The following is a 142162-nucleotide window of genomic DNA, read 5'->3' as shown; positions in this document are numbered from 1 at the left end:
ACATGCAATATCGAAAACATTATCATGATTATTGCAAACCTGCATGTATATGATATGCAAGTGAGGACACGGTGGTTCTATTCGCTACACACGAAATCGCGTGATCGCGCTGTATGATTTCTATTATCCTTATGGAAATTTTCCGTTTAAATAAAACATGTAATAATAACAGAACCCCATGCACAGCCTGAAATAGAAACATTGGTAATGCAGTAAATGCCAGCAAATAGCGTTATTTTAATGGTAATTGAACTAAATATATATTGCAATTCTAACCCCACTTTTACTTCCTATAACCTACATTCCTAGAAAGAATTTATTCAAGCATTCATGAAATCCAATGTCGAATACATCTCACTCACTTCATGAACTCTTAATGTGTTTGTATTAATTACCATAAACATGTTTGCGTTACTTTGACAACGACCCCAATTCAAAAGGGGTCAAATTATTATGCCGATCGAGTCGATCGCAACAATTGACTTGAAGTGTTATTTGCTTGTTTTGTGGAAAACTGTACATCTATTTATAAGAAAATGGTGCCTATTGCCTTCAATAACAACAAAGTACTGAACCTGTTTGTTGAAAGTTGTAGGGACTCTTTAGATGCAACGTGCATAATCAGGGAGTGAAGCGAGGGGTGAAATAAACTTCATGGCGGAAATTAAATGTATTCGTTGACATGTGTAACCATGGAGGTTTAAGGTAAACCTCCTTGGTGTAACCATTAGGTAAAGGTATTTCAGTGTATGCATCACTATGGTGTTCCTTTCACAATAAATGAAGCTAATTAGATTACACTCGCCACTAGTCCGTTTTTTTAACAGGTAGGTCTAAATTACATATGGTTGACTCTATTGTAGTCATGGCAACACATACATACACATCCACAACGAAGTGGGGATAAAGTAACATTTATTATTGTAATTAGAGTGAAATTAACAAAGTTTTAATTATGGTGTTGATTGATATGTGTCATGGTCGAGAGGTCGTTCCGCATCTTGCCTATGTATTGACAGCCGATCAATATCAATATCACACACAAGTAACGATACAAATGCAGTCCAATTGATTTCTGAACAGTTGCTCTTAGTTGGTATTTCTCCCCGACAGAGTAGCATATATTCTGACTTGTCGTGTCCGCAAAAGATGCATATACGTTTAAAAAAAACGATCAATTGGCTTATATCTCGTTCATAAATTCGGTTTATTTCAACACACTCCTTTGAAAAGCTACTTCCCTTAAAAGTATACGTCACCAATAAAAAGCTTGAAGGATTACGGAAAGGAGTGATACCCTTACTGTTCTCCTTCACCTAGTATTCTCTGTTGCTATGACAACATAATATCGATGCATAAAGTCTGAGGAAATGGTAATTGACATTTTCTCTTTATGAACGTCATAAGTAGATTATATACTGCGACTTGATTCAGTTACTCGTCAATACATTCACAATTGCTATGAACAAAAAAAGGGAAACGAAACATGTATTTGCCTCAAATTTATGGCGTAGCCATAGGTCAAAATGTAGAACTAGATTTCTTCCATTGGTGATAGGAAAACATTTCGACGGTAAAAGTTAAAGAGTCCATTCGTGTCAGGAAAGCACTGCGACGGTAAAAAGTTAAAGAGTACCGTATTAAATCACAACGATTACATTTTACGACATGACGAAATGAGCAATATTGTATGAAAACTCATTCAAATGAATCATCATTCGATGTCAATGATAAATTCTATCACGAAAAAGGAACTTGTCCACCCAATGGTCAACCTATCAATACCTTGTTGTTATTTCAGCCATGGATTATGGTGTTTTACAACTAATAGAATGGATAGAGTGGATAGAGCCAAAATCAATAACCGCAAAGCTTTTGTTCGTATGTGGAATCCACAGCAGTTTTCCCAATAACAGACTGATACTGGCAATTTCCATTGTTTTGAATAATTATTATATATGTCTGTCCGTCACTTAGTCTATCTCTTTACACCTGTCTCGTATGTATGTATGTATGTATGTATGTATGTATGTATGTATGTATGTATGTATGTATGTATGTATGTATGTATGTGTGTGTCTGTCTGGCCTATCTATCTGTCTACCTATTTATTTATTCATCTATCTATCCATCCATCCATCCATCCACCCATCTACCTATGTTTGTATTCTTTCGGCGAAGTGTCACTCGTAAGGGAGAAATAGTATCCCAAGTATGAACTCAGTATTTCAGCGGTAACATTTGATCAATCTGGCGTCGTTATTTGATATTTGCATCTCTATACATAATTCAATTGCGGGTTATGCTTTCCAATGCATAAATCATAACCAGCCAACTGACACATGAGTATTTCGCTTAAATCTGATACGGCACGATGGCTTCAAAAACAGAGATATGTAAAATGAACATAATCCAGCTAATAGAAATCCCTAACAGGGCCTCTAAGATATGGATTTCCGATCACATCACCTCTCGTGTAATCATACCAGGTCGCAGCTGTAGCATTTTCAATGTCACATGTGACACTTAGTTGATTGAACAGACTATGATAAAAGCTTGATGGTGATTACCATGATTTCACATTAGTAATAAATACTAGTTCTACATGATAAGCACCTCCTCGTTGAAAAATGTACATTAGACGCTAGCCATTTAGCTTTGATATACGTCCCTAACAATACCTGATATTATAATAGTAGTGTGTATTACATGTAAAAGGACTGACGGGTTTCTATTACATTGAATGTGACGGATTAGCCCTGGGTATGTCATGATTTCATACATACCGTTATGTCATTCGGTAACACACACACACACACAGACACACACACACACACACTCTCTCTCTCTCTCTCTCTCTCTCTCTCTCTCTCTCTAAAAAAGTCAACGTTCGAAAATCTAAAATAAAATATTTGAAAAAAAACTATTCATTGACTGTTCAATTTCATACGACCTACTAACTGTAATACTTTCAAAAATTAAGTTTCAACAAACAACACAAGCCGATGGAGTCTTCTATTTAGAACGCCTGAAATTGATTTAATTCAGTTTGCTACTGAGTGACAGCCGAGGTCATCACCATGACAACTGCCCTCACCACGGACTCTAAAGCTGGTTATTATAAATTAGGTATTCATGTCACACACAATGTTGCGACTCGTCTGATATATTTTACAAAAAAACATCCGCAACATCAAGAAACAAACGTGAATGCTTATGAAATAAGCCTATCCACTGTTCGTTGTATTCAGACATTTGAATAAAAACTGTTTTACGGAAGGCAAACTAATCCGTGCATGTTCAATATGCCGACTTTTGACAACCCGTTCATGTTTTAATGACAGTACCATATCAAAGGAGGATTAAACTAGAACATTTCTGAATCAATCAAAACTGGCGATCCAACTATTATGGCAGGGTAGGGTAGCATTTATACTCTTAAGTACATACACATATTCACAGCTATAGTAATGATAGGTTAGAAAGATAAGGAGGACATAAACTATTAAAATACATTATGAGAGGAGGAAGGGGAGGAAAAGGGGGAGGAGGAAGTCGAGGAAGACGCGGTGGTGGATGATGATGATGATGATGATGATGATGATGATGACGACGACGACGACGACGATGATGATGACGACGACGACGACAACGACAACGACAATGACAATAAACAAGGGAAAGCAAACACGTAGAAGTTGAGATTCTGGTGCACGTGAATGTTATGGACATTCCAAATTGCAATATTAATTCGACTTCCTGTGAATGAATACAAAGCAAAAGGAAAAGTCAAATTTCCTGATGTTGTAATATTGAGTTTGTTGTATCAGCCTTTTGATCTGATATATAATACTACGCCATTAATTCCATTGCACCTGCACAGTGACTATTAAAATCATCTGGTTGCTGATTAATATGTAATAAATTGTGTTAATTGTTCCATATAACAAGTGATCATTTCCAGAGGCTGGGCAACTCTACCACATATTGACACCTTGTAACGGCATTATGTAGGAAACATATAATGTGCATCAATTTTGAAAAATGGAGAGACAACAAATTGATATATTACAATGACAAACAGACAACCTGCAGAAAGAACGTTGTTTGCCTATAGGCCAAAATCGTTTTAGTATTGGTACATTTTATCGTCTGGTGCGACAAAATCCCAATCTTATTAACATTGCTACATTTTATCGTCTGGCTCAACAAAATCTTACTAACATTGCTACATTTTATCGTCTGGCTCAACAAAATCTTACTAACATTGCTACATTTTATCGTCTGGCTCAACAAAATCTTATTAACATTGCTACATTTTATCGTCTGGCTCAACAAAATCTTACTAACATTGCTACATTTTATCATCTGATTCATCAAAATCTTACTAACATTGCTACATTTTATCTTCTGGCTCAACAATCGTCTGGCTCAACACATATCTTACTAAAAAAATATTGTTGCATTTTATCGTCTCTCCACAAACAATCTTACTAGCATTGCCACATGCTAGCATCTGGCTCTACACACATCATGTAATGTTGCTACAATTTTTATTATCTGGCACCACGAAAATGTAAGCTTAATTGCCATGTTGCAATCTTTTTTCAAGGGTGCATGTCACCTACAAGTAGTTCACACAAATAGAATGTAGCAATGTTGGTAAGAATTTTGTCGAGCAACACGATAAAATGTAACACACGCTTAAAAGATTAAAACATAGTAACGTTATTTTTCACATTTGTTGTTGAGTCAGGCGATCGATGTACTGTTCCTGTATGACTGGCTTCTGCTTTCATTTAATGTTGATGTTCACTTCTAGCTGATGGTAAAGTAGTTCACATCTCACCACTGAATCTCCATACTGCTGCACTGTAATATTTTACCAATAGTGATTTTAGTTCATCTTTTCTCAATATGCAGACAGTAACAGTTCAAGGTCTAGGTGACGGCCATTGTAGGAGATACTATACTAGTACAAGGCGCGACACTTACTATTTCAAAACGTGCATGTACACCTGATTTACACATCGTTTCGTTAAATAAGATTGCCCTACTGAAAACCCCAGTATCACAAATTTGATCTTTAACTATTACAACAAAATCCTTCCAGTGAGATCTCTCAATATATGAATGATGATGTATCATGTAAATGAGGTCATTTTTCACAGTTTCATTGACATTTCACAAAGCAAACTCGAAAGTGAGAAAGCAGGGCACAGTGGCACACGTTAGGGATTCGGTTTTGTAGCAAAACCTATATTTTCTATTCACTTTCTCTGATACAGCTGGAGTATCTGTGAAGTATAATTTAAGAGATCGCTAAAATAACACAAAGCCAATAAAAAATAACAAGTAGCATTATTTCAAATGTTTTTAATCACATGTTTAAATATGCGAGGTTTCTTTGGACTTATACGTACAGCGTATCCACCTCATGAATATCGGAATGAAATCATTCCCATGAACCAATCCAGATGAATAAATAGTCTGCTTACACCCTGTCTCCTAGCAACCCTGTATTTAGAGATGATGGTGAATTGAAGTTGTGTTCAACCAACATTACAACTGATAAATATTGGTCTGTTTATCGCGTTGCTATAGGAATAAGATACACAGCGATAGAAGAGAAAGTACCACATATCGACAACTGGAATTCTCTATCGCCATCTTTCTGTGTGAACCACAAGAACACATATAGACATCGTTCATCGGAAAAAATAGCGACACAGGTACGTATGGCTAATTTTCGGTTCAGTAGTCAAATGAAACAAAGGGAATTAATTTTACCGTGTGGCAACATAGATGAAGCAAAGATGTAGTTTTAAACATTCGATGAAGATGGAATGATTTAAACATTGTGATAGATATGTTTGTGATAGAAGTAGTGTTTTCGTAATCGTTTTAGAGGTGGCTCCCACGTAGTCTCTATGCAAAAGATGAAATTTGTAAAATGACGCTTGGTGAATATTTCTGAAATAATTCACCCTGTCACAACAAATGTGTTAGACCTTGAAAAGACAATCAAATATATGGTAAAATCGTTATTGAAACTCTTAGATCAAATATTGGGGAACTAAAAATTTACAACAAAGATAATTCAACATATGTTAGTTTAGCGCGTGGTTATTTGAGAGAACCGTATTGTAAAGAAAGGACTGATACTGAATGTAGACTTCGTGGTCGCCATGTTATCATCATCATCATCATCATCATCATCATCCCCAACCTCATCCTCACCTTTGCCGTCGACATCGGCATTTGCATCCTCCATAGGCCTCATCACGAGCATATATATGAATATGTACATTTCATCTATAAAACCGATTTGACTTAGTTCCATGATTAGTTATAGTTATTTTTGAAATCACAAAGTGCACAGCATGGGAATTGCACATCACTGCCTTTTTCGACAGACACGATTCACTGGTTTTTGTACATAATTTATTCGTTGTGATGGAGGCCAGAATAATATGACTAACCTTCAATATATATATATAAATTTAATTCCTTTCAAAGTGATGAGTTCAAAATCAACCATACTTGTTTCGGTTTTTATGTTTCATTATATTTTATCTCCTTTTATTATGTGTCATTACGTTACTGTATTTACAGTGTGGCTTATTAGCATTTTGCATGCGGATTCACAGTAACACGAAATACACGCGACATGAGTCATCGAAGACCTTCGTCTAACAACGCCGCTAAATCAACGATATTCTGTACAAAAACGCATCCTAATACTAAATAAATTACTTCTGTGCAAAGGTAAACAGAACAAGTCATAAAAAGTTAGTGATTAGCTGTGACAACCACTATTTAATTTGTCAGAATTCGCATTTTTGCCGTAATATTTTGTCCTTTCAGCCTATCAAACAAGTCACACTTCATCAATCCATCAATTGATGTCGAGGAATCATATTGGTATTTCTAAATTAATTCTACCCTCATACAATGCAATCAATATTGCTATAAGAACGTTTTGAATGATGAGCCATGGATGTTCCCTGTACATATTATTCCTTTCAAATGCCAGTTATGATTAAAACTGGTTGAATCGACATTACATTTTGGCTTGACTATTTTATGATGAGCATACAGCATGAAATTTAAAGGGCAGGATTCTGTATGACCGTGTTATTTTCTGGTTAAGCAAATTTGTTGTTTTCTTATCCAATGTGGCAAAAATCCGACGATACTAGACGTGATTAAATATTTAAACATGTAGGGAAATTTTAACCTCATAATGCCCTCGAGAAATTGCCCCTGACTCGTCTGCGTCAACGCAAGTGACTCCGGGCCAGTTATCCCATAAGCCCTCAACACCATGCTCCTTCTTGGTACAAGAACGTTCGGAGAATTAGAAAGAAATCAGTTAAACGGTATTATTGTTGTAGCCTGGTTCGTAACTTTAGTTAATAGTCTTTTCGTATGCCAAATATTAAAAAGAAACATTATTTTTTGTATATAAAATTATGTTTAAACGCTTCCTTCTAGTTTACTTACATTTTTCCTCGAATTGTTGATTCGTTATATTATTTATTTCTAGTATTTGCTGGTTGAAATGAATTGAAAATTAAATTAGAGATACAGATGAAGGTTAAAACAGACTGAGAAAAGCGTGTTATGGGTTTAAACACAGTGAAAACCAGTAAAAACAAATTGTCAGGCTTGGTGTAAATCTTGCTACCATTGTCATCGTATCGACGTAAGGGAATCAAACAATGTTGGTAAGATTCTTATCGCCAGATGATGAAAACAAGCAGTGTTAGTAAGATTTCTTGTCAAGCGAGAAGATAAATTGTCTGCAATGAAAAAGGTTGCTTATCCAACTAGACAATTTGTTTCTAATTCTATCAACTGATTTCCATCGAATATGTACCATCTGTATAACTATATAACTCAAAGCATTTATTTGTATTAACAGCTGAAAGCAATCGTATTCCAAATGAACAACATGCCAATTTTCAAGCGTCAAATAAGTTTAATATATTGAGAAAAGATATCATTTTCTACAATATAACGAATGTCAGGTGACAGTATTACCAGCGGTTCAAATGTGCACGGAACAAACGGCCATGTAGTCTGTTTTACCCTTCACAGAAGACATCAGATATTACGTTAATTAGAAATACCAATTGGCGACTCAGAACACCGTTTTGAGGATAACCTCACAGGGGAAAAATCGTAATGAGCAAAATCTGAATCAACAAACGAATCACGTCTCTACGTATATATGCATTCGTGATGGAACGAAAAGCACAACTGTACGTACATTACCAAACATGATTCAACACAAATAACGCGCAAAATGCAAATACTTATTTTTCCACATATGTAATATTTTGTACTATAATCCAGTCCAAACACATTAGGTATACTTATTGCTAGATTATGTCTGTTCTAGTTGGAGAATGCATTTGAAAACTGAAAAGGAGTTAGAAATACGTACGTGTTTAATTCAACGAGCGAATAACTACGGACAATGGATGTAACAGCGGGCTATATCGTAGAACACAAAGGATAGCATAGAGTGTACGACACTTATCATGGTATCTTAGCAACTGTAGTAACCTTTTTTACTGAGTAGTGAACCATCAAATCATAATGCAAACTAAACTTCCAGTGATATTATTTCGTAATTTCTCCGCGGCCCTCTGATAGTCATTCCCCGTAGATAGCTTCTCCGTGTCTGCCCGTCTGATTATATTGGTGTACGTATGATTGTCTGTCTGGTTTTTTTTTTATATTGAGCAATAGTGTTACATTGAGATTCTGGGATCAACTCTTACGTGTGTTAAAGTCGCGAACGTGACAGGAGATTGAAATATTGAAATATATACACTAATCGGATTTCCATTACATCTAAAAAAACCAACGTATTTTCAGAGATTAAGTTGGTCACTGCCTACGTTAAAGACTTCGTTTAATATAGCGGGAGATCTGTTGTTCGTCTGAGCTCTTTTCATTACTGATATAGTGCGGGAGGGAAGTTCATTCGGGCAACATTTTGGAGGAATCCGGTGTTCCTCGTATGAAGCTGAAATTTTGGACTTTACACTATATGTCATTGAATTTTGTGTCATTTTACGTCGATTTGGTCAGTGACGTTAGATATCGCCATTTTCTTTTCACTGCAGTCAGACTTATAGTATTGAATCAAACCAAGTCAGTAATTCAGTGGTTTATTATAGACATGTTTACATGCATAGGGCAGAGTTGACTATGGTTCATTGATTTTGGCAACCGTTATAACTGAAGATCTGCAGTTTGATTCCGAATTCACATGTGCTTGGTAACAGCGAAAATCAGTGCTCGCCATGATAATATTTACCCACTATGATAAAGCATCAATGTTGTCTATCATACAAGGTATTATCTATTGGATCACAAAGTCAGTGATATTTTGATGCTTGGTTTTATTAATATTACAGTTAATGACTCATATTACTTTAATATTAAATGAAATTAGATCGGCATGCACAAAGCTAGCAAATATAGTAAACGCTCTAACAGAATAATAGATTAATATCGCATAACAATGAACTAAATAAGACAGCGCCCCTCCACTCTTGACAAGTATTTATTTCTGTGTGACTAATGGATGAAAGGGTTTTGTTTTTTTAAATTTCCCCCAAAATGGTCAAAGTCAATGTCAACTATATATATTCTAGCAGAAGATCATATCTGGTGAGACAGGGACAGATATTTATACATACATACATACATACATACATACATGCATGCATGCATGCATGCATGCATCCATCCATCCATCCATCCATCCATCCATCCATCCATCCATCCATCCATGCATGCATGCATGCATGCATGCATGCATACATACATACATACATACATACATACATACATACATACATACATACATACATACATACATGCATGCATACATACATACATACATACATACATACATACATACATACATGCACGCACATCACACACACCCACACATACATACATACACACACACACACACACACACACACACACACACACACACACACACGACTTCAAAATTACGAGTCTCAGATTCAACGATCCACGGAAAATAATATACAATAAGGTAAAATAGCGAATTAACAAATTGCAAGATCCCCGGCCTCACTGTAATGATCATAATGATCATATGAATTTGTCTCCACTTTTTGAACGAACTCGTATTATCCGACGTATATCACTTCTAGACTTCACATTTAATCAAAACGTTATAACTGAAAACGTGCAGAACTGCGTTGGCATGGTGAAGTTCTGTGTACAGATGCTGAGCTTTCAAATCGATTTATTCACCGTATGACTTGCTGTGTATGCAATCCATATGGAATGATTTGTGAACCAGTTACCGGAAGTCACGTGATGTTGACGTTGCCATGCAAAAATATTTCAACACGCTTGGGTTTGAGTGCACCGTGCCGACAGAAAGAAGCTTTACTTAACGTTCGCGTCATATGACTTATTCAGTGAATACATACCAGCAAATTAAAGAGTCAAATGTCGTGATTTTATTGTATTTCTTAAATGTCAGGAGAACTCTGTAATATTCGACATTATCGTAGCTGAACTTCAAATTTGCTATGGGTTTTCATTTATTTGTCGGAAAACTTCGAATGCTAAATCATTCTTGAGTAATTAACCAATAAAATATCATCGAAGGGTGTTTTAAAAATTCCTGTTTTAGAGCCTTTTAATTCAACCATTACTCACTCGTTTGTCTTAATATCAGCAGCTTGCACTCTTGTATTATCTCCCTCACTAATGAACCACGTTTACTTAGGAAGAATGTCACCGATTTCGTTAATTTGAATTAGCCATGGTAACATACAAAGGCAAAAAAAATCCTTAAAATCACTTGATTTGTGTCAGCTGTTATCACATTTTATATAAATGTCGGATGTAAATCATATTGATATTCTATTTATTAGTAGACATCAGTTTAAATTTTCTATCTTTTTCTTTACCTTGGTCTATACAAAATGGCTCTTTTTGTTTAGGAGCCTACTCCCTACTTTCGACTAAGTATTTTTTTTAATGTTGCAAGATTTGTTTTAAAATGTGAATAATATGTGTGTATGGATATTGTTTTCCTTTATTTCATTAAGAAACAAATTACTCCTCTCCGTTGCATTCCTATTATGACAACACGTGATCTTATAAGAAAGGTCTTCTCTTAGGAGTCTAGCTGACGTAATGTGCGAGACTTGGATGGAATGGTTGTTGTGTGTCTTTATGTATTTAAGTGTACACGGGCTTTTCTCATAGTCAGTATCTTTTTTCGGACGATTTAGATAATAACTAAGTTACTCATGTCATGCGTGTCTCATGCACGACAAAATATTATATGTCTAACTCATTTGACGCTTGGTGGCGCCATTAATACTGGAATAGCGTTGGGTGCAATATACTACGCCGTTTTGGTCGAAGATTGGTACACCTGCCCTATGACAATTACCACGAGTATGTATGACAGGTGTCGTGGTTTTGAATGCCTGTCTAGTACGTGTCTTATACAAATTGAATTATATTGTATCCTGCCACTTGTGCAGTAAAACAGTAAACTTTTTATGCATTTGCTTTTTGAAACTGCTTTGTATTGTCTTCGAATAAACAACGCTCACATTTATCTTTGAATCTAGGTTGCCGAAGATGACAAAGTTGACGTCAAAGAAAACAATGACGGTATGTCTACATGCCGCTGTGTATTTCGTCTTAACAACTGTAACAGTAGCAGGTAAGGACCAAAAGAATGAAACTTTTATGTTTTGCCTTCGTTCTACAACATAATTTTTGAACACAAAGTCTGTATGTATCATTGGTCTACATGTCTGGCGGGTTCTTTCAATCAGAAAGTTAAACCGGGCAAGTTTTTCAAAAATACTTCACTTTAATCTTCATGCCACTCTTTCTGGTCCGAGTTTTTAATTGTAATTATGTAATTTACAATTTACAGTGAAACCGAAATGTCTCTTTTTCGGACTTTTTTATGTGAAGATGTGTCCGCTATCCTTAGATGTTAATCATATTTTGTGAAGAAAAGAAACATTACAATAAAAACAGTCAAACTGAAAAGCAACGTCTTCGAACACGACAAAAACCTTACTAACATTGCTTTTTATCCTGTAGCTCAACAAAAGTCGTACTAACATTGCTACATTTTATCGTCTGGCTCTACAAAAATCTTACTAACATTGCTACATTTTATCGCCTAGCTCAACAAAAGTCTTTAGTTACTAACATTGCTACATTTTATCGCCCGGCTTGATACAATATTTAAACAATAATGCACGCCCTCCCAGCCCATAATGGACGAAAGCAAACTTTGAACGACATAATGGGCGAGGCGACAGCCGAGCCCATTATGGAGTGCAAAGTTTGCTTGAGTCCATTATGGATTGGGAGGGCGTACATTATTGTTATTATTTTATAGTTTTGCCAATTCCAGTGAATTTGTAGACCGAGAAACGCAAAACAACGTATAATATACACAGCGTTGAACATCGTCTGCCATATTCGGCCCAGAAGCTGAATACTAATCATAGCGACACACGTACGTACACGTACACACACATATACACTTCGATGAATTTCATAAATGCGTTGTATTTTTAAACAGTAGAAATTACAATCATAAGTAACAACATACATTTGGAAAATGCCTAGTCGTATCAAGAAACAGAATAAATCTCATCTCTCATTACGGACATAAGCTTGTATTGTTATGCTCGTTCCGGGGCCGCGATGCCCAATAACGGAGTACATTATCAGTAATAATGTACAGCGATGACGTCACAAAATTCACTGGAATTGGTAATGCTATAATATAATAAGTAATATTGTAGTCACATTAATTGACCGCGGATCACCTAGAGGTAGCCTAGTCAAAGGTAGCAAGGAAAACGAGCAAAACGATAAAATGCAGCAATGTTAATAAGAACTTTGTCGAATTGTTTCAGGTTAAATGTCTTCTATAGTATAACTAATGTCAAATATTTTTAATATTCAACTGCTGCGTGGCCGGTGCATGCTTATTTCGTCAGTGACTTAGCAAGTGGCTAGATTTATTTTTAATGTTTTTTCTCGCAGTGACAAATTTGGATTGTCGTTTCGACATAACTGGGGGCGCTAACATCGTGTTCGGTCAAACAAACACCGTAGCAATGGATATCACAGTGACACCCAACTACAACGATCTGAGCACGGCTGGAGATTTAAAATTAGAGGTGTTCCTGACATCTGGTGGTAGTTCTGATATTCATGATACAGATTTTACCACAGATAAGACAACAGTGGTACTTACATCGGCCCAACAAGCTCAAGCCCTTCAAACAGACACAGATACTGTCCTACAGGATGTGGAGGTGGCGATGGATTTCTCTGCCTCAGCTGGTTGCTATGATACCGCTGGTTATACAAGTCCCTACATCATTTTATGTATGAACGTGGACAAAGCATCTACTGAAGATGTGCCAATCGTAATTCCGGATATTTACTGCAAAACATTGACTTCTTGTAAAAGTAAGTAACTTTACATGGCATATACTAACTTTACTGTATGGCTTAGCGGTCTTGACTCTCAGGCTGCAAGGCCATGATCAAGTAAATAATAAACACATTGTCATCATATTGAAGTACCCATAGGCTACAAATGTAAAGGAATGAGCTTGAAATTACATCAAACTCAGAAGTAAAACAAAAATATATTTCGTTAATCCCACTAACACTACAGTGAGTTGGCCTTTCCAACTATTATCAGGAATGGTTAAGAAAGACAAATACCTCTAATTCCTGGAACTTTAAAGTTGATGAGGACAAGTGCATACAGTTCTTGTTCACAATATGTTTACTGCATAATACCTTTATTTTAGTCATTTTTTGCATTCGTGAAACTGACGCATATTTCGTCCATTCATATCGTTCAGGTATAATAACTGTAGCAGCTGATGGGGGTCCGACAGTTGCGGCCACAGATACTCATGATCTTGCCGTTATCTATGGAACAAGCAAAGACTTCACACTCGACATTACAATTGGTCCGGACGTAGCGGCTAAAACAGCTACCTTTACAGGCGCTGGCAATGCACTATTTGATGTATCAGTTTATCTAGCCGACGCTGATGGTGTAAACTCCACAGTTCCTGTAGCTGCAACTGTTGCTGCATCTGATGTCTCTGTTGCTCCTGTAACTGATGTTGAATTGGCCGGTGTCACTGTATCACTGAGTGATCTTAGTGGACTCGATTGCGTCGTAACGACTCAAGTTTGTGTTGATATAACACCAGCTGATGGGTCAGCTTGGCAATGGGGTACCGGAATGGAAGCAAAAACAGCATGTGCCCAAGTCACGTGTACCAGTAAGTAATATCATTTATATTGGTATTCGTTTACAATTTGAATTGAAGTATTGTATTCACTTTCTACCCATATTTGGCCAAGAGTTCCTTTATTTACATACAGTCCCTTGCCTGAATGTTCATTTCACCCTCAAACGTTTTCTATTTTATAACGTACAAAATTTTTTATTTAAAAAGACTTTACATTCGCACTTCGCATCCACTGACCACGTGTGTGTGTGTGTGTGTGTGTGTGTGTGTGTGTGTGTGTGCGCGCGCGTACATGTCTGTGTCTGCATATGTGTCTGTGTGTCTATGTGACTGTGTACTGTAGTCACTATTGTAAGGAGGAAATTAGGAAATTCAATAAATGTTTCATACTATTACAAACATTTACAATGACATTTTCAGACAATAAATGTCTGAAAAAGTACTTTTCTGTGCTGGCCTTGAGAAAGCTACACACGATAATAGAAAGGCATTTCATTGTATCTTATAAGTTTCATTGTGCCATTCATAGTTGGTTTTAGTTTTCTCTCTCTTGGTCATCAATAACTAGGCACAATACTTTGAATGTCCTTTGTACAACCATACTCAATATTATATTAATGTGGGTTTTTTCTGTCATCAGGTGAAATCGAAGTTAGCCCATTACCTACCGTTAATACTAATAACCCAGACGGAAACATAGACGTCGTCATGGGAACTGTAGAAACGTTTGTTTTGGACATCACCTTGGCGACAGGCCATAATACGGCTAAAATAGCTAAGAAAAGTGATACCTTGTTCGCAGTTGCTGTCTACTTGGCTAGCTCAGCCACCGGTGAAGGTCCTATGGACACCAAATCCACCGCAGCTGTGACGCAAGCTGATGTGATAGTTGAACCTGACAAAAACTCTGGCGATAATGTTGTTGTTATTACTGCAGTTAGCGATGTCGTAGATTTAGATACATTAAACTGTGACAGTTACGGTTATGTATGTGTCGATATTACATCGGCTGACACAAACTTATGGAAGTGGAAAGATGCTGACACTACCGCAAAAGTAGCATGTGTTGAAATAACCAGTTGCCAAGGTAATGTATAATCATGTCTGTTATCAGAACTTAAGAAGTTATTTTCTTATTGTATTGATAATGATTTCAGAGTTTAATAACGTACACCTTGATATATGTATAAAAGTGGTTTCCGAAGGTGGTATTTTGTAGAGCAGTCCAATACTGGGATATTCGAGACCGAGACGCCTATCATGCTCTGAAATAGAAAACAAAACACTATATCGTGTACTATGTGTTTGAGATGGAGAGTTGATATTGAAATTACAACGACACCGTTATAGTATGATAACGATGCGACAATTTGGTGTTGTAATATGATTATTTTTTTATAAACGTTTAAAACGATCAAACGTCTGTGAATAGATAAGCTTGCGCACAAGATTGTCTGGACTCTGGTATTTTTACCTCCCGTAAGAGAGTGTTATGTTATTCTTTTGCCTGTCTGTGTGTCAGTTTGTATATGTGTATATATGTGTGTGTGTCTCTCTGTCTGTCTATGGACACGATATCTCAAAAACTACAACATTGATTCTGATGAAACTTGCTACACATCTTCCATATGGTAATGACAAGAACTATTTAGATTTTGGTAAATATCTAATGAACAGTAATTATTCATTTTCTTAATTAATCGTTTTTAGTAATTAGGCTATAACTTTGGAATGTATAATTCAAATTGAATATAATTTGGTACATACGTTAACCATAACAAAGCGCACATATATGATGAAGCCTGTTGGCATAGGGTTTTAATTCTCATGAGTAATTTGCATAATTAATTAACTTCGGTAATTAGGCTTTATCTTCAGAATGTAAGGTTCATATTTCATATAAGTAGGTGCACCTATCAAAATAACAATATGCAGAAGTTTGTTGACACAGCCTTTACTTTTAATTAGTAAGTTGAATAATTAATGATCTTCGATTCAGTAATGAAGTGATATCTTGGAATGCATGCTTCAAATTCCATATAAGTTCGCACATTCATCAACAATAACAAAGCACACATATCCTCTAAAGCCCGTTGATATTGCTTTTAATTTTAATGACTAATTTGCATCATTAATGATTTTCGGTAAGTTGACTATTTCTTAAGAATGCAAACTTCAAATGTCACTTAACTTGGTACATCCATCAACCATAACAAATCACTCGTCTTTGATACATTTGTTTATGTAGTTTTTAAGTGAGTGTGATATGTAATTTGTATCAATAATCATTTTGATAATTAATGAGGCAATGTCTTTTGAATACAAGCTTTCAATTTCAGATAATTTAGTACATGTATCGATTATAAAAAAGTGCATGTGTAATTCAAAGCTTGGTGTGATTATAAACTATATATAGTTAATTTGCATAATAAATGATTTTTAATAATTAGGTAATATGTTAACTATACAAGCTTCAAATTTCATATAGTTCATATAATTAATTTCCAGTTAAGTGGTACATGATGTATATTAGCTATAGTTGAGAATTTTGTATTCCAAAAATCTATGGTTTTGCCATTTACGACAGACATTCAGCTTAGCTCTGGTTTAAAAGTAACGACAGGTCCAAAATAAATCAAATATTGCTCGTGTTCCTTTACAACATTTGAGATACACTTGATGATATAATGCTGTTTAAGCCATACTTTTGTTGTTTTATTTCAGGTGAAATCGTTGGAACTGCGGCACTAACTGCTAATGCTGGTGCATCGGAAGATTTAGTTGTTGTCATGGGTCCACAAAGAACATTCCACCTCGATGCTGCAATAACTGTGACAGCTTCAAGTCAAAGTGCTACCGTTGATGCTAATGGCGATGACATGTTCTACATTCAGATTTATCTGGCAAGTGCTGGAACAGGTACCAACCCATCGACCAAGGTCAATGCTACAAATTTGCCGACAACGTCTGTTCAACTGTCCGAGACCGAGGACCAAACACCTACAACGCTTACTGATATTCAAGCAACACTGGACCTGGATGGGCTAGCATGTGCATCGTTTACCCACGTCTGTGCAGATATCATTCCTAAAAGCGATAGTCCCAGCGAACCCTGGAATTGGTATGGTAAAGACGTGGAAATTGCGTGTGTAGCTATAGCAACAAGTACTGCGTGTTCAAGTAAGTGCTGTCTTTTGGCAAATCACACAACATCCAAAGGAACCTTTGAATTTCTCACACATCTCAATGAATGGAGCTGTAGACCAAAGGCAGATATTGCAATGCAAAGAGATTAAAACAGTATACATGTATTATCCAAAAGAGAAAATGTACAAACCTAGCATGTGCTTCAATATATTGACGCCCATTTCAGTGTCTTATAGTTGTTGCAATATAAGTAAATAACTTTGGAATTTTAACATTATTCTCTCCTTCTATTAACAGTCCAAGTGACAGAGGATACGATAGAAGTCGTATCAAATGATGGTGGAGACCTCAACATTCAAATGGGTTCTAAGAAAACATTCCTGTTGGATATGACGCTCACAAGTGCTGCTGAGACAGGTGAACTTGCCCTCGCGGCTAATGCCCTATTTGCGGTTCAAGTGTACCTTGCAGCTGACGATGCAGGGGGAACTCCATCAACAAAAGTAGACGCTGATACACTGCCAACTGATGTAGTTACAATTGATACGACAGCAGCTACTGGACCTGTCCTTATCACAGCAACTGATTACAGTCTTGCTAACTATGATTGTAGTATATACACTTATGTATGTATTGACATTGAGCCAGTTGACGTACAGTGGGCATGGACATCCTCCCCCCAAGACACATTAAAAACAACATGCACACTGCTTGGGACGTGCACAAGTAAGTCTATATCAAATTTCAACATTTCCATGCCTCTGTTCATGAAAAGTTTGTGGTTTTCGTATGCAGTGATATTGACCTATTGTAATCTATTAAATCTCTAGATCAATTTCCACAACATGTACCAATAATTAGTAGTGTGACGTCCCGTCTTGAGGTGAAGCAAATGTTAATTTACGATATCATTAAATTAGACAATCAGTCATTTTACAACTTCACTTTCAAGACGTGGTATAAAAAATCAAACTAAATTGCAAAAAATCCGCAAATTATAGATACTATCACATATAATTGGACAATAATTAACATTGCTTTCCAATACACCATCGTTCTTGTCTCCATCTAGGTGTAATTACGCCTGGAACTGTGACGGCTACAGCTGTTGATACCAATGTCCGTATGGGAACCAACGAATTGTTCACTCTATCGGTGTCAATTCCTGTGGTAGCTAGTAGTGCTGTAGTGATGGGTCCTGAAGCAAGTCTCTATTACATGGAGGTTTACCTTTCTAATGATAACACTGGAACAACGCCATCAGATAAATTCGCTGCTACAATAACCAGCACCGAAAATGGAATTATAATGTCTGTGGCTGCAACTCCTGCTGATATAGCTGGTGTAACTGTCTATGTTAATCTTGATGGTAAAAATTGTGATGACTATAGTCACGTGTGTATCGATGTCAAACCTCACGAGACAGCTACGTGGGAATGGCAAGATGTCGGTAAAAACGCAAAAACAGCTTGTGATACAAATGAAATTACATGTACAAGTAAGTTTAACATGGTTTATTCAAAGTAGAATATCAGTAACACGAAGTATGGTTGCTCTTTTTTGAACACAATTTGGTGGCGAATGAAAGTTCTCCCTTCTCATGCTAACTTCAAGTGTCATATACAAAGCTCGTTTTACGAATTTATTTGGTACACCTAAATCTGTTCTGTAAGTGAATAATTCTTTTGTCTCCTTTCTTTTCCAAGGCCAGATTACGGCAAACAACGTTGAACTTACGTCAAATGATGCAGGAGATTTAGATGTAGTGATGGGAACAAGTGAGCAATTTCATTTGGACATAACAATCACAACGGGAATTGAAACAGGTCAAATCACTGCTGATGCGGACAACTTGTTTGCTGTCAAAACCTACCTAGCTGAAAGTAGTGGACAAAGTGGTGCTACATCTGTCAAGGTCGATGCAACGGTCCAAGCAGATGCAGTTACAGTTGAGCCATCGTCTGCAATATCCATATCTAACGTCGTCGTCAGTGCTTATGATTTACTTGGCCTTGGTTGCGACGACTTCTCGTTTGTGTGTGTGGACATTTCCCCTTTTGACGACACCTGGGTGTGGAGTACAGGCGGCGATAGTTTCCATGCTTGCGTTGACATAACTATATGTTCCAGTAAGTTTCATAATTTTTTCATTTCTTTACATTAAATTTTTTAATATTAAATTAATCTAACCACACTGTATATACTTAAAGTGCTAATGCTGCTCTATGGGCTTTGCATTAACAGAGTAGTCCTCATACGAGACTCATATACTAGCATCTACAGTAGACCTAGTTGACTCAAACGTTAATAGTATTTTACAGGATGCAAATTTTATTTTTGATATCCCTTTTTTAAAAAATGTTCAACATGACAACCGTTTGCCAGGAAAGACTTTAAGGACAATCCCGTCCTTAAGGAATAAAATGGCACGTGAATGCCTTCAACTTTTATCCGGAACATACTTCTAAATTTGTTGATATCTATATCGGATTAATTGGTACGTACACGCATTTCACATTACTTAATATATCTCAACTTCAAACGTTAGCTACCTATGTTCCTAACTACATGCAACATGATCTTTTCTTTCAGGTGTGTTGAATCCGGCATCAACAAATCCCTTAACTTTAGCAGGCGCAAATGGTGACATCGAAGTAGCGATGGGTGCTACTGACACCTTTCTATTAGATCTCACCATAGCTACGGCTGATACAAATACGGGTAAAGTAGTTGGCACTGCAAGTGATCTGTTTGACGTTAATGTGTATCTAGCAACAGACAATACCGGGAGTGGCAATACTGCAAAAACAGCTGCAACACTTCCATCAACAAGCTTCACTATCAAAGATGCAAACCAACAAGTTGTCGGTGATATTGATGTAACTCTAGACTTATCAAACACTGAGTGTACAGGATTTACACACATCTGCGCAGATGTAATACCCAAGACTGGCGCTGCTTGGGAATGGTATAACAGTGCTACTCCTGGACCAGCCTGTGCATCAACATCAACTTGTACAAGTAAGCGCTTTGAAGCTTAACAAGTATAAAACTAGAAATCAATAAAAAGGTTCTTAGTAATGGATTGGTAATACCATTCTTTTTATATTGTCATTTGCTTCTGGGCAGGGTACAACAAAATCATTTTTCTGGAATAATTAGACAACTCTAATACATGAAATTAAGTGTCATCTATGAGATGCACGGGACACTTACATGTAAAGTAGCTAGGCATGCATCCTGACGAAACAAAAAGAACTAAACAAATACTCAAAATAATCATACCGGTAATAATTCTTTCTTTCTAACTCTCTTTCTAGCGGCACCAACAATCACAACATCAGTTGCAAACTCAGATGGAAATGGAAACTTGGCCGTAGTGATGGGAGAAAGCAAAGTTTTCCATTTAGACGTCACTGTAACACTTAGTATGGGAGATGCTGTGAGTGGTACAAGCTTGTATTCAATCCATGCATACCTAGCTACCGACGCCAGTGGAAGCAATCCTAAACCGTCTCAGAAAGTTGCAGCAACCATCAGTGACAACACCATCGGTTTTAGCGACGGCACACCAGCTGTGTTAACAGACGTGACTGCAACAATGGACTTCACAACTTCTTTCAATTGTCAACAAGCTATCAATAGTTTCTATAGCCATGTTTGCATTGACTTGTCCACAAATCCATCGGCTTCTCCCTCTTGGTCAGCGACGTCAGCCAGTACAACATCTATATGCATCGTACTGTCACCATCCTGTACATGTAAGTATTCTGTCAGATAGAATAATTGCGCTACACCCATTGATGTCTTTCTTTGTAAACATACCATGCATGTATGAAAATATTTAAATAAAGAGTCATAAATTAAAATTTGATATTGTTAAGAGAGCAGGTATCAAATGGTTACGAGAATATCCCACAAGTCTCTGATATATATTCTCAGACATTGCTCCCTGAAGTAGGATTAGGCGAAAGGAGAGGAGTTAAGGCACATCCACAATATACATTTTCCGATTTCAACTTTATTGAACGTCAGGCAGAATATATACAAGGAAACGAATAAAACAGTTTTTATCAAAGCAAAGATGTTTTCAAAGAAAGTCACTCAATGTCGTAGCTCAGTAAGACTTTGTATGTAATGAGGATATATGGTATAATGAGCGCATTAATCTCGTGCTGTTAGAAAAACTACTGATATTCTGTAATCCTGATAAATTATAAGTAGCCCAACAAAGTCTCTACGAGACGCTAAGCTACATCCACTCGAATACATTTTCAAAGGAAATCGCTAAGTATTTTACATATAGATATGCTAGTGTATGTGCACGTGTGTGTGCACGTGGGGGGAGAGAGAGAGAGAGAGAGAGAGAGAGAGAGAGAGAGAGAGAGAGAGAGAGAGAGAGAGAGAGAGAGAGAGAGAGAGAGAGAGAGAGAGAGAGAGAGAGAGAGAGAGAGAGAGAGAGAGAGAGAGGGGAGGGGGGTTTAGGAGACTGCATATTCTTACACAATTTCAATCGACCAATACGACTACCTACATATGCAAATGAGAATGTATGAATTTTCAAGTAATTCATATATGAACTTTATCCATATTTCGTGACGTGTCCTCTACTTGCCTCGATCTGGTTTCCTGGGACGCAATTATAGAAAAAATAGCATCGTTTCGTCTCATTTTAAAAGTTGAATTCAAATAATTGCCTATTACCGCTTTGAAATACAAATAAACTCTCGGGATCAACTTGTGAGTTCTGATTGTTGATAGGTACCATACATTAAAGTACTATAAGGTACACATGACAATGTTGATTTTTGTCCCCCTAGCATGTGGTAAAGTGTTACTACATGTACCGAGATTTGAAAATAATCGTACGCTTCAAAATTAAAATTTTCTTTTTATTTCTTCATCTCCAGCCCAGCCATTGTTAATATTCTCCTTGGCAAACCTGGCAATCTCATCACCAAGTAGCAAGAGAATAATAGTGGGCGAAAATAACGAGGTCACCTTTAGCGTTGACGTTGAACTTGACGCAGACTCGGATCCTGCAGCTGGGGATAGCAACTGGAAGATCGAAGGTTTCTTAGCATCGTCTTCAAGTGGCGGTGACGAAACCGGTAAAGTATCGGCAACGACAGCATCCATGACGTCACACATTGGTCATGACCTGAACGCAGGAGATAGCTACACCTTTGAGGATGTAATCGTCAATTTACCGCTAGGACAGATTCAATGCGGAAACCTAAATCATTACTGCGTGGAATTGTCACAGGCTACCGGCGCTAACTGGTATTTCAACACCTTTGAACCATCCACCTACACCACCTGTACAGCAATAACATGCGCTACAGGTAAAGCAAACATCTCATTCTCATCTGACTTCTACATGCAACCTCTAACTCATGCTTTCTAACCCCACCTGCTTCTATAGAGCTCATGCCCTGTAGATGTATAGAACAGCACATCCCTAAATACATGACATGTCATATATTTCTGCACGTCCTGTTGAAAAACAGTAAAATTGGTGCTGCAAGTTGTCTATATTGCAATTGCATGTATCATCCTTAAATAAAAGTGAAGCAAATAACTCAGTAGTTCTGTAAGATCTCTTTCCACCCTTTTCATGGTCGGGTAGATGTACAACAGAACAGTAATGGTGCAGTATGCGATTATGTGACATCACTTTGTTCAGAATAGCATGTCATTGATATTAAAGAAGTTGTAACACTCTTTGTAATTTGACTCTCCTTGTGAACAGATCAGTAATTACAAAATGAAACTATGAAATTGCTAATTTGTATTATCTCTTTTTCATTTCAGATGCTGCAACTTTGAATTCGTTACATCTCTTGCTTGGAATGTTCACATCCATTGCGACTTTATGGTACAACGTTTAGCGTGAGGATTATCCCGTTTTCAGACATCCGAATAAAACATTTGTTTTCTCAACTCACGTCTACAAAAGGAGAGTTTATTATGACGAAATCGCCGGCTCAAAATAACTTATTCAATCTACGCCCGTTGAGGTTGCGCCAATAGTATCGGATATTCAAATTCCATTCAAATAAGATATTTACATATATATTCATTTTGTGATGGGACACGTCATCATTCTTTGATGCTCATTGTAATGACTGCTACAGGTACAGTGTTCATAGGATAGTAGAGAGGTTTGGATACAAGTATTTACTATTATGCGTAGCGTCATAGTCATGTAATTCGAAGCAACCAAAGCGTTCTGTATCGGACGATGCTACCTCAAAATGGTTGTCCATACGTAACAGTGTAAATACGTACTAAGCTTTTGTAATTTCTCTTCTATCAAATGTCATATTTTTTATATCAAAGTACGGGAACCATAACTGTAAACTAACTGTTCGGTTTTTCGTTTGGGTAGTTGCGGGAAAAATGGCAAAAAGACCGACATGTTTAGAAAACAAAGTCATGTGTGTGGCCTTCCAGACAGAAGATGCCAACGCGCGCGTGCGCATTCCACTATCTTTCACCTTTGCGTTAAACTAAACACAAGTTTGTACGCGTCATTACGTGTACTCTTGCACAATAATGCTCCCGTAGGCGTACGCGTTTTAATGTGTATCTGAACCTCTCTAATGATGATATCCTTTGGGAATGTTATGTTTGTACACATGAACCTGATCCAACGGTCACTGAGCTAAAGACTCGATGGCGGTTGATTCTGATTCATCAGCACATTTGCAGCACTATTACAATGGACCAAACTTATGAATGAATGAATGAATGAATGAATGAATAAAATTTATTTCACCAGATAACAAAAATAAGCTACACTTTCAAAGACACATATAATACAAATATACAAAATGAATACAAAAGATATATATATATATATATATATATATATATATATATATATATATATATATATATATATATATATATATATATATATATAACTCGGTGAATATCAATCTGCTAAGACAGCGCTCTATACCGCAGTGGCAGAGCGTAATAGTTATATAATTAAACACACACACACACACACACACACACACACACACACACACACACACACACACACACGAGGTAATCTCTATAGCATAAACCTTTAATTTTGTATTTTGGAAAGTCTAGTGTTTGTGCCAAAAACACCACCTGTTGAAAACAACTCATATTCACTTCAATATCCTACAATATGCCGTCCATAGAGATGTTCACAACTCTTCAGCCTTGCCTCGCTCTATTATGAGATGATAACGCCAAACGTATATAGCCATACGCTTACAAATGAGATGAACTGACCGACATAGTTCAAGAAAGGGTTCTAAAAACAGCAACAAAACAGCAGCGATAAACTTGCATGTTGCTTTAAGTTTGTTTTAGAATACTTGGCAAAGTTAGGTAAGATGTCAACGTCCCATAAATAATAAAACAGAAAGGATCCACCATGTTAGTTCGCAAATAGTACACCCAATGTATTTTTGCCATTAGTGAGTTTCTAAAAAATTGTATTGATATAAGTTTTACTTTTAGAAATGGTTTCATACAAATGTTTATTGTAAATAGTAACAAACCGCTCAAAATTTTGGAATCCGTAATATGCATTTGTGAGCGTCATTTTATAAATATGTAAATATGTCTCAGCATTGCTAAGCAGTGTTTATTGTATGCTTGCAGTAGTAACCTAGTTACTTTGAGTTGTTTATACAACACTAATTCCTTATGATTACCAGGTTGTGTATTGCAATCGATTTATTGTTTACTTCCTTTGAAAAGTCTCCTTTTAAAAGCCATTTTACTCGTGTCTTTTTACTCTGTAATTTCAACGACAAATGACAACTCCTAACCTCTACATGATGTAGATGTTACAAGGGGGCAATCACAATAATAAACTTGTCAAGATACAATGAATAATAAAATGTACATAGTTATATTAACGTAATTATTACCATGATGTTAACATTTACAAAATTTCAATTGATACATGCTTTAATGTGAATGTGCTATTATTTTGTCTTGTCTCTAGGAATTTAAATGAGACGAAAAAAAAATAATTGTGTGTTTCCGATAACATGGCCTCATAGCACAGGGTAGGTAGGTCGAGATTTTGTTCTATTTTGTTTTATCTTTTTAATTGTTTTTAGTTTTGAAAAACTATTGCTTGGACCCAAAATCAAATCAAACTGTCTGTCAGAATACCCCTTCTGTTTAGTTCGATGAAAGATGTACAGTGTCACTGTGGAAAGAAAATAGACGTGCATGGAGGTCAAGAAGGTTAAGGCGGCTTAAACTAGGGTCGGTCGGAAACACATTTTTTTTGCTTGCTTGATTCAATGCTACGTCCTTTAATAACATCCTTTACCAGATTGGTTGAAAAATAACTATATTCTAGAAATATTTATACTTGCAATTGCTAATTATATATGTATATTCTGTTGACTTGAATGAAGTCATTTTACGAAATATTACTTAAAGAAATTCTTTGATTCAAACCAAGCACACGTGGTCGGTTTGTTCAAAGTATATCATACTTGATCTAGAGCGCATGGTTTATTAATGATATTCAACAAATAGTTGCTAATTTTATCAGTGTTTGTTTGTTTGTTTGTTTGTTTCCGTAAAATTCCCTTTATGTAATGATGTGTTTATCCCTCTGTGACAGTTAAATACCCCATAAGTATATAGACTGCATAATTGTCGTAACAATTATGTAAACTTTGACATTTTTCACTGGCTAGCTGCAAAGACTGCCTAAATGTGCTGCGCTACAAGACAGATGATTTTATTGCTGTAGGTCTCATATAATGTAACATAAGCTTACGCACTATATTTGAAATAAAAGACGTACATTTTAAAATCATGTATTTACAGATTCTTTCTTTTTCTCCACAAGGTAAATGAGTTTATAAACTCACTTGTGATACTTTCGATTTAAAATGTTAAATGGCCATATGGATGAGAGGGATTAGGTATTTATTTTGCATTTTTAATTTATGAAACAATTTTACCATGGCCTCCTACCTAAAAAAATAAATATGCACAAAATACTTTTTTCTTCTTTTTTTTCTTACATTTTTTAAAATACATTTTTTGTCTTTTTCAATGTATTAAACTACAAACACAGACTTAAACGAATGTTGTTGTTTTTTCAAGTAGGAAGCCATGATAAAATCGGTTTATTAATTAAAAATCCTAAATAAATACCCAATCCTCATCCATATGGCCACTTTAACGTGCATGGCCGAGGTGTGACCTGAAATACCCGAAACACTCCAAGTAAACGGGAAGCAACTGAAAAACTGCCATTTTCAGAAGTACTAGGCTCTTTCCTCCAGTAATTTACATCAATTACATCATAACATGTTTCAATTCATGTGCCAAGTGTCTATCAAGATAGCAATGATCAACGGCTGTATTTAGAAACAACTACGAAATCAACTGTCCTTGAAACAATAAATAATAAAGAGACAGGAAATTGATAAAATATTGATATAACATTGATATAATATTTACCAAAATGACAACACATTGAAATTATGACCTCAGCACATCTAAATAATACCCTCTCGTAGTAAAAACTGACTGACCCCAACTTTATGAAATAAAAGCCCGGCACGTATTCCATTTTCATTAACAGAGTGTACGGAACATCAGCCAGAGCAGAGAAAGCGCCGCTAGCGGTGAGATGTAATTATCACTTCCAACTCAGTAGCTTAACTCCGCAGATACACACAGTTTCGTGTTATAATAATAAACTGTCGATTGTAATGTTAAGTGACTATTTAACAGATCTCACTCTCATCTTTAAAGAGAGATGTGAATGTCACATGGACATCCCATCTAATGTGTAACAAAGATATTGCAGTGTATTTTGGTCCATACATATTATTCCCTAGTATAATTACAACTGCCTGACTCACAAAACAGTTGCGAATATCGATCTCTGAAACCACTCCCTACTCACCACGCATGCCTAGTTTTATTGAAACGATCGTGTACTTTTTATCACGTATACCCCAGTCATGTGGGTCAGGTATCGTTAAATCAAACGAGCGAGACTTTCTTGAACAGGAAGGTAGACCAGTCACTCGTTTTGTCGTCCACTTATAAGTCACTGGCGACAACAAACTTACCCTTGACAGAATATTTCTAGGGAGACGACGTTACCGAAATGGGTAGGTGTATATTTATTGGTGTCTTTGAAAGTAGGTGTTTGGTGTATGATCGAGGGAATCAACGACTGAAACACCAATAACAAGCACCTTCCTTCAAGGACAGTAACTTCATGGTATTTGCACCCAACTGACCATGTCAGTAATTCGCAGTCAATGCCGTTGGGCATTGCTATATGCTACACATTTAAAACAAGGGCCCTTGTAGTCACACAGCTGTATTCGTCGACACTAGCCATTGACCATACTTGAAGATATCGCACATTCACCGTATAGTTCTCCTTGTTTACTTTTTTCCCCCGTAACAGATAGTAGTCATGACATCGTAACGACTGAATGCTAAGCCTAAAACCAGTTATGAACGTAAAACTGCACATATATATTCCAGCCATGTGTTTATAATTCGTGTTTCATGCACGTGACGAGATAATCATTTTGATGAAAGTCCTGCAGATATGTTTAGGAAGTTTCGGCATTTAGTTTTATAATAAAATCTGACGTCAGTTAACTCGATGCCAACAGGTGTAGATACAAGTAGAGTATGTATAATCATTTCCAAGCATATGACAAAACATTATAATAATTGGGCTTTCACATAAGCCCCATTTATGGTTACTGTTTCAGTTACCCTCTCTCACCTGTCTAAATGTGCGTAGAGGGACACTGTTCAAGACTTGGAGATATTTGGTGCAAAAACAGGGGTAAGCAGAAACGGTTAAGTTTAAACTATGTTCATTATAATGCTGCAATTTATGGTTGAAACCCTGTCTAGTACTTGTATTGTGTGCGCTTAATGATATGTTGCTTTTGGGTACGGTATTTAACATGGAATGGAGTCAATGTAAGCCGTTCATAGTTACAGTAATACAACTAAATCATATACTCCGAGGGAACTGATAACACATCGGTTTACAGCCGCTACCATATGATTTGGGCAACAAGTTACACAATACACAAGACTCGTATATACAACAGAGCACCTGAAAGAACCCGTCGTGAATTTGTTTTGTGAAAGTTTTGCTGGATAAACAATTCGGTGTGCTGACCAAGACAATATCCAAGGCAACGGGGCGTAGATCATTCAATGACAGTAATGAAGAATGTTACGCTTGGGCGAACTAATATCTTGTTTTTCACATGGATTTAGAAAAGTGTCACATTATGTACAATACAAACTTGGGTCTAATCTAACATACATAATACCAGGTTATTCTGTGCGAGTAAAAAATCACGTGTTAGGTTTTGTGCCGATGTCCCTATTCATGATTGTCCACGTACCGTCTTGATTTAATGTGTCCATACTTTGACACTGTTGCTGAAATAAAGTTCTTACAATAGCAGCCAGTCAACTCGAAATTGCATGTCGTCTGACACGACAACCACAGTGCTACATTTTGTCGTCTGGCCCGACAAAAATCTTACTACTGTATTATCAGGCGTGACAAAAAAATGACCCATGATTTGACCAATATTGCTACATTTACTTTGCTAAATAATTGGCGCCGGTACGCGGTATGTGATCTGCATCCTTAAAAAGATTACCGTACGAATTTTACTTAAATATTTATCAAACTAGGCGATAAAATGAAAAAAAAAAAATTAGCTACACTCTATCATGCGAGTTCCTTACCCCTCCCCCCCGGATGAGCGAAAATCATGGCCAAACAACTTTTCTTCGCGAAAATCAATGTTTATTCACCTCTTTTGACCTTCACGAATGTAGTAAACAAGTGCCAAATGTAGACAGCTCGTGCTTCGCTATTGGCATGGTAACACCAGATTTAAAAGTAGGATGTGCTGGAGCCTGAAAGATGGTTTTTATGCACATCATTTTGTACGAATTTTGTAAGCACATCATGTCATATATTAGGTAACAGATTTGTCCTTTTGTTATGTGTATGCATGCAATTATTATAGTCACTGCCTAATACAAATGGAATCACAGAATGACGACCCTGTTATATAACAAAACGGTGTTGTCCAGCTCGATAAAAACTTCAGACGTGTCAACACAGCTAATTTTTTGATTTTCAATAACCGTAGCAGATAAGGGTACAATCATTAAGTGTAATACACTTGGGAAAATTGTGACATTACAAACTACATTGTCTTAATTAGAACTTGCAAACCCGCCATGTTGAATGTTGCATCATGGGAAATGTGATAATAAATACTAATCCATTAGTATTGTATACAATGTTGATACACTGTTTGTAACTACAAATAATCAATTCATGGTCACCCTGACCATTGTGGGGGGTTAATTATATCAGTAGCTCCAGATTAGGTATTACAATAACCACATATAATCCCATAGTCCTTTGCGTATGAGCATGCTCAGTCTGGATTGCAAGTTCCCTATTAGAACACACGTTTTACAGTGTAACAATTTGATTAAGTAACGGTATCACACTCAGCGAAAATGTAGCAATAATAGTTTACTATAGTACTAGGATTGTGTATTACAATGTATGTAAATCATCCTGTGCAAGAGACAGATACATGTAACAGTTGTTACACTGTATATACATCCACTCTGCAAGAGACAGATATATGCGACATTTGTATTACAATGCATATAAATCACCCTCTGCAAGAGACAGACACATGTAACAGTTGTATTGCAAATGTAGGAAATCATCCTCTGCAAGAGACAGATACATGCAACAGTTGTATTACAATGTATGTAAACCATCCTCTGCAAGAGACAGATACATGCAACAGTTGTATTACAATGTATGTAAACCATCCTCTGCAAGAGACAGATACATGCAACAGTTGTATTACAATGTATGTAAATCATCCTCTGCAAGAGACATACACATGTAATGATAGTTGTTAAACTGTATATAAATCCCCCTGCAAGAGACAGACATATGCGATATTTGTATTACAATGTATATAAATCATCCTCTGCAAGAGACAGACATATGCAACAGTTGTATTACAATGTACATGTATATAAATCGTCTACAAGAGACAGACGCATGCAACAATTGTATCCGTTCTGACCGATGCTCCTGCACAGCTTAGTTTCTTCTACGGTCAATCTTCATCACCAAGTCCACTTCAGTTCGGCATACCTCAAGGTTCAGTACTCGGTCCACTCTTATTATCTCTTTACATAGGACCACTTGGACAACTTATTCGCCACCATGATCTTAAATTCCACCAATACGCCGCCGACAACCAAGTTTATCAAACTTTCTCCAGTGCCAACACCTCAACTGCAGTTTCAAGCACCAAGGGCCGCCGTCTGGTAGACATTAAAATTTGGATGATCCTAAACAAGTTACAGCTTAATGACAGGAAAAATGAAATACTGCACATTCATTCAAGATTTGACTGCTCGCCTTCCACTATTAACAGTATACATGTTGTATCAAGCACAATTCAACCATCTACCTCCGCTCGCAACACTGGGTTTACATTCGATACCACACATGATTTTAAGCAACACATTATTCGAACCTGCAGAAGTATTTATCTACATGTATGTCGTATTGGTTTCATTCGGAAATACCTCTCTCAAGATGCCTGCAATAAACTTGTATACTCTACCATCTCCTCACAACTAGAATATGCCAATGCCCTCTTGTTCGGACTAACACATGCGCACATCAGTCTTTTGCAAAGAGCACAGAACTCAGCCGCCCGACTTATCACACAGTCAAGGAAACGTGATCACATCACACCAATCCTGATGCATCTCCATTGGCTTCCGGTAACCTTCAGAATTCAGTATACAATTCTCTATTTCTCACCTATAAATCATTAACTGGTGTCGCCCCTCAATATCTTGCTCAACTTGCTGTAGTTAACAACCCTACAAGATCTTTGCACTCGTCACCATACAACACTCAAGGTTCCCAGAACAACACTCAAATCGTACGGAGATCGATCTTTCAGCTACGCTGTCGCAATTCTGTGGAACCAACTACCGAACACTGTCCGCTCTGCACCGAGTACTGAGACATTCAAATTAAGACTAAAGATATACCTTTTTGAGAGAGCTTATCTGTAACAGTTTCTATTGTAAAGTGCCAGTGAGCATCATTGATGGATACTAGGTGCTATATAAATCTCCTCATTATATTATTATTATATTATACGTACGGAGGGTTAAAGAGTAAGACCTTGAGAGCAGATCAAGTAAAACACCTATTATTACAGTAAGTTACTTGAAATAACTTAACCTGAAACGGAATGTTGCCTGGCTCAACCATACTCTGGTATACATTAGTTCCAAAATTTGACAGACTGTAGTGTCATTGTCATCTTGAGGCATAAAGTCATTGTGACATTATGCTATATTTTATGATGGCTACATACAAAATTGTATTATCATGATAGTTTACACGAAAATCAAGGCGACAGTACAGTGGACGTTTTGTTTCTTCAGTAAATGTTGCTGCCAATTGAAGGGTATATTAACATCCGAATCATCAAACTGATAACAGTATACACCTTTGGTGGCTAATATGTTGCTGTGTTGTCTCCATTCTGTTTTTTACACGAGAAAAAAGTTCTTCTTTTACTATACCTACCGTGACTATGACCTCAAGTTGATAAATCAAGTGGAAACGTTTCGCACAGAGTAAATGGGACGTTTCTTTGGGGTTTCCTTTTTTGTCTGAAGAATTAATCAGATCACACTTTTTTGGATAAATCTAAAGTCATCCCTTTACTGTGTGACCTTTCGTCACTATTGCTGAATGTGTTAACAACTCTTTACCAAACATCTTTCGGGCCATTCATTAGTGCTATTTACTTGATTCATACTATATTGTAACGTCAAACAGTTCAGCCCTAGCCTCCAGCCATTTTTATTAGGTTTAGACTTGGGCGGTTTTTTGCTTACTTACTCAATTCCCCCAGGGTTTGACGTTTGTTCCTTTGCACTTAGCAACGTTCCACCCCTAACAGTCATTACAAAGAATTCTTTGAGACCAGCGTTGGCAGTACGGCGTCTACAATTACACATTTTTTGTGAAATATATTTGGTCATAACTTTTCTAGCAACCACATGTAATTGGATCGTATCCATTGAGAAGTGATCTGTTGGGAAGAATGTGAATTCACAACTGGCTGTAAGCTTATCAGTATACCATAGCCTTTCCTTAACCCAACGTTTGATCTTTGTCTGATTCACATATGTATGTGCACCCAAGGCTTCCACACTACCAAAACTAGGGACGCGAAAACAAACATGTTCATGATTTACATGTTTTCGCTAGTGAATTCTAGTGCCATGCAAATAAGGCAAAATTCATAGTGGTGATCGTTACTTGGGAAGGTTAATAAGAGTTTGCTTAACGGTCGTGACGCAATGCATCGTGTTTATCAACATCTCTAAAACGCTTAATCCTGACATGCGCATTGGACGTCCACTGAGCTTTAACATCTAAAACAATAACACATTTCTCAAGGAGGGAAATATGACTTTGATGTTCACACTAATCCCTATCAGGAATTATTGATGCAATAAACAACTAGAAGATTAGCTAAAGTATGATTTTACAAGAAGTGTCTCCAATTCCGTTTATGGAAGAATTAAATTAATTTCATTGGCGTGATCCATGTATTGTCAGGCCTAAACAAATGTTTGGGTCCTGTTACCAGACCCTACCTAGTTTTACACAGCCGATCCTAATTTTTTTTTTTCATATTCGAGAAAAAAAAATAAAATTGCGAAAATTGATAGGTTTCGCCAGAAATAGTGGATGCGGAAACTGACATAAACTTAAAAAACACATAAAACTGTTCTTCCAATCTAGATCTGTAATGGCTATACATCTGATGGGAAGAAGCCAATAACACATAGACCATTTGGAAAACAACGGAAAACACAACTACCTGAACTAGACACTCACACATGACAACAAAATATAATAAAATAAAATAAAAAATCTACCTACCCCACCTATTCTAAAATTGGCCGTAATCGGAACCACACATTTTTTTATTAGGCCTCATCATCACTCATTCACCTAAACATTAGACACTTTTCAAAAAAAGTTATGACCATATCAGTGATCAAAGTAAAGAATTTATTCATAAAGGACTCTATACATTATATATGTGGCACCCTCCTTTCAAAATGTTCGCCTGAAGAAGTTTATTCTATAATTTACATGAATAGTGTTCCTTCAGCTATAACCCAATAATTAACATAGACAGAGGTTCTCTATGCAACAACCCAACAATTCGCTCTTGTACAAGGTCTATTTATTTTAATTTATAACCCTATAGTTAACACAGACAGTAGTTCCATTGGCCATAAAACTCAAGAGTTCACTTCGGTGGACCTTCCATTAATGCGACTCAAAGGAAAGGTAATTTCGCAATGAAATGACTCTAGTAAAACTAGGGTCATTTACGGTCTACCCACCGAGTACTTGTTACGCAAAGTAACAAAAAGTAATTTGTGATCAAAGGAGGGACGTTGAATGGGAGACATTTTAACGACTCTTCTATTGATACTGTAACGATGGTGAACACAAGTAAAGTTTGCTTGGAGACATATTGTCCGGCCAAAATAGTTAAATGGGAAATTCAACCAGTGAGTGTGATAATTTTGCTTTGTGTTAGCCCACCCATTGGACAGTTAGGAGTTTGTAAATGTACTGCAATGTGTAACCTGAAGTTGTAGGAAACGCATGCAATCTTTCTTCCACAACAAAAACAACAACGTTATTCCTACTACTACTACTACTACTACTACTACTACTACTACTACTACCACTACTATTACTACTACTACTACTACTACTACCACCACCACCACCACCACCACCACCACCACTACTACTACTACTACTACTACTACTACTACTACGAACTCTTATGAACTCCAAGGAATACTCCCATAGAACTATACAAAGGTGTACGGGTATGTGTCACCAAAATGGGTCACATTTTCAGGAACAAATCCTTAAACATGGGTCGAGTTTTCATCTGAAAATTCCCTAAGCAAAGGGTCGATAACATGGGAAACGTCTTCCTGCTTTATAAATACCTTCACGACAATGAAGGTAATCATTGTGACTGGAAAACCCTAACTATGTGTATGTTTTTGGATTATGTATGGGTAGCTAGATGTTTGAACGTGGGCCGTTCATCCAGTCTGGAAATTTGGGGAGTTCAACCCCCCCCCCCCCCATACGGGTTATGAACATCTTCACCTAGCTTTTTTCAAACCCACGATATGCTTTTATTGTTTTCCCTACCGTGTTGTTTTCTCATGAAAATAGGTTAGAAGATATTAGTACATTAGCCCGGAAGATATATTAGAAGTCGTCCGAAGATGCTAAGAGAATTTAACAAAAGATGTAAATATACAGAGGTATACACAGAGGCTGCCTTCAGGGTATATGACATTCTTACATGGTTTCCGGTCGCCCCTGTCATCAAGCAATCATTTGACTCCTTCTGACCTTTCATTCTTGGTAACCCCTTCATTGTTACGTTGTATTGTTTTCCTGATTGCGTCCTTTAAGACACAGTGCACTGCAATGCACCTGTATCTCTATTGCCTTGTTTGCTTCAACCTATTGCTATGACTCAAAAAACGTTTCATATCTTTTATCACCTCCTCGACACACTGCCATTATTTATAGTACACACCTGGTATGAGTCATTGATTTGCTGGAGAAGGTGCTTTCTTGTAGTGCGATAAAACAGAACTGTAAATCATGAAGGTCGACAAACCTCACATCCATGGTGTGTCCGGACGCTAGGCATGCTTAGCGATCTTAGCATACCTGGACATTGTATGACGATTTGCAATAACCGTGCCATATTGTCATTGAGTCCCATGGGATACAGTCCCAAGTGGATTGCTGTCTCAAAGGTGTGTTAGCGAAAAGTGAATATTTAATTTAAGTTAAGGCAAGCATGTAATGGCTTAGGGTTTTATTTGCAAGTGATATATATATCTGTCACTTAATTTATCTTTAGTACATGTCATAGCCCGCCCAGGGTGTAATACAATGTTTCTCATCGGAGTACTGTTCCTATGGAAACAAATATAATGACATCCACGAGAATTTGAATGGCAGTGTAAATTTTCGTTGTGTTGACCTGAACAAGCTCTGTTTAATCCGATGGTTTTTGACGATATTAATGTCACAGTGCATGCGATTTTCTAACTTGCTATTGTTCATGTTTAACACGCGTAAAGTCTATTGGCCTACTTAATCAATGTGTTATTGATACGGCTGTAAATACTGTGTGACTTCATTGCTTAGAGTATGGCGTCATGTTGGGCGAACGATTAGAATGGCCAACTTGGAATCTGCAGGTTGCAGGTTCAAGCCCCATCGATGCCGTTTGTTTCTGAATGGCTAAAGTCCTTGGGCAAGATTTGAACCGTGACTGTGCCTTAGTCAACCTAGCTGCATAACTGGGGACCTGGTAGGATAGAGGTTGCAATGTGAATGCTTTAATCCTATGCGTTTATAAAGGATACAATGGATTGTATGCTCCCCAGGGAGTTGAGAAAGGATAAAGGGCCGTTGTGCCGCTATAGATCCGAGCCAGGGGTAATAACTGTAAAGCGTTTTGAGCTCCCAGACAGTGTGAAAAAGCGCTATATCAGAACCAACATCAGACAAACAGCAGACATAACCCCGTAGAGACTACGAGTATCTTGTCAACTCAAAGTTTGAAAACATAAACAAGTTTTCAATGACGAAGAAAAACTACGTCAGTGGAGTCTAGTTGTGATACCTGCCGTCTATTTTGTCGTGATATGATTCAGCACCGGTATTTTGTATACGAACATTTGGAATTATCTATTGACAGGCAACTTGACGTTTATGTATGCGTGTTGTACATGTACAATAAAACAGAAATTACAAAAATACTCTATTTTTTTTGGACGAATATTTAGATGTAGATATATTTAGAAATGTTTAGTTGAACTCGTACAAGTTGCCATTTCATTAAAACAAAAAAATAGTTATATTTAATGTGTTCAAACTTGCAATTGGTTAGCTCAGGACAGCCGATCCATAATGAGATCAGTGATGGCAATATTACTTTCAGATAACGCAGGCAACACATGTTTAAGTTTCAAGTAGACCCTTCGCGCATAGGTGCTGTTGATAACATGGTTGGCACCAACGTGACAGGTGTATAACTTACTTACGCCATGCTGACTTCATTGTGACAGTCTCCAATTCCACCAAATATGACGTTCAGATGGATTTCTCTAGCTAGCTAGTAGGTCAGCCTTGACATGTGTTTAGATCAACGTCTCTTCATATTTATTATGAACCTCGTAATTATTCGGCATCTAGAGTAGTTCTGGCGATACAAAATTCCTATAAAAAAGGCTTATTTTTTAGCCGTTTTTTTTCCGTAATGTGTGAGCGAAACATAATAAAAAACCAGATAACATTCGATCTATTCTTATCTATTCATTCTTTCACAAAACACACCTGCTACAAGTAAAGGCAAAAGGTGTCCCAGCGTAAAACATTATCTTCCGTCTAAAGTGAGCGAAGACGTTTTATTCGACTTGTAAAACTCACATTTTGGCTATTTTGGTCTTTTAATGTTGGTTATTTTCACGTACAAAGTGACATCATGTCATCATGTCAACACAGTGTATACTAGCACTCATTATTCACACGACTGTTTAATAGTTCATTTAACTATTGGTGATTGTATGTTCTCTCCTAAGGCCTAACAAAATAACTGTTTGGTTCCGGTTACCCGACCCCATCTAGTTTTTCACTGCCGACCCTAAGTATTTTTTTTATGTTTTCGAGAAAAAAATAATAAAATCGCAAAAATTGTTAATGTCTCACGAGAAATAGTGGATGCGGAAACTGACATCAACGGTTCTTCCAATCTGTAATGGCTGTACATCTGATGGGAAGAAGTAAACAACACAGAGACCATTCGCAAAACAATGGAAAGCCGGAACTAGACACTCACACAGAAAAAAAAAATATGATAAATAAAATAGAAAATGTACCTACCCCACCTATTCTAAAATTGAGCGTAACCGGAAAAACATTTTTAATTAGGCCTAAGTACCACTTTATATATTTTTTGAGGTACTAAATATGCACAGATTATCGTCTAGTAGACGTCGTGTATTCTATTAACTAACCACTCTTCTTTATTCTTCTATATTTTAGGAAAGGCGATGGTGGTCTGGTTCCACCATGTATTTCAATTCCTGATATATTGGAGTGTTTCACATTTTGTTTTATCTCCTGCAACATCATGTAGTCCACGTAAGTAATGTGAACTTATCAACATTCTTTATCAATGATACATTACACGTTATTCAAAGCATTTAAGGACCCAGCCTCGCTTTTAACGGACCTGGTTGATTGAGTGACCAGTCATTTGATATTTCCTAGCCAAATGAACATTTAAAAAGGATCAAATTAATTAAATATTCAATTAATTGTTAACCACGTGACTGGCAAGATGCAAGACGCCATTTGTGTTTTTGTAGTCAAAAGTAAAATGTGACCAGTATAATTCCACTTTCTAAAATGTGGCCCTCCCCATGGCAAAAGACAGTTGTAAAAAGCGACCCATCCCTCAAATTCCCCCGCACTCTAAATACTGAAGGCTCCATTATGTCACTGTGTACTATTTAAGATGCAATACTTTTCAATAAATTAAGCAATGCCAATTTGTATTTAATTCGGTGACTTGTAAGTTGTAAGACGTCATTGGTTTCTTTGTAGACAAAGTAAAATGTGACCCTCGTCGATTTCAAATTTCTAAAATCTGGCCATCCCCAAAACAATTTGTAAATAGTGAAGAAAAAAAAACATCTCTAATTACCCCCGGCCCTCCCAATCTAAAGGCTCCCTTTCACTTTGTCTTATTAAAGTTGCAATCTATTTTTAGTTCTCAGGATAGTGTTTTGACACCCGAATTCACATAAATTAATCAGGAATCTTCTTTCCATTGTTATCTAGGAGAGTGCAGTCAATGTAAATTGTTCAAATTAAGTTTACTTTGAGGAAGTATGTGCCCGAGACCAATTTCCTTAAAGGAAAAGTAATTCAAATCTTTCAAGGCTTTGCGAAAATGTGTTCCTCAGCCATTTGAAATAATTAAAGAGATTCGGGGATTCACTGTCTTGTTTTCAAGGAATGGGACAATTGTTTTAATTTTGCAATAGAATCAATATAGTATTCAACGGCCATATTGGAGTCCGAAAAATAGCTTAATTTTAATAGCATACTGATTCTTGTTTCAAAACTTCGTACTTGACTCATTGGTTTTAACTGGAAAAGGGTTTGACTTTTCTTGGAGAAGGGGACGGGTAAAAATGTAACATTTTCTTTATTTCCGAGGCGAATACTACATTAATAAGAAGAGTCTTATTACTTTAAAATACGATTATTTGTATTTTGAACAGCAACACCCAATTGTTTCCTCGTGACCAACGTTCAACTTGCCGTGAATACAGCCGAGGGAGGATCTACAGATGTTCACATCGGAAATCAGGTTACATTTCATTTGGACATGAACTTTGATGTAATAGGTACAAATATGAATTCCGTGGGCGTACCAGACTTTGTCACTGTTGGTGGATTCTTAGCCAGTGACTCAACAGGATCAAACCCCCTACCCAGCGTCAGTGTCCAAGCTACACTTGCCTTAGCACTCCTTCAGTTTACAACGTCTACGGCTACATCTAGTCTAACTAACGTTGTGTTTTCAATAGACTTGTCAAATCATGACACCTGTGACTTCTCTTATGTATGTTTGGATTTCAACCCTGCACCAAGTTCTTGGTCTTTGGATGTAAACAGTGACAACCAAGGGTGTATGCAGATTAATTGCATTGGTGAGTACGGTATTTAAATTGGCAATATTGATGAGAAATTGGTATTTATTTTGGAATTTGAATGGACAAAACAACTCTATTGTGTTTCCCTTGTTCATAAAATAGTGAAACATAAGTTTCGTTTTAAAGACTCAATAATTTAAAAAAGAAATCAAGTGTAAAAAGTATGTTACGATGGGTACAGTAAGCTATTTGTATTGTGATGACATGAGTGATCTGGGGAAACCATTTTCTGAACTCAATAAGATTTTGGTACACTTCCTGTGTCTTTTTTGTAATAGAGTATACATCGTCCTCCTATTTTCAGCACCAACGACAACTGCAGGGCCTACCACTCAACCTCAAGGTATAGATCTTTTAATTAATTGCCTTTAATTATTTTAATTGTTCTCATGACATGTTTTTCGTTTACCTATACACAGTGTGTACGATATGCTCAATATTTAAATATTTTGGTAATGTTATCAATGGAGTACATCGTTATTAATATTTGAGAAAATATTTGTGCAAAATTAAATATTCTGTAACGTTATCTATACCGTATTTAAGAATAACATGGCTAATATCGACGAGATTTCTGGATAGTGCTTTACATATGTTTAACTTATTCATTAACATAGGGACAGTCAAACAGTTTCTTCGAATTACTCAAAAACAGTCGTTATTTGTTGTTCGTTAATTATTAAACCATTCAGAAAACATTACAGAAATAATCGATTGGGGATATTGGTTATTAAATAAACAGATAGTGTGACAATAGTCAAATTTGAAAAATTTGGTTGTCAAATCTAAGTAGCTTGTATTTAAACTCACATATATGATTTCACTGAAAGCTTTGTTTGACATCTGATACACACGTTTTATAAATGGTCTCTCATGCTATTCAACACGCCCTAGGCCTAACAAAAAAATTGTGAGGTTCCGATTACGCTCAATTTTAGAATAGGTGAGGTCGGTAGATTTTTATTTTCTTTTTTTATATAGTATTTTTCCTATGTGAGTGTATAATTCAGGTAGTCATGTTTTTCTTTGTTTTCCATATTGTCTGTGTTATTGGTTTCTTTTCATCAGATGTTCAGCCATTACAGATTGGAAGGACAGTTTTATATTGTCTTTTTAAGTGGGTCAGTTTTCGCATCCACTTTTTTGCGAGACTTCACAATTTTTGCGATTTTATTATTTTGTTCATGAATACGTAAAAAAAGTTTAGGGTCGGCAGTGAAAAACTAGGTGGGGTCGGGTAACCGGAACCAAAAAAAATTTCTTTTTAGACCTTAGCAACTCTTCACTTTGTAATGACCTCCATAACACAGTTTCATATGTTATATTTCAGTACTGACTACGAGTGAACTTACATCCACTCAAAATAATGGTAAGTTATGAACAATTATCTTGTTTGATATATTTAATATTACCGACTCTGTTTATGTTCGTAAAACCTCAGACCGTTATCGAAAATGTGATACAGTGGTCTGAGGTAAAACACATAAAACAACTATTGTGGTAGAAACGCGCATGTAAACACATGAATTATCCTTCTGATCAGATTGTAAAAATATGTACGTGAAACCTTCGAGATGAAACGTATATGTTTGAAGTAAAATGTCTGATTATGTAGAGTTCAACTATGTGTTCATTACAATCGTACTTGAATCTGTATTGCACATGAAGTCAAAATGTACTATACTTTAACTTGTATGTATTCGATTGAAGAGTGCATGGTTCTGTCCTGTTTTATACGATTTCAGACTTGAACTCTACTACGATTCGTTATCAAACGCCATAACACCACACGTGACAATATCAAAACACTGTACATGACGTCAATTATGTCATAACACTACGCGACAATGTCATAACACTATACATGACAATGTGAAAACACTCATAACACTACACGACAAAGTCAACACTATGCGCAACAATGTCATAACACTACGCGATAAAGTCATAACACTATACATGACAATGTCATAAGACTATACAAGACAATGTCATAACTCTACACGTGGCAATATCACAGCACTATACGTGACGATTTCAAAGCACTACGTGACAATGTCAATACTACATGTGATGTCACAGCACTGTGACTATATCAAAACACTACGTGACAATGTTAATAACACTACGTGACAATGTTAATAATCTACGTGACAATGTTAATAACACTGTGGTAATGTCATTATACTATGCGTGACAATGCCAAACATAGCTGGCAATGTAATGACACTATAAGCGACAATGTGACAATGTTAATAACACTACGTGACAATGTTAATAAACTATACGCGACAATGTCAATGTCATAACACTATACGTGACAATGTTAATAACATTATGTGGTAATGTCATTATACTATGTGTGACAATGTCAAACACAGCTGGCAATGTAATGACACTATAAGCGACAATGTTATACCAATATACGCGGCAATGTGCAAACTATACGTGACAATGTCAATAACACTGTGCGTGACACGGTTAACAGCACCATTCGTGACAATATTGTTACCACTATACATGACAATGTTTGAGTGTTCAGGATTTTTCCGGTTTCTCCCTAAACTGGTGAAGAAAACCCGATATACAGCCATGGAAGTCCGAAGGTGAGGACGGCTCCAATTTGAAATTATACTAACGTTAAAGTACTCACATGGGTTTAATCTTACAATGACGGTCGTAAGGTCTTATGTGGGATAATATGGTAGGTGAAATGAAGATATTGTCTAGAATGCATATGCTATGTGATCCTTACAGTGGTTTATCATTATTTACAGCACAAAGCCCAACTCAGAGTGGAAATGTCATCGCCTTGATAGTTGATGACTTCTCCTTCGCGTACGACTCTGCCAATTTGACAGCAGACAGTGATAACTTCAATGCTCTGATAGCAGTTTCAATGTATATTTATCCCGTGACACCATCTACCATCCAGGGAGACAGTAACTGGAAAATTGATGTATTTTTATCACGAGAGCAAACTGGAGACAACATTTTGGGGACAAAATCTGCTGATTTAAACGGAGAACAACTAGCAAGGGATCTTAGCCTCGAAGAAACATTGACGTTCAGCGACATTGCAGTAGGAATACCAATAAATAAAACATACTGTGAAGTGACTATAATATACGGATGCATTAGAGTTGAACCACATCAAAACGCCCTCTGGAGATTAGATTCACAGTACTCAAAGAATATTCAATGCCAGAAAGTACAATGTCCATCAAAAGGTGAAGTTCATTCACATAATGTTGACATGATATGGTTGTTTACACTGTAAGATATTGTCGTGTTTGTTCAGCTCTATCAGGCTTCTGAACCACGAATTCACTAAACTGCCAAATATCCTGCAAAGTATAAGCAGATTTGGTTGCAGCCAATCAAATATCGTTATGTTGCAAAAGTGTCAAAATGACCACGACGCTAGCCTTTCAATGCAGATTTGTGAGACCAGCACCCTCATTGTATGTCAATAGTAAACATAAATGTCCACCATAGTCTGATATTTTATCAAGTACAAAGCTATTGGCAAGTATCACCATAACAACAATCGTTGTTATCACCAGAGTTTAATTTCAATCAACATGATGACCTCTATTTGAAAATCTAATCACAAGTTCAAGGCACCCCGCATCTACATCTTTTGATCTCGTTGGCACAGACCCAAAGTAGTACAGACATGAATGATAGCCGATAGCATGACATTAATGTCGTATCTTACAGACTATGGTTGTTATAATAGTAAGAATATACGAGTTATATAAAGCTTATGATAATTATAGCCTGCTTATAATCACTAACTTTGAAGCAATATTCACAGCAGCATAAATGCAAATGAAATTTATATACCGTAAGATGCTCATCATAAACATACACATAGGCTATGTATTGACTATAAGGCTGAGCTACCAAATCCAGATGTGTGAGATGTAAACATGAGAGGGGTCAACTGTATGACGTACAATCGATTTACTAAACTATACTTAAAGTGTGTACTCGTCCTGTTTTCCTTGACTTTTATCACAAAGAACAAGACTGTCTTATAAAAAAAATCTTTAAATCAGCTAAGAAGAAAAACTGGATGTCGATCATCCCAAAATACAACATGGATAAAGAGGAAGGGACGAGTAAAAGGAGAATGCCACTCTGGAAAATAAAGGCATTTTCATAAACTTTTGGTTCTGGAGTCATTTCATGATTTCACATCACATAAACTTTGCGATATTACTAAGAAATGCCAAATTAAAAGACCAAAATCAAACTTACACTGTATTTCACCTCCGTTGTTCTAATAATGTAACACTTTTGCTTCATAGGACTTTGCAGACATACATACGTATTAGATGAATACTGGATATGCATGACTCACCAGTGCTTATTACCTTCAGATATATAGACATGAATATTCAGTGTTTATTAAATACATTATAAGTGAATAGCGGATCTCTATGAGAATAATGAGGTGAAATAGAAGTATGTCTTGGTAATCGTGTGAAATTTATGTGATGTGAAATCATGAACTTACTCTAGAACCAAACGTTTATTAAAATATATTTATTACCTGAAGTGGCATTCCCCTTAAAGGTTTCAAATCTCTCAGACATTCTTTAATCCTCACCTTACATAGTGTGCTTTATAATAAGTGCAGAAAACAAACATAAAGAAGCAGTATTTTGTCATTGATTTTGGTTTTCTTCTTACAGGAGTCACTACCAAGGCGTCGGACATCATTCTAGTGTTTCTCTCCATCTCCATGCTTGTTTTAACACTTACGTAACAAGATGGTGATGGCATATTCACTGGCTGAATTTCAACACTGGCAGACTGTATTTGTTCATGTGTATGGTGAAAATGATGATAATATCACCATCCATGGAAGACCCAGTTTCTAACAATGGCTCAATTTCATATAAATATGATCTTACCTTCAGGAAGTCTCAATATGTTATTGTACCAAACACAAGTCAGGTTGAACGCATTCGAACAACAATATGGGATATACCCTGGCCGTTCTATGTCACGTCAACAATCTTCTACATCACTAGGTCTGTGGTGTTCGAAATATGAGTCAAAACATTCAAACTCGCCATTGTTTCCCAATTTTCAATAAATTATTACTATTATATTTAGTCAGCCCTACAATACTCGTGACCTGAGGGATTTATCGCTACTCCAGTACTCGTCTTGGACTCACAGTGACAATGCCCCATATGTTATCACCGTTTTTTCCTTAGCTGAGTCATGGAAGTGATACTTCCATGGCCAAACGAAGAAAACTGTTGGGAGAATAATGCCTAATTATCAATTGCAACTACAACGTTTTTACACTACATGTAGTTATATTATAAATATACATCCAAACAGTACTTACCTGACTGCAATGCAATATCAACTCACCACTGTAACTGACAATAATACGGGTACAATCTTGTTCAACCAAAGATTCATCCGTCCATGGCCAAAGCACAAATCTACTGCTATTGGTCTGCACCCTTGATGCTTGCAAACATTCCATTATTTGTTCACTACATTCTTTTTATTCACAAGAGAAAATATATATTTTATATGGACAATAATTTGACAATAATTATTTACAACCTTTTCACTGTATTTAATATTAAAGTGACCTTTTAAAATAATTTTTTGGAAGAAAAGTTTCCACAGTGGTCTGATTTTTTGTTTTTATAATAATTAATGAGAGTACACTTCTATTTGATCATTACTGTTATTAAATTGGATACTGGTCGGTCCCCTTCAATTTAGTCCAAAATACTTGAAAAAGCCCGCACAGGTGCGAAAGTAGTCGAATATTCAAATCGTTTTTTGTACTGAAATACTTCTTTATTAGAACGATTTAGTCGGTCCATGTTATGTTGGCCTATATGAGGAAAACACATGCAGCCCATTTTTAGGAGGAAAGTTAACCTTAGTACACATATAAACAAGCGACCTATCGGTCAGAATAGCTCCGCTGTTTTTTTTTTAATTTAATTTTTTATTTTGGTGACATGTAGAAGTGGTTCAGGTCTTCAGCTCTTCGAGTCACTATGCAGTTTTGTTTTAGCGATGCAATAAAGTGGTTAGTGGTTTCATATGATGTCTCACTATAAAACACATTTTACACAGAAGTTGGTAATGTATTGTACTTTTATACCATAGTCACCATTTTATAACAAAAATCTACTGTTATGAAAAATTGCACAAAATCTCAGAAAAAAATGACTGGGAAATGCACACAAGAAAAAGAAAAAAAGAGGATTTTGAGGTTGGCTATAAGTAATTCCAGTGTCTTACAGCTGTAACCCTGGAAAATTTTAATGAAGAATGAAATAAACTAGGGATCTAAAATAATTTTGAGGCAATTTGAATTTCAATTTTCTAACAAATTTACAAAGTCAACAACATTCAACTTGTTCTAGTTGTGGTAGATATATATAGGGAAGAAATGTATTAATCGCCATCTTAGTTTCCGTACGGCGACAATCTCAAGTACCCGGAAGAGAGTCATTCTCAGCCATACGTTACAGTGGTAACACTCGTTCATGTTCGGTTACCTTTCACAAAGAAAACACAACGAAATGGTTGAAATGATCTTTTTTTAATTTCTTTTCATCACAACAACAAAATCTGCGTGATCAAAAGTGTTGTAAACTAAACCAGAAAGAATTATCGGACTGGCTAAACTTCCCGATGAACTGGAAGGTCCTACTACTTCCAAGTAAGCCTCGATAGTACTATAGTACGTGAGAAAATCGTCTCAAACTAGCGAAACAACTTTCAAAATATAACTTGACATGTCTTCATTTGTTAGAGTTATACAATTCAAGACGGGTTTTCACTCGAAAACAACAATTCTGTGAATAATGACAGTGACACTCTGAACGCAGCGATTTCTCGGACGATGTTACCACTGTAACGTATGGCTGACAACGACTTGCTTCCGGGTTAGTCCCTCGTGCATACGGGTGGATTGTCGGCGATTAATACATACATGTACATCGTCTGATATTTTAATTCACAGTGTTTTTTGTGACCGGCGCCTGTCAGCAGACTCTGCCATTTTTTTCATCATTCCATTGTATTTAAACCTTGTACTTGACATTTCGCAATATTTATAATTCTCAACAAAATACCTCAACATGCCTCACTTCGCTCGTACTCAAAGCAGCCCCGCACGTAGTCCTGCTTGCATACGGAGGAATTCGGGACTCGATTCTGACAATTGTCCCTCCCCCTCCGGTGTTTAGAGTCAAGTCAGTAATACAGACTCGTGCACCCGAGGACTACCCCGCGCGGTATGATCACTGACACTGATGACATGATGAGAGAGAACCTTTTCGGATTTACATGTAAAACGGGGAAAGATACGCAAAACATAATGCAAAGTCTGAAGCCAAACTAAAGTTGTAATTATTTTAATTATTTTTACTTGCCAAATATTTGCATTTTGGAAAGGCAAGACACGTTCATGTCGTTTAACTTTACATGTGAACTGTCGGCCATATTTAAACTTCAACCGCATGCCTGGCATGCCCTTCCTTACGCAAGTTGTCTGAATTCTGGTTCACTGTCATTCCAAATTGCACGACAATATAGAATTAACCACAAGTTACATGTTATCTGAAAACATCACACTTTTATAGTGGGTCTGAAGTGTGATTTTAGTGAGTACTAAGAACGTCCTGTGTTGATACTCAAGATACTTGCTGTGGAAAATCGCTCGGTCGAATGAGGTCACCTTCAGCTTCTGGTCGAATCAGGATAGAGTATGCAAATGAGGATGTTGCGGATTGGCGGATAATGTAGAAGGGTGCAGAATTGGATTTGAAGTTTACAACCCTGTTTCGAACAAACGCTTGTCATTTGGGCGCCCAATGCGTAGAATTATGACTATAGCACATATTACATTGCTTGTTTGACGTCAATAGTGTCTTTTGAAAAGTGGCAGTTTACTTAAAGTCTCGTCGACTGATTTCCAATATGGCGTCGGTCATTATGCTCATTAACATATTCATTTTTTTTTCAAATTACAAAAAAAAAATCATAAAAAATAAAAATGAGGATGTGCTGACTTGAAATTAACAAATCTGAGTAAGCTACCCCCTGCGCATCAACACGCCAGATATCAAAGCAATCTAATAAGAGGTTTTCAAGGAGTTGATGAAAATGACATTTTATGAAAAAAAATCATAAAAAATTGAAAATGGCACAGATCAACTTGGCATGAACAAATCTGAATAGCCTCCCCCCAGGGAACATGCACACCAAATATCGAAGAATTCCGACTGTCACTTATGGAGTAGATAGTAAAAATATAAAAGTTTGACGGACACCTATGATTCACTCTACTCTCTATACCTCAATACCCACCTATACCTAAAGCTACGCTTTCAGCTTTCGCTGACAGCGGAGCTAAAAAAAAGTAGACATTATTTCTCACTGCTAATAACCACCGTGATTGAATTCTGCATGCTGAGACCTTTTACAGATACTTTGGGTTGGTATCACACAGATTAGTTGGATCTCTGTAGGGCTTCCTTAACCCCAGCTGCAATAATTGTAGCGTTTGTGTGATGTGATTTTGAGGGTTTTTTCATTCTGTTTTTGTGTTCTCTTATCATTCCGATTTTTAACGGGAAGCAAATGCTACAATGCCTGTAACGTTAACGCAAATAGACGGAAGCAATTCAGATCTGAATCGCAAAGTTGGTGGCTTTTTTCTGCTAAATTACGCCTTACCTGCCAAAAAATCGAACATTTCCTAACTCCGACCAAGAAATAATCAGAGGTACCCAGTATTTTGAAACATGTGAAACGGTAGTACGCTGACATCTCGCTCACGTTTTCAGCGTGATCTCGTCTATTTGCGTTAACGTTACATGAATTGTAGCAGTTGCTGTCAGTTAAACGTCGGAACGAAAAAATGCACAAAAACAGAATAAAATACCAACAAAATCACAACAAACGCTACAATTATTGCAGCTATCCTTACCCTAAATATCCCCTACGACTCGGCTGCGTCCTCCTTCCCGGGCCTCCTTGCTTCGGCAATTATCATAGATCGCCCTCTTGGGTAGCCCTGGCCCTGTGGACATAAATGCCGCCAGCCATCCTGTACGAGAAGCAAACACCCAGTCAGGCCACTCTCGATAAGTTTAAACTGCGAAGTACATTTAAATTCAGACTACATATATCCACTTCTCGCTCACAACACCTCTACGCATTCAAGGAAATTGCAGAGAACGTTTTCCAAAACACGTGAGAATTGTTATTATAACGTGACACTGAAAACCAATTCCTATTGGCCGAAATATTAAAATAACATCATCTTTGTAAACTCATGCTAAAATCGTGAGGGAATTTTCCACTCATGTAGATTCTAACGTGTACAAAGTGTATCTAATGTTGACACTGAATCATAGTCATCAGCTTGAAACAGTAATCATAACTTGGCAATTCAAAGCACAAAGGAACAAAATAAGAAGCAAATGAAGTCACTATGCATGTATGAATATGAAATCCCGGTATGAAGTGGGCAGACACACCATCTACGGCGGCCCACAGGTGACAGACGAAAACTAAATTTGTGCTATAAATAATTGATTTTTGAGGGCAAAATATTTAATAAAAGGATAACACTTTTATTTCATACGACAAAACATTAATTTCTTGGGTCAATATAGAAATATCAAAGCAAAAAACTACAATTTTTGTGACAAATAAATTCTTTTTACGGAGCAGAAAATTAAATTGCGAAACGAAAACTTTTATTCGTGTGGCCCAACCTTTATTTTCGAGTGATAACATTTAAGTTGCGGGATAAAATGTAAATGTCAAGCCGGAATATCAATTTAAGTCCCTTACAATCTTATACTCTGACTGCAGAAACAACATTTGTCACTATACAACCTCCTTTTCTTATCGACGAGATTTACTTAACACAGGATGCAACATTAATGTTTGGGGACGAAACATTAATAGGCGAGGACAAAACTTTCTTTTTGCTTGACGGAAGTTGGACTGCATGACGGAAATTGATTATATATCCCACAATCCTCGGCACACTCTTGGCGGCTATTTCAACTTCGCGACCAGCACTATATCTGATCATGTCAAGTGGTAAACACATCAATTGTTTCCAGTGTATAATTTTTTTTCTCTGCCTGTCTGTCTGTCTGTCTGTCTGTCTGTCTGTCTGTCTGTCTGTCTGTCTGTCTGTCTGTCTGTCTGTCTGTCTGTCTGTCTGTCTGTCTGTCCAATTCAATTCAATTCAATTCAATTCAATTCAATAAATTTATTATCCGGAAATTTGTCTTTCGGCTCAAAACACAATTTACAAACAATTTACACAAGTACAATATATACATATACATATACATACAGTGAGTTTAAAATGACTTTACAGTGAGTTTAAAATAGACACAGCTGTTGGAACGAACGATTTTTTAAAAAGTTTTTTCCTGCATTCTGTAACGGCGACCAGATGGGAGCTTAGTGAAAGAATTATGTAAGGGATGCATATAATCATTGACTATTTTCTGGGCTTTCCTGTTAACTGCCGTATGATAATGACATGCCAGTGTTGTTTGACGACAGCCAATGATCTTCTCTGCTGTATTTACAATACGACAAAGTTTACTCTTGTTTTTAACCGTGAGATTGCCATACCAAAAGATTATATTGAAAGTCAAAACACTTTCAATAATAGACCTATACACTAATTGCAGCACGTTCTGACAGACATCGAATGACTTTAATTTCCTAAGGAGATATAGTCTCTGTTGAGCTTTTTTCGCAATATAGTCTGTGTTTTCGGCAAAGGAGAGCTTGCCATCGAGAATTGATCCAAGGTATTTGAAACTAGTAACAACTTCAACAGAATCTCCATTCATTGATACAGGTGTAAATTGGTCAGTTACTTTATGTGCTACAACTAATTATTTTGTTTTTGAAACATTCATTTCTAAAAAGCTGTCTTTACACCAATTCTTTAAAATATTCAGCTAAAGAGCTTCATCGAGTAACAGACCAACAAGTGCCATGTCATCGGCAAATTTAAACAGACAACTTATTGCAGAATTACATCTCATGTGATCAGTATAAATTGAAAATAATGTTGGTGACAACACGCAACCTTGGGAAGCACCAGCATTCAGTACAATTTGATCTAATCACCAACTTTAATCACACGCAAAACATGTACTATCAAAAGGCCATGATGTATTGTGATGTATGCTCCCAATATAAGAAATTGATGTCAAAAATGAGATTGTCACTTTCCATGGGGATAATGGACTCCAACTTTTGAAAAGACAATTAATATAAGCACCAGTCCTTAAAAAGTTAAAATTGTGTTACAATACACATCAATGACGCTATTGTATATTTTCTCAGTTTAGTCGCCTGGTGGCGCTGTTCACGCTGCAAACTATAGCATCTTTTCTTGATTCTCTTTATTGCTAAAATGAATACTTTGAAACCGACATTTTTCGATGTTTAGCCAAGTAAGCTTATTCTTCAATATATCACGAATTACTTCAGAGATGCCTCCTACATGCAATGAAATCAAAAGATTCCGTAAACAAAATCCCTTGGAAAAAAGGAAGTTAGTTTCATCAAGATCTATAATTGAGATTCACCCATTGTTTTTATGTATTCATATCATTACTACTTTGCCCACGTTAACACACAACCAAAACTTTAAAAGGTACTTATAGGACGAAATGTCATTTACAATGTACTGATAACTGGTTTTATTTATGGACATTGAAAAAACACTTTTTAATTGCTATGGATTCACGCGGCATTTTGACTTCTAAAACAAAACACGGGGGTGATTATTATGTTTGCGCGATGATTGTCATGTTGCAGGAACCCGTGCCATCAGATTTATTATACCCACATGTATGTCCCTCATCTCAAATGCCAAATGTTTACGAGATCTTTTTGGAACTTTAAAGCGTCCTCTTAATCATTGGGTTGGGTAGTGTCACGGGTATTCATCACATAAGGCTACGGTTAGAATGTACGGCAGGGAGGAGGGGAGGGGAAAGGAAATATTTTGGTCAAAAGAATTTCGTAGGCCCCCCCCCCATAATTTTCGTAACCCGCGACACATTTTAATATGTGTAATTATAACCCACCCCCACTTCCGTACAACTATATGGTACACTGCATTATAATAAAAGTGACAATCGACTTCAGCGTCCATACATTACAATATAAGATTTAAAATTTCATTACCCAAATAGATGCAACAAAATGTCTTACATTGGGCTGTAACCTACACTTTGAAATACTTGGCCAGCAGGGTTTTTTCTTTCAATTTTGATTTGGGTAGAAACAGCATCACCCATGATAGCTTGTGGGGAGGGTATCGGAGGGGTTCCTCTCCCACAGTGTGCTTTAAATTTTTATGATAACGGATGATAAAGATAAGAAAAAGAGAGAGCGAGAGAGAGAGAGAGAGAGAGAGAGAGAGAGAGAGAGAGAGAGAGAGAGAGAGGGGGGGGGGGGAGACGGACAGCCAGCCAGTCAGCCATACATACATACATACATACATACATACATACATACATACATACATACATACATACATACATAAACACATACAGCCAGTCAGAAGAGACAGACAGACAGACAGAGATAGAGACTGGCAGACAGACATACAGAGGGGGAGACATACATACATACACACATACAGCCAGACATACAGACAGACATACAGACAGACAGAGATAGAGACAGGCAGACAGACAGACAGGCAGACAGACAGACAGACAGACAGACAGACAGACAGACAGACAGACAGACAGACAGACAGACAGACAGACAGAGAAAAAATTATACACTGGAAACAATTGATGTGTTTACCACTTGACATGATCAGATATAGTGCTGGTCGCGAAGTTGAAATAGCCGCCAAGAGTGTGCCGAGGATTGTGGGATATATAATCAATTTCCGTCATGCAGTCCAACTTCCGTCAAGCAAAAAGAAAGTTTTGTCCTCGCCTATTAATGTTTCGTCCCCAAACATTAATGTTGCATCCTGTGTTAAGTAAATCTCGTCGATTAGAAAAGGAGGTTGTATGGTGACAAATGTTGTTTCTGCAGTCAGAGTATAAGCTTGTAAGGGACTTAAATTCATATTCCGGCTTGACATTTACATTTTATCCCACAACGTAAATGTTATCACTCGAAAATAAAGGTTGGGCCACACGAATAAAAGTTTTCGTTTCGCAAATTAATTTTCTGCTCCGTAAAAAGAATTTATTTGTCACAGAAATTGTAGTTTTTTGCTTTGCAACGTAAATGTTATCACTCGAAAATAAAGGTGGGCCACACGAATAAAAGTTTTCGTTTCGCAAATTAATTTTCTGCTCCGTAAAAAGAATATATTTGTCACAGAAATTGTAGTTTTTTGCTTTGATATTTCTATATTGACCCAAGAAATTAATGTTTTGTCGTATGAAATAAAAGTGTTATCCTTTTATTAAATATTTTGCCCTCAAAAATCAATTATTTATAGCACAAATTTAGTTTTCGTCTGTCACCTGTGGGCCACCGTACCATGCAGACTACACTGTATGAATTCAATTGTCAGTCTGTAGGTTTTTACAAACTAACAGCAGAACAAACCAAATTGCAACTTACACGTTCAAAAGTAAAATAATGTAATAGTTATGATTAAAATCCATACAATTAAAGCTACACTCGCTTCAACTGATCATGAAATGTTTTGTTAGGTACAATAACTTACTCGTAATATCCTACACCGTGAACAGTTTCTCACAACCTGTGTATCTTTGTAGCTGTATACACGATAAATCAAAACATTTATTTTGAGTCCGCACCTAAAATTCAGCGCCTTCAACGGCGGTCACGATTTCCACCGGCTGTTGGATAATATTGACCCCTGATCGATATATTCAATGCCCAGTTATTGGTATTTTAACAATTTTCGGGGAATATATTATAGTTTTCTGATTGGAAAAGAATACTCCAGTTACAACTAGTACAGTTTTTAACATGATGGTAACAGCTTCAAGACCTAGCTTTCGCTCAAGTTTTAAACTTTGCCGCTACTCTACCTACAGTTAATATTGACCATCAATTAACAGATACAATGTCCTTTTTATAAGTGATTGACCAATTTATAGTGAAAATATGTGAAAATATGTCCTAGTTGCAGCTATTACAGGTTTGATATAATCTTCCCATGGAAGTTTTAATAGATTCAAGTATACTTATAATTTGCCATCATTATATCATTATATCATCATTCCCCAATGCATGACATCTTTGCTGCTAGCAAATAACAACAAATAACATTATATTCATGTACACGAGCCATTATGACCTTCGGAGAATAACTAAGATGAAAAGAAAATTTAAACTTTTTTCTCTTTATACTTTCTTGCCATCTTCCTTTCATCTTGCTCAGAACTAATTACAGTACCTACCAAGAGGTCAACAAGTTATATCAGTAATCCATTGACTAGTAGTGAAGCCACACACGGTTGGCAAACATTAAATCCAACATGGCCACCACCATCTACGACTTTGGTTGATATGACGTCATTTATAGCCACGCAGGAGACGTCAACGTCATCACCATTAACGTCATCTACTGGCTTGGTTGAAATGATGTCACCGACAGCAGAAACAACAACCATACAGCAGACAGCTTCCTCATCGTCAATATCACCATCTACTAGTTTGGCTGAAGTGACGTCATCTCAAGAAGATATTAGTAAAACGACCATACATCAAGCATCTGCTTCATCATCAATATCGCCACCATCTGGTTTGACGTCATCGACAGAACATATCACACCCATACAACAGACAGCTATGTCACCATCAATATCACCAGCAACTAGTTTTGTTGAAGTGACGTCATCTCATGAAGATATGACAACACTTCACATAACTACGTCATCTTCAATATCGCCATCAACTAGGTTTGTTGAAGGGACAACACTACCTGATGATACTACAATCCTACATCAAACACCTACGTCATCATCAATATTGCCATCTAATAATTTGGTTGAAATGACGTCACCAACAGAAAAAACAACATCAATGCAACATACATCGTCCTCATCAATGTCACCATATACTAGTTCGAATGAATATTCAACAGCAACACAGCCCACATCTACATCATCTCCAATATTGCCATCTACTAGTTCGGTTGAAGTGACATCATCTCAGGAAGTTACAACGCCATCTTCTAGTTTGGAAGATATAACGTCATCGACAGACGAAACAACAACCTTACAGCAAACATCCACGTCATCATCAAAATCGTCATCTCATAGTTTAGCTGTCAAAATGACATCATCGGCAAAAGAAACAACATCCGTAACGCAGACATCTATATCACCACCTCGTACAGCATTGTTTGAAACGACGCCATCTACATTAGAAGAAACAACAGCCATGCAACCACCACTATCATCACAACCACATACATCATTATTTGACGGAACGTCGTCTACAATACAAGAAACAACAATACAGGAGACTCTAGGACAACTAGCAACATCGCCATCTACAACAACAGTTGAGATGACATCAACTACAGTACAGGAATCAACAATGCGACAAACTCTCATGCGTACGTCACTATCAACACCACTTCAAACAACTTCAGTTAAAGTATCATCATCTACAAGAGAAGAAACAACAATGCAACAAGCATTTACTCTATATGAGACAACTAGAGCTTTACCAATATCTACAATTGTTGATTCAATAACCACTCTTAGAACGGTGCAGTCTAGGTCCTCTACTCAAACGTCACCAGTAGGTCTAGTTACTTCAGATAACTATATGTCCACCGTAAAAGGTAATGATTAATCTGAATAATCTTTAAATATGTGACCGGTAATCATAATATACACTCTCGTGTAAAGTAGCAAGCTAAAATTTACCATCTGTCGCTACATGACTTTTCTCAAGATATCAAAATGTTTAGTTGAAATGACTAGTAGAATGTCTTCAAACGTATTAATTGAATGGAATGTATCTAAACAGTAAGAGTAAAATTATAATTTCCTCATTTCATTATTTTTAGTTGGGGAACTGTGATCGTTAAGGTGAAACTCATCATTTGCATTTTTTTCTGTTTTCTCATAAAGATATTGATAAATGTGCAGAGATTCCTGAACTGTGTCCTTCTGATCAAATATGTCTCTTTGATGTCATAGTTGGACTTAGGTGCACATGCAAACCTGGATATTATTATGTAAATTCCACGTGTACAGGTATGGAACATGCAAATGAAAGTGGTGATTTTCAACTGTATTGATGATAAACGGAGCACGCTAGTCACGTGACATGCATGAGATAGTCTCACATGCCTGAAATGAAGTTTAAGACCAAGAATAGTATATTTATATATCATGCTGTGTGGCTCATAATGCTTTATCTTGTCACTAAATGTTATACATTTTGTTTTAACCTTTTTAGGTTCTGTTGTCTTTTTGACGTCTATGACAGTGCTAGAAATTAACCTCAATGATGCAAAGTACATCGATGACCTACAGGACCCGACATCTACTTACTATGGAAAGATGTCAAGGGATATCGAGGCATCAGTAAGGATATTAATTACATGAAATTAGATGGAAGCTCCTACATACATGTATGCAAGCAATCTGGCAGGCTGGCAAACGCACGCACGCACACACACACACACACACACACACACACACACACACACACACACACACACACACACACACATACATACATACGTACATACGTACATAGAAGTGCTTAAGGAACGAGTGAAACAGTCCCGATCAATAAATGCAACCTGACATTTCGAATCAATAGTCTTTTATCATAGGATATCAAGGCAAGATATATAGTAGGTCACCACCCGAGTGTATATCTAAATGTTATCAAAAATACATACATACATACATACATACATACATACATACATACATACACACACACACACACACACACACACACACACACACACACACACACACACACATACATACATACATACATACATACATACATACATACATACATACATACATACATACATACATACATACATACAATAACTATGGGGTTTTATTCATTAGATAGTGATCACACATGTAGGACTACTTGAATTACAAACCTATGGATAAATGATAATGTACCTAGGTAAAAATGTTATTTCCTTCTCTTCCACAGATGAGTTTGGTATTCAATTCATCATGGGATTACTATGGTGTTGACGTTGTTGATTTCTCACCAGGAAGTATTCATGTCGTCCACCTCTTGTACTTTTCAAAGTTAACACAGCAGACCCATCACAGTATTCAAAGTCAAATAAAGGAAGAAGTGGACAGCGGACATGGCATTATTGCAGGGTTGACAATAAAAAAAGAATCAGTTAGTGTCCAAGGTAAACAATGTTGTCTTTAATAGTTTGCTGAAGATTGATATAGAATTTGATTTATATAAGTATGACTCAAGTTAAAGATAGTGAATTCATACATAGAAATCGAGCTGTAATATAATTAAATGAACAAGAAGTCAAAAAGCATGGTGCCCAGCACTGTATATTCTTTGCAAGTCAGACCTTATTTTTGGACTCTGCCTTAAAAGAGGCTGTGGTTTACGACGGTGAGTACTGTATTGTTGTCGACAGTGTGAACATTAAGAGTAGACTATACTGTTTAGTGTGAATTCCTTTAAATACAAACAACACTTTATTTTCTTCCACCAACCCCTACTATTCAATTTTATACAGATTACAATGATACTATATGCGACACACCAAGTGGAAATGATTGTTCTATACACGCTGTGTGTTCTGACTTTGACGAGTCTAATTTTACATGCCACTGTCACCATGGATATGAAGATATTTCCCTTGCGAAAACAAAACGACCTGGAAGACAATGTGTCAAGCCTAGACAAGGTACTGGTAAGTGACATGTTACACATGTATATGTTAGAAGTAACATATGGTCGACGGATGTATTACAATTTCTTGTGGCAACATGTTAAAACTGGTCAATTGACGAAGAGAAGAAATGGTCAACCCCAAAAAGTTATTAAATAATATAATAGTATTTTTATATAGCGCTATCCAACACACTGTTCTCTAGCACTGCACATTTATTGTTGTTCAGACCAATAACAGTACAATGGCCCTCTGGGCAGCATACAACCCCGTAGCTGGAGCCATGGCGGCGTATGCGATTGACGTTCTCTAGTGTCATACCAGGTTAAACTCGCCACATCTTTGTAGACATCTTTGCCGAAATGACAGGGGTTATTTGATCGTCTTCTTTGTTTATTTTGAATAACTTCAGCCATGGAAATACACCTAAAAGTTCAAATGTGAGTTAGTACTTTTTTGCTGTTAACAGAGTTGTTTTTCACATTATTCTGGAAAATATAGCCTACAATTTTGTATCATGGAGAACTTTATTTCTCCTCACCTACAACCTAGTGCATATGAGGCCTCACAGAATTAAGCCAATGCAATTTTTTTCAAAGTCTGTACAGATAAGTACAATTTGATATATTATTCCCTTGTCGCTATTTATTTCACATATCCAGATGTTTCATATGTATTACCTTTGGCTGCTGCCGTTGGAACTACTGGGACAATTCTACTGTGTTGTTGCCTTATACTATTGGTCTACTTGTGGCTTTCTCTGAGACCTAGAAAGCCACGACGTCGACCGCGGAGACGTCCCATCGTCATAAGAAATCAGTTGTACGACAATTACAGGACAAGACTTGAGAACTATTACAAAAGTATCAAGGATGACTCATCGCACCTAGATCAAACACAACGCTATGTTGGAAAATCAAAGGTTTGTAGGATTCAGTATCCCTAGGAATGAACACATGCAAGGGAACTACAATGTGCGTTACAGGCTATTTGTGGCCTCTACAGAATTACTATATTTGTTGCTATGTACCAGAGTCACCATTTTATTTGATATTTAAAGTCGATTTATTCAGTCAGAATTGCATACAAATCCAAATCTATCAATATAGACATAAATAAGTGAGATTGTACAACTTGAATTTTGACTGTCGTGTGTGTGTGTGTGTGTGTGTGTGTGTGTGTGTGGTTGGTTGGTTGGTTGGTTGGTTGGTTGAAAGATACGAATTGATATATTTCTGTATTTTTATGCGTATCGTGTTAGCAACATCGTGATAGTACGGAGATAGGAAGAGAACAACCACAGGTATTTGGCCAATTGCAAAACAGTGGACTGGATCAAGGCTATACAGAGGAAATGACGTCATTACATAGTGGTTTCATTTTACCTTATATGGTTAATAGTAACAGTGGTACAACATCCGGTGATGGTATGTAATCAACTCTGATATGATAACTCCTTAACAATATTAATACAACAGTGTTTTCAGAAGGTATACTAATTTGGAGAAACCGTGGAAGTGATAATATCAATGCAATATGAACAAAATGTTTAAAGAAGTAGCTCATTCTAGAAATGACCCTCCCTCCCGGTTAAGAACATGTTTTGCCATGTTGAATACTTGATCTTGTGGCAATGCTATTTTCTTGTTGTGTTTGTGTATCTTGTGAATATGATCAAAGAACTCTGTAACCTTTGATTTGTGTAAAATGTAAAACTTCGATAGGTGTCTGCACATTTCTGGTTGAATGTGTTTCTACTTGTCTCTGTACCGATTGTATGACACCATATTGAAATGAAATGTATTCTAAATTACTTATTTTATTTTTAGTTGAATGTGTTTCTACTTGTCTCTGTACCGATTGTATGAAAATTGACACCATATTGAAATGAAATATATTCTAAAATACTTATGTATTTTTTTATTTATATGCTTTGTTTTTCCTTCAGCATGCACTTATCAAAGGTACTTTTAAGCCAAATCCAAGGATAAGAGCATCGACACTGCCAGCTACAACATCGAATAGTAGAGTTTATCCCTTGAAAGGGTGATATACTGATAACAGAAGAACAAATACAGAACTTGCAATCCAGACTGATGAGCATGCTCAGACACAAATGACTATGGGATTGTCGGTAGTTATCATAATACTTAATCTGGAACTATTGATAAATAAGCAATGGTAAGGATAACCTGACTAGATTATTTGTGGTTACAAACAATGTAACAATATTGTTTACAATGCTGATTAATTCATATTTATCATATTTCCCATGATGCCACATTCAGGATATTCAAGATGGCAGGTTTGCCAGTTCCCTATTGTCCCAAAACAACAATATTAATAAGTTTCGACCTAGTCGATCATAATACAATACTATATACGACTAGCAAACTCCTAAAACAATATAATACACTGCATTACAAGTACATGTATCCCTAATACTAGGCAATACAGTGTTGTGTTGGTCTCCTGTCCACATGTCTAAAATAACAAGAAAGCTTAAGTAATGCACAGAGAAAACATTACTGAACCCAATGATACTCCTACAGCCTGTAAATTTCTAATAAGTAAAATTTCACTGCCTAATGTCACCACATTAAAGATGGGCTGTTTCGTAAGAATATGTTACTGCCTAATTTTGCAACAACAAAAACAGGCTGTTTCATAAGAAAATGTCACTGCCTACTTTCTCTACAACACAGGTTGTTCCATTTATATAATTTGATTAACTCTTTGAATGATGTAATGTGACCCTGGGCAATATACGAATGATACTTGTATTCCTGAATATGCTGTCGTAACAAGAATTGAATAATATATGTTCTTTTTATTTGTAAGTTACAAGAAGTTTGCATAAAGTATGTGTTATTTTCATAAAATATTCATTGACCTAACATATTCATCAGCTTGATAGATCAATGCCACCTAGACATCACTACAGTTGTAACTATTGAATTTGTCATTCATTGAATATGACAGATTAAAAGCTCAATTCCATTTACTAAGCTGATCTGCCTGTAATTTGAAATATTTTGTACTTCTTAAGCTTTAGTACAGACTACATTAACACTTTAAGTTATGCTGATTGGCTTAATACTCGTTACATGTTACTATTCAGTCACAGTGTTTGATACAACCATGCAGAAACCAGTAAGAAATTGCATATTCTGCCCTCGAAGAGCAGTATCGCAATTCCTTGCTACATTTTGTCTATAAAATGAAATAACCCATCTAAAAGTACTGCAACTAAATGCAGACATACAGGCACCAATGGTTTGAAGTCTGCATGGTGGCACTTTAGCTCACTTCATTTAGACAAACTGTCAAAAGAAACTGTATTCATAAAGTCTTGACTCCTGTAGTGTGTGTATTTTTGTTGTTTGTTTTTGCCTGGTTGTGTCTGAAGTTGTATCAAACAGAGCCAGTGAACAATAACATGAGACAAATGGTATTGACTTCTTAGTTGTGATTTATATGTGTATCTTCCATTGTATAGCTTTTTAATCAACACGATGCGGTGTTAATTAATTTCATGTTTACAAACATTATATTTGCCATAAGCCTGATAGTCCTTTTTTGGTGTTTTCTTAAGAATGTACATTAATTATATATTTTCAATTTACAGAGATATATCAATAAACACAAACAGCTGTTATGGTTTTGACTTAAAAAACATCTGACATTGTCAATGAAGTGCTTTATTACTAAATAAATGGTCATACATTTATGAGATACAAGTACACATCCATCTACATGATGCATAAGCAAATATGCGTTTGTGATACAGTCAAATATCCATACAGTTATACACAACTACATATCCCTCGAGTGAAATACATGCATACATGTAGCCAAAACAACTAGATATTTACAATTTTTCTGTTATTGTTTTTTTTCTTTGACATAATTGTTTTTTTCTTTGTTATAATTTGTTAAATTGTAAGATACATTGTGTCATTCTCCCCTCACTGGCCTCTTCTCTCACATCATGGTCATTTTAATGCCTTTTATTATGTACCTATCTGTGATTGGATGCAACCAGCTCAGATTGGAATACAGTTCAATACAGATGTGAGAGGGGTTGACTAATGTGTGAGGGCACTCGGTCATGGCGTACCTCATAGACTGATATTTGGTGTGTTCTTTGTTATCAATTACTAGTATCCAGTACAACTTTGAAGGAACAGAATACCTTGTTAATTCATGTTGCTAAAATAAAAAAACATGAATGTTTAACAAGATATGGGCCGATCACAATATGTCACACAAGCTCAATAAACAAACTTTGTTCATTTAGGGAGGAGGGGGTCTAGTGTCAATGCCAAATTAACCAAATTTTGAAAACCTGAAAGCCTACAATGATAAAAGGCTCTGTATTTACTACTGAGATATTGATAAGTTTCTGCTAATGTGATATACAGTGTGGGGTTTCTGGTTAGTATTTTAATGTGTTTACCAAGTTTTTACATTGTATCAATTGCAGTTGTTTGACCACTACAATTTTCACCATGGTTATATGTGTAGTTGTAACACTTGTGTATGTTCATTTTTGAGGTGATTTTGGCCTATGCGAACAAAGTTTGTTTATTGAACTTGTGTAACATTCTGTGATCATCCCTAATATGAGTTGGTTTCATTTACTTTCACTTATTTTGACTTACACTGTAGTAGTAACACTTACATTATTCATTAAGATGATGTAAAAAAATTCATAAAACTGAATTACAAATATTCATTTTATATAAATAACAGATGAATGTTGGTAGTTATAATAGTACATAAGCAGGTAGAATTCTGAAAGGCAATGCAGAGTCCTGGACTGCCCCACTAAATAAAGTTTGAGATTTAAAAGCATAAGTACATGTACCATATGCGGTGAGAATGTATTATTTCAAGAGAGAGACAATAACTGTACAACTTTAGTATTTATACAGCTTTGAACATTAACATAACACAATGCACAATTTCACACAAGCTCAATAAATGATCTTCATTAGTTTAGGCCAACCCCCCTCCCCTTAAACGAATGTTCTCAAGTGCAACATGTAAACCATGGTAAAAATTGTAGTTGTATGATCAATACAATGTAAAGACATGTAAACATTAAAATACTAACTGAAAATCCTGCACTGTGCATCAAATTAGCAGTAATTTAGAAGAAGTGTAAAAATGAAGTTAAGCAATTGCATTGACCACAGACCTCCCTCTAAACAAATAAAGTTTGTTTATTGAGCTTGTGTGACATCATGCAATCATCCCTTACTGAAGTTACAAGTAGTTTTATTACAGGCACGTCATACTGATAAATAAAATTTTGTTTAGATTGGAAAGATTGCAGACAGAAACAGGTATTACAAGTGATGAGTTCAGTAGATGAATGGGTTATTTCAGTGTGATGAAGAAAGTATAGCATCTGGAATGACTATGACAGAACCCCATGATGAGCGAGTGTAAGTGTGGCATACCCAAGTATTTGCACGAGTGCTTGCAGTGTTGTCTGCATACTTTCATGACCGTAGCAAGTGAAAGTGCAGCAAAAAACACTACAAGCATGAGTGCAACTCCCCCCCCCCCCTGAGTACCCACACTGGAACTCGTGTGGCATGGAGTTCTGTTATTACTACATATGTTTATCTGAAACAGCAAATTTTATAAAAATCATGCGATTTCATGTGTACTGAACGATCACATCCTCATTTGCATATCATTTGTGCAGGTATGCAATAATGTTTTCGGCATTGCACTGCAGTGAAAATACCACTAGTATGTGTGCACCAGTGCAAGTAATGTCTGGTACATATGTAATAATAAACATTTATACAGGGGAATACAGATAGGGAAAGAGACGCAACTCTTGTTGCAAAGTGATATGACAGAGTATGGTTTTGTTTAGTATAAGCCTCAGAAATAAAATCTAAAACTTTGTTTAAGAAAACCCAAACCCATCCTTCAATAAAATGATTAATCTTTCTGTCTGTAGACATCATACTAAGAGTTGCAATCAGTTCGTTTTGCCCAATTACACCAGCAAAGTAGAACATTCAAGTAATAAAAAGAAATGTCATGTCTGAGTCAACAGCTACAAGTCCATAGATAGGCTACTTCATTACTGACGGCATCACAGATGCTAACCACATCACTTTAACATATTTCTTATAATTACTTTTCTTATTGTGTCTAATAAATAAAGCATAAGCTGAGGTTATAACTTTAATGAACAAACAGTTACTCAAAATTTGTAAAATTAAGTACATGTTATTGAATACTTTTTGGTAATTTCTTTAAAGCAGTTGCATCTGGGTAGATTGATCTACTGCAAACCGAAAGTTCAGTTCTACAAATCAAACTCAATATACTTAACCATATCTACAGATGTAAATCATAATCAAACACAAAGACATAAAAATAATGTAATTTTCAAATAAATTATCTTGAAAGAAAGACAGTAAAGCAGCAGTAGCTGTCACATCTTTGCTAATTGTTGTCTATTGGAAAATAATTCAAACTGGTATGGCAAGAAGTAGAGTACTCATTTATCAAGAAATAGTGCATTTGTTGGATGCTGACAGGATTTCAATGGTTGATCATCATGCTACATTGTATTACACATGCCATATATGATGGCCAAGTGATCATGACCTGATGCTTTTGAGGGTACTACAGCAGCATAGTAAGACACATAAATGAAAAAAAAATCAAGCCAATAGCAATGAAGCACAATTGCGCCAGTATTTTGGGAGGGTTTGATAAAGTTAAACTTCCTAGCTGAATTATGCTTATGAAAACAATAGTTCCAGTTATCTTTCAGTTTTGCTTTCAAAACTAACAAAAACATAGTTTGTTATAGTTCAGTTGTGCTTTCAAAACTTACAAAAAAATAGTTCAGTCACAGCTACTAAGGGTTTACTAAACATTATCATTATCACTTCCAATGCAATTCAATGGAGAGCATATGCGACTAACGAAGGCATCACATCCTGCACTCTTTGCCCAAATATGGCAAGTGGCACGTTTATCGATATCCATACGCTTAGTGATTTGGCTTTGTTAATTTTGTCACTATTTTACATTTTTTGTGAATAAAATAATGTTTCAGTGCCAATTTATGTGATTATATGATTCAAATGATGTTTCTGTGCCACTACATGGGTATATGATAAAACCTTTACAGCCCGAAAATGGGTTTTGTGGACCTCGGTAGTACAGCTTACAGGCCCTCTAAAGTCAAGCCCTTGCGCCGCACAACTTCAGTCCATGAAACCCATATTCGGGCCGTACAGATTAAAGCTAATACATTTACCAAGACTTTTGAAGTCTCAACAACAATAATATTATTTACAATGAATTGTGGACTTTTTAAGTCCTAAAAATAAAATAAACAACACTCCCTACTACATAGACCTTCACTCCAGGGTCTATCAATACAATAAAGTTCTATGTCAGAACTGTTTGATGATGGCAAGGCCATGACTGAGGGTTAAAACTAACAATATGTACAAAATCTAAAATCTACCAATACTGTTGAAAAAAGAATACATTCATTGAATATTCAATAAAATACCTAAAAGTTAGGTAAATGATGTGGTATTTGAGACTATAGCCCTGAAGTTAGCACACAACCACAGAATTAATTTTCAAGCTGACGTCTCTGTTGTCATACGTAATCTTCTTGTTGAAATGAGTCATTACCTCAGTAACTAGTCTAATGCACATTATGCTATCTGTGACATCAAATATCAAGATCTCTCTTTATGTCTAGCTGAATGAGGTCCTGAGATGAAATTCAAATTCAACCAAAGCCACCGAAAGAGACTATTTGATAAAACATGTAGATCTGGACGAATGGTTAACAAGACGGTGATGTATTGGTGTAGAGTACAACCACTTTCCATAAACATACCTTACTGTAATTGTCACTCTGGTCAACAAGGAGTTTCATTATGATTGCTAGTCTGCGCAATGACGGGGAGCCCTCACACGTCAGTCAACCCCTCTCACAGGAGGCCGGTGAGAGTGGAGTGATACACATTTTGAATACCCAGCCTGCAAAGTTCAGCAATACAACTAGGTCATTAATATTCGTGCTTGGATATATTTTCATCAAAAAAATTGCCCCAGCAAAAAAAAAAGTTACAACAAATTCCCAAATATCAATATTCAAGAGCATAATCCACAACTTCAGTTACACTGTATGGTCTTATTCATAGGGATATATCCTGGAATGTCTAGCTATACTAAAAAGGTTTCTAGGATTGAATATATTTCTTCCAACTACCTCTGCGTAACATGATCCACATTATACATGTATGCTAAAGTTGATGTTTGTGGTTAGTTTCAGTGATTAAGAAGATAGACAACAAATATGGCACAGTATGGACCAAAAAGTCCACGTTTTGATATTTATACAATACAACAACATGAAGGAGTTCAAAAGCTACAGCTAAAATGATGTTAGTTTGGTGTTTCACTCATAGGACATTACGTTTTTGACACAAAGATCTACATATTTCAACAACTGTAGACTAACAATAACTGAGACACAACACAAACAGCAAGATCCTTTCCAATCATATCCAAAAGTGATAAGCAAATTGCTATTCTTTCACAATGCAGAAGAACCTGACTTCTGATAAAAACAGTACATGTGGCTTGAATTGTTTATTTTCAAACTGATAATCAACATATCAACTTGACTACTTATATATCCCCACTGTGCACGGCACCTATGTAATTGTTTCTTTTGCTTTTGAAGTTGTGTAGAAATGACATGTTAAATGAGTGAAACACCAATTTGTACAGTAAGAAGTTTAAAAGATAACTACTAGATGATGGATGAATTCATGAAAGCTATACACAATACATCTACTTATACAAATACATGAACATGTGTATATAGATGTGTCTAATTCATACAGAGAAGCCTCAATACACCAGAATTACACTTGGCCAAACCTTTCATATAACAATTATGTATTGAATGACGCAATTATTAAGTTTTTATACACGTACCACCAACCTGGCCCAGTATTTAATCTGATGAAAATCCCATGTAAGAATACAGTTCAGTTTCATATTCACCTCTATTTCCTTCATATATTGTTATTTGTTTTTTATTTTGGTCTTCAGGGAGTGATCACCTTTTTCCTACTAAGAAGGCAATCACTCCTGGAATAACAAAATTGAAAACATACAACAACATACAGAGGACATAGAGGTAAATAAAGAAATCAAGTTTGTATTCCGACATCAGATTTGCATCAGATTGTTCCTGTACTCTACACATACATACTTGTATCTAACACCCTTACATCCAAGTTTCTTTCACTTTCTTTGAGTTTCAAGTCTGGCTTGGGTAAACAAAATTACAAATAAGAATCATTGTTTTTAGTCTATGCATAAAATACACAGCCATCTTGAACATCTATTACATGTACCTTGCAAATCATGACGGTGGAACAACACAAGGTATATACAGGTGTATTTTACCATCTACCATCCCCCAATCTCTGTTTTCCATTTACATACCTTGCTATTCCCTTCCATCATCATAATGATAATGATAATGGCTTCACAGTTTGTGTTTAAAACAAGACTCTGGATTATAAAAGTAGTTCACAGTCATCCTGCCAGCAGTAACTTGACCTGTACAACTACAAATCCTGAAAAAGGTGTCTCAGAGTTTTAGGGGGCAAGTTTTTAAAATTTGTAGCGATTTGACATTTGGCAACATAACTGAATATTTCTAGCTCAAATGACATACATGTATTTACCAAACTTCGAGGAATAACTATCTAAAGTTAACAGTGTTCAATATCCTCTAAGTCATAGTTTCTGGTTAAATCTTACAACTTGGACATTTTGGAACTTTTTGCCAATAGTTTGGTACATAAACCATGATTTCCAGCTTTTTCTGTTTTTATGGATAGTATCTATGTCATCCAAGGTCGTTCACTCTTTTTTTGTTTGGTGTATGCTTTCATGGCTTTCTTGGGTGGTAGAAGAGTGTTTGTAACGCCAGGTCGGTGTTTCCTCTTTTTGTTTTGCGCAGCATCTTCGTCTTGGTCAGCATTACTATCCATGTCTAGACCAGTTTGTTGAGCAACTGTAGTTGTTTCCCCTCCAGTACTGTTACTATTTCCTCTATTGATAGGCGTTTTCCCACTGTGGGCAAACTTACACTTGTCACCAAACCGACACTTTCCTTTCAAATATTTATAACAAACATTTTTTTGTTTCTGTTCTTGTTTTTCAACCACACTCAACTTCACATGCTGTTCTAAGATTGAAGTTTTAGCATCTTCCTGGTCTTTAAATGGATTGGCATAAATTGAGGATGTACATTTTCCAAGTGTTCGATCTCTCGTAGTGTCACTAAATATGCCAGGGAGAGGGAGTTTTTCAGGTATTTGTGACTTTGATGTTGACGTCTGTGTTGTTGTGTCATCTTCAGAGTCACTACTATCATCACTATTGGTCAACATATTCAGTCCACCACTTAATGGTTCATCTGTGTCTGCAATACCAAGTAATACCCTGGAACAGAAAATTAATCATTTAGACCTTGAAATGCAGGCAAAACAGGTGTACAGTATCACTTTTAAATACCACATCATACACATAGTGGAACATATCCACCTGCAGGATTACTGCTCAATTTTTGAGTTACTCTGCAGTATTATACAGATACAGATACCCCGTTACTCTGCAGTATTATACAGATACAGATACCCCTGGCACGTGTTGATGGCCACATTTTATGGCTATCAACACTTAGCTTGGGGTATGTTCCACTATGTGCATGCTATGGTACAAATGTACATAGTTACTTCCCCAAATACAGTGTATGCAGGTCACGGTAGGCAGGTCTGTTTAGTCAGAGATACACCCCATTATATACTTGTATCATGAGAAAACTGGTATTCTACAGTAGCAGCCAGTCATCTCTGTTTGTCTATAGAAGTGTGGTATTTGATGTCTCTATTCAGTCAGGGGTATGTACAGTCAGACTGTCCCTATATGTCAATAGTAGACTGGTATTTTATGTATATAGTATATATGTATTTTATGTTTTAATTTTCTGTTAGTGCAGCTCCCATCATGCTTAGTGAGACCCTGATACAAAAGGGATGCAATAAATAAATACATATAGACCATAAATAGTCATCAGTCAGGGGTGCGTCCCTCTATGTCAACCATAGACTGACAATGGCATCATGTACATGTATATGAGACCATATATATATCAGTTCAGCTAGGGGTTCATCCCTCTATATCAATAGTAGACTAACATTCTATGTGTTTATAGGGACGTGTCCAAAAATTCAGTCATTTGGCAGTCGGTCAGCTATTTAGTCAATTTACATCCTTTTTAACACAATATACAAATGTGATTTGTATTTTAGACAACACAGCAATTGATAGTTCAACTTGAACTGACCGGAAAAAATATTGAATGTGTAGGATACAAGCAACTAATTGTTCTTGTGTATTATGTTCACGTCTCATTTGCAGATCTGGCAATCTTTTATAGCATGATTACTGTATATTGCAAGTTAGTTAGTCAAATGTTTTATTGGGTTTCTTGACCTCTCATAAACCGGCGTGCCAATGCTGTGCTACATTGACATGTGTACATACTATATTGTCTTTTCGATGGCCAACATTCAAAACTTTGAGTGCATTGTGGCCTGGAAACATGGAAATGCAACATGTCTGATTTGCAAACGTCGATTTCACGAGTAACACATGATGTTTACATTCACTTTTTCAGTGTCACTTCTTAGAATAGAAATGCACGTACATATTTAGTACCTTCGCGTAGATCTTATTCAAGTTTATTGACCCGTTTACAGCAACGCCATAGTTGTTCGAAGAATGCATACATACCCTGTGTGATTGAGTTCTGTTTCGCCGCTATCCGAATCACAATCTGAATCACTCGACGAAACACCATAGTCAGCTACAAGCGACGCCATATTGATGTCAAGCAACGTTGAGGGCACCCTATTCATAATACAGATCAGCACTGATTTTCGCACGACTAACAAGATCTGAGGGACTTTATTTAATAAATCTCAGATAATATCTGAGGATACTTGTCCCTAAATGAACTGAACTAATACTCATGTAAATACTCAGACGACGTTGATGCTCATTCAAAAATATGCCGCTTGGGTGGGTGCCCGGGGTGGGCGAGGTGTGGGTGTTTGCCTGGGTGGACAAAAAGACAAACAGTCATACATACATACATACATACATACGTACGTACGCACGCACGCACGCACGCACGCACGCACGCACGCACGCACGCACGCACGCACGCACACACACACACACACACACACATACATACATACATACATACATACATACATACATACATACATACATACATACATACATACATACATACATACATACATACATAGACAAACTGACTTAACTGTTATGTAGACAGATCTCGCGACAGTAAAGGTGGACAGACAAATCGACGGATGCATGATGTATGAATGATTTAATAAAGGGATGGAGAGAGACAATGATTAGCTGTACATTTTTCGCTGTGAAGTGATATCTTCGTAAGATTATTTATCTTATTTTTATTTTTTTCAGACTTTTTATTGCTATCATGGGACCACATTGGAAACAGGCTTTAAAAACTTTCCTGTATTACTATTATCCTTGCACAAAATGAATAATTTGTTATTATTTGTAAAAAAGAATATAAAGAAAAGCTTATGATCATATAGAGTGACTGAAATGAATTCAGTTTGTACTTTATGTATATATTACAAATAAGTTTAATAAGTTTTATGGCTATTAATAATATGTAATGTTCACTTCTCAATTATTAATCTGGTCTATATATATGTAGCAATCTTACCACATGGATCGATGAACTATAAGTTAGTTGAACCAAACGAAATGATTATGTCAAAAGGTTACGGATGTTTATTTCTCCTTCTCAGTGATCTGTTTGGGGTTATTTTCTTACACTTTCTTTAAAATATTTTGCTGATAAGAATGCAACATTTCAAAAATCTCAAATCAGCGCACCAACAACGCGATCGCCATTTCAACTTGTTACTGTACTAAGTACTACGTTTGGATAAATTCCACCTCTGAGTAATCATACAATGTCTAAATATCGGTATATGAATATTTTTAGTTTTTATATATTGGTGGCTATCTGATCGAAAACATAGAACTCTGGTTACAGTTAGTGCAGCTAGCGTGAAGGGATTAATAGTGGTCGTTATTTCTCCAAAACTCTGCTAAATATACTACTAGTCCACAGACTAGACTTGGCATTCAAGATCATGCTGCCATCAACGTCAAGAGTTGGGCAATCTTTCCTACTCTGCAGTTGTGCTATGATGATGATTTGGTATTAATTTGGAATTCCGGGTTTCACTAGTTAATTGCAGCAGCAGGAGAACTAAGTAGATCAGATGGAGAGGACAGTGGGTACCGGTGTAGCCCGGCACTGGAGAGTACTAGTAGTAGTAGAGGGGGCTTAACTTCTCGTCACTGATTTCGAAAATTTCGATTCAATTTTGATGCCGAAATATGTGAACTATGTTTTCAAAACTTAACCAATTTATCCAGTATATTTGCAACAAATATCAAAATATTTCCATCAATTCTAAAATTTTAAAAACTTAAGAGGAGAATTTTGGAGAAATTCTCTCCATACCATGAAGGTATACCTCCATGGTCTCTCATAACATTGGACAAGTCGGAGACAATCACGCTCTTACACCTGCCAATTTTGCCGGCTGCTGGCCTTTAATGAAAATGCTGCTCAAAATTCAGCACAGATGTCTACGATGCTTACACTGAATGGCAACATGATTGCGAATGCCAATTCTCTGTTTATAATTAGTGTTGATAAGTACCATATTGAAGTAGCTGTGCGTGGATGGTGTGGGAGGATGTGGGAGGGTGTGGGGGAGGAGGTATCCCCGGCCCCGCCCAAAGTAGGACCTTTGCAAATTTCACTCCCGTAAGAAGCTATTTAGAGTAACAGATCATCTAGAAATGGCAAATTTACTCAAAATACTATATTTTTGCATGGCCCTCTCCATTTTCTCATTTCAAAATTGACAGGTGTAATAGCACTGTCTCCGACTGGTCCAATATAGAGACATTCTCCAAAATTCTCCTCTTAATTTTTGAAAATTTTAGAATTTTTCGCAAATATAGTGGCTAAATTGGTTAAGTTTTGAAAACACATTTAACACATAATTTTTTTTTACGTTTTCGAGAAAAATGATAATAAAATCATGAAAATCGTGTGTGAAGTCTCGCAAGAAATAGTGGGTGCGGAAACTGACATCAAATTAAAAAGACAATATAAAACTATTCTTCTAATCTGTAATGGTTGTACATCTGATAGGTAGAAATAAACAACACAGAGACCATTTGGAAAACAATGGAAAACCTGAACTAGACACTCACACATGAACAAAAAAATATAATAAATAAAATAAAAAATCTACCTACCCCACCTATTAAAATTGAATGTAATCGGAACCACACGATTTTTTTAAATTCCTAATACCCATCTTCTTCAATTGCACTACTGTCTACACGTCAATCTTTGCTCCAAAAAGTGAAAAATCTGAGTTCTAGTAGTGATTCTCTTCTTCACAATATTCAAGTGGTACACAGGTAAGCAAGTTAAACAGCAGAACTTAAAATAGGGAGTCGTGAACTATTCATGATGTCGCTAACCTACTTGTAGACTTGAAGAACTATTAACGCTAATACATTAAGCTTATTTTCGGGCCGCTATCCAACTGACATTTTGATTTTTTTTTTAATTTTCGCTCGTCTCCCCCACCCCAAGTAGACGAGTGAAAATTGAAACACATCAAAATAGGTTAGCGGAAATAGTGTAGTAACGTTAGTTCTTCAAGTCTACAGGTAGGCTATATCGATGTCGCTTGCTTTCCATAGTTTTTTCTCCTGTAGAGATATTGATACTTCTCATTTTGTAAGTGATATTTTTGCATCACTTGGCCTAAATTGAACGATGTTTTCAATAAAGCTCAATATATAGTTTCAGTTTGCTTCCTATCACATTCATTCAATCTTGCTTCATTTAATATCAGTCATTGTACATATTTTTAAAAAGTGAAAGAAACGCTTGCGTGGTACATTTTTATGAGGTACTTTTTGCGTCAATCATCAGCTTGTTTCGTCCGTCACCCGTTGCCACGTATGTCTATAAGAAGAATACCCATCGTGCATTTCGTCCAGACCAACCCGGAAGTGTGTCATAAACGAACCGGTAAAGTGCTCTGCTACGTACGTAGACAGCTGACTTGAGAAGGCAAAAGGGGAAATCTTGAAGAGCTCACGATGTCAGGCAAAGTTAGACAAAGAACATCAGCGAATCCAACGGACTCAGCCACTGTCACCGTCAACGAGAGAATTTTGAGAGAATGTCATACGCTGTACACCGACCCGGAACAAGGTAATTGTATATGCCACAATTTATAAACTACTGCTGATGCACACACATGGACCAGGGAGCCGGTGAATGAACTTGTTCGAAATACGTAACCATATTGTACGCTAACAGTGTATTACTAACTTACGTGCTTTTACATGTAAAAGTTAATGATCAGTGAACCATTGCGTCATGTCGACGTTACGTAAACGACACCGTGTAATTATAAAAGTAAAGTACTGTATGAGTATGAATAGTAACTACGTAACTAGTTTCATATTGTTTATACACCATTACGTCATACATATATGTGCTCTATTTTTTTATTGTTTATCGATCATGTGTACTAGTTATATATTTTATACAAATTTATCATGTATGTATGTATGTATCGGTTCTAACAATATTGAACAACAAATTATGTGATTCCACCAATCTTCACAGCTCATTCAACTTTAATATGGCAAATATCAAATCCATTGTGATGCAAAGATAACAAGTGATACCCCCCCCCCCCCCAAAAAAAGAAAAAAAGAAAAAAAGAAAAAAGTGTTGTAAACAATAAAGGAAAACGTCAAAAATTAAAGGCAACAACAAGTGGTCATATGGATGAGGACTGAGTATTTATTTTGAATTTTAATTTAGAAAAAAAATTATCATGGCTTCCTACTTGAAAAATCAATATGAAGCAACATAGACCAAGTCTGCGGTTGTACACTCAATACATTGCAAAAAGTTAAGAATGTATTAAAAGGTTTGTTTTTGTACGTACAGTACCAAACATTTTACACATTTATTAGTCTTTTGCAATTTATTGAGTTATGCAAACATAGATGAATTTTCATTTGAAAACAATCAATATTGCTTTCAGTAAAAGTGAAACAAAATTTAATACTGGTGTAATATTATTAATAATACAAATGATAGGTTTTTGTAAATTCATTTCAAATTAATATATGTACTCTGTTTCGTGTTATCTTTTCAATTTTGTTTAATTTATGACGAATAATTAAATGTACGTGGATGCTGTGAAAAAAAAATTCAGATACATGAGAACATAAAACATATTTTACCATACATTATATTTACAAGGTACTTTTTTCTTTCCATTGTTTTGACTATCAGTGTTTGCGCACTACTCCTATATTTCTGATTTCTCTTGCCCAGAGTTTTTGTGTACTAGTCAGTAATTTCCTATGCGACACGATGCGATATGAGAGTGGTTAAATTTAAAACATATAAACAAATTTTTGTACCCCCGCAAGGCAAAAAAAAAAAAAATGCTGTCTAGCTCTTTGAAAGAAAAATTTGTTGCCATGGTGGTTGAAAAAGAACTTTGTTGTTGTGTCCAAATCATCCAACCCTCCCCTCCTGCTGGTCAAATGGTTTACTCCTATAGAAACTTATATCTGTTTCTTTGAATTTCAAATTGTGTAGAGAAACTTGCATAAATTTAGCAAAAGTTGATTTCTGTAAATTTATAATACGGAATATAGAAATACGAATAATTAGATAATATATACAATTGTGATTTTATATTTTAAGATCATGGTTATTGATTTAGATGTATATCAGGGTAGAAAGTTCCTGGGCAGCTAATTTGCCAAGTGTACTCTTTCAAATCTCTCAATACTTTGTCAAATGATAGTTTGTTCCTAGTACTTTCGAAATAAGAAACTTAGATTGTTCACCATCATGTTTTCAAGGAAGGTGACAATGTCATATTATCCCATATTAGTTATGGTAACAGTATATTTGGCAGCCAGTTTGGATTCTAAAAAGATGTTGATTTTAGAATAATTTTGACTCTTGTTCAAATGTTTCCATGGTAACTCCAGATTTGTTTGTTTTTTCGTTTTAACTGAACATTGGTTAAATTTTTGTGACCATAATAATGTGAGTTGAAGACTTTTATTTTGGTGAAAGTTGAAGACTTTTATTTCAGTGAAAGTCAAAGACTTTTATTTCCATGATGCATACTACATTAAAGAGACACAAGCTGAGATTATTTAAATTTTTACTTATGTGAAAATATTTGCATGAAATCTTGAGTAAACTGTGTTACAGTATATTAATATCACTGCATGCCTTCTATGACATTACCATTGCCTTCTGACATTACTAGAACTGTTTATTGCCCAGAATGGATTCTTCAACATTTTTTGGTACATATAAAAAATTACGTCATCACATTGTTTATATGTTATATCTTAATACTAGGTTTGAGTTCAGGCAATTGCAAGTGATAATTATGTATGCTTTAGTAAGTACAATACATGAGTGACTTTTATAAAAATACACAGCATAAATCTTGCCCAAAAATTATAAACTCAGCTTGTGCCCCTTTAAAAGTGACTTTTTTGGTATATTTCTCACAACCCAACAGACCCCATTTTTTTTTTTATCTCTGACACACAAGTACAACAAGTAACACTGAAGTAAGGCACTTTCTCTATGTGCTACAATCATTTATAGCATTCATATCAAGTGAAGTATACTATTTCAATTGGTTTATTTACAAGCCTAGCATGTGGCCTTTCTAATGTGGCCAATTAGAAAATGAAACAGTATACATTTACACTTGATATGGATGCTATTAACAATTGTGGTACATACAGTACAGAAAATGCTTTACTTTGGTGTATGGGTTGTACTTGATATGGATGCTATAAATGATTGTGGTACATACAGTACAGAAAATGCTTTACTTTGGTGTATGGGTTGTACTTGATATGGATGCTATAAATGATTGTGGTACATACAGTACAGAAAATGCTTTACTTTGGTGTATGGGTTGTACTTGATATGGATGCTATAAACGATTGTGGTACATACAGAGCAGAAAATGCTTTACTTTGGTGTTATGGGTTAGGATTTAAACAAAATAAGTGACTGATGGTAATAGTGATGCCATAACTGATGGTATTTTGTCAAAAAGTATCTTTGCCAAAACTTATATCCCTTTCATAATTTGTAGTTTACACATAAAACTGCTGGTAAAACACTACAAACCCACGTCACTAATAGTTCATTGAACTATGTCTAACTTAGATATGGTGACACTGAAACCTAGTTCTAATATTTATAGGTATAACATGTGACTGACTATGTGTATAACATATGACAGACTATGTATAACATATGACAGACTATATGTATAACATGACAGACTATACAACATACGACAGACTATGTGTATAATATACGACAGACTATATGTATAACATACCACAGACTATGTATAACATACAACAGACTGTGTCTAACATATGACAGACTGTGTCTAACATACGACAGACTATGTGTATAACATATGACAGACTATATGTATAACATACGACAGACTATGTATAACATACAACAGACTATGTATAACATACAACAGACTGTGTCTAACATACGACAGACTATGTGTATAACATACGACAGACTATATGTATAACATACGACAGACTATGTGTATAACGTACGACAGACTATATGTATAACATACGACAGACTATGTGTATAACATATGACAGACATGTGTATAACGTACGACAGACTATGTGTATAACATACGACAGACTATGTGTATAACATACGACAGACTATATGTATAACATACGACAGACTATGTGTATAACATACCACAGACTATGTGTATAACATATGACAGACATGTGTATAACGTACGACAGACTATGTGTATAACATACGACAGACTATGTGTATAACGTACGACAGACTATATGTATAACATACGACAGACTATGTGTATAACATACGACAGACTATGTGTATAACGTACGACAGACTATATGTATAACATACGACAGACTATGTGTATAACATACGACACTATGTGTATAACGTACGACAGACTATATGTATAACATATGACAGGCATGTGTATAACGTACGACAGACTATGTGTATAACACATGACAGATTATGTGTATAACATACGACAGACTGTATAACATACAACAGACTACAGTATGTATAACATACGACAGACTATGTGTATAACAAACGACAGACTATGTATAACATAAGACAGACTGTATAACATATGACAGACTATGTATAACATATGACAGACTATGTGTATAACATACAACAGACTATGTATAACATATGACAGACTATGTGTATAACATACCACAGACTATATGTATAACATATGACAGACATGTGTATAACGTACGACACACTATGTGTATAACATATGACAGACTATTATTATTATTATTATTATTATTATTATAGTCTTTAACTATATGTATAACATGTGACAGACTATATAACATACGACAGACTATATGTACAACAATATGACTAATAACTTTCAATGAAACTATATTACTGATAGCATATAAGTAAAAGGTTGCCATGGTAATTTGGTATTACAAAGTAGGGTCAACTCATAAAGTATAGGTATATGAATAGAAATATGAAACTCTCATTATCATAGATAAAATATGCATCTACATATTGGTGAAATAGGAGAAAACCTAATTTTGGTGCGTCACTAGAAATTGTGTGCGTCAGTGGCGCGTCAAATTAGCTTAGTATAGAGGGCACACTGGTATTTTTCCCCATGATGTCAACTTTTGATATTTTAAGTGAACTAGGCAAAATGTCAAAAATCATATCTCTTATTAATTCCTACATTCTTACAGATCATATTACAGGTTTGTGTCTCTATCTAACATGATTAACATAATAATTTTTATTTTTATGTTTTCTGTTATGATTATTAAAAAAATCCATTTTGTAAATCCACTCAATTTATCGATATTTTATTAACTAGAGTCTTGACAAATACCAATAAATGTTTACTATTTATATATATAATATATATACTAAATGTTTACTATATATATATATATATATATATATATATATATATATATATATATATATATATATATACATAGATATATATATATAATGTGTTTACTATATATATATATATATATATATATATATATATATATATATATATACATAGATATATATATATATAATGTATATACTAAATGTTCACTATTTATATATATAATTTATATACTAAATGTTTACTATTTATATATATATAATTTATATACTAAATGTTTACTATTTATATATATATAATTATATACTAAATGTTTACTATTTATATATATATAATTTATATACTAAATGTTTACTCTTTATATATATAATTTATATACTAAATGTTTACTCTTTATATATATAATTTAGATACTAAATGTTTACCATTTATATATATAGAATTTATATAATAAATGTTTAGTATATATTTGATTATTACTGCATTTTCTGCATTAATTATAAACTACATATTTTTTAAATCCACTGAAAATTTGTCGAAAATGTTAATTACAAGAGTTTTGATAAATGCAAGTATATGTTTAATATTCAGCTTCTGGAATTCTATTTAAAAAAATTTCACAACGACAGTAGCTGTGTTATATTCTACTACCCCCAACACCTACCACTGATCATAGCGGGTACAGTACCAGGTCAAAGTTCAGAATAAGGTCAAAGGTCACAATACATGATTACTGGGCCTGACACGTTTATAATTCAATTAGTCAGACTACCCTAGCATAAATGAGTCAGCAATTGCTATATATACATTTGTCTGCCTCTTATAATTGCGATAAATTTGAGCCGAATCAATTGATTAACACATTAAATTTTCAGTTGTACTATTGATATGCAGGTAATGTAATTATGTGGATATCCCTGGATGCATATCAATGAGTGGGATTTGAAAACAAACATTATTAGAATTAATCAGTTTTAGAAGATTATCTGACGAACTGCTGTTTGGGTAGGAAAGGACATAGAGATTGGTTTCTATATAAACAACATATTTGACATTTACAAAAGGGGAATTAATTGGGAGTGATATGACTCAAATTATTCTTGTCTGACAGACTACAAAATGTTCTTAGGTAGAGAAGTAAAATTTGCATAGTTCTAATGGCGCCACAGTCAAAATTCTTTCAACAATCCTAATTTAATGCTGTGGATGTTTTTATTTTGCTACGCAAAGATTTTAGTGGAATGACAATTTGTCACAATAGATTTTAGTGGAATGACAATTTTTCACAATAGATTTTAGTGGAATGACAATTTGTCACAATAGATTTTAGTGGAATGACAATTTTTCACAATAGATTTTAGTGGAAGGACAATTTGTCACAATATAGTGTTACTTTATTTTGGCGGATGAACAATTTTTGATGACTATGTACTCATAGCCATATCACTTTGGTAAGTAAATGTATGAGGTTATTCAGAATTTACCGTGAAAATTATATCATGTTTTCGATGATTCATATTTTGGCACAAAAATTGTTTTAGCTATAATAGGGTTTTAAAGAAACAACTACTAAATTTTTCTGTTGTATTTTCTTCTCATAATAATAATAATAATAATAATAATGATAATGTTAGTTTTTATAAAGTACTATACCTCACTCTGTGTTCAAAGGACTTTACAATTTTTACCCCTGACTTGGAATTATAGTGGCCACACTGACCCCCTTTGTACTTTTAAACTTCCTGGGAGTATACAAATCATTGCAGTCTCTGTGAGCACATAGGATGGAAAACGTTCACATAAATTGGAACCTATCCTACCAGGTCCCTAATTATACAGCAGGGATGACTGAGGCACAGTGTTGTTCGAATCTTGCTCAGGGACTTTAGCCAGTCAGAAACAAAGAGTGGTGGCGAGGCTTCAAACTGCAATCTGCAGATTCCAACCTGGTCACTCTAACCATTCGACAATCATAACTCGAATCCACATACAAATATTGTTGGCAAATGTTTCATAGTTGTTCATGTTGTGATGATTCAAGAATTTCACCTGCGAGGTTAACACTGCAATATGAATGCACCCCACCAGTCTATCAGTCTTTCTTACTGATGATTTAGATTTTGTTGACCACACCTGTGAATCATCTGCAGTGATATTGATATTGTCAGTTATTATACAATGTCTCTCTCCCCCATGTCATCGAACTTTAAAGGGACACGCGCCAACTAGAAGCACTATTTTAATTCACCTAACATCGTAGTCTGTAAGGTGTGCCATGACAGGTGCGCCCTCACACATTAGTCAACCCTTTTAGAGCAGGCTGCCAGGTGAGAGCAGAGTGGCACAACAACGTATCTTAATATCATATTTATATTGAATTATGCCTTAAAATGAGTAAAAATCACCATATTATAGCATTTTTGACATGTTTGTGTTGTGCATGTCCATTTTCTCTACAATTCTAACAGCAAAAGCAATTTTTGGACACACCCAAAAATTATGCTATTGAATTATTCATTCAAATTGCCAGCCACTATGCTACAGTTGTCATGGTTACTAGGGATGAGGAAACATATTTCAATTAATAACGTATGTAAACATTCTAGACTGTAAGATATGTTGTGTCACTTTGCCCTCACTTGTCTGAGGTATGAGGGCGCCCTTTTATGGCGTACTATTAAACTAACTAACTAACTTAACTTAACTAACTAACTAACTAACCATTCAATCAACCAACCAGCCTAACTAATTGAATAACTAACTGACTGATTGACTGACTGACTAAGTAACTAACTTAACATAACTTAACTTAACCAACCAACCAACCAACCAATCAACCAACCAATCAACCAACCAGCCCAACTAACTAACTGACTGACTGACTGACTAACTAACTAACTAACTAACTAACTAACTAACTAAACTGACTGACTGACTGACTGACTGACTGACTGACTAACTTCTAACTTACTAATTGACTGACTGGTTGTTTATAGATAGTCAATAAAATTACATGTAGGTATATACATGTAATACTCGTGTCAGTACAATGTAGGTACATTATGTACAGATATTGACATCATATGACACAACAGTTTAGAAAAAGAAAACACTATCCATCACTATATGTATATTTCACAATTACGCGTCCACTCATACATGTATATGTTGTATTTTTTTGTAAAATGATTCAGCAGGTCAAGTTATGCATTGTACTTGCAACCAGGTGTGTCCGTCCTGTCGTTGCATTTTCACAAAAGACGAATATATTGCAAGTTAATGTTTAAAGCGTATTGATGATAATAGAAAACATCATGAGAAAAAAAAATGAATTCTCAACTCAAATTAAGAGATTTAAATTGAAGTCTGAGAATAAAAAGGTCTCATGCACATATACCAACAAAGAATGTATTTATATTCTATTGTTGTACTACTGTGTGTTGTGTCATGCCAGTCATGTAGGAAAATGCCAGTCATGGAAGAAAGCAGCTACGCTGTCTGCACATGTGAAGGTCATTGGCCCATGTGTCATTCACCTATAGAATAGAAACTACATGTAGATGCAGACTAGACAGGAATCGATGTTAAGCATATAGTGTTTGACGTCTGATGTCGTCAATTATCAGTTGTGCCTGCTTAAAGTGCTAAACTTAGCATGTTTAGTCATTGATTGGATTAGAAGATTTCATGTTGGGTTTTCTCTCCTTTTTGTCTGTGCTAGACTGTTTTAGCACTTGAATTTTACATATCCACTTGAATTATACAATGGCTGTTGAATTCAGATTTGTAGATTTTTGTTAAATTTGACTATAGCGTGTCGAGTTTAACCGTTTTAATGGCACAACAGACAATATTGTTTATATGTGTCTTTCATACATCGATAACACTTCTATTTCAGATGATTGGGTTTTTGCAGGATTATGTAGTTTGTCGTGCTTGTCTGGCTCCCAGTAATTAGATCTTCTAAACACAGTCACAGGGGTTGGGATTGGAATGTATGAACGATTAGCTTGGATGCATTGGAGGCTTTAGGGTAAAGGGGGGGGGGGGGACATTGTGATTGTAGGTGTGAGGGTATAGGCATGATATTTTGATATGTTTTAATAGTTGGTAGGGGGTTGTTGAGATAGAATTGTGAGGGTATTCTGTAAATTTGGTTGTGAGATTGGAGGACATAAGTAGGGAGGTCATTTAGATTAGAGGTCTGAGAGTAAAGGGTTGTTAGGATTGGAGGTGTGAGGGTAGGGGATTGTTGAGATTGGAGATGTGAGGATAGTAGGTCGTTTGGATTAGAGGTCTGAGGGTAGAGTGGTTTTTGCAATTAGAGGGCTGAGGATACAGAGGTCATTTGGGATTGGATATCTGAGGGTAGCGATGTAATTTGGATAGGTCTAAAGGTAAGGGGGGTCATTGCAGGTTTTAGGGTAGGAGATGGAGGTAGAGTTAAAGTTTGGTACTTAATTTCATGTAACTAGAGAACTCAGGTACATGTCAGGTTATGTCGACCAACCTCACCTATGTGATTGATATACAGAAAGGTTTTCATAATGCCACATTGAATCATGTCGTACTGGCCAACATTAACTATTAGACTATCAATAAGCTGTTTTCCGTCTCGTGGCAGATCTCACGAGATCCCGCGTGAGCCATTGCATTCATAGCAACCACTTGAAAGTGTTCAAGCTAAAAGTGTCAAACGCTTAGCAACAGTATGGTTCTCAACATCATCGCACAAATGGCCACGGCGAAAGGTTGACCACGATCACATGTTTGACAACCATTGTTGCTAGGCATATTTGCATATCTTGCAAGATCTGAAACGAGACATAAAATCTCTTATTACAGTGGCGGCATTTTCAAATTATTGCACTTTCATTTCTGTTTTTAGTGTCTCAGTGTAAACGGGAGAATGATGCAAACACAACAAAATAGTTGCATTTTCATTTGAAAGTAGTATTCATGTAAACAAGGCCTGCCTAACATGAAACTTCTATACTCTGCATTAATTTCATTTCTACACAGTGCAGATAAATTTTGTCCAATGTTGACAAAAGTCACTCAGTTGAAGCTCCTTTAATAGCGCGCCCTAAATTTAAATTTTTGAAAAGGAAACTGAAATAACAGTAATGACTGTGTGAGGTATTGAAATTTGAAGCCCTAGAAGTTATGAAATGATATGATTAATGGATTTATCTGTGTTCAGAATATTAAAGCTGCAATAGCTGTATTAAACTGGGGTATTATTTTTTTCAAACAGACGACCAACAATGTATTCACTGGAAATCATTAAAATACCAATAATTAACATTGTACATGCTACTGAGGGCTTTATTTTATCCATAAGCATTACAATACAATGTTGAAGCCATGATTGCATTTGGGGCACTGATTTTAGGGAGAGACCCAAAAATAAATTTTAATTGGATGTATTGTACTGTATAATGTGTATAGCTACACAAATATGTTTACCCACAGGTGATTCAGTATTTTTCAAGGTGTACAGTCTTATGAATAATAGGCCTTTCCAAAATTTGCCATGGTGGTGCTCTACTTCCTGTCTGTATGTACATTGGGGGGTATACATGGTATAGGTTACTCAGTTAATCATACAGCACTGCTGCTTTCTTTGATGTCTGAACAATACGAAAAACATCCCAGATTTACACTTCTACAGACTACCAAGGGACAAAGCGTGGTACTAGGAGGTGATGATACCCCCAATTTGAGTGAGGGCGTTGTATTCTCAATTTCCTGTTTGCAGTTTGGAATGACCTATCCATTATACCTAACAAAACAGTTTCAAAAAATGTTTCAGTTGCAGCTAGTGCAGCTACAAAACAAGTTGAAATTTTTCAGTTGATAAATTTCAGTATATATCTACAAGCTACGTATAAAAATATGTATTTTTAATAGTCTTTAGATGTTGTTTTTTTTCTGATGAGTAAATCATACAAACTGACCTTTTATCTATTTGATGTGATTTTGTGTAGTTTGTAGCAAATGAGCTAGGAAGATTTATATTGGTTTATACATCAGTGTGGCTTGGTAAATGAATGGAGGTTGGTTTCTAATTATAGTATTGTATTGTATTGTATTACAATAGTATTGTCATTGTATAACAAGTATATACATGTATAAAAAAAACAAAAACATTTTAGTTACTATTTGATAACAGAATGCAACAGTTGCTATTAAGGCCAAAAAAAAGATAATTGTTTCTGGTCAGGACATATTGTCTAAAGTGGTGTGACGACATGATTTTTTTTTTATTTTCAACAAACCTGTCACTCAATCTACTACATGTACAGTTACTGTTCTGTTTGTTCAATACTTTAGAGCAAGTGTGTATATGGGACAGATGTCATTTGCTTGTTCATGATTGGCTATGCAGTTGTCTTTACTCAAGTAGGGAGGGAGTTATTTTGAGTTTCCCCATGGATCTGCAGACTGCATGGACAAACCCCAGAGGGTGGGGATGATGGTGGGGATATTCATGCTTATTGGGTATACATATATGTGCCGCCCTTTGAGGTAGTTTTTTTGCCCTTTGGTCTAAAATGGGTACTGTGTTTTTAGAGCTAAGGAGTTTCAAATGGGCTCCACTTCACACAATTTTCTATTTGTTTTGTCTAAAATGGGGTCCTGGAAGGAACCACATAATAAATTCTTGACTAGTTCGACATTTCCAGGAATTCCCCTCAGAATTTCCTTAAGCTAATTCATTGGTTGACATTTTCATATTGGTGATTATGTATTTTGGTCTACAATGGGGTCTTCTAAAAATATTAATGGTTTAAAATGGGATCTGGGGTTAATAGCATTGGCCGCACACCCCTACCAGACTTGGCCAGTGGTACATCTACCCTGTCGGTGGACAAACACGGAAAAAAAGTCTGATGCGAGGTAGGTAAGTGATGCATGCGCTGACCAGAAACAATTTTTTTTTGCCTATAGACTAAAAGGCTGTACTAAGTAGTATTGTATTCAAGTGTAACATATTGTCTCTTCTACATGTACCTTGTTACTTGTGCACCCTAGGTTGGCTATAAAGATGATGTACACCCTAGGTTGGTTATGAAGATGCAGTCTGGCGCGATTGTCAGAGATACATAATTATGATGGAGAATGAGGGATTGTTATTCCTAAAAGATTTCAAATAATGTCATTCATATAAAGACAAGTCTGCAGGTTCCAATATTTGAATGATCATGAAAAGGAACTGATAATGTCAATTTTTAAAGGTGTACCAGCTGCGATTAGAACATTTTTGGAAACTATTTTGTTTGACGTAGATAATAACGTGGTAACTTAATTGTGATCTGTTGGTAAACATATTTGTGTAGCAGTGCACATACCATGGTACAATACATGTATATCCAATCAAATTGATTTTTGGGTCTGCACCCAAAACTCAGCACACCCCTCCCCCAGTGAATCACAATTTAAACTTATTACTATACTACTTATAGATAACAAAGACCTCTAATTGACATGTGCAATGTCTAATCATTGGTATTTTAACAATTTTCAGTGACTGTATTGTAGGTTGTTGGATCGAAAAATATGATACCACAATTACATTGTACAGCTAGCACAGGTGTAAAGCTTGCTTGACTATTAAGTGATGATAGTTACATGTATACTGCATTTCCATTGATTTTAATGTGTCCCCATTGTAATAGTATAGGAAGAATTTCATTTTGAAGTTTCGAAATTGACATAACAATTGACAACACACTTTATGATAATTTGTAGAAAAAATAACAAAATAATCACTTTTGCATGCTGTGCACAAATCCCCTTGATTGTTACCTCTGACATTGAGACCTATCATCAAAGAGTGGGCCATTGTAGTTCCTGAATTTCCTGGCAGTATACAATCCAGTGTAGCCTCTAATACAGTAATGGCACATAGGATTAAAACCTTTATCCTACCAGGTCCCCATTTATAATACAGCTGGTTGACTAGATCAGAGTCATGGTTCTAATTTTGCTTAAATGTTTTAGCCAGTCAAAGACAACTGGCAGCACTGGGGGGGGGGGGGGGGGGGCTTGACTTGACTGACAGCTTGTAGATTCTTAAGCCAGCCACTCTAACCATTTCATCATCATGACTCCATCTAGAACATAAAGGTAATTTAGGGGGAAAATTGCAACACCTTTTCAGAAACACTGAACATGATCATAATTAGCATCTACTAATCTATAAGGTTTTCTTCAGTAGTCCTTATTCTTGGACTTGTAAGCCTATGAGGTGACACCATAATGTCATGTGATATGTGTACCTTGTAATCTAAAGAATGATTGATAGATTGGTGTCTAATGTTTGGTCTAAGACAGCCAAGATGAATAAATTGTCTGGATAGAGCCAAGATGTCCTTGAGTGACAAAGACCAAAGACAGACAATTGGTATAAAGTTGAAACATGACAAGGACATCTTCCAGCGATATCATAAGGTGACCTTGTACATACTTCACTGATTGTCTGTGATAACGGCTACTCTAAGACTGGTTTCTTAAAGAATATATGGTCAGCTGATCTTTAGAAGCAGTGAAATGAGTCTTGGTTTAAATTAAATAATATACAGTTGAGGGGTAAATTGAGTAGAACTTGCCATTGGTCTTGTAAATGATACCCAACTGGTCTTGGTTCTAGTAATTGGTGGTTAACTGGTCTTGGTTCTAGTAATTTATGGTTAACTGGTCTTGGTTCTAGTAACTGATGGTTAACTGGTCTTGGTTCTAGTAATTGATGGTTAACTGGTCTTGGTTCTAGTAACTGATGGTTAACTGGTCTTGGTTCTAGTAATTGATGGTTAACTGGTCTTGGTTCTAGTAACTGATGGTTAACTGGTCTTGGTTCTAGTAATTTATGGTTAACTGGTCTTGGTTCTAGTAACTGATGGTTAACTGGTCTTGGTTCTAGTAATTGGTGGTCGACTGGTCTTGGTTCTAGTAATTGGTGGTCGACTGGTCTTGGTTCTAGTAATTGATGGTTAACTGGTCTTGGTTCTAGTAATTGATGGTTAACTGGTCTTGGTTCTAGTAACTGATGGTTAACTGGTCTTGGTTCTAGTAACTGATGGTTAACTGGTCTTGGTTCTAGTAACTGATGGTTAACTGGTCTTGGTTCTAGTAATTGGTGGTCGACTGGTCTTGGTTCTAGTAATTGATGGTTAACTGGTCTTGGTTCTAGTAACTGATGGTTAACTGGTCTTGGTTCTAGTAACTGATGGTTAACTGGTCTTGGTTCTAATAATTGGTGGTCAACTGGTCTTGGTTCTAGTAATTGATGATTAACTGGTCTTGGTTCTAGTAACTGATGGTTAACTGGTCTTGGTTCTAGTAACTGATGGTTAACTGGTCTTGGTTCTAGTAATTGGTGGTCAACTGGTCTTGGTTCTAGTAATTGGTGGTCAACTGGTCTTGGTTCTAGTGATTGATGGTCAACTGGTCACGGTTCGAGTAATTGATGGTTAACTGGTCTTGGCTCTAGTAATTGATGGTTAACTGGTCTTGGTTCTAGTAATAGATGGGTTAACTGGTCTTGGTTCTAGTAATTGATGGTTAACTGGTCTTGGTTCTAGTAATTGATGGTTAACTGGTCTTGGTTCTAGTAATAGATGGGTTAACTGGTCTTGGTTCTAGTAATTGATGGTTAACTGGTCTTGGTTCTAGTAATTGATGGTTAACTGGTCTTGGTTCTAGTAATTGATGGTTAACTGGTCTTGGTTCTAGTAATAGATGGGTTAACTGGTCTTGGTTCTAGTAATTGATGGTCAACTGGTCTTGGTTCTAGTAATTGATAGTTAACTGGTCTTGGTTCTAGTGATTGATAGTTAACTGGTCTTGGTTCTAGTAATTGATAGTTAACTGGTCTTGGTTCTAGTAATTGGTGGTCAACTGGTCTTGGTTCTAGTAATTGATGGTCAACTGTTCTTGGTTCTAGTAATTGATGGTCAACTGGTCTTGGTTCTAGTAACTGATGGTTAACTGGTCTTGGTTCTAGTAACTGATGGTTAACTGGTCATGGTTCTAGTAATTGATAGTTAACTGGTCTTGGTTCTAGTAACTGATGGTTAACTGGCCTTGGTTCTAGTAATTGATAGTTAACTGGTCTTGGTTCTAGTAATTGATAGTTAACTGGTCTTGGTTCTAGTAATTGATGGTTAACTGGTCTTGGTTCTAGTAACTGATGGTTAACTGGTCATGGTTCTAGTAATTGGTGGTCAACTGGTCTTGGTTCTAGTAATGGATAGTTAACTGGTCTTGGTTCTAGTAATTGATAGTTAACTGGTCTTGGTTCTAGTAATTGATGGTTAACTGGTCTTGGTTCTAGTAATTGATGGTTAACTGGTCTTGGTTCTAGTAATTGATAGTTAACTGGTCTTGGTTCTAGTAATTGATAGTTAACTGGTCTTGTTTCTAGTAATTGATGGTTAACTGGTCTTGATTCCAGTAATTGATAGTTAACTGGTCTTGGCTCTAGTAATTTATGGTTATGGAATAGATTTGTACTAGCAGAAAATGTTAGTGTATTAAATCTAGGGGAATAGATTTGTACTAAGCAGGAAATATTACCTTTGAATCTAAACTGTACTATGGTACGAATAAGTATTCCTGAAATAATATGACAGAAACCCCTTGACATGTAAGTACAAGTGTTGTGTACTTGGGGTATTTGCATGAGTGTGAAGTAGTACTGTAATAATGTATTCAGTATTGCAATGGTGTGCAAATACCACTAGTAGGCACGTGTAACAGTGCAAATAATCTCTGGTAAATACGTAATAATATGCCCTTGTAATGTAAGAACTGTACTTTATGTGTGGGTGTGGCATGGGGGAGGAAAAAATATTAGAATTATTTTATAAATTATCGATGTTACTGATTAGGATAATGTTAATGTTAAGGAAGTAGTGACATTTTGGTATCAATTTCTACAGAACTCTTATGCTGGATAACTCCTTTTTCATTTCCTTTGAGACTTACCCTGATTTATGTCTGTATGTGTTTTAGCTGTCACTTTAGGCCATACAAATATTGGTTTACTAAACGCAAAAAATATTGCTACTCACAAAGTCACAAAATTGAGAACAATTCTTAAGTTTTCTGACGTCTAAGGGTCGACACAGCCCAAGCAGATGAGATATTTTATTGGTGAAAATGTGGGATTAACAGTGAGTATACCAGTGTTTTATATTTACATGTATAAGGTGAACGCCACATCTGAAAACATTTAATCTTTTATTGAGATACCCCAAGTCAGTATTTTTAAAACCATATTAAGCTTGTCCTAAACAGAATTTACCCAAAATTCAAAATTTAAATTTAACATTTAAACCCCCCCCCCCCCCCCCCCCCCATGTCTTTAATTAAAACAAGGCTATGTGAGGTTTCATTACTACTGAAAACCTGGAAATTTTTGCCAAAGACTTATTTTCACTTATTTCACTTGAAAAAAAAAATGAAAAAAAAAATGAAAAAAAATAGTGACTAAAATGACTTCTTATACATGAACACAATATACCAGTCTGGCAATTAGTAAAAAATTAGTCTTTGAGAACTAGCTGAAGACTTCGAAATTGCAAAATTTTCTAGTGGTGAAAATATCTAGGTGTACAGTATTTTACCCAGTGTCTAATCAGTCGGATTTTATTCACTGAGCACTGAGAATATGTTCCAAGGTGTATATAGTCTGTACAGCTGTGTTAGGTAATATTACCTCAGACCCACATATCACTCATTACTCACAATCAATTGTTAAACTTTACCCTGTAGTTACATGGGTGATTGGTAAGGAGTGGGTAGGGGTCATCTCAAAGTAACGCCATTCCTGTCTGGTTCCAAAATATGGTACAAAATAATATGGTACTTGTAGGCCAAAAAGTGGTAGAATATACTAGAGCAGACTAAATATGGTACTTGTAGACAAAATGTGTTACTTGTAGACAAAGGTCTAGAAACATGAAGGGTTCATAGTTGAAAACAGGTACCGGTGTATTGTAACAGTATTGATTGGTAATTATGTAAATAATTACTTTTGTGTTTAAAAATATCTTTTCAACCTTCTGCGATATGTAACTGGTGGAGACTGCACTGTTTTATTAGTGCAGAGAGTGACACACTGCATTGTTATAATTACAACTGCCGACATCAGACAGGCGATGAACAGAACCTGTTACAAACAGAAAATAAACAAATGAATTGGATTAATAGCACTTGGCACAGCATATTGAAAGTACAGAGACTTGTATTACATTTCATGGTTTGATAAGAACAGTTTAATGGCCTCTTTATGTGTACATGAAATGCCAGGGAAACTGGAAATTGTTTGTGAATGTGAACTATTATGTAAAGTGGCCATAACACTGTTCTTATCAAATGATGGAATGTGATACCAGTCTCTGTACTTCCAACATCCTGTGCCAAGTGTTATTATAAATCAAAATCAGTTTGTTTACTTTCCTTGTTTGTAACAATTATGTTCCGTTTGTCCACAGTCTGATGTGAGCAGTTGTACAAAGACCAGACAGACAAACTGGTCAGCATACAGTTGATGTCTGTTGTGACAAGAATTACAACTTGTAAGAAGTGTTAATTTAGGGTTTGTTAACTTTGAAATAGATTATGATAATTTTGTAAGGTAATGGTGATGTGAAACCAAGACAATAGGCATAGATGAGTATTGAAATCGACACCTCGTTAGAAACAGTTATATTCTCTTCAGACCAGACATATACTTGTTTTTGAGATGAACCTTGACTAACACCTAATTCATATGTAAATATGGGTGTCAAGACCTGACAAGCCATCTTATGTAACACCAGCTTTGGATTGTTTGAAAAGGGCAGTGGTAGACTAGATAGGAGGAGCTGACCGTTACTGTCGTTTGGCACAAGTTGTCAGCTATATATGCAGGGACCAGATGATGGTTCACATGCTGGGTTGGATGCTGAACTTACTCTGTCAATAATGGAGAGTTTTCTTGCTGTACTGTTGTAAGTTAATTTCTATGTCATCATGTTGTGGAGGTTTCATTTATTTCCTATTATCTGTCTGTCTGCTGTCTGACACATTTCCGTGTGTATAACTTACCCCTCAAGCTATAAGACACTGTCTGCCAATAAGTCAGAAACCGAGACACGTTTACACTGGAACACAGATTATATGATATTGGTTATTTCAATATTCTAAGGATTGTTTATAGTGTCGAAGAGAAATCACTCATGATACCATGCAAACTGTTACAGGTTTTTTTCTTGTAACAATTTTTTCAAGGTGTGGCCAGTATTGTATATGTCGTACGTACTTTTAGCTTAGAATCTAATCCGTTAGCTGAATCTCTGCTGTTTCATCCACATTTCATCCACCTAGAGTGGCTATCGCTACACTATTCTGTTATCTTAGCCGACAATTTGAATTTTTGAATTTCGTTTGTAGGGAACAAAGCAAAAGTTCATAAATTCAAAATATCAGTTAGGATAGCGGAGTAGTGTAGTGATAGTCATTCTCAAGTCTACAGGTAGGCTAATCAAACCGCATGGATTCTAAGGTATTCATTCTGTTAGATGAATTTGACTTGTCGTTTCATCCACATTGATCCAGAACCAGGGAGATTCTAAGCTCTACTTTGAAAATAGATGAAACAGTTAGACCCTATACTTTACATAGCTTAGTAATAGTGATAAATTCTACTCTTCTGTAAACCATGAGGCCTTGTAGTGTTTTGAAAGGATGGAGATGATCTAACTACCAGTCGAGATGCTACCTATAGAATCAAATCATCTTGAGATTCGGTGCCATGGATAGCACTAGACTAAGACCCAGACTACTAATACATATTGTAATACATTGAAATTTAACAACATGCTTGTCTACATACTCTGAGCTTTTCGTCCATGAATATGGCTGATAATCAGGATGGATTTTGAATCTATCAATCTGCAGTCATTAGCTTTATAGAATTTTTAATTGTCTTCCCATGGCATGCTTAGTACATTGGTATAGGATTGGTATTTACCTTCTTTCACCTAGCCTGTCCACAGACATTGGCTTAGATTTGGTATTCACTTTCCTACACCTAGCCTGTCTACAGACATTGGCTGGGAGATGACAGTCATCCACAAAGTTAGTGAAGGATAATACTAACTCCAAACCACAGAGGCTTGTAGACAGGCGAGAGAAGTGTTCGTCTTGGACTTTAGAAGCTATCCATTGTGTTTGAATCTGAAGATATCTTTACCCAATGTTGGATAAAGAGATCTTCAGATTCAAACCAATGGAAGTGTAGGCAAGTTGATTTAAAATTTAGAGATATCTTGATAATCTTAGTGAATTTGAACTGTTAGGTGTTTGTAACATTTGTGTTTTAGTAGTTGTCTAAAAATAAACTTGGTTACCGGTTACCGTAGTGATAATCCTGATTATGATCAACAGGAGAACAAGAAAACTGTATCAAAGCTGATATGGTAAATTTGTCATTGTTTGCTTTCAACAATAGCTACTTTAGCCTGGCTACCCATAAACCCAATGGTGGAGGGTCTGTGGACTACCCAAGTGTGCTGCAAGTGTGTTTGGCATCCTGTAATGTTCATGGGTTCCTGTACCTGTAAATGTTCATCTTGCAATCCTTCTAGAAGTCTAGTTACTATTATGTGTAGACATTTTCTATGATTTTCTTCTAACAAATTCTGTCAAAAATCTAGCTAACTCGTGCTGGGGGAAGGGTGAACAGTGCATGTCAGTAGTAATCCATCACACACACTGACAGGCAGTTGTAATCGGTTACTTTGTTCAATTTACTACAAACTCAACCTCTAGTTTGAAAGTAAGGCGTGCGAAGGCGCGATAGCGTCATCATGTTTTACATCAATGCTCCAATAGCATACATGTATACTATCGCTGTTGGTGGCAAAAAAAAACAGGAATTCTGTGCTAGAAAAATCCATTTGACTGAAAAGTGGAGATGATCATAGTATGTATAGGACTCACCTACAATCCTTTGGTCTTGCATTAGTGTCGTCTTAGCAGTTCAGAGGCCATAAGGATTACACGGAATCATTCTTTTGTTCTGGACCAACTTTTTCTATAGCTCTGCCAGACAACTGTTTATCATACCTAGATTTTAATCCTGATGTGACATGGGTCTTTAAATCCCAGTCTTTGAATCTCATAGTCTTGGATTGGTATGATCTAATCCTGAGTGGAACCATAAGGATTAGATAGGTAAGGATAATTATTCCTTTTGTTAATGATCAACTACTTTTATCAATAGTTCTGCCACACAACTCAGTTTCACAGTCAATTTTTTTATCTTCATCCAACGCCCCTAACTGTCAAATCTTTGTAATTGGTTGTCATAAGATCGTAATGCAAACTTCTGTCACCATTGTTTCTGTTATTAGAATAGTTCTTGATAAGACCTAATAAAAAGAATTGTGTTTTTCCAGTTACGCTCAATTTAGAATAGGTGGCGTAGGTAGAATTTTTATTTTATTTTATTATATTTTTTTTTTCTGTGTGAATGTCTAGTTCAGGTTTTCCATTGTTTTCCAAATGGTCTCTGTGTTGTTTATTTCTTCCTATCAGACGTACAGCCATTACAGATTGGAAGAACAGTTTTAGAGTGTATTTTTAAGTTGATGTAAGTTTCCGCATCCACTATTTCTTGTGAGACTTCACACGATTGCGATTTTATTATTTTTTTCTCGATATGTAAAAAAAGTTTAGGGTCGGCAGTAAAAAACTAGGTGGGGGTCGGGTAACTGGAACCAAACAATTATTTGTTTTTGGCCTAAGGGGATGTAAGTTTTACATAGAATAATGGTATGGACTTTGAACCATAGAGTGTACTCTGTTATGTACTATAGTGTATCCAGACTTGTATATGTACCAGTATAATTGATATGTGTGGTGCTTTTTGCAAGTGTCAACTTGTTTGCAATGATTGCATTGAAGGGCTGGGAAAAATGATTTTAACTTGTCATAACTTAAGACTATCAAGGTATAATGGCTTGGTTGGTTGGTTGGTTGGTTGGTTGGCTGGTAGGTTGCTTGCTGGTTGGAAAGAAATTATATTCAAATTTTCATCCAGGTGATAAACCCCCCAAAAATGTGAGACTTCATGTGTCACTTTGTGTCTGAACTTATCCTGGGTAGCAGTTCTTAATTTCCAGATGAAATAGTTTATTGAAATGTCTTTTCTCACTAAATTGTTGTAAGCAATCGATAGTGGTATTTATATAGCACAATGATCGACCTTACTCAAAATTGATATTTTTGTCTGTGCCATTTTGAAAAGTATTGACAGTTAGAACAAATTGCTTGCATGACATGGCCATGGACCTTTATTAAAAACCTGGATATTCAAATTGTAAAGCTGGATCAGAGCCAGATAACAGAAGTCACCGTATCTATATCAATGTACTGATACACACCCAGTCAATGCACCTACTCAGACACATTGTTGAAAGTAGAATGTATTATAGATCATGAACCTTCTACTTTTTTCTGGCCCTAAATTTTGTGAAGATACATTTGAATGACAATATGATGTATCTGCAATAGGTATTGACTGATAGTGATACATGCAGCTTTAAACATAGTGATACTAAAAGCGTAATGTTTGCCCAATTTCTTTGGTTAAGTTCTTACTGGAAAAATGTCATCCCAAACCTCTAATAACAAGCGTAGTAGACTCACAGCCATGTAGATTGGCTACTTACATTGACACATATCATTAAAACTTTTGAAATAAATGATAATAAATTATTAACAGAGAATCAATCTCCACAAAAATAACTTCCTTAAAAAGTTGTTGGTGATTGGCTGATGACTTGGATGATATTTTCATATATTGACACCTAGTTGATAGACATTATACATTATACATGGCAACCAATTTACTCTTGTCACCTTTCACTGTGCTGTATTTCCTGGGCAAACAATGCAATTGAATGGAAATTATAGACCAAGTTGCATGTAATTAGCAGTGCATATAGAATGTAGATAGCAGACAAGATAGTATGTGCGTATGTACGTACACACACACACATACATACATACATACATACATACATACATACATACATACATACATACATACATACATACATACATACATACACACACATACATACATACATACATATACATACATACATACTGTTCATACATACATACATACATACATACATACACACATACATACATACGTACGTACGTACATACATACATACATACGTACGTACGTACGTACATACATATACACACACACATACATACATACATACATACACGTGCGTACGCATGTACGTACGTACGTACGTATGTATGTGTATGTATGTGTGTGTGTGTACGTACGTACATACATATGTACGTACGTACGTATGTATGTGTGTGTATGTATGTATGTATGTATGAACAGTATGTATGTACATACGTACGTATGTACATACCTACACACACACACACATACATACATACATACATACATACATACATACATGCATACACACATACACACATACCTACATACCTACATACCTACATACATACATATACACGCACATGCATGCATATATTAGTGCACACATACACACATAAAGGCATACACACATACACACATATGTACATACATACATACATACATACATACATACATACATACATACGTACGTATGTACGTACGTACGTACGTACGTACGTACGTACTGCTATACATACATACACACATACATACATGTTATATGTTAAACGCCATACATACATCTGTGACAATCTTTGATCTTTAGTACAGTTAGTCATATTATGTAAGATAGTACATATGTAACTGTTAGTATTAATAATATCTTGATATGTAATCTGAAAATGCATAATGCATAATTTATGATGTACATTTCTGGGTCTTTTACCTAGTATATACTCATTTCTAAATTATTTTGAGTGCCTGCATATTTATTGATTTATTCTGTTGACTTGTAGTGTACATTTATGTGTAGTAGTTTGTTACCATGGTAATTAATGATTAATGGACATTGTTAGATACATTGTTCTTGCACAGGGTCAAAATGTGATTTTTTTATTTTTTTTATTTATTTTTTTTACAAGCCTGTCACTCAGTCTACTATTTGTGGCAGTTACTGTTCTTTTTATTTAGTACTTTCGAACAAATAAGCAATTGTGTATGTGGGGCAGATGTAATTTGCTTGTTCATGATTGGCTCTGCAGTTGTCTTCACTGAAGCAGCAATAAATGTAGGGAGGGTTATTTTTGTGTTTTCCCCCAGGATCTGCAGTCTAGACTGCATGGGCTGGACAAATACAAAAAAGAAGAAGATCCACACGATGGTATTTTAAGTGATGTGCACACTGACCAGAAACAATTCTTTTTTTTTTTTTTTGGCTTAAAATAAATTTGTTTAATACTCACCTGTTGGTACAGTGTTACAGATATATCGCAGGAATGTCCAATTACTGTACAGGGGGTATAGCATGGTTATCAATTCTGAATTATTGCAGAGATGCACAAATGAAAGAATATCATTTAAATGTCTAATTGTATATTTTAATTGTTGCTTGTCATCTTGATTGTATTAGAAACTGTGCAATCATTAAAAGTGATTATTCTTTTTATTTTGTGATTTCATTATTTTTGAATTAGCTGATATCAGACTCTTTTAAATTTTATTCCCATATGACGAACACAATTGGTTGACAGGACAGATCCCAGTTTTTTATATATCTGTCAATCCAAAACTATCGTCTTCAGGTTGTCATAAAACAAAGACACTCATGAAAATCAATACGTAACATATTCAAATATTGGAACACCTCACCCCCTGTCTGTGAAATGAATCAATCCCAACCGCTTGGCGTCTTTGTACCTTGGCCTGCAGGTCGTTCACCCTATACTCTGTTATCAAACTCAGTCTGTTAGTGGTTGATAGGTAGAATGCAACACGGTCAAGTTCAATTTCATTTTCACAAAATACTGTGCTGGGAAAGGTTGACAAATTTTGAAAGTGTTCTTGTGCTGTGTGATCAGCTCTGAAACTCTGTAGCTTTGTGTGCAGTTAAAAGCAAGGACAAAGTGTCTGTCTGTCTCCTTTCATCAGTGGTTACGTAATCACCCACGCCAATTACAAAAAAATATGTCGTGAGAGCAATGCATTCTGCCTCAGACAGTAGATATGAAACGAAGGCAAGGTGTGTAATGCATACACACTGTGGATACAGATCTCTTCTGGACATGGGGTAAGATGCTGCTCTCTTAAATGTACAAGTAATTTTTTTTTTGACTTCTCATTTTCCTTTTACAATTCTGCTTTGTACTGTTCATACATGCATATACCATTGTGTTAGCTATCATTGTTTGCTTTGGATCTGCAAATCCACTGCTGAACAGTTATATGTTAAACGACATTTCCAATTGATTTTTAGAGCTCCTTTAAATCTACCTTAGCATGAACTAGATAATCTAAATGAAACTTTTTTTTGAACAATTTGAAGATAGGAAACAAAATGGGGATTAATTACAGTGGTCCTGGCCAAAAAAAATAGGAACTTTTTATACCTTTAGGTTTACACAGGGTGTGCTAATAGGCTTAAAGCTGTCTAGTGGAGGGACAGATATTGATTTCTGACTTAGCTGTTTTGTCTCTTTTTGATGGTGTATTATTAAGTATTATTTATCATGTGTAGTGTATGTACAGAAGAGAAAGTGTATAATGTTCAAATATTGACCTGTAGTGTATCAAAAATGTAAGGAATGGAGTCTGCTTCCTGATAAGTACTGTCCTTGGGTTGTGACCAGCACAGAAGTGCTCAGTTTTAACAAGCATTTCTTGAAATCTAGAGTATTTTGAAGTTGTCTGCTTTTATTTCGTTTAAAGTATTTTATGCCAAAATATTTAGGAATTACAGTGGACATCTTTAGCTATCTTTTTTTTGGTGATAAACTGGCAACAGACATGTGACCTTGCTTGGTGAAGTAATCCTGTCTGGGGTAGCAAGAACAGAAGGTCACAGTGTCTGATACAGTCATGGCTCTAAAATCAACTAAAAAATGGCTCCTTTTATTCTACAGACACCTCTAGAGATAGTCAGTCTATTTGTTAGTTATTTGATGTAAACTTAGAAGAAAAAAGACAGGTCATTTCTTCAAAATCTGCTTGAATTTTGTCTACCAGAACTGAAGCGTAATGCATCATGGGATATGGGCGTTGCCATTGTCTGAGAGATGCGTCTGGTTATCAGTGTCTTTGTTGTTGCTTTAATATTATTTGCAAACCTGTGTTTGTGTTAAATTATTTGTATTTTTTTTAGCCTGCATTGTAGCTTTAAATATTTGAATTGTTAAATGTAAAAAAAGGAACATTTTAGACCATAGGTGTAATTACTTCTCTGAAGAGCTTTGTGATCTTCAGATAAGAGTTTATCCGTCCACGTGGTAACCAGATACATTATGGATAACAAGCTCACAGATAATGCTATCTACTAAGTACATTCCTTTTAATATGCATGTTTCTTTTCACATTTTTAGGTATAGAATGATTGCAACTTGCAATTTAGTGAAATTTCTAATTTGCGGATATTTCTACTTATTTGCTTGTTATAGGAGTGTATCTTGGATTGATGATGGGGAGGGCAATGGGGGAAGCGGGAAGACGGGAACTGCAAAGGGGCAGGAATATAGGCTGGATAAAATACGGGGAGGGCTGGAGCTTTAGGTTGAGGCAACCTGCTGTTGACGATAGCCAAATTGTGGAAGGGGGGACATTAGGAAGACAGTATAGTTTCAATGGATGAAGGTTATCTTAAAAAGACAGACACAGTTATGGAGAAGGAAGGGGGAAATAGGGACAACTATCGGTATTTGGTAATGATTACACATTAAGTGTGGGAAGGATGGGGAGAAGAATTATATTTTAAAGATATATCAGGTCAGAATAGGGGAGCGTGTTGAGGTAAATGGCAACTATTTGATGTAAGATGGTTGGGGTTAGGGACAAAAGAGAAGGGAGAGACAACAACTATTTCATAAAGTGAGGAGGAAATGGAAGGGGAGAACGACTTGTAAAGATCACTGAGAATGGGAGGGAACATGAGATCAATTGTCGGAAAGATGGTTGATGGGTGTGTGTGTGGGGGGGGGGGGGGGGAGAAGAAAGATGATATATGAGAACAGACAGTAGGATGATTCATACTGGAGACTCTTTTACCTGACTAGACAGACAGTCATAAATTATCAGTCTGAGTATCATCAACTCTTTAACTTTATTCTGGTTGACATTTAGATAATACTATTCTTTGCATCAATTACCTGTAGTATGATGCATTTACCATCACAGTTCACATTTAACTGAATTCTATGGAAGAACTGCATGTAAATTGTTATACTGTAATTTAAAGTGACCGTATGGATAAGGATTAGGTATTTATTTTGGATTTTTTTATTTATGAAACAATTTTATCATGGCTTCCTACTTGAAAAATTAATGTGAAACAACATTTACTAAGTCCGTGTTTGTAACTCAATAAATTGCAAAAAGCTAAAAAATGGTGTAAAAAGTTGGTTATTGTACGTACACTAATAAACATTTTGCACATTTGTTATGCTTTTTCAATTTACTGACTCAGAGTTACAAAAAAAGGACTTGGAATATTTTGGTTCACACTGATTTTTCAAGTAGGAAGCCATGATAAAATTGTTTCATGTATTAAAAATCCAAAATGTCATCATCAAGGTATATGACTGGAAAATTAACTTCTAAATTAATGATTTGAAGCTTGTTGAAGTAGAATAATGTAGCGATACTACTACTTTCCACTATCCCTATTGATGACTTCAAAGTGAACTCCGTAGTGTGCACAAGAATTGTTTACAAAAAGGGAATTTCATAAACCACCTTAGGACTGTAATTGCAGCGTATTAAGCTTATAAGTATCTATGTGGGTTTTCGTTTTCTATTGTTGGCTGAGGTTCAGTGAAATGCCACAGATTTTAATTCAGATAAGACTCAGACTTGTGTGTGTCAAGAGTGGTCCAAAACAAACAGGAATTTGTTCTAAGCCAAATATTTTCTCTATAACCAAATCTTCTGTATATTAAAGACGTTTTCTGTTCCGTTTCAGGTCTCATACAGATTGCAAGAAAACTAGGCCTCAATCTTCTTGCACCAAGGAAAAAGATTTCTGTGTTATTGATAGGTAACCATTCTGCTGGCAAGAGTTCATTTATCAATTGGTAAGTACACTTATTAATATTCCAGTTATCAGTTGGTAAGTACACATCAATATTCCAGTTATCAATTAGTAAGTACACCGATCAATATTCCAGTTATCAATTGGTAAGTACGCTTATCAATATTCCAGTTATCAATTGGTAAGTACACTTATCAATATTCCAGTTAACTAATGAACACACTTATCTATATTCTGGTTATCAACTGATAAGTACACGAATCAGTATATCAGGTATCGACTGGTAAGTACACTTATCGATATTTCAGTTATCAATGTACACCTAGCAATATTCCAGATATCAGCTGGTATATGGTATTGTATAGAAACTGCTGACCACTGAATGGTGATGATTTGAAATGTTGCAATCTGTATGTGTGTCATTTGATATAGCCATCATGCTTGAGGCAACACTTAAAAGCCCAGTCTCCGTGATAATGATGATAATTGTACATCTAATGATGATGGAGGCTCAACATTACAGTGGCATTTAAGTATCAATTTAAAACACAGTATATGATCAGAACAGGAGTCCAAGCCACACAATTTTTTATCTAGTACCCAGATTAGCATACACATTATGAAAGAAAGCCTTATTGAAGGTTTTAATCTCTGTCAGTGGAAAACAACTTGAAAATGTGGTACCTGCCACTAAATTGTTAATGACTATTAATATAGTTCAAATACAAAATTTGATGTACTTTAAATCAGATGGACACTTCTTTTTTAAACTTCAAACTGGCCCCCACCCCACAGTACAAGTACTCATGGTAAATGGGTAGTGGGCAGGAAGACAATACTCCCTGCTATATGTATGTAGGTTATGTAATGTTGGTGGTTATCTGCCTGTAGAGATAATTAGCATATATACACTGTTTGTCTACTGGTATACCAATGTATGCAAATTTATCAAGAAATTACATGTAACAGTTTTGTAGTTAAATTACTGATAGATGCAAACTTATGTTGAGTAAGTAACAAAACGTTGTGATTAGTTATTAACCTGATAACTAGACAGTTCAAAATTTTATATGCATTGGACTTCATTTACAATAGCCAGGCGGTAGGGGGTTAACACAAGACAAGACAGATAGGGCAGGTATGCAAATTACATTTTATTATTTGCATATGATGAATATTTAATAGGTGGTAATATCACTATTAATGCCTCCACCTGTTAGCACAAGTAAGTCAAATGTAAGAAAAAATCAGCATTCGATCATAACTTAGTAAATTTAGTAGCAATGCCTCCTGTGTGCTTTAATTCTGACATGTGGGAAATTAATGTACTAAGGGACATATTCTTGGAGGGATTTAGGCAGTTACCAGTGGTGCATAATTATATAAATTAAGAAGCGCCGTGAGTTTTGGAACGAGACAGATGTTATGAAACATCTGCTTACTTTCTTTATCATTCTTTCTGTCAGAATTTTTTTGGGGGAAATATTTCAATTTTGAAAAAGTTGTTTAAAATCAGACTGAATGATTGTAAAAACCACAACTATAGTTTGCAAATCAAACTTGGTATGTCTACTTGCAGGTGGAGTAAGTCTGAGCTCTATTCTCGTCTCCCCCCCCCCCCCCCCCCCCCCCCTTACACTGTACATCCTGTGAAGAACTGTGCACAAAACTAGCATTGTAGAACCTCACACTCACACAGTGCAGGGATGGAAATGACAAAAAATCAACATGCCCAGCTGTCAAATATTATCAAGTGGTCAACTCTCTACTTATTTGACGTTTCCTTGACTACAAAAGTCCCTACGCAGATGACCAAATGTCATGAATCAATCAGCACTTTCATATGTTTCTCCTTACATATTATTATGTGGGCGTATGCTGCCATATTGAATGTACGTTGAGCATACACATAAAGATGGCCTTTAGAAATTATGGAAGTTTAAGGACTTTTAGTCATCCAAGTAGGGACTATATGTATTGTAGTCAAAGCAAGAAAGTAATCAGGGAAATGATTGCCAATGTTTTGACTGGCTGGACCTGCTAATTCAATGATATGAGACAGTGTGCATTGATAGGTTCTGGGTTTTTGTACAATTTTTCACAGATAGACAGGAACCAAGTCCCAATTGCTTCCTCTGCTAGACTATCATTCATGAATAGTGATTTCCAGTGGGTTTAGATTAACAAGAATACTGTTTATACAGTGATAACTGTGTCAGATATACTAAGCTGTACATCAGCTGTGACGATAGTCTATGATAAAAATGATTCAATTATTTCGATATCTGATAACAAGCACAGCTGATACCAGTATATAAAGGTAAACGAATTGTTCTCTGAAATCCTGTGATATTGAGTGGTACACAGGGAAATTTTTAATGGCTTGATGCTGCAAACTGGAAGTAGTCAGTCACTTAGTCTAGTTCCTACAGGATACGAGTTACGATTTCCACGATGATCTCCACTCACTAGGTCTAGTCAAAGTCAAACGTTTTACCGTTAATCTGGCTTAACCCCATGCTGGGCAAAGGGTAAATGGCAAATGTCAGTAGTAATCCATCACAAATTGACAGGTAGTTGTAATTGGTTTACTTCCTTCAGAGAGTTGCTCATTAATATTCAATTAGTACAGCAGTTTTGACTATTAAGTCCTGTAGGGATGTTATAACATTATATTTATATGAACACTGTCAGGGGTAGCACAGATTTGACTAGACGTAGGGAGTGGAGATGATCGTAGTAATGATAACTCGTCACTAACTGTCTTTTATTACTGTAATAATACAAATCTGTTGGTGTATATTTTGACAAAAGGCTAAATTGATGAATGGGTATATTAGCTATTGATATGTAAATCAAATATAACATTAATTCACTAATAGAAAGTGTACATGTTAATTAGAAAATGTAAACGTTTACGGAAAATGAACTGAATATTAATTAACAGTTATACCAATGAAACAGGATTATGACATCATATCAAAAAGGGTACAATTTATGCCTATGTTTATATAATCTGCAGTAAATTTGTGTTGTATTCATTTACTGGTGGTGAAAACTTGCATTTCTTGTGAGACTTAGTTCCCAGACCAATTTCCTTGTTTGTATAAAATTGCTGAGACAATTTTTTTGTGGGTAGAAGTGGTAAGTTTTCCCGAAAACAACGTCAAATTTTATGAATAACAAAATCATACTGTTTAAAATGTATATTATACACATATATATATTTTGTTGTTTCATTTACTCCAAACTGATGTTTGTGAAAATTGTTTTAATAAAAATTCTCTTATTTTGTATTGTCAGGTACATAGAAGAACATGTCCAGAGAACTGGTGTGGCCATCGAAACACAAGGTTTTACCTTTGTTACAAGTGGGAGGAAACGAGAATCACTCACGGTAAGATTTAGACTAGAGGGAGTTATTTCCTGCCTAGAACCATTACTTTTAGAGAGATTTTGTTTATTTCCATGTCTATCAGATAGTCAGTCTCCTATCTGTGAATAAATCTAGTCTTGAATTGAAATAAAGTTGCCTTATTGTTATATTCAGTGTAATGTGATTTTCTTTATCTGATTGTTTTGTGTCTGTGTTCTTCTGGGTTTCTGTGATCATAATGATGTCATACATAATGACCTGTAAGTAGCACATTAATACAAATGATCCCATCAAGTACCCGTCTGCATCAAGTCTGGCTATTGATTTATGACTTGGTTTATTGCAGTGTCTGATTGCATTAAGTTGTGTGAACATGTGTTATGTCTTGTGGCTATGTGTATGTTGTCTATCCTTTGTTCTATATCCCGGCCTGTGTCTGTTGTCTATCCTTTGTTCTATATCCCGGTCTGTATCTGTTGACCACCCTTTGTTCTATATCTTGGCCTGTATCTATTGTCTATCCTTTGTTCTATATCCTGGCCTGTGTCTGTTGATCACCCTTTGTTCTATATTTTTTGGCCTGTATCCTTTGTTCTATATCTTGGGCTGTGTCTGTTGTCTATCCTTTGTTCTATTTGTTGGCCTGTATCCTTTGTTCTATATCTTGGCCTGTGTCTGTTGACTACCCTTTGTTCTATTTCTTGGCCTGTATCCTTTGTTCTATATCCTGGCCTGTGTCTGTTGACCACCCTTTGTTCTATATCCTGGCCTGTATCTATTGTCCATCCTTTGTTCTATATCCTGGCCTGTGTCTGTTGTCCATCCTTTGTTCTATTTCTTGGCCTGTGTCTGTTGACCACCCTTTGTTCTATTTCCTGGCCTGTATCTATTGTCTATCCTTTGTTCTATATCCTGGCCTGTGTCTGTTGTCTATCCTTTGTTCTATATCCTGGCCTGTGTCTGTTGTCCATCCTTTGTTCTATATCCTGGCCTTTGTCTGTTGACTGGCCTTTGTCTGTTGACTACCCTTTGTTCTATATCCTGGCTTGTGTCTGTTGTCCATGCTTTGTTCTATTTCTTGGCCTGTGTCTGTTGTCTATCCTTTTTCTGACTCTTTGCCATATGTCTGTTAGTTTATCCTTCATTCTATCTATTGACCATGTGTCTGTTAGTTGTATTTTCATTTGTTTTATCTGCTAGCTTGTGTCTGTTGTTAATTCTGTGTGCTATTGTTTCTATGCATATTATTAGTTGTCTATCCTATGTCCAATTATGTTAGATATTAGATATATAGATCCTTTGTTCTGTCTCTATTAGCCATGTGTCTCTTATTTTTTTTACTTCATTATATCTCCGGGCTCTGTTTCTAGAAAATTGTACATCCCGGGGTTGTTCTGTTTCCCAACCATACAAGATATACATCTGTAACAAAATTATTCTTTGTTCTAAATTGTTATGTGCCAAATAAAGCAGTGTTTTGCTTGTATTAGGGCATGTATTTTGAATGTACCATTAGACATTTTCTCAATTCAAGGCCATGTGTCATTATATGTAAAGTTTATAACGACACTTAGTTGAAGTGTGATTATATGTAAATTCAATACTCTGTCATAAATGATGGTTTTATAAAATATAAGGTTTCAACAGAGTAAAGAGGTTGAAAGGAGATTTAGTGATTTTCCAAAAGAAGCAAAAAGAGAGAAGACGACTTTGAGGGGATATGAATTTTTGATTGTTACAGTACACCCTCAGAAATCACTGAAGACATTGATACTTAAATTATAAACCTAATTCTGAACATCAGACCTGAAATGCATTTTAGTTAATCTCGCAAGTTTGAAAACAACATTTTAAAAAATGGTAGAATAAAAAGGTCAGAAATTAAATATAAATGTTTTTGTTTCTTGTAGTTTATACTTATCTGTTCACTTCACAGGGCAATGCAACCCTCCATCTTTACCCCCACTTCAAAGAACTTTCTGATATTGAAGGTAAGTCTTTAAAATTTAGTTTAAGAGATTAAGAAGGTGAAGGGATTTTTCCGACTTGAAGAGCATTTTTTCTTGCAGGAAGACAGTCTAGGTATCTGTTCTACAGACAGCTGTATCTCCGTTGAACATGATTTGGGAAGTTGTTTTCGTAGGCCTTAGGTGAAGTCTAATGTAGCCTTTTAATGATATATATTTTTGCCTATTGGTAAATTAGATATCTCCTAGGTATGAATTTATCGAGACATACTGCATGCTGAGAGGTCAAATCTCATATGTCACCGTATGTAGTTTAATCATAGACCCTACACCAAGTTGGTGTAGGGTCTATGGTTTAATTAGCTATGTCTAAGGTTTCAATGAATAAAGTGTACAGTTATAGGCAATTGTAAAAGTGCAACTTTTGTAGCATTTCACAAGGAGCTGTGTGGGTCATGATGTTCTATATAATATGGGGTCGTGATGGTTAGAGTGATTAGAGTGGTCAGCTTGGAATCTGCAGGTTGCACATTTGAGCCCCATTGCTGCCATTTGTTTCTGAATGGCTAAAGTCCTTGGGCAAGATTTGAACCACCATTGTGCATCAGTCAACCCAGCTATTATAATTGGCGACCTTTTAGGATAGATATTGTGATGTGAATGCTTTAAACGTATGCATATATAGGCTGCAATAGATTTTATGGAAGTAAAAGGGCTGTTGTGCCGCTGTAGATCCATGCCAGGGGTAATAATTGTAAAGTGATTTGAGCACAGAGTGGGAAAGCGTTATATAAAACAAACATTATTAACACTATTATTATTATTATCAATTTAGTATCGGTAGTTACACTTAAAATATTAACAGAGAGAGAACTATCGGCTTGATCGTGATCTAGTTGTCAATTTCTTACCTGACCATTGCAACATGTAGCGTAGCTGTGTATGTTTCACATCCTGCCCACGTGATGAGTAGTAATTCAACATCAGTGTACGTTTCAAGGATAAGATTCAACTGAATATGAAACGATATCCATGAAAATGCTGCGATGTATTTCATTTTTTTAAAAAGAGAAAGTGCTAGATCAATTATTTAATAACATTTTTAAATAACATTTTTAAAAAATGTAACAAAGTGACATTAATCTGAAATCAAACAGAACTTAAGAAATGATATGTATAATGTGTGATATATATAATGTCAGGAACTATAATAGTAAATTTTGTAGACACCACCAGCAAAATAGAATTTACAAGGTGTCTTGTTCTAAGTATTAAGTGACTAAAAGCTGTGTCTGGCATTTGAGAAAACGGAAGCAAAAAATTAGTACATGCAGACAATGGTTCTATGCAGATGCCCACATACATGTATGTCTCATTTTAATATCCTATTACGTCATCAATGTTCAATGTCCATGTCTTGATAATTCCAATATAATTTTTTTTTTGGAATCACAAAATTATTGGATGGTATTGGGATAAGTTTTAGGTGAAGATTTTTTGTTGGTCTGTAGAAGAAATTAATGCAGATACCAGAATAAGATTTTGTATTATCACCATCTGTGATATTCTGACTGCAGTTTTCCTACATGAAATCAAACTCAAACCATTGACTTCTTCGTAAAATTTTATATCATGTTATCTTGTCTGTAATTATGTCTGAAAGTTTTAATAATCTTCCAAAAACATTCTCGGAGTACCGGTAGTTAATACAAAGCTTAGTCTTGTAGATATGATGTACAAATATATTGACTTTATATCACTCTTGATCATTTGATTTCTTTGTATACCAGTGTGATACCCACAATGCCTTGCATTGCTACACTTCACGCTGCAAGCTATTGTCACATCTTTCAATTGTCAACAGCTGCTACGTGGAGTGGAGCAAGGTCAGAGGTCATTTCTGCCAGGTCAAAGCCTGTCTAAAAAGTTTTTAAGAGGTGATACTCAGAAATTATTTTAATGGTGGCATCTTTTATTCTCGCATCTTAATTCTTCACTACTCTTAGATGTAGGTGCTTTACTTTGAGAACGAAATCTAAGCTGAATTTGACAACTGCATCTAACCTGTAATTGAGTGATAAATTTATACGGTATTTGAGAAATGACATCAGGTGTTGTTTAATACTTGCCGTGAGATGTATGTTCATGTATGTATTACTGACTTGTTAAGAGTTACATTTCACCAATTTCTGTACATGTACCTTTTGTTGTTAACATACGTGGATTTATGGTGGTGAATGTTATTAGCCGATTAATGGTGAGATGATACAAAAACAAAGACAAATTTGAATCACATTTTAGGGCTTGGTCGAGTGTTGTGAGATTGAGTGTCCTAGGGTCAATCAGCATAGAAAAAATTCAGTAAAAGATCAAATAACCAGAGTAAAAGAAACCGTTTGGACCATATGGTTCTTGTCCTTGTATGCCAATGTAGACTTGATAAATGCAATGGTGTGTGGCCAGAGTCTATGTGTGTCACTGTCAGAGTGTACGGTAGGTTAGACTGTAAGGTACGTCGTGTTGTTAAGCCCTATCAGGCTTCCGGCTGATAGCATGGCATGAATTTCTGTATCTAAAAGATTAAGTCTAGGTGTCACTTATCACATTTGATCATATAGATGTATCATTGTATAGGTGTGTTGACCACCACAGCAACCAGAAGAAAGGTGTAACAACACTATACTAATCAGATGTCAATAGAGTATGTACTGCCTATCCTTCATAGTGGCAACAGATTTTTGTCATTTTCAACATTGTCAGCATCTTTAGTGGTAAGAATGTATGAAGTTGGTTATAACGATATTATTGGCATCATTGGAGCAATGGAAATATGCTGCCCATTAACATCAACAGCATCTGAGGTTAGCAAAAGTGAACTATGCTGCCCACTACAACATCAATGCTATCAATTTGGCAAAAATGAACTATCCTGCCCATTGCAACATCAACACCATCAGTGTAGCAAGAACAAACCTTCCTGCCTATTGTAATATCAACAGAGTCACTGTGTAGCTGCCCATCATTAGTTTAGCAAGAATGTACTGCCCTGTCCATCCCACTTGAAGCAATATGTTGCCAGTTGACTGCTATCTGACAGACATACAGTGTGGTTTGTATTGTACTGCTGATCATTAAGTAACAATGCCACCATGTGGTATGGGTTTATTTAGAATCACAAATTCATAAGCATCAGCTTAATGATGACCATGGATGACCTGTCCATTACAGAAAGTTCATTAGCATGATGAGGATGAAATCATGTTGACCAATCCATCCATCACGCATACCAATATAACCATGGTGACCTAAACATCACAAGGTCTTGAATAACATCGAAACCATGGTAACCTGCTCATCAGATGGTCATGAATACACCATGGTAAGCTGTCCGACAAAAAGGCCAAGAATACCACCATAACCGTGGTAACCTGTTCTGCTTCAGGTCATGGTGCCAATTAATGTAACCATGGGAACTGGTTATCATTAGTTCATGGATACCAGGGTAACCATAGTAACCAAACTGTGCTCATACTGTTCATCACTAGATCCTGCTGATAATCCTAATGCCTAAAGATGCAGCATGATGTAGTGGTGTGCAGTGGAGTTAACATATATCAACAAACAAATCACAGGAGGCGATATATCACCATAACCATCTGGGTGTTTAGTGGAGTTAACACACATCAACAGATAAACCATTGGGGTGATGTCATTGCAAGCATATCAGTAAACATAATCATTTTCCCATCAATATATATTGTTTTATGTGGGTAATATAATTGTATGGTAGCACAAGTGAATCATTCGTACAGTAGCAGAAAAGTTTACAACTGTTCTGGATTCTCTCATTGGGTGAAGAAGGGAATAATCAATACAACATCCTCTCATAGAGTCATTGTAAATTTCAAGTTTGTGGTTATTCTTCAGTAAATATCACTTGTTACTATCGTCGTACATGTCATTTAAGGTATTCCAGTCAATAATTATGATAACAAGTCAATAATTTTCACAAGTCAATAACAGCATCACAAGTCAATAACCATGATTACACATTAATACCTATGATCACCAGTCAATAACAGCATCACATGTCAACAACTATGGTCACAAGTCAATAAGTAGCATTACAAGTCATTTATCAAATGTTGCAAGTCAATAACAAGAATTGCAAGTCAATAACTTAAATATCACAGGTCCATATCTAGCATCATAAGTCTAAAATCACAAGTCAATAATAGCATCACAAGTCAATAACTATGGTCATAAGTCAATAACTACTATCAGAAGTCAATAAGTAGCATTACAAGCCATTTATCACTGCAAGTCAATAACATAAATATCACAAGTCAATATCTAGCATCACAAGTCAATAACTATGATCACAGGTCAATATCAATCATGACACAAAAATGTTAACCATTATTCATGCTGTGGGTCAATAACTACCATCACATGTCCATATTGATTGTGGAACAGAGACGTGGATCACTCATTCATGCAACTATCATGGCACAGTAACAAAATGTGAATGTTTTTATCATCTTTATGTATGTAAATAACTCTAATTTCAGGTACATATTGTGAACTCATCCATTCAACAAGTGTTGTGACTGTCAACCACCTGAAGTTATTCTTTCACATTTGTTCAATGTACATGTATCATTGATATTTTATCATTATTCTTGATGGTTCATCTAATGGCACTGGTTTAGAGTTTGAGAACACTTATCAAACATAAAATGTGAATCATGTCATTAGTTACCATTCTGGACAAAAAGCATCACTCTGTATAAAACACTAATCATTTCTCTCCATTTGCAGAGGTTGACATTCCATTGTTTTCAGAAAGATGTAAAAATCAATCACTTGAACCGATTCTTTTCATGCCATGCAAATCGTATGGTGTTCAAAGGTCACTGCCATAATTCAAATCTTAACATAATTATCCCCATCATCATTAATGAGTTTTTATTCATTAAAAAAATGCATATTTGAAGACAAATAAGCCATCCAACCAGCATGTCTGTTTTTTCGCTGCCAGCATTTCTACCAACCTTGTCTGCCTGCCTGCCTGCCTGCCTGCCTCCTCAGTTTTGCATCCTGCTTGTTTGCACCATAGCTTGTGTTTGTAGTTCTTCATTTGGTTGCTCTGTTTCCATGGCAACAAAGCTGCCAGGTGAAGAGCTATTGTCGTAAGCTACTAACCTTGCACTATAAGCTGAAGCACCCTTACTGTATATATTTTGTTTTAATTGCGTGGCCTAAATGTTCAAGTCCCCATGGTTTGATTTTATCTATACCTGCCTGTGTTTTGTCTTTAACGCGTTGTCTTCAATTGTGATGGCTTTAGCGTTAAGTCTTAGATTAACTTGTCATTTGCTACCTTACCTTCATGCCAACAATACCCCTTTAATTTGCTTTGATTGACCGTTTAGTATTTTGCCGTGATGTCTGAAATTGAATAAGACATTGAAATTGTGGTGAATGGGTTTTTTCATCCTAAAGACTACTTGGTCTACGTCAATCCGAATTGATAAGATGTTGCCAGAACTGTTTGTCATAGCAACAGCATGGTTGCCCGTGGTAATGATGACATCACAAAAATAAATGCTTTCTTTTTCCCTTCCTGTGTTGTGAGGCAACTGTAGTTATGACACCTATACGTCATAGCTAAAAAGGTCGAATAACATTGTAAATAACTACTTTTTTATTCCATTTGATGAAATAATATGACTGTCAAAGTCTGCTGGGAATGTTGCTCATCATTTTATTTGTATCGATGTGATATGTGTTGAAATTATAATGATAAAAATAGTAGGCGTATAGTCGGTAACCTTCAATCCATCCTGTCCAGTCTTACATATACATGTTGGGAACTTTAGTAATTTATATAATGGCTTCTTGGTATGATACATGAAATGCCATGTAGTAAGTATGGGTTCCAGACCACAAAATGCCCTGTAGTAATTATGGGTTCCAGGCTGTGAAATGCCCTGTAGTAATATGGTTCTTAGCTATGAAATGCCCTGTAGTAAGTATAGTTCCAGACCATCAAATGCCCTGTAGTAATTATGGGCTCCAGGCTATGAAATGCCCTGTAGTAAGTATGGGTTCCAGGTCGTGAAATGCCCTATAGTAAGTATGGGTTCCTAGGTATGAATGCCCTGTAGTACCGTAAGTATGGGTTCCAGACTATGAAATGCCCTGTAGCAAGTATGGGTTCCAGACCATGAAATGCCCTGTAGCAAGTATGGGTTGCTACAGTGTAGCTATCAAATGTCTTGTAGTAAGTACATGTTCCAGGCTGTGAAATTTAATGCCCTGTACTATTAAGTATGGGTTCCAGGCTATGAAAATTTGCCTTGTAATCCCTCTTTTTTCCCATGAGAGCCATTGTGCAATGTCCATTGTAGATGACAGATTTAGGTGGCCATGTTACAACACGACTGAAAGGTCCAACCATAATACGTCTGCTTATGTAACTACTGGCTACCCCACGTCATGAGGGAGCACATTATATAAGCAAAAACAATGCCTGGGTCTTTCAGGCTAATATGTGTACATTGTATGAGAATATTGCATTGGTTTGCATACCATATACTTGATTCTAATTATAACCCCAAATGTTGAAATTCTTTGTCAAATCTGTAGAAATGCTAAAACATATTTTATCTTTTTCTGTGCCTTTGTTGTATATTTCGTATCTAACCAAGGTGTTACAGAGTATCTAAATACAGAAGTTACCACATCTAAACAGAAGAAATTCAGTTTGGTAACATTTGTTGATACGCCTGGTTTGGTGGATGGTGATATGAAATATCCCTTTGATGTGGATAGGGCTATAACATGGCTAGGTAAGTGAAATCTTACTCTGAGCAGACGACAAGCAAATCATTATTTTTGAAAATTCAATTTTTTGTCACATAGAAGAAATGGTTTACATCTTCAAAAACCAAATTCTATAAAAAGGAAAACAGACACGCAGTAAGCAGGTAAAATCTACCTGCATTTCTTGGCATTTTACCAGAGTTCCCCATCAAAATTACACTACCATATATGGTATGGAAATTAGCTTTTTAAAATTGTACAAGATTTCCCTCCTCTTGCTTTACCGGGGTTCCCAGACCTGGTTTAATATTACCGGTATGTACAAACTTAAACTGAAATGCAGTCATTCAATATTAATTGAAACTAAAATCCTGTACAACATGGCTACGATACAGTTGTAGCTTGGAAGGTAGAAATTCATATATTTGTTTTTCAAGGTCATCAACCTTTTTGCAAGTCTGATCATCATATTGTAAGGTCATCACACTTTTACAAGGTCGTTGAACCTGACACCACTATACATATGATGATTTGCAGGATATGTATAAGTTCTCCCACCCACAATCCACCCCTCCCCCCCACCTCCACCCCTTCCTCCCACCCAACTAAAGGGGGATAAAAATGTAGAAATTGTAGGTGGAGAAGGCCATCACTTGTAATTTTACTCAAGTGATTTTTATTTATTTATTTTTTTTTTGAGGGGGGGGGACCTCCCTGGGAGGTTCATCTTAAAACATACCACACATTCTTCACATGAAGTGAACACACACTGCAGTTGCAACTTGATATTTTTACACCATGTCATGTGTACAGGATTACAGAATACTCATTATAAGAGTGTCTAACGGACTACACATAAAGGCCAGTGTTTCAGTCCCAGGTTCTCATATTCATGTTATCTTCTGAGTGATTAAGATTAAGGTAAAGATTACATATATAGGACATCATTCTTTAGTTCTGGTTGAACCTTTTCTATAACTCTACCAGACAACTGTGTTTCACATCTCAATTATAAATCCTAATCACAACTGGGCCTTTCATTTTGTCCGACAGGAAACAGGTCTGATCTGATCTTTATATTCTTTGATCCGATTGGTCAAGCCTTGTGTAAGCGTACCCTAAATCTGGTTGAGTCGTTAAACGAACAACACAGTGATCGAATGCGATTCTACCTCAGTAAAGCTGATGAAGCGGGGCATGAGAGTGATCGCCAACGTGTCATGATGCAGATCGTCCAGGAGCTGTGTAAACGACCTGGGCTCAATAAAACTTGTTTCGACATGCCGACTATCTATGTACCCAACCTGACAAGTGGAAAGGTAATGTCTTATATATCCACACTAGAAATGAGGAAGTTCTGATTAGAAATATCTAAAATTATCAATTTTACTCAATGTACAAAATGTCAATACATGCAGTCAATTAATTTACTGATAACATAAAGAGGCATAATCTGAGCTGATTTATGCGGGGTTGGGGGAGGGTGGGGCACTGAGTAACATTTTCTGATGATTAAAATTGACTTGCAGAATTCAACTTACTGATACATGTATACAAAATGTACTTAACCATCACTTGCTGATATATGCAAACTCAACCTGGTGTTACGGCATAATTGTGTTATGTATACTAAATGGCAATAAATAAACCCCTATTATACACTCAACTATTTTATTACTACCCCCAGATGGAAATGTTAAATGCTGTTTAAGCCACTACATTGACATTAACATTATACTTACTAGATAACTTTAACAGGTGTTTTAATGTATTACAAGTATTTTTTACTCGGAGTCTAAAACATGATAACTTCAGCCTGTGTCAGTAAGTTGTAGTGTCATTTATATTACACAGTTCTTAAAATAAAGCTTTCTTCGTTCACATCTGTAAAATTTCAGTAAAGCAAAATCCTGTATTTTGTGTATTTTTTCACAAAATACCAAGTTATAAATTTTTTCATTTTCAAAGTGTAATATTAATTAATGTCACAATGATGTTAAATATCTTTTTAGACTGTATGTAACTCCTAGTACAGTACTATGGTACAAGCTCATGAAAGCCGGTCATAGTGTTACAGAACATGTAATGTCACTTTGCCCTGCATTCTCTCAGCTGATTTTGATTTCGTCTAGACTTGACCCACGTAATATGCAAATTAGCTGTTATTTCAGGAAAGAATCCCCACGTTTTTTTTATTGAATTATGAGGTCTTTGTCTGTCCAAAGCGGTTTGAGCAGAAACTCAAACAAAGAATGTCTAGACATTCAATGTCAGACACAACTGAGCTGCTCTCTGCTTGTAGTAACAAGTTCTACAACAAATGAAAATTTTTGGTTGTCTCTAGGTTAAGTATAATCTCAACCAACAACACAGACAATCACAACACAATGTTATCTGTGTCTTTTTTTTTACAGCAATCAGCTCCCAGGACTTCATGAATCATGATTTATTGAACAGTGATGAGAATTAATGTAATAGCGTTTCACAAATACATTGTACAAACCAGATTTGCATGATCACCCAACATTATGTTCATTCCCATGTGACACGTACTATACCAGTAAGGGGATATCATGTATAATCATGCCTCTGAGTAGAATGACAACTAGTGATATCTGTTAGGATACTTAGCTTCTGTTCAAACGCCCCAATCACAAATATTAATCAACATAAATTTTGTCAATACATGTAGTTTGAATTTTTTTTTTAATTCATCTCTTTGTAGTTAATATGCAGTAGATTATATTATATTATATTAGATTAGATTAGATTAGATTAGATATACTTTATTGTCCATAAAAACATGGAAATTTGTCTTGGCACCAGGCAAACATCAAATGCAATGAAAGACACGACATATATACAGACACAACTTACCCGATGTAAAAATGAAGGTATATAGCTAATTAAAAAATAAAAGTGCTTGCTTATGCTACAGAAAAAATGACTGAGAACATTAGCATTAAAAATTGCGTTTACTCTTTGCCAAGTCCAAGTTTGAACGTTTCACAGCAGATGAAAGAAAGGACTTCTTAAAAACGTTCTTTATTTTGTTTATTTCGTTTATTTGCCATAGAAAGAATGAATTTGTCACAGTATGCCATACATATACAGAAATTGACAAACTAGCAAAATTGCGCAACTCATCTGTATAGAATACAATTGAGAGTTCTATGGCCGGAAAACAGGGAAAAGCTAAAGTGTAGCTTGTAAAAATCTGTTTCCCGAGTTTGGTACTTTACAATTCGTAGTACAATGAGAAATAATGAGGGCTTTCTAAAAGAAGAATGTAAAATTTGGAGCTCTGGGCATCATTAGGCGGTAACCTGATAATAGCTACGATGTACAAAGTGTGTAAAATGAAATTTTCCAAGTAACATTACTGAACTTTATTGTAATTTTTCACAATTTATCAATAGTGTACATTTCACATGTAGCGAATGTAGAGTCGATGCTGGTCATTCCACAAAATGAAAGGATAAAATCTCGTCCTTGAACATTTGTCACCATTTAAAAAGAAACACTTATGCTGGTTGTTTTTTTGTTTGGGGTACCAACCAGCTACTGTTCAATTTTCCAATCAAAAATATTCATAAAGATAGGAATTTTGTCTATATTGTGTTTGTTCTGGAATTTATCAACTTTGTAGTTATACAGAAGTCGTTTGTTTGTTTGTTGGTAATGATTGCTCCAGTACAGACGTATCCTGGTCTTTCTTTGTAAATCAGAAGGTTGTCAATTTACAAGTTGAAAGGTCATGTTTGCTATTTGCAAATAGTCAGGGTATGAAATGAACACACTATATAGATCTGTTATAATTTAGTTTACCATGAATTTAAGAATTTAAGAAAGATGGATATAATTTAGAAGGATGATAAGAATAGAGTATTATGCCATGGGTCCGCCTGCCCTAGTAGTCTGAAAAATCCTGGCGTTTGTCCACTTATGTAACAACTGGCTATACAAACAAATTTGAAGTGGAAACAAGAACTGGATCTCTTCACGAATTAATTCATAAATTCACCAGTTTTGTAAACTGCAGCAAAGGAGTATAGAAATGAATTGAATCTTTTGTCAACTTTTGCACCTCAGATGAAACTAGAAGTATTTGCTACAAAATGAAGTCATTATCACAGTGTCTTTTCTTGGGTAATATCATGCTATTTCTAAGAAATTTACCAAGGTCATTCTTACTCTGTGGGTGTATTCAAATATTTGACCTTCTGCCATGGAGATTCCTATGTTGGTGGACCTGAAATCTGTATTCTAATTTTTTGTACAGACTACACGTTGTGTGAATCAGATTGAAGAGGTGTGCAAAGAGATTGAGAAGACTATCAACCAAACAATACAGAACACATTGAATATGTTAGAGAAAGATTGTGAGAAGATTTCAGGCTTAATAGATGAAAAACTTGATACTGATAGGTAAGTTAGGTGGTCTTCAATTAGTTCCCTTATCCTGGTACTGAAGTATTTCTGCTTAATGTTAAAGGAAAATGCCAGTTGGATTTATTTTTATCTTCAGTGCAGAAATAAATCTGACTGGATAGCAGTAATCAAAACAAGTGTACTTAAGGCAGAAATAAGTCTGACTGGACTTTTCCTTTAAGTTGATAGCTAGCAGTAATCAAAACAAGTGTACTTAAGGCAGAAATAAGTCTGACTGGACTTTTCCTTTAAGTTGATAGCAGTAATCAATACAAGTGTACTAAAGGCAGAAATAAGTCTGACTGGACTTATCCTTTAAGTTGATAGCAGTAATCAATACAAGTGTACTAAAGGCAGAAATAAGTCTGACTGGACTTTTCCTTTAAGTTGATAGCAGTAATCAATACAAGTGTACTAATGGCAGAAATAAGTCTGACTGGACTTATCCTTTAAGTTGATAGCAGTAATCAATACTAAAGACAGAAATAAGTCTGACTGGACTTTCAGTAATCACTACAAGTTTACTAAAGATGTAAATAAGTCTGAGGTATGACTTCGCCTTTAACAGTTTCATGATTTATTTTCTCATGATAGTGAAAAAGATCTAAGTGAATGCAAGTGTCCTGTATCCTGGCATGATAAAAATAGTATATACACTAGAGTGACATTGTAAGTGGTACTTTATCATGGTTGCTGAAAGCAGTGGACTGTATTCAGAATTCAGAAACTGTGGATGTAGAAAATTGGGTAGACTGCCTCACATCTGGGACAATTTATTCACAACACTGCCATCTAGTGGTGAACAGTAATCATCCTTAGTTTGTCCTGAGGAAGGCAACAGTCACATTGCCGAAACGTAACTTGGTTGTGTAACAAAGAACATAACTACATGTATATAATAAATTAGGATTTTTACATGTATAAAGAATTTTTCAGATGACACCAGATATTTTTCTTGATTTTAACTGAGAATGAGTGTGAGTTTTTTTGAACAAAGTAACAGAAAAAATTGAGGAGATTTTTTATTTCCAAGTCACACACACTCACACACTAACAAGGAAGTGACTTTATCATGTATGTTGTATATTCGCAGTGCTGCACAGTCATTCAACTTCAGAGCCCGTGGTAAAAGTTGTCTGTTTTCTATCCTGGGATGTCTCTTTCCAGCTCTGATATGCGTAGCATTGGCTCTCAGTAATTTGCCTGAAGAAATGATGGTAAACTCCCTCGGCAACGACACTTTTAAAACGATAAAAGAGGTCTACTTGGTAAGGCTGTTTCAGGTTATGTTAAACATTGCAACCAATATCATATAAAAGGAAAACTTTCTCTACAGAAACATCTTGTGAGTGTATCGTAGATCAAAAGAAATGACGGCTAAATTTTCATCATGGCTGCCAATCACTTGGAAGTACACTAGAAGCAGTCTGCAAACTATATACAAGAACTCCACAAGTTCCTAAATATTATATCATTGACAAAAACATACATACCGATGTAAACTAACTGAAAATACTATTTTGTCTTGAAACACTTGGAAAAGATGACTTTCATAGCATGATACAGACAGCACAACGATTCTTGCCTACATGGGCGCCAACATGTCATGTCAAAATTCTGTTTGTATACAGCGCCCCCTAGTGGCCAAACTATGCAATCTTTTATCTTTCAAATGACTACATGTGGCATATTTACAACATAAATGTACATCTATGCAAATTTACACTTGGGTCAACACACATACATATACACAACTACACACCTACAGATACACACCTGCATATACCCCCCACCCCCCACAAACTCTACCTGCCACAGCATTATAATAGCTATTCTATTTATTACAGAAACCCTTGCACAAGTTACAAGACTCTATACCAAGTGACTATCAATTGTACATCTTGGCAGCAGCCCTCATCATCTCCTTTGTACTAATTGTCCTGGCCAGGTTTTCAAGGTACAGTATACATCATTTTTCCTTTCTGTAAAAAAAACAGCTGAAATTTGCTTGGTTTGATTCGCTGTATATGATTTTAGAAAAATTAGAAAACAAACTTTGATATCAAATTTTAGGTGTTGTTTTTTAGTAGTTTTTTGATAGTCGTTATAGAAACCAACAAATTCATTCAATACAAGTTCGTGATACTTCCAAATCAGAGTAACTATGGCGTTTCAATTAGACAACATGTATTTTACATCTTGTACAACATTTTTTATTACAATTTACATAAACAAAATACAGGTACTGATACCACACATGCACAAGAAATGTTACATTTTATCTTACTGTAAACATAAATAAAGCATTTTGTGTTTGAATCTTCCTGTTTTATCCAACAAACATGTTGATTTGTGTTCACAGTAAAGATAATATGTATCATTTATGTTTACATGCCATCAGTGTGTGTATTTTGTTTTAAGTAATTTGTAACAAAAAAAAGCTGGTATGAGATGTAAAAAAAGCATGTTGCCAAGTTCGAACTTGAATAGTCACAGTGGTTTGCTAAGTTTACAGCTCTCTAGAGAAAATGTGCTAAAAATGGACATTCGCAAACTGTGGTCCGGTGGGATACCTATGAAGTCATATAGAGTGCCATTTTAGTCAGAACAGAAATACTGTTCAGTAAATGTGTTGTCACTCTCATTCTGTATAAGTGAGAGTCTTGTAAGACTTACCATAACTGTTACAGTACATGCATCTCACATTGTTAACACCAACACAAAATTGCCCCTGTTTAAGACACTATCAATTTTCAAAAAGGTTACCGCACATTATGAAATTTGGCTGTAATATATCACACTAGTACAATCTGTTTATAATAAAGCAATGAAGTGTCGGCGGGTAATTAGTTGATAGATTCCTTAATGAATTTGTGCATATGGATCGAGTACAAACTGCCACACTGCTGTGTGACTCATGTTATAGCGCCCTCAACGACAAAATGTTACACTTACTGACATGGCATGTACAACTTACAAGTAGCTTTAGGAACATTGGTCCAAATATGGCACACAACACAAGACCAAGCTTACAGAAATGTCTTACTTTCTAGAATAAAATCAGACAGAATGAAAGCTACTGCGACGTGAATTATTAGGATTGTTGAGTACCATACTTGCTGAGTGTTCTGAAGATAACATTACCAGCTCTATGTGTATAGCTAGCATTAATACCTCTGACTTGTTCTATTCACTAGGTTAAAGTCTACACTGTCAAGGAAAGAAAAGAAGCAATTTAGAGAGCAGAGAGACTATGTACAAAACCATGTCAAGAAAACAAAGGTAAATCTTGTCTCAGATGTTATGTTACATGTTACTAACCCCCCTCCACCTCCACCTCTCCCCTCTCACCCCCAGTAATTTATACGAGTGCCACTAGTGTTGCATTATAAGAACATTTGCACGTCAATGAGTTCTCGCAGAGTTATCTGTGGCAGTAGTTTCACAAACAATAAGAGATTGAGAATATAGTAGAAAAGATTGCAAGCTTGTGTACAAATACACTGAGTATACCCATGCTGACACTCCACTGTCATTGGGTTTGGTATTATAATTATTTATCTGAAACAACAAATTTCATAAAAATATAACTGCATGCATTCAAGTGGTTTTGTGTACTGGAATGATCACATGGTAATGTACATACAGGTATTATACACTTAAGTTTTGAGTTTTACATTACAGTAGAAATAGACATTGTGTGTGCATGTGTGTGTGTGTGTGTGTGTGTGTGTGTGTGTGTGTGTGTGTGTGTGTGTATCTATGTATGTATGTATGTATGTATGTGTGTATGTATGGATATATATATGCATGTGCGCGCGTGTGTGTATGTATGTATGTGTGTATGTATGTGTATGCATGTGTGTGTGTGCGTGTGCGTGTGCGTGTGCGTGTGTGAATGTGTATGTGGGCACCGATGCAAGAACTCCCTGGTACATACATTATTCCCATTGTGTTCATCAGCATAAATGACACCATACTTTGTCTCTGTAAGTTACAAGTCTTTTGCGTTTTCTAACTCTGATATTTTAATATTTTTTACAGGAAAAGTTGTATGCTGACTATTTACAGCAGAGTGTTGCTGCTCAAGATTTCTTCTAGTTTTGTTCAATGAAGCCAAGAAAATGAACAAAGTTATCCAAATTCAGGGTCTTATTTAAGTTCAATTTACGACCCCAAAGTCGTCTTTTTTCTTTTTATTTGTTGAACTGTAGTGTAATTTTTGATGTCTCACTTGAACATAGAATATGAATTGTCCTCCTGCCTATAAAGTAGAAGTACGTTGACCTTTTAGTTGTTGCCATAGTTACGGGATTTACCATGCACCAATGAAATGAAAGAAAAGACAACAAAAACAATGAAACTTATACCAAGCATCAGAGGGGACATAAATATGTCTCAGTATTATGTAAATTATGGTCAAAATATTTCTACTTTGGTTTATCATCTTTTTGATTGACATTCACGAAATGATTCTTGACATGCCTAGGCATAAATAACATTAGATAAACTTTTACTAATATTTTTAAATTCAGTTTTCTTCGTTTATCTTTGTACCCTCTGAACTTTGTAACCTTTGAACTTAGGAAAAACCTCATGTGTGTCTGCACATGCTATGGTAACTAAACCTGATCAACTTGCCATGAAAGTACACGTACCTACCTACCTACTGTTTTTACCTCAGGAACTTTCTGATTGCCTCATTATGCAAATAAAAGACTTCCGATAACAAAACCAAGTGGGTGTGACCTTTTACCATTCACATAAACTGATATGTGTTTTACAAGATATCGACATTATTTTGAAGATATTACAGGAGTTAACTCGTAAAATGTTCATTTCATTGTTTTGTCATGATGTCACTATACTAGACAAGGCAAGGCCAAAGATTAGATCCTTCCCTTTGTATAACTACCCTTGTAAGCACCATATCTGGTTGTATACAGTCTGGTGTGCTTTTCGTGGATACCAAATATACTGGAATTGACATTTTGTAAGTCTATCAGCTAGTCTGTGTGCTACCTCTGATATCTTTTATATTTAAAGTTCTACAGTGTTTTATATAGATTAAACAGTGAAACATAGATTCACAGGCCACCAACATAGCTGAATTATCATTATTACTACTTGGACCGAAGAGCTGTAGCGATGAGTTCAGAAAATGTCCTGCAATTCTCCTTTATATGAATAACATTGGTTACATAGGATGATGAAAAGTTAGTAAAGTAACTCTGTGGGGCGCCCTCACACATTGGTCAACCCCCTTTCATATAGAGCAGGACCTGTGAGGGTGAAGCAACTCAACATATAGATGATGAACTGTTCACTGTGATGGAGCTGACAAAACCTTCAATCCTGTTTTGCGCAACATGTTTTTTGTGTACATGTACAAACAAATCCCCCTCCCCTCCCCTCCCCTCCCCTCCCCAGGTAGAGAGAGGATTAAACTCCCATGTGAACTATCCTAGCAGTGGATCACATGAACATTTTTGTACAGCGCAGCAGTCGTCTAATTAGCATACAAGTTCCTCACTATGAAAACCTATCCAGTAACTATGGAGACACTCAAATAAAACTTCATGTTTAATCAGAAATTGACATGATTTGTGACATCATTTTTCCCCAAATGAATTCAGATATCATACAAATAAGCCACATTCAATGTATTGATCAAAACTTGGGATAAGTAAGACACTAGATCAAATTTTGTAACTGAATGAATAAAAAAACTCTTCTGTCATGTATATGATGACTACTGAACTTGCAGTTACTTGAACTTGAACTTGCAGTTACAGCTACTTGGTACGAGTAAAATGTGATAACGACGCCAACAGACTGTGAGAGAACATAAGTTGCACACAACAGACATTGACAATACTTACATTACACCCAATGTTTTATTCACTGCCATTATGAAACACCTTGTCATTTCTAGTCAGTTTACAAACACAATCTCATATGTTATCAAAATGATATTCTCATTATCATTCATTCAGCCAATCAGCTGTTGTCAAATATTTGCATATCGTGCCCATATTATATTTTCTAATATGATATTCTATATTGTAATGTGTATCTGTGCAAGCTATTGTTAAATTGTAATATTTTTTTCTTTAGATTTGTAATACTGGTCTAAGTAATCTTTTGTTCCTTGGAACATCAGTGACATTAGAACTTGGTCTGTAAGATACAACATGTCATGCTGCCATATCAGCCACCGTTTCACTTAGGGGGGGGGGGGGCGACAAGGGTGTAATGTAATGACATGGTGTAGCTTACAGTCTACTGAGAGCTCTGCTTGACTGGAAACCTTTAGTATTTTATTGATAAATTGTTAGATTTCATTCTTAATAAAGGTTCAGCAATAAAAAATAAAGTTGTTAACTTTGATGTTTTGTGGGATTTGAAGTTTGATAATAACATGGAAGAGAACTTTACAATATGTTACTGTAACCTTAGTCTAGTTCCTGACAGGGACCGTATTCTGTACTACAATGTACTTACATCCCCAGTCTAGTCAAGGCCCTGATGAAAGGCGTTAATTATAGTTGAACAAGGCAGTGATCACCCAGAACAAAACAAATGAAAAGAGTGGAAATAGAGGTAAATGAAGGCATCTAGCCGCTTTCACTGCATCATATTTTAATCAGATTGGGTTCAACCCCATGGTGAGTGAAGCGCGAACTGTGCATGTCAGTAGTAATCCATCACAAATTGACGGGCTGTCATCACCACTCATTAATATTCATTTGGTACAGCTGTTTTGACGATGTCCAATGTTCAACCACAACTCCACCTATAGTCCATTTAAACTAAAATCACGTGGGGATGCAACAACATAATCATGTTTATATGAACGCTGTAGGAAGGAGCACAGAAATCTGTGCAATTGTCAGGGCCTTGACTAGACTGGAATAGTGATGATACATGTACATTGTAGTATGGAATATGGTCCCTGTCAGGAACTGACTAGTGTAACCAATTCCAGGATGAGAGAGCACCATTTGTGTAGTTCTAGCTGGGACAGCTCTTGATGTTCAATTCCTCACTTGAAGTCAACCACAGCTCTGGACACCCCCACCCCAATCCCACTGTTCTTAGCACAACTGAGCTGAGGGCCTGTGTTACGGGGATAGTGAAATATGTCTGGGTGTGTGTATTTATGTGTATGCATGCTTGCATGTAAATGTATGTATGTAAATGTCAAAAACTACCTGACCTTGGTATTTGATTGGATCATTGGGGTGTGTCGAGTGAAAATTATTCAAATGAAAATGATTGTATCAGAGATGTGTGTTGGGTCAAAAACATGATGTTTGGTTTTAAAAAACCATTAAACTCCAAAACTACTGGGAGGCAGATTGATCTGAAATTTGATGGGAATGTTATTAGGGATGTGTGGATTAAGAATTGTAAATGAAATGATAATCCCATGTGACATGTAAATTAGGTCTAAAAATGTGTCTTTTTTAGTCAAAAATCTTTATTTTCAAAACTGATGAGCAGATTGGGATGAAATATAATGATGATGTATAGATGGTGTATTCATCGACATCATGATCCCATCAGTGATGTGCAAATGAGGTCCAAGAATCTCAATTTTGATATCCCCAAAACTACATGGTGACTTAGCCTGAAATGTGGTGGGGGTGATCTGGAGGTGTTATTCTGCAGATATTGATCAAAAACGTCTGGTACAATGTGAAATGTAGATAAACTGCCCATTATCAACAGTAAAATTATGTTGAATATAAAATCATTTGAAAGAGTAACAAACTATACAGAGTTGTGTTACAATGTTAACGCCACAAAGCCCTTTTCTGAAACCATGCTCCATTTCACACACATACAAACACACTCAATTCATTTGAAGAAGCACTGTGTATTTGTCATGTAATAAGATGCAGAAAAATCAATTTGAAGTCTGATAGTGACTGATGCCCTTTTACACAGGCTTTGGAATTGTCAGTACAAAAATTAGCTGTGGTGATTTTGACTCCATTCCTCATCCCAGCATTCAGACTAGTACAAAACCTGTCTGTATGGGACAATCGCATGTCACGCAAGCTCAATAAATGTACTTTGTTCAGTGGGGTCTGGTGTTGATGCAATTGCTGAACTCCATTTTCGCACTTCTTCCAAATTTCGAAAACTTTCACACCTTCAATAATAACAGATCCTGTATTTACTACTGAGATGTTAAGTAGATTAAAATTTACAGCTGGACCTTTTGAAATAATGAAAGCAATTTTGGGATTCATTATCTCAAAGAAACAGTCATATATATATATATTTGTATAATGTATAATTCAGCAGCACTATTGTGGCACATTTTGACCTAGAATTCAAAACTTTATACAGTGACGCTTGTTATTGTCCATGCAAGAGGTCCACAAATTAAGTAGAGAGGGTGTTAGCCATGTATTGACAAATTACTACACAGTTCTTAAAATAAGGTGTTATAATCGTTTATTAGTCCATGCAAGGAAACATGTATCAGTCATACAATCAAACAGACTAAGTTTGTGAAACTGTTCATTCAGCCATTGATTTATTTTACATTATGATCAAAGTTACCAGTTCTCGAATACAACATTTGGCTGCTCTGATCAAAATTTCCAGCTCCAAAACAGAACTATTGACTGCTCTGATCAAAGTTTCCAGTTCCAGAATCCAACTTTTAACTGCTTCTGATCAAAAATTTCCACTTCCAAAGTACATCTCTGACAGCTCTGATCAAAGTTTCCAATTCTCGAATATACCTCTGGCTGCTTTGATCAAAGTTTCCAGCCCCAGAATACAACACACTGCTGCTTTTAAATCTCTTGCACTATTATGTTAGCACTGTACCAAGTTGCTTTTCTGTCAAGATGTATTCCTGGCATAACTAACCACGGCTACACAGAATGACTTCAAAATGCTATGTGGTGATTTTAACATGTGACCCTTTTAAGGTTTGGATTAAATTGTGATAAATTAAAGGACAGGCATGAGGGCTATACTGTCACATACTGATGAGAGAAGCGCTTTGTAGAAAGAAAATTGTATGGTATAATTCCATTTCAAAATGATTGATACACAGAAAGCCCTCTCTATAAATTGCTATGACATTCACAGATTGATAAGTATCTGCAAAGAATAATGTAAAATAATCCAGTGACTAAGTGAACTCTGATTAATCAGAGTACAATTGGTAGGAAGGTACAAAGCTACTTACAAATACACTAGTCCACTCCTTGCTTTTCAAATGACACAAAAAATCGGAACAGTGCACATAAACCAGCACTTGCAGTTTTCAACGTAGAACTAAGGCAGGGAAACATCTCACAAAACATCACTTTATAGTTGGCCTGGTGGATATTCCAAATGTCCACAATTATTTTATTGATTGATTGATGGCTCAATACTGGTGTTCCACTGTGATAATGGTGTGCAAGTCATCATTGCCTGGTGTAAATCATTTATAGACCTTTCAACACTCCCCAATTAGGCCAAGCTACTGTCGCACCCTGACAAATTTATCTTAGTCATTTTCGCCAGGTGTAAATCATTTCATAAACCAATCGACTAAGCCAAGCTACTGTCCCACCATGACAAATGTGTCTCAGTCACCATTGACACATGTACATATTTTCAACGACCAATCAAAACTTGTTCAGTGTAACCATGACAATGGCGTTAATACCACCAATGCAAAGTGTGATGATTTCATCAAAAAAACTCAAATAATTCATGTTTTAATGAATACAAGAGCACACAGTGCCTGTGAAATGTCTTGAATCTATGCTAATAATATACAAATTAGAAGAAAGGCCCGCCAATGACGTACAGTTGCACTCATTCCTTTGTAAAATGCATTCCGTTTTATCAGTGATTTGTTCGTTGTCAATATTACCATGGTTGTACATCGTCATTGCATAATCATATGTTATCATACCTATACATTGCTGACATTGAGAACACTATACCACTACTACTAAATACTGTAACAGCACTAGGCAGTTCACATTTACTTTTCCAACTTTTTTTTTGGTTTTAAGTCAAAAACAAAAAAAAACAAAAAAAACAAAAAATGCAAAATAATAACAGAAAAATATGCATTTATCAAATAATTTACGATTTTATCAATCTTGCCTGTGTCTTCAAAGAAAAGTTTCTGGGTTAGGGTTTCTTTCTCGAAGCGGAGGAAGGAATACAAAAATGTTCCTGAATATTGGAGACACAGGCTGAATTCAGGAAGTAACATCTAAACTTGTCGACATAATTGGCTAAATATACGGTACTGGAACTAACTACTTGACTGCAAAAATCTACAGACTAACCCTGATGGTGTCTGTCCATTTCACAAATAACATACTGTATAGAATCATACCTTAAAGAGGACAGAAAGTTGGGTACAGGTACAGAAAAAAAAGGGCGATTGACAACTGTGCGATATACTGTTATGAGGGCCCATAGGAAAAGGAAATAAATTTCATTACAACTACAATCTCAACTATCTGTTGGTCGCTTCTCTCCAAACTTCTTTGTGAAATCTTCAGCATTTTTGAAGAATTTCTTTTTATCTTTGGTATATTCCTCAGCTAGATCTCCTCTCAGGGGGTGTTCAGGTTCGGGGTCATTGACTAGCGCTGTAAGTGCTTGGATTACTGTAAAACAATGATAAAAACAAAATGTTCCATTCAAAGTTTTCACTGTGAGATATGTTTAAAGTATTGTACGATAAACCGATGAAATTTCAGAAGCAAAGGGAAAGGACGGGACATCAATTGCAAGGAGAATATTGATCATCTTATTTAGGAGTGCACCCGTAACAGTGATTTCCTTGTAACATGTGTGTCACCCTATATAAATTGAGTAGAAGTATGGGTACATACGTAAAGGTTATGGTTCAACTACATGTCATCACTAGTCAAGTATACAGACATACAAATCTTATCGTTAAAATCCGAGTTAACTTTTATATTAATCTTCAAGATCTGCACATCTGTATACAAGGTTATAGTCTTGGTCCTGACAGGGACCATATTACGTACTACAATCTCAGTCTAGTCGATCGATAGTTGCGCCATAACTCTAGGTCCTAATATGGTGTTTACTATGCATGCAACCATACCTTAAAAACCACTGCCAGCATTGTACCCTTTAATGCACCCCTGGTAGGACATGAGTGTTCTGTGACAGTTGTAATCTTTATACTCAGTGGCAGAAAGGATTGTTTTCACCACAGGGGCTTTGCAAAATATGAAGCATAAAAACCACAATATGTCCATGCCAGGAGTAATACTTTTGTGATTCTTTGAACATACATGCACGATCACCTCGAGAAGACACAACATTATACATACCCTGGTCTGTCTTAGTGGCTGGTTTCCAGTTTTCAGGACTAATTATCGGCAGGCATACTTGTCCTTTCTCGTCAATATTTGGATGATATATTTTTGTCTTGAAAGTTATCTTAGGTGGCTTAAAGGGGTACTCCGCTGGAAAATTGATTTCTATCCTGAATGCCCCCTTATTGAAGGGTGGATCATCCTGCAAGAAAATAACACAGACTGGTTACTCTTTGGGTAAACTGCTAATAACTTATCCCATGTAATTACATTACAGTTGACTATTTCATGCAGTGTTGTGACGGTATAATTCATTTTATAAGACATCATCCAAACTGTGCATGTCACACGCATATTCTTAAGTTTCATACTTATTACTGTAATATAGGAACGTAGATATGTTCTACATTGTCTGGATGGTCAGTTAGCATACCAGTATCCCATTGAGAAAGATCATTAAAGCTTTTTCCTGTATATAACTACAAGTGAAGCAAACACGGAGACAAATTCTGAATAATTATCTGGAATGCTTTTTTTCAAATGCAGTGTGTGTATATATGTATGTATGTATGTATGTATGTATGTATGTATGTATGTATGTATGTATGTATGTATGTATGTGTGTGTGTGTGTGTGTGTATGTATGTAAGTGTGTGTGTGTGTGTGTGTGTGTGCGTGCGTGCATGCATGTGTGTGTGTGTGTGTGTGTGTGTGTGTGTGTGTGTGTGTGTGTGTGTGTGTGTGTGTGTGTGTGTGTGTCCATGTTTCCTACTTGACCATATGGCTACCCTAGTCCCATCCTTACTACACCAACCTAACCTATCACACTCCGCTGTGATTCACAGTGAAAACTAAGAAATCAAGTGGTTGAGTTGATGTCTGGGAAAAAATGATTATGTCAAGTATGTTACTTGAATAATTCTTCCAGCCAAGTATTTATCACACAATCAAAAGCCAAGCAACTTGTCATGGTCTCACTATCTCAAGCCTATCTTTCAAACATAACATGTCTCTGGCCTCCTACATAATCCCCAGCCTGAAGTCCTTGTAGAATAAGAATTGATTGTCAAACTTACAGGTACTATTAAGCCTTGCCAGTTTAGGATATTAGTGTCATCCACTTCGATATTTCTAAAACATCTCAAACCTGAGGTACGAATATCTGCAAGTTCCTGAAAAAGAAAATATCACATAAACATTAGTTGTATTAAGCCATTACCCCAGATATCAAAATACGAACTATAAAAATGGGTTGAGGGTCAAAAGGAAACGCAGTACCCTGTGGCTGATGCATATTGCTTGTGGCCAATCTGATTAAAAGCAAGGATCTTAAAAATTGTTTGGCATGACGACGGTGCACCGACGGGTCATGTCGTCACTGCAATCCTCCGTGAATACATTTGTTTGTTTGTCTTTTCAATTTTTTCCGGCATGCACAAGCTGTCAATGTAATCCTTATCCTGATTGGCTATTCAAAAAGTGCGAGATTCAAACAAGATTTTCTATTACACAGGGTCAGATGTGGGAAGGCGGCGATCACCCGGAACAAAACAAACGACACAAAATGATGAAAACAGAGGTAAATAAAGACATCTAGCCACTTTCACCACATCAGTTTGGCTTGTGGCTAAAGAGCATAGTTTTAGCCACAGAACTACATTGTAATATATGTGGCGAAAGGTTAGAAAATATTATTAACTGTAACACTAATCCTGATAATCTTCCATTAGAATACTACTACAGGTAAACAGTCAATATGCAGCAATAATTAGTATCGTACCAAGCACAAGTCAGGTTGAACCAAAAATATGGAATATATATACTCTGGTCTTTCTATGTCACGACAACGTGTGTCTACATGTACATCAATGGCTCTGCTGTGTTCGAAATACAAGCCAAAAAGCTCAAAATTGCCATTACTTTCCCTGATTTAAAAAAAAAATATTGCTGGTGCTGGTATAATTATACTATTCCCAATACTTTTCTTAATTCAGCTGGAAAATACTTGGGTTGTCACTTATAGTGACAAAGCCCCCTCTTTACTAGGTCACTCATATTTTCCTTAGCTGAATGAAGAAAAATATTGGGGAATAATATCTAATTGGCCAGTTTATACCCATTAAGATTAATAAACATTATGAACTGCTGAGAGAAACCTAATATCATTGATATTTTACTTTTTTTATGCTCACAAACACCTAATATTTCCTTATTTGATAGTGCACACAAAATTACAGTAAACACTTGATAGGTGATATTAAATTTGAAACAAGTATAAACACACTGTGTAAGATATTATCATTGTCACATGTAAAACAAACCAACTTTACTAACACATCATCAGTATACTTTGATACATAGCATAACTGGCTACATAATCAATCAATCAATCAATCAATTACATTTTTAAAAGCATCAAACTCCACATTTCAGTTCCACAGTGGCACTGCATGGTTAGACCACACCTTAGGCTAAGTATTAAAAAAATGTTACAACTTGAACAGTCTTTAAGTAAAGTGCCATTTCCATGATATTGCATTACTGCATGACAGCTGTTTTGGATATTTGGGAATCAGGCCAGGTAGTCATATAGTAATCAAACAACCCTCTTTATGCTTTTCTTCCTGATTTTGATAGACTTCAAGGTGAAAGGTACACAGTGACATCTGAACTAAAAGTCTGTGGTAATGTTATTTCAATCTGCTATTGCGTTATAAAATATTTCATAATTTGAATTATATTTTTGGGATCAGTTTCTCATAAGGCTATGTTTATATAATAGTCTATAGACTGTTTACTGATTGTTTTATTTCTTATGTGCATTATGGCATGTTAATTGGAACCCCAAATTGATACCAACAAGTAACTGAAACATGGAACTCTACATTGTCACCAACTTGCGGCTAAATCTGTCTCATTTCCAAACTAATTAACTGTGAATCTATATAATCTAAAAGTCACAGTCACATTTTATGATTTGGCAGGTCGGAATATTCATTTCTAAACGTATGACCCAAAAAAAGACACACAAAAAGTAGTTAAAAAAATTCCACGTGAAACAAAGGCCCTGACACTTGAACAAGTAGAATTGTAACAGATTGATGTAAAGAAGTTTACATTGTTCAAGTAATTACATTACAAACACAGAGCAGAGTGCACATTGTATAACTGTTCACCGTTCTGTTGGTTTTACATGTAATGGTTTATTCTACCTTCTAATCGTAATTTGATGACCAAGAAAAAAATAATAAAATCAAGATTGGAGAAAAACTTGAAAAGGGACCTCTTAACAAACGAGTGTGTGGTGAGAGATAATTCAATTACCACGTGAGCAACACGTAGTTTGGGTTTTATCTTCGTTATGTGACAATTCTAAAATTTGCAATGACCACTCAGTTTTCAATTTCGATCGATAAAGCACCACCAATTCACGGCACTAATAGTTTCACAAGTTGTGACATTGTTAACTCGGTACATTCGAAGAAACTATACAATACAGTACAATGAATGCAATTGAACACACTCTCGTGTACATTCCGTAAGAATATCGTCCAAGGGAAAGCACTTCCTGTTTCATTTTCCGGGAGGAAATCCACGGTGGCGTTTAACAAATATTACATGACAACCGCTTCAAAATTCGATTCAGGAAATGCCGGTAAGGGGCAGCATATAGAAGAAATACAACTAACGTAGACATGAATACGGGGATGGCGCAATTGTGTAATGAAGAGTATCTATAAATGAAATGTCTGTTCGTTTAACACGGCAAAATGGCAGAGGATACGATATTTCTTAGAACAATTTACCTTTCCGAGTCTTCTTGTCGCCGCCATGTTGCTTGACCCTCGTGAATGTATCCCAGCATGCAAAGAAATAGGTGGGCTTCAAATTCCCGTGAATTCACGCGAGGATACCGGATCGCTACGAGATTGTTGTTTTAACTGAGTAATATACGTAGCTGAGAGAGAAGCTGCTGAATTTTGGTGTATTTGTAATACTCAGCTGTAGGTAGGGTAGTTTAGACGTCACAGCCATTTCATTCAAGTAACCAACTTAGTGCATACGTGGATATCTCGTGGAAAATCGCTCTATTTAGCTGCTCTTGCAGTGGTAAGTCCGTGAATGGTCGATGGTCCAACTTTACCAACGCCAGTCTCTATTTCCATGTAATAACACACACAACACGTACACCCAACCCACACTATGACATCATTTACATCATACTGGTTGTGTTGTTATGTTTTTTACATAAATGTCTGTTTTTCTACTCTCCATGTTCTAGGCAGACTACGCTTGGTAATTCCGAAAGTTGCGAAAAGGGGGATGAGATAAATTTTCACCAAGATGTGACTGAACAGCGATTTTGTTTGGGGAGAAAATATGGTGGCAGAACCCAGCAGTCGCACTCGACACAACTCGAACAGTTCCCGTTCTCTGCGGAGCTCACCTTTCAAAATGTTTCGAACAGAAATGCACATGTGGTTGGACCAGGGTCGGGTGGTTCCAACCAAATACATATCAAGTATTAAGAGCTGTCTATCTTGTATCAAGTTCAGTCTGCCTGTGAAAATGAAGAAGGAGTTGTTTGAACGTATATCACTGTGTAATAATAATAATAACACAAACTCTAATAGTCTTTTGCCCGTGAGTATGAAACGAAGCTTGAGCTGTGACCATCCATACACTAGTGGGGAAACACTGACAAAGAATACCAAGTTTCCAAAACTTAAGAACAATATATTTCTGATCAGAGACAAGCTATCCCAAGAAAGCCTAGCCAACCAAAGAAACAGCAGTGTTCATAATTCTGTATCAAGAAGTAGTGACAATGACAAGAGAGGTAGTAGAAAAGTTGTCTTAGAAGAAGCTCAAATCCAAGATGCTGTAGCAAATGAACAACAAGGACAGATGTGCAACATAAACAAGGACTGTGTAAACAGTGACAAAGATAACAATATTAGTCATAATTATGAAGAGGGTATTGCTAGGCCTGATTTACAAAACAGTCCTTCACAAAATGAGAAAACTGACAACATCAGTGATAAGGACCAAGACACTCGTGGGCACCAAGAAGGGAGCAGTCCAACAAGAAAATGTGATGGTGATGTTGCTGCCAGTACCAACCAACAATCCCAACTACAGAGAAGTAAAAGTGTTCGTGCATCAAAGTCAAAATCCGACCTTGATTTTAAGGCTGCACTTGGCAATGAACAAACAACTCACCAAACTCATACACTCTCCAAAGCCAAATCAGAACAGTCCTTGACAACATTAACCTCAAAGCCAAATGAAAAACTGCAAGACTGTATGAAATACTATGGTTCACAGCTTAGATGGTCAAGATTGGGGTTGTTCAGCGGAGGCTGTGATCTATTTGTGCTATTACCGGATTCAGTGGTTGCCAAAATCTTCAGTTACTTGCCAACTAGAGATTTAGCAGCACTAAAATGTACGTGCAAAGACTTCAAGTGGATAATTGAAGAATACAATGTGTGTGGCATAGATTCTAAGTGGTGTACTGCTCCAGGGTATCAAGAAGACCCCTGTATGCAATGTGGCAAATTGATTGATCCAAGGGGAGATGTGTCTCTCTGTCGCTGGCATCCCAAGATATTTTACAAAAATGGTTACATCGGAAGGTTCTATTGGACATGCTGCTTCAGTTTGCATGAAGATGCACCGGGATGTACCAGCAGTCTCCATGACAACAATTGGATGCGAAGAAAAGAAAAACTTCGCCGCATTCCAAGAAGGTTGCAGAGAAAAGCAATGTCAAAGAGTGAGGTAGATTATGAACGTGAGCTTGTGAGTGATTGAGTCATGGGCTTACTTCTCCGAAATGAGGGATTGTGATGTAATGTGTATATCCATCTGTAGGATACTGAATGCAGCTAGCTACATTTGCAGTTGTGGCCCATCTCTGGGATAGTTATGACCCAGCCAGTAGTGGTCAAAAGTGTTTTGGGGAGTTTAGCCACAATGAGCATTACTTGAGTACCCACCTTACCTTGAGTGACAACATGGAGAAAAGACATTGATAGAAATCTGATAATATTTATAACATGTTTTGCCATTTTTAAAGATAAAATGGTAAAAGCATTTGCATTGCTTTGTTATAAATGATTCTATTTACATTACAGGGGACCAGTCACTATAAGTATTAAAAGAAACGAATTTCAGTTCAGTATTTTATGTGAATTCCAAACCTGCACTGTACATGTACATGTACATGTAGCCATGTTACAAATGTAATGTGTTGGTTATGTCACAGTCCCTCTATCACACATGATAGAGAGACTGTGGTTATGTGCATTCCCTTCTTCTATCATGAATCCTGTTGTCATAAAACAGTTTTGTTGATGTCATAATATGAATTGTGTTTATGTTTTGTCTGGAGTAATCTGTTATCTTTGAGGGACATGTTATTAATTTTCTTTGAATACCATACCCCAGAATTTACCATACACATCTGTTATTTGTCCAACAAACATATACAAATTCACTTTTTTGTGAGACCTATCACCTCTAAAAGAATAAGTTGAAATGTGTTAAAGATAGACCGATAGTGTGCTCCAAAAGGAGAAACACTGAAGTTCTCTTGTAAAACTTTAACCTTTAAATTTATTTGGGGTGAGCACTGCCTGGTGTTGTGTGAAAATTTGTTCTAATATCAGTATGTACTTTTAGTTATTTTCTAGTTCTTAAATCTCTTCCTGGTAAATTTGCATCAAATCAGGAGCATCTACATGTAATTTTTGTTGCAGATTATATGATTTTTTCTTTCCTGTTTTTTGATATTTTTTTTTTTTTGAATTATGAAATTTTTTCATTTTCCCAATACTGTTGGAGATCTTGACTGCCTGGACACCCTTAAGTTGTTGATACAATTGAGTTGCTGGGAGTAGACTGGTTTAAGAGGGCCAAACCTTTGTCGTACATAATAGTATTTTCTCTGCGGTTTGACTTGTGATGATCGTGGTATGGATACAGCATAGTAGGTGTATTCAGTGTGGTATTCCATAGCATTTGTGTAGTTTTAGTCAATGGCAACAACTGTTTACTCCGTGTTATGTGTCAACCTAACAATAGATCATATATTTCTATCAGCCCTTCCAGCATTCCAGTTTATTATGGTTCAGTGCCCATAAAGTGTATACATGTATGAGAGTGGTTTGACAGGATAACAGAGTGCTATGGGATCATGGATAGCATCTTTGTGTTATCTCTTTCTGTTTGAATACAAAGGCAATGTACACTTGTAGAAATTGATGATGTACTTACATACACACTGATGTGGTCTCAATATCAATTGATTTACAGAGGAAAAGTGCCATTTTTCCATGTTGGCAAATGTATGTTTTATGTACTGTTTTTTTTAATGATCATCAGTTATGCCATGCTGTAAAGTGATCACATAGCATCAGATGTCAACAATATGCATTTTAAGAAAAGATTAATGAGGAACTGGAGACTGTATTTGTAGCAAATGTATTTTGGCATCAACTTGCTGAATTGTTTGAAATATGATGCACAGACTGACAGCTAGAAACATGTGCTTTGGTTAAAACTTACACTTAAACTTCCCTCAGTGCAAAACATTGATATTTGGTGTCGGTTGCTTCAAGGTGGCTAGCACCGTATAAGATACTGCCAGACTGAACAATACTGTTGTTCTGTGCAGTAAAGAGATTGTACTGTATACCTTATTAGATTATTAAGCCATACCCCAGGTGTCAACCTATTTAGCATTTAAAATTAACGCAGCAGGTGTAAATGTAAATTGTTCATTATGATCGGTCAAAGCCAAAGTTTGACTTATACTTTGATTTATGTAAATAACATACTGTATCTCTTTATCCTTCCAGTGGGAATTGTGAAAGTACATGTATGAAAAAATCAGTTGTAATCATTTTACTGGGATAGAGAAATGCCACAGAAATTTACCACATGGTGTTTATCTACCAAATACAGGGCATAGTCGTACTCAGTAAACTTAGTATACATAACACAGATCAATTTATACAAGTTTTGCAGTAAATGTATAATAGAAGACAAATTAATGTAAATTGAAGTGGCAGTGTGGATGAGGATTGGGGTATTTAGTTTGGAATAAAACAATTTTTATCATGGCTTCCTACTTGAAAAATCAGCATGAAACAACATATCCTAAGTCCTTGTTTGTAAGTCTATACAATTCAAAATCATAATGAATGTGTAAAATCTATGATACTGTATGTACAGTAACAAATTTATTTGACATATTTTTAGCATTTTGCAATGTATTGGCTTACAAATACAGATTTTGGCAATGTTGTTTCACATTGGTTTTTAAAGTAGGAAGCCATGACAAAAAAAAATCTAAAATAAATTCCCAATCCTCATCCATATGACCACTTTGATATGTACATGTAGTGAGTCATAATAAAATAGGATCAAGTGTTTCAATTGCAAGATTTAAGGGTATTCACAGAATTGTAATTATTGCTCCAAAGCAGTTCAGCCTGGCAAAGTATTGTTGATCATTTCATCTGTTCATTAATATTGTATTTTGTTTATGATAAGCCACAGTATGACTGGTCAGATGTGTATATCTTAAAGTACACATAGCCTAGAGTCTTGTCATTGGTTTTCAAAACATTTTCAAGAGGATCCGTAGATTTGAAAGCCAACGACAAGTCTCTGGGTAACCCCCTAAAGAGCCTAAGTCAATTTGAAGCGTCTATGATGTGCAGCAAGTTCTTGTGGTTCACCAAAATTTGATATTCTCTTTCGCTGCTATGCGATGACTTTCACATAAACTCAAATATGATTTTGACCAACAAAAAAAAAAAAAAGTCCTATATTAGAGGGCACACCATTTCAGAGCACAAATGTGTTATTTTACCATTCTCGCAAACCAGAGCTGTTATTTTCTTCCACAACACTGCGAAATAAACTCTTGGCAGGTACATTTTGGACAGTGCAGTGAAGAGGCCTGTGGTTTACCGCAATATGTATTTTACCAGGTAGAATTGCTATGGTGTAATGACTTCATAAGCACATGTTTTACCAAACTGGATAATTTTGATTATTAAATGTTGCAGGTTATTGCGTTGTTTTATTTACATTGTCAGTAATAATTTAATACATGTCTTAAAAATATGGTGAATGTGTAGAAAATAGTAGATACAAACAATAACTATGTATTATTGAAATTAAAAGTATTTGAATTATCAACTCAAGCTAATATAGAGGATAACTCATTTGTACATACATGTACGTCCAACAACAGTTACAAGTGATAAGATATATATTTACATGTGTGCTTACAGTGTATTCAGTTATCAAATAGACAGTCATCAATACCCTATAGCCACTAGTTTATCATGTTCTTTCTAGTAAATGTGTGCTCATGCAGGTGTTGGAAATTAACAATACAAATTTTCATACCAAACATTGTAAGGTAATTTAGTATGTAACCTCAACTGTAAGATATGCTTTGTCATTCTGCCGTCATTTGGGAGAGGGGTAGGCCAATTGATTGGTGTGCACCGACATGGCTTATCTTAAAGACTTAGTGTCGGTTATCCAGCCTCTCACTGCTGGGCGCTCTTCTATGAGACTTTCCCGATGAGAGTCTTTGGAAACCACATTCCAACTACCCCATGTCGGAAGTCACACAGTACATTTCTTCCAAGTTGTGATAAATGGGCTTAACAAGGCCTATTCGTTGTAATTAAGATGTATCAGTCACTTGAGAAGTGGTAACCTGTCGCAAAGGTACATGTACCTAAATTGTTATATTCAGCCTGCAATGTTAGATGTGTAGTAAGTATTCCCTGCATACACTGCTCCCGGAGATACATCCAGAGCGGGATAGTTGGAATGTTGTTTCCCCAGTCGCTCGTCCAGGTGGTCTCGTAGAAGAGCCCACAGTGGTGGGAGTCTGGGTAACCGAGACTAGGACTACAGGTACTGATGCACACAATATCAAGTATGACTTCACCACGATGAACATTCTCATACACTTTGTATGTACTTAAAATGTTTGCACTGTTGGCAGCCAAATATATAGAGCTCTCTTGTTGTGTAAGGATAAATTAAACACAACTTGTTTTATTTCATATCCACATTCATATATTCGGATCTATAGTGTCAAGTCGTTGGCACTCATTCTAACAATACTGCCTCCAAGTGTTTACAATTCAGTCAGTCATGTATATTGATGTCTTTATATCAACATTCTATGTTAAAGACGTTTTTTTTCTCTGTTGTTTTTCTCGTTTTAAATTTTTTCATTTGATAATATTTTGTATTATTTTTTGTGTTGTTATTATGCAATGAATTCATTTATTACATTTTTTGTGGGCTGTAAATCAGAGAATAATTCCTGAATGATTTGTTGTACAGCAGGATAATGGTAGTCATGTGACATGTAATTTGCATAACATATTATGCAAATGTTACCCCTTGATTTTTGAAAGGAAAGAAAAGCAAGACTGATATTACCTCGAGCTGTGTTTCTTTATGCTCAGTGACCTGCAAAGGTAATTTTCTCCAATTCTGCATCATGTGAGCGCATTAAAATAGAATTATAAAAAAATGGCAAAGCTGGTTTAGAAGAGACCTGTACACTGGGATGAGGCATTATGGGAAACATACAAAAATAGGAGCTTATTATCACTTTACACAATATTCTCAGCCTTGTTTTGGTAATTGTTACAGAGATAGGGAGCTCCTTACTTATTTATTACCCAGAATGCCCAGCTCCAGTGTACATCAGGCCCCTTCCAAGTCAGATTTGCCAATTTTTATAGCTCGATTTCACAGAGGTTGTATAGCGCAGGGTTTGTAAAAATGACTTTTTTTAGGTCCACAAAGCATAAAGATAAAATCAACTGTACAGTTTGTTCTTCTTTCAGATATTAAATGATTGATAAAATGTGCAATAGCCTGGTGAGACCCCAAGATAAGTAGTATTGTATGTAGATGTATTTTTATCTGTGGATACAACATTTATGAATAGGGTTTGCACTAGGTCTCTCCATAGTTACAAAATGTTGATGAAAGTTGCAGGTAGCTACAGCAAAAGTCTTTGTTTGGCCACAGTGGCACTGTCTGAAATACTTAGGCAGTACACTGAAGAGGAATGATATGGAAAAAAAGCTACTGGCTCACAAAGATAGACACAAAGTAAATTATTGTTGTTGCATGTGGTAGATTACACAAGTGGATGATACTAGTGGTACCTTGGTTATGTGGATGTAATCACCTGTAATCAAGATAGTGTAGACACTGCATGAATTTGAATGTACAGCTACTTATGGAAAACTTGCTGTCATAGATGCCACCCTACTGTGTGCGTAATTACACCAGTGTCTGTTCCTAGCATAAATCAACAATTCACCACAATAGTTTTAGTGTATGTCTATCATAGTTTGCCGACAGCTTGATTTCCATAGTAGTATCTATTCCAGAAAAGTCAACAAAGCATGGGAGATGATCAACAGATTATTAGTTATAGTGCAAACAAACAAACATCTTTACATTTTTATCGTGTCTCACCAAAATTTCTGAAACTTGACATTCTATGGCTGAGGATATATTTTGTTGTAAGCCACATACTTTTTTGATCAAAATCATATCTATAATCTGTAACCAGATCCAGATTTTGTAATATTAATATTATTATTGATTATTTTTTCTTGTATCAGTTTCTTTCAATCTGTCATTTCTATTCCATTGTATGTTTTGTTATTTGAAAATTGATTTAACTTGTCAATACAGAAATCTTGCAAAAAGCATTACATTCCCTCTACATCATGTCGTACAACCCTGTTACTTAGACTGAAGACGGATATGTATGTATTTTACCACTTTGTATGGTGCATACACACTGTGTGTCAATAGGTATAATGGATAATTAAGTGACACAAGCTGAGTATATAAGCTTTTTACTCAAGTGAAAAAATACTTTTAATAAAATCACATTCCAGTATATTAATGTCCGTGCATGTCTTCTATAACATTACAATTGTCTTCTGGCATCATGAGAACAGTTGATTACTAAGTAGGTATTTTCTTAACAATTTTTGATATGTATCGTAAATTACGTCATCGGATCATTTATGAGTTATATCTTAATACCAGGTTTGAGTTCAGTCAATTGCAAGTGGTGGTTAAGTGTGCTTCAGTAAGTACAATATTGTGAGTACCTTTTAAATATATAGTAAAAACTACACGTAAACATGTATAAACTTAGCTTGTGTCACTTTAACAACACAGTGATTTGATTACAAGGGCCAATGCCTACGTAGACTGTAAGATTTGTTGGTTTTGGCAGCCTCATTAATCATTTGTGAAGTGAGTGATCAAAGATTGTGTACACAGCAGCAAATATTTCCATATATTGCTTACAGTGCTTATTTTAAGCCATGACATTCAAATTTCTATGCAAAGTAGCTTGTTTGCAGACTTGGACAATAACAACAAAATTTTTTTTTTTGCAAATGTTGTCCTCATCTGTAAAGAACACTCTGTCACCACAGATTGACAGTCTACCTTGTTGTCTAGAAATAGTGAGCCGGAATTACGATAAACAACCATATTTTTGTTCAATGTGAGAGAATCTAGGATGTACAATCTACGATCACCAGTTGTGGTCTTTGTCAGATGATTGTAATAGAATCCATAAATTGTGAATGGATTAGATATTCCTTATATGAACAGAGAGAACAGGAAAACAGTTAATGGTACTGTTTAGATGTACATCTCAGTGACCAATGTTTTATTACGAATTAGTAACAGTACTGTAGCTGTGTGTCTGTTAACAAGAAACAAAGTGGTGGATCCGTAAGCAGCAATAGTTTCATTAAACAATGGATACCACACTATTGTTTTTTTCATCAACAGTTGAAGGATAACAACACAGAGATAATAATGTTTTCTTGAGTATAAGTAGATGTACATGAACTAAATAGATGTTATCATAGCCTAGAATACACACTCTGTCCTGTTTTACATGTAGGAATTCAAACACCTTGTAAACATTGCTATATGTTCAAGATTGACGTTAAAGTTGCATTTCACTGGAAAGATTGCTGTACAGACAGTAGCCTTTTCACTGCAGTATAGATACATTGTTAGCTAGTCGCACCTCCTACCCTCCTATTCCCCCTAGCCTGTCTACTGTGCTGTCGAGATACATTGTTAGCTAGTCATACCTCCTAGCCCTCGAGAATATGTGGGCTAGGAGGTATGACTAGCTAATGATGTATCTCAACAGCGCAGCGGACAGGCTATGAGAATACAAGGGCTAGGAGGTAAACTATCTCACACTGTCTCGACAGCACAGTGGACAGGCTATACAGACAGGTATGGGTTGCTCCAGTCTTCTTTATTGATGGCATAGTTCTGTAACGTTATTGTTTTGTTTTTTTATCATAGTGGGTTGTAATACATGATGTAAACTTACAGCAAGGTGACACTTCTGATGAACTCAAGGTGACACTTCTGATGAACTTTCCACCTTGCACCATATTATTGAAATCATCTTTTCTGAATAATGTGTAATATGAAAGATATATAGCTGACACTCAAGTTTTGTGTTTGCAAATTATTAACATTGAATTTATTTTCGATGTCTTGTCTATTTGCAATACTAATGAAATAAAGAAATTAAATATATTGTAAATATGTGTTGTCTACTTTTTGTTCCAATTTCTTAACAATTACTAGTATACTCTTCCTCCCCTTTCCCCCATGTACCTCATTTTATTTCTGCAACTTCCCTATTGTTAAATTGTCGCCCAGTGATTACATCATATTTCAAACTGTGGCCTTGAGATTACACCTTCTTAGACTGCAGCCCTCAGATTACATCAGCTTAAACGGTAGGTTTGTGACTATATACACCATTTTAAACTCCATCCCTGAGATTACACAGACAAAAAACTGTGACCCTGTGACTACACCATCTTAAACTGCAGCTCTGTGATTATACCATCTTAAACTGCAGCCCTATGACAGTATACTGTATGTACTGTGGCCATGAAAGTACAACATGGTAAGCTGCAGCCCTGTGACTACACCAGCTTACACTGCTGCTCAGACATTACACCATTTTAAACATGAGCCTTGGGCACAACTTTGGCCCTGTGACTACACCATCTTATAGCTGCAGCCCTTTAGACTACACCATTTTAAACTGCAGCCTAGTAGACCATAATGCTTTCTTCCATTATGACAAGCAACCAGATTTCAGTGTAAACCCCTTGTTGTATCGGAAGAAAGCCTGAAGGGCTAGCAGCAAGATGAACTGCAGCCCTTAGTTTACCTAAAACTTGAATGCCTGCCTTCTATAATTCAAGAA

At 35.9% G+C, this 142162-nt stretch overlaps 4 protein-coding genes and 1 long non-coding RNA gene across 5 annotated transcripts; 3 read left to right on the top strand and 2 right to left on the bottom strand.

Moving 5' to 3' along the window:
* Positions 1–5684: 5684 nt before the first annotated feature.
* Positions 5685–13155, top strand: LOC144448900 (uncharacterized). The gene is made up of 3 exons (XR_013482144.1): positions 5685–5732; positions 11655–11749; positions 13102–13155. It is a non-coding gene; the product is annotated as an uncharacterized LOC144448900 (long non-coding RNA).
* Positions 13156–13175: 20 nt separating this feature from the next.
* LOC144449745 (uncharacterized) lies at positions 13176–24272 on the top strand. Its single transcript, XM_078140321.1, has 11 exons — positions 13176–13533; positions 13938–14369; positions 14980–15426; positions 17064–17519; positions 17784–18212; positions 18559–18984; positions 19193–19615; positions 20079–20507; positions 20807–21247; positions 22397–22831; positions 23301–24272. Exons 1-11 carry the CDS (start codon positions 13176–13178, stop codon positions 23375–23377), a joined length of 4353 nt encoding a protein of 1450 aa, XP_077996447.1. The 3' UTR covers positions 23378–24272.
* A 42946-nt stretch (positions 24273–67218) lies between these two features.
* LOC144449744 (uncharacterized) lies at positions 67219–67718 on the bottom strand (the record flags this gene model as incomplete). The annotated part of the gene is made up of 1 exon (XM_078140320.1): positions 67219–67718. A coding segment is annotated over one exon (396 nt), but the record flags the coding sequence as incomplete, so codon positions are not given.
* Positions 67719–72669: 4951 nt separating this feature from the next.
* On the top strand, positions 72670–122714 carry LOC144449060 (uncharacterized). The gene is made up of 11 exons (XM_078139472.1): positions 72670–72874; positions 99809–99920; positions 103181–103274; positions 105190–105244; positions 111934–112074; positions 113102–113367; positions 116331–116476; positions 117573–117747; positions 118327–118436; positions 119677–119761; positions 120524–122714. The coding sequence occupies exons 1-11, from the start codon at positions 72760–72762 to the stop codon at positions 120578–120580; spliced, it is 1356 nt and encodes a 451-aa protein (XP_077995598.1). The 5' UTR covers positions 72670–72759; the 3' UTR covers positions 120581–122714.
* A 2235-nt stretch (positions 122715–124949) lies between these two features.
* LOC144449061 (ubiquitin-conjugating enzyme E2 L3-like) lies at positions 124950–131686 on the bottom strand. Its single transcript, XM_078139473.1, has 4 exons — positions 131619–131686; positions 128889–128984; positions 127828–128014; positions 124950–127128 (listed from the first exon to the last, which is right to left on the bottom strand). The coding sequence occupies exons 1-4, from the start codon at positions 131643–131645 to the stop codon at positions 126971–126973; spliced, it is 468 nt and encodes a 155-aa protein (XP_077995599.1). The 5' UTR covers positions 131646–131686; the 3' UTR covers positions 124950–126970.
* Positions 131687–142162: the final 10476 nt, after the last annotated feature.

This window comes from Glandiceps talaboti, chromosome 18, assembly GCF_964340395.1.
Source record: "Glandiceps talaboti chromosome 18, keGlaTala1.1, whole genome shotgun sequence".
Classification (NCBI taxonomy): domain Eukaryota; kingdom Metazoa; phylum Hemichordata; class Enteropneusta; family Spengelidae; genus Glandiceps; species Glandiceps talaboti.
Note: the sequence above shows the minus strand (reverse complement) of the source record. Positions and strands in the feature narration are given on the sequence as shown.

Bases quoted from the DNA above. Each gene is read 5' to 3' on its own strand.
- LOC144449745 (XM_078140321.1), top strand. From the start codon at position 13,176: ATGGATATCACAGTGACACCCAACTACAACGATCTGAGCACGGCTGGA. The intron at 18,985-19,192 runs GTAAGTTTAACA...TTCTTTTCCAAG, and splicing joins AAATGAAATTACATGTACAA to GCCAGATTACGGCAAACAAC. The intron at 22,832-23,300 runs GTAAAGCAAACA...TTTTCATTTCAG, and splicing joins AGCAATAACATGCGCTACAG to ATGCTGCAACTTTGAATTCG.
- LOC144449060 (XM_078139472.1), top strand. From the start codon at position 72,760: ATGTCAGGCAAAGTTAGACAAAGAACATCAGCGAATCCAACGGACTCA. The intron at 112,075-113,101 runs GTAAGTGAAATC...TTTGTCCGACAG, and splicing joins TAGGGCTATAACATGGCTAG to GAAACAGGTCTGATCTGATC. The intron at 119,762-120,523 runs GTAAATCTTGTC...TATTTTTTACAG, and splicing joins ACCATGTCAAGAAAACAAAG to GAAAAGTTGTATGCTGACTA.
- LOC144449061 (XM_078139473.1), bottom strand. From the start codon at position 131,645: ATGGCGGCGACAAGAAGACTCGGAAAG. The intron at 128,985-131,618 runs GTAAATTGTTCT...TTTCTTTTTCAG, and splicing joins CGACAAGAAGACTCGGAAAG to GAACTTGCAGATATTCGTAC. The intron at 127,129-127,827 runs GTATGTATAATG...ATTGTTTTACAG, and splicing joins AGCCACTAAGACAGACCAGG to TAATCCAAGCACTTACAGCG.